At 32.9% G+C, this 144,179-nt stretch overlaps 5 protein-coding genes across 5 annotated transcripts in view; 4 read left to right on the top strand and 1 right to left on the bottom strand.

The window, feature by feature from the left end:
* The first annotated feature begins 10,604 nt into the window (after nt 1-10,604).
* LOC113399330 (IQ and AAA domain-containing protein 1-like) lies at nt 10,605-18,111 on the top strand. The gene is made up of 13 exons (XM_026638432.2): nt 10,605-10,927; nt 11,543-11,766; nt 11,973-12,186; nt 12,289-12,514; nt 12,643-12,835; nt 12,916-13,129; nt 13,212-13,515; nt 14,040-14,315; nt 14,437-14,661; nt 14,752-14,879; nt 15,020-15,135; nt 17,166-17,273; nt 18,024-18,111. Exons 1-13 carry the CDS (start codon nt 10,616-10,618, stop codon nt 18,109-18,111), a joined length of 2,628 nt encoding a protein of 875 aa, XP_026494217.2. The 5' UTR covers nt 10,605-10,615.
* A 35,442-nt stretch (nt 18,112-53,553) lies between these two features.
* LOC135193838 (histone H3.v1-like) lies at nt 53,554-84,379 on the bottom strand. The gene is made up of 3 exons (XM_064217928.1): nt 84,213-84,379; nt 80,866-80,975; nt 53,554-53,831 (listed from the first exon to the last, which is right to left on the bottom strand). Exons 1-3 carry the CDS (start codon nt 84,377-84,379, stop codon nt 53,554-53,556), a joined length of 555 nt encoding a protein of 184 aa, XP_064073998.1.
* Nucleotides 84,380-102,104: 17,725 nt separating this feature from the next.
* LOC113399282 (uncharacterized) lies at nt 102,105-110,124 on the top strand. Its single transcript, XM_026638377.2, has 12 exons — nt 102,105-102,418; nt 102,796-103,207; nt 103,542-103,662; nt 104,463-104,683; nt 105,082-105,166; nt 105,434-105,646; nt 107,526-107,739; nt 107,815-108,208; nt 108,283-108,403; nt 109,132-109,352; nt 109,595-109,679; nt 109,910-110,124. Exons 1-12 carry the CDS (start codon nt 102,135-102,137, stop codon nt 110,101-110,103), a joined length of 2,565 nt encoding a protein of 854 aa, XP_026494162.2. The 5' UTR covers nt 102,105-102,134; the 3' UTR covers nt 110,104-110,124.
* A 746-nt stretch (nt 110,125-110,870) lies between these two features.
* On the top strand, nt 110,871-115,571 carry LOC113399283 (zinc carboxypeptidase-like). The gene is made up of 6 exons (XM_026638378.2): nt 110,871-111,252; nt 112,002-112,413; nt 112,632-112,743; nt 113,010-113,230; nt 114,570-114,654; nt 115,291-115,571. The coding sequence occupies exons 1-6, from the start codon at nt 110,963-110,965 to the stop codon at nt 115,554-115,556; spliced, it is 1,386 nt and encodes a 461-aa protein (XP_026494163.2). The 5' UTR covers nt 110,871-110,962; the 3' UTR covers nt 115,557-115,571.
* A 22,799-nt stretch (nt 115,572-138,370) lies between these two features.
* Nucleotides 138,371-144,179, top strand: part of LOC113399284 (uncharacterized) — a 15,278-nt gene continuing 9,469 nt past the window's right edge. Inside the window, exons 1-6 of the mRNA XM_064217927.1 lie at nt 138,371-138,689; nt 138,964-139,363; nt 139,990-140,077; nt 140,175-140,377; nt 142,103-142,187; nt 142,263-142,317. Of these exons, the coding sequence (XP_064073997.1) occupies nt 138,394-138,689; nt 138,964-139,363; nt 139,990-140,077; nt 140,175-140,377; nt 142,103-142,187; nt 142,263-142,317 (1,127 nt within the window). The 5' untranslated portion in view covers nt 138,371-138,393. The remainder of the gene's footprint in view (nt 138,690-138,963; nt 139,364-139,989; nt 140,078-140,174; nt 140,378-142,102; nt 142,188-142,262; nt 142,318-144,179) is intronic.

Genomic DNA, 144,179 nt, shown 5'->3' with positions numbered 1-144,179 from the left:
TTTAAGCACAAGTTAAAACTTAATAACAAGTCTAATAAATGTAAACACTGATTGAGAAGTCACTGGCCCCTAAGATACGGGTTCTCCCAGTTTAGGGGTACAGGGCCTCTTTGATGTATGTAATTTGATGCATTAACAATAAATATATTTGATTTGATTGGCACATTGGCGATGTGAGGAATGAGCACTCACCATCGGTGCTAATTTACCCGACCGAGTACCTATGCAATACACAATTTTGTATAGCTTACAAAATTTAATGATTCTTATTTTTTATCTCAATTATACAACGGAAATATATAAACTCAGTACGATTATCATTATATAGTATAAAACGAAGTCGCTTACCGCGATCTGTCTGTCCCTGTGTATCTTTAAGCTTACACAATTGAATTGGTTTTTTTAATATATAGAGTGATTCAGGAGGTAGGTTTATATGTATATTACATGCACAATATAGTAGTGAAACTGATCAATTTCGAGGTTTCTAATCTGATGTCGTAAATTAACACATTTTCACGCCCTTATATTGCAATCGCCCGCTGAACCCTAGAAGATAGATCAAAATAATTCACTACAGTATTGTACACCTTAAAAAGATCTTCCAAAAAGTCGCCGATGATATATGTCTATCTCTTACGGATAACCCACAATAACCATTTTTTATCCTTTTCTTTTTATGAGAAATAATGCCTTGTTTTCGAAGCGATTTTAAGCTATACAACATTAATCCTTATCCAATTAAGTACCTTAAATACATTGTGCATTTAATATAGATAAATATGGCCCTTTACAGCGTGTAATTTAAATGAATATTTTCGAAGATATTACAGATTTAAAACGCAGGGACATAGCGGTTTATATTGTATAATGACAAAAAACCTGTGAACTTTGTATATAATTCTGTAGTATATTTAGTATCAGTATTGCACCCTTGCGAAGCCGGCGTGGGTCGCTAGTATAATTATACACGTAAATCCCGCTGAATGGAATCTAAAAAAATTACGATTATTTGCATTCGCAAAAAACCACCTCATAATTCGCTAAGAGGCCTTGACGTAAACGACGCCTTACTGGGAGTGAAAAATTAATTGGCATTTAGAATTGAACGACCTTACATTTCAATCCAAAAAGGTGGAATCAAATTATAGAACCTCTTTCAAAAAGGTCGAGTCAGTTGGTATAACCATTTTTCGGTGTGTTATTGTTGAAATTGGTCGGCTCCGTGCATTATTTTTAAGTGTCCTTGAGAAGGCATTTTTGCTTAAAGACAAACAAAATCATACTACAAATTATAATCATTAATTTTATAACATTTTTAATTGATTTGACGGTCTTACCTAATGCTCTAAAGTATTAGCCGATAAATTAAGCATTATTATATAAAATTACTAACTGAACCAGTAAGTTTAACCTTGCAAAATTTATAAAATTTTACCTAAGCCACCACACGTTTAACGCCCTCACCTTGAGAGTGGGTACGAGCCCAGATGGGCTTGCTTAAAACCTTAACACCTCATCATCCTCCTGCCCTTATCCCAATTTTACTTGGGGTCGGCGCAGCATGTCTTCTTCTTCCATACTTCTCTGTCGGACGTCATCTCACTAGTAACATTCTTTCTAACCATATCGTCTTTCACACAATCCATCCATCGTTTCTTGGGTCTTCCCCTACCTCTATATCCATCCACATCCATTTCCAAAACCAAAACCTTAACACCTAGTGAAGATTAATCAAGAACTATTAGATTGGTACCATAAAGGAAAACTAGATTCATATTTTTAGGAAAAATTATTAAATTTTTAAGATTAAATAAATTGTAACGTCGACGTTGTTAAAGTATAATATTCATAAATTTCAAGATCCTTTACAACACCTCACATGTGGTCCTTTGTTTCATTGAATTTATCTTCCGCGGGAAAACTAAACTCATTCTACAATATTACAAGACATTCTGAAAGAATTATTTCAGAAATTCTAGTGTAACTGAAATAATAATATTCACTTATAAAATTAAGAAAGTAATGTATTTAATGTAGCTTTAAGGTGACGGCACATAAATGTCTCCAAAGCTTAGAGTTTATTCCACCACACTGCTCCAATGCGGGGCATATGATAGAAATACAATTGGGACATGTAACTTTGCTCACGATGTTTTCCTTCACCGAACACGATATTAATTTTAACTGCTGATAATACAGTGCTTACCGGGATTTCAACCGACAACCTTGGTTAAGATTTAGGTTTTCTAATCACTCTTTTTTTACGTAGTAGTCACCTTCAAAATGGTACCAGGGTCCTTTACTAACTTAAGTGGGATTTTCATCTATTAAAACAATTGGGATGACCATCTTCGGCGCGGAGAGGCTGCTGGATCGTGGCGACATAACGCAGTCGCGGTCCTTCTTCGGCTGTGCTTCGCTCTTGGCTCGGCGGAGATCTCGTTTTGGGGGTGAAGGTGATCTCGCTAAACCCCCACTTCTCCTCCTTTATAGAGGCTCTCAATATAGGTACAACAGATTAACCTATTAATATCCAGTTATAGTATGTTGGATACAGACAAATTTATTGTTATAAAACGAATGGTTAGAATGATCCGCAAAAATAAGAAAATAATATATCGAGCCATTGAGCCTAATAAGCTATTAAAATATATTCACTCTATGATTTCACATATGGTATGCAACATATCATTTTGAAATATGCTTTATGATACTATAATTTCAAATTTATAAATAGAATATAATTCATATGATTCTGCGGTCGGTACATCCCACCCATCTCGATGGAATGTAAGCCACTTCGAACCGGTGGAATTATCTCAAATGAAGACATTATCCTGTCTGCGCGCGCGCATGATCTCGCGCGGTGCGCCGCCATATTGAAAACGAGTTCGGAGTTGAAGGTCACGTATCCGTTAAATTAATCTGTACTATAATGGGAAAAGCTTTGTTTAATATAATATGATTTAAATTATAATGATTTATGATGAATGTAAATAATATAAAATCTTTATTAAAATTATACGTATACTAAACTAATCGAATCGAATATTATTTTAGGTTATGCTTAATGTATTATTGAAATATTCGCTAAGCCTCGCGGTTTGATCCGCGTTAAAGTTATACATATTAAAAAAATTATATAACCTAAGAATCTTAAGAGAAGCAAATTATAATTTTTTATCCTAATCCGGAGCCTGAAAGCCTATATAAGCAGTAAATAATTAATATTAACTTACAACAATATTTACAACATTAACAGCCTGTAAATGTCCCATTGCTAGGCTAAGGCCTCCTCTCCCTTTGAGGAGAAGGTTTGGAGCATATTCCACAACGTTGCTCCAATGACGGTTGATGGAATTCACATGTAGCAGAATTTTGTTGAAATTAGACACATGCAGTTTTCTTCACGATGTTTTCCTTCACCGCCGAGCACGAGATGAATTATAAACACAAATTAAGCACATGAAAATTCAGTGGTGCTTGCCTGGGTTTGAACTCGACATCATCGGTTAAGATGCACGCATTCTAACCACTGGGCCATCTCGGCTCTCTTATATATACTTATATATACTTAATGTTATAATTTTTGTTATTAGTTTGTCGAATGATTTTAAACGATACCTTGGAAAACGCCTTAATAATCCCATCTGATATTGAAAATTAGTTTGCGGAGAAACTCAGTAATTATTTTGGCATGACCTTGAAATCAAAACCGACACCGTAGCATCTTACAATCTAACTACTGGAGTAGTGGCTAGCATCATGGCTTCCGGTCTGCATAAAAAGCATAAAATACAATTATATTTATTTTCATGGCACCAGTAAGACGCGCAAGTGGGTCACCTGGTGTGAAATGATCACCACTGCCCACATAAATTAGCGCAGTATAAAATTTTAACAATGTCTGAGATAATCATCAATGCTTTAGGGACTAAGATGTTACATCCCTTGCTGGCTCACTCTCCCTTCAAACCGGAACACACCAATACTAAATATTAGTGTTTGGCGAGTATATAATGAGTGGGTGGTATCATAATTGACTTTTTTTAAATTCAAATTTGGTAGCCATGCACAAAGCCCAACTGCCAAATAAAAAAAAAAAAACTGAATATTAGGTTTTATTAAGACGCGTATTCGTGTACACGCAGATACAGTATTTTATCTTAAATTAGATTTTCAGACCTAATATCGGAGAGGCCAGCGGTCACTTGAGGATACTTCCTACTTGTCTCAAGTTCTTCCGATATCTCCAACTGTTTAACTTAGAAAATGTCTAAAACGTAAGGAGTCATATTTAAGCGGTTTGATTCATAAAGTTTTATTAATAATACTTTTTTTTACTTGCAGTGCTTCTATTATGTTATCTATATTTAAAAAAAAAACACCGGCAGGAAATCATCTGAAATGGGTTTGGTCTAACATCAATTATTTAGACGGTATTATGTCGATTGCGTTTAAACTTCATAAAATTATACTGACATACAAGTTTTATTTAGTATTGCAAGTATTATACAATAACGTAAGTGATGGTTTCTTTATATCATTACTAGTGACGGGTTGAGCTATTCGGACAATGAGCTCAAATCTCGACGTAAAAACATACGTAGTCTCAGAAATGTATAATAATGAGTCATATGTATATATATATATAAGTATGAAAATACTAGAAAACTAGTAATATATAAGAATATATGCTTCAAAATATCGTATTGTCGTAAGTCAACGTTTAACGATCGCTCGAGTTTCATAGCTTCGGATACAATAAAAAATATACAGTCGCGATGAAAATAAAAGCCTTTAAAAGAATTACAAAATATAGGAATATTTTTCTATAGAATTAATACGTTACCATAAGACATCTTTAACATATATCAAATACAGAGCTTTATGGTAAGTGTTGCAAATTATGAAATCCAGTATTCCTTGAGCGTAAAATATAGTAAATTTTGTTATGGAACCATGTCATTATTTGTAATTTTAAATTTAATAAAAACAGCATGAGTTCATTCTTATCAGGTTAATGTAACAAGGTACTATAATTGAGTACGCTATTAAGTGTACATGGTTGCAAAAAGCACAATGAACTATTAAGGCGTTCAAAAACAAAGCCGAAGCGCCTATCTGACGTTGAGTACACGGAATTAAAGTTACTAGAAGAATGTATTTTTTGTGAACTTAGTCGCTTCAACGTATTTTTTTAAATACGTAAAAGAGATTAAATTAATTAATATGCTTGTAAATTTACACATTTCATTAAATTAAAAAAAAAAACTTACATAATAGCAATGCTAATTGTAATACTACTATAAGTCCCCACTTCTACGATAGTTTAAGGAGTGAGGGTCGTACAAGTGAGTTTCACAATGCCAAGTAGCCGTTGTGTTTGGTTACCACTCAACTGTCCTAATTGGACGGCGTGAGTGATGAAATAGAGTGTCCCTCTGTTTGAACACACACTTGTATATTATAATATTTTCTGTGCGGATGCTTTTTTAAATTAGTCACCACAGTCATTTTTTTGAGAATATTTTATGAAGAATACAATTTACTTATTATTATTTAGTAACTTTAGTAATACTGACTTATACTTTGGTAGTACTGTTACGGGAAATATACAACTTTGTGTTTATTCATATTTAAAACTTGCTGGACCTGATGCTTTGCCTGAGCAAAATTTTATAAAACACAAACTTCCAAACCCCGTTTCACCCCTTTAGGGGTGGAGTTTCGTAAAATCCGTTCGTATCGGATGTCTACAGCCTATAAAGAACCTACGTACCAAATTTCAAGTTTGTAGGTATTATAGTTTTTGAGATTTCTTGATAAAAGAGGTACTTCGCTTTTATTTATTTATATTATTATCAATTAAAACTTTCTTTTAATAAAATCTGTAAATTCAATACATTTTTAAAGAGTTTTTTTTTATGATATAGGCAAGTGGATGAGTAAATGGGTCCCCTGATGGTAAGTCACTATAGACAATGACGCTGTAATACATATTAACCAATCTTTACATCACCAATGCGCCACCAATCTTGGGAACCAAAATCCCTTGTTCCTTTAGTTGCATTAGCTCATTCATGTGAGTTTTCAGTTCAATACTGAGTACTGCTGTTTGGCGATAACATATCTGATGAGTGCTAACCTACCCAGGCTTGCAGAGGGCCCTACCACCAAGTAAATACAAAAATATTTAGTCCTATCTAGTAATTGTTTATCCATTGTGAGCCCTAATGGTCGATGTAGGCGCCTGGCGACTATAGTCGTTAGCTTTCATTCACATAATGACTTTATTATAAAATACTATACGATTTATGTTGAAATGTAAACCAATGACGCCTTGAATGTAGTTTAATCTATCTTGGGAATAATTAAAAAAAAAAAATTGGTTTTATCCAGTTTAATCCAGTTCGGACTAATGTCTTAATAATGTGTTCTATGAAGTTTTGTATTTTGATGTTATTCGTGTTTTATTTGAATATCAAATAATTAGTATATTTTATGCTTATGAGATTTGTTATTAATTTGTATTAATGTGTGTGTGTAATAAATATATTTGACATCACATACATTACTCTGATCCCAATGTAAGTAGCTAAAGCACTTGTGTTATGGAAAATCAGAAGTAACGACGGTACCACAAACACCCAGACCCAAGACAACATAGAAAACTACTGAACTTTTTCTACATCGACTCGGTCGGGGATTGAACCCGAGACCTCGGGGTGGCGTACCCATGAAAACCGGTGTACACACTACTTGACCACGGAGGTCGTCAAATTATATGTTTTTTGAATGCGCTTAACTCGGGAACTACTACTCGGACTAAAATAATATTTTTTCTTTAGAAAGAGCCGTTTGACCCATGGGAGTATACCTACTTGCAACTTCTAAACTCCGGGCTGTTATTGTGATTTTTTTACAAAAAAACGCAAACAAAGGCCGGTCCAATCTGGAGTTCGAACCCAGGACCTCGGGATTTGAGTCCTAGCCACTAGACCCACGAAGGCAAAGGCAAAGACCGTAGTTATAATGCCATGATATAATATCAGATTAAAGAGTTAAAAGCCAGTTAGAATGTCAGCTTTCAAGAGATTGTATTCGAGGTAATTTCCTCGAGGAAAAGCGGTACTTGAGTAAATAATAGATGCATACGCGAAAAGCCTAATCGCGTGAAGAGTTGAGAAATTATGGATACGGCAAAAAAAAAAATTTTTTTTCAATATCTATATTTATTTATACATTTTTGTCTTTCGCTTCTCAAGTATTTAGAATTAAATAATCTTACACGTGTTCATTTAAATTTTATTAATTATTTTTGGAGACTATGATTATGTTTGGCATTTTTGTTAAACTGCCCAAAGTCATGTAAGCTAAGTGATATTTAAGCTGTTATGCTGAAGTTGATTAGTGTTATGTGACAGATCTTTACTGAGACCCTAGGTGCACACGCATGTCTGTGTGCCTTGTGCCCCAGTAGCTTAACTAAACATAACAACTAACATAGTTTTGTAAGAAATATGCTCACTAACATTAAATGGGCTAAACTTAAATAAATTGATTTATTGTTACTTATTATTATTATAAAAGATTGTTCCAATCCTGCTAACGACTTAGCTTTTAATTACATCAGATGTGTACGCAAGTGGATCGTAAAAAGATCCCGTCACTTCAAGAAAAACTATATTTTTCAGAAAATTATGTTCACATTTTTTTATAGACACGTCAAGCTAAAACTACTTGGAAGTTGGGTTAACCTAAGCATAGTTATAGCTCTTCAACTAGGTATAGAATATGGCACTCGGAAAATATAAGATTTCACTTTAAACTGGTATTTATCACAAATTATTTTCTTTTTAAATAGAGAAATATAGAGAACTAAGCATATTTTACTATATATTACTAAAAAAAATATTTCTTCTAAGCTTTATGAAAATAATTATAGCAATTGTGATGAAATATTAGTCAGTTAGTCCGCTAACATCAAAAATTAAGCAACTAGGAATTTCTGAGTAAAAAAATAAAATTAAAAATACTTCGAGTTTTTGTTCTTCAATAAAACCTTTTTGTATATCTTAACATTATTAACCGTGCAAGTAATTGGTCCAGAAACATCTTATATAATATATTTAACAGTGTAATAATCCGTACACTAAAAACTGATGTTATAACAATTAAAATTCTTCACTCATCGTCCTAACAACTGCTCCATATTGCTTACTCGAATAACGGATATTATATTCTTGAACTTTAGAGGCGCCGCGAACACAACGAGCAACACGTCTAAACTTTCATAGGACTATAGTCTTTATAATTATGGTAAATAAGAGTTTATATTCCGTATATTATTATGTCAATTTTATGTATAACGCGCTAACAGAGTTATGAACAAGACGTTGCATTAAGATAGCTGGAGTGAACTTGTTTTAAATTTGCTACACTATTATCGAGATGATAATATAAATTGCTAATATTAGCACTTTCGTCTTATGACTTTATTATAGGTTATATTTTAATTTAAAAAAATATTGGCTATCTCATAAGGGGTGTATTTTGTATGATAATTTACGAGAATTTAGATATATTCTATATAAATTGATCAAGTTAAAGTATATTCGTGCGAATATATGTTTTTATTTTACATTTTCGATATTGGTTTTCTGATTGACTTCATTATTCAAGAAACGATTACTTATGATGATGTTCTTCTGACAGATTATGTCACGCCGGCCATTTTCTAGTCTCTATCTTCGTCACGGTGGCATGTGAAAGCGATCCCGTGACACCCGCCTAAGAGATAGAGAGGGTACCATTTGTTTTTAGTTTTAGTGGGTATTCCGGTGTCTAGTACACCACTAGGAGTCCTAGGCACCGACGAGTACCACATACAGAAAGTCCCTCATGACAGAGAATTGAAGCGAATTCCACCATAAATATACGCAGCTTTAGTGTTTATATGTACTACCAAAACTTCTCATCAAGAGGAATCATTTTGCCCAGCAATAGAACATAGATAGATCCTAACATAATTACGATATCAGTGTCATTAACACACAAACAAACACAGCAAAATTATTTTTAAGTTTCTTGTCGATCATTGATCCATAGTATATAAGTTCTTGATGTAGTCTTGTAAAGAGAATATTCAAAAACACTCGTTAAGGCTTATTCAAATACAATATTTGCTAAAAGAAATATTAGAATAACCATAAAATCAAAACCTCATCTTGTCAATCTTAAAATCGATATCTCATTGGAGTGTCCATTCGTCCATTCTGTTAGTTTAAGGAACTCCAGGGTATTTTGTTTAAAAAAGTCACGATTGAGTCGTAGTTTTTATATGAGTTTTAAGCGTAGACTGTTAATGAAACATAGTAAAAAATATATATATTCAAAAAACCTCGCAATAAGATTCAAAATTTCATAATATAACAATCCCTAATCCCAAATGTTAACATAATAAATATTTTTGAAACCATTCGCTTAAAAAGCTTAGATAAGATAATATTTAACGCCATTGTCCGAAAAATTTGACCAAACATTTTGTAACAATAATACAAAAATAAACACGTTAATCCGAGTGTAAAGTGATGGTGAAAGGGTTATTTCCTGTTCACAAAATAAAAATATTGTAATTTTATTATTATTATAATATAAGATATCTGTTTTTCTCAGCCCAGAGCTGGTATTTTTGTAAACCATTTACGGGCATGGCCAAGTAAATGATCTTATTTATGTAGTCAATATGTTTTATGTAGGTTCATCCTGAAGAAAACGACGTACAATACGGCATGTATTTAGGATGGCAGCTTTTTGCATGGTGATTTATGCATTTTCTGGGAGTTGTAGTAATTTAATACTATGGTATAGATGATTTGGGATTACTCCCGTACTGAGAATATTAATAATTGTATTATTTTTATTGCTTTTAATAATAAGCACGACAACTGTTATTAATGTTTATTAATAAATAAAGTTATTTAAATATTAAACTGTACTTACGATTCTCTTTTTGTACTGTTTAGGGCTAATTTGATTGATTTTGGACTTGGTATGTACTATCCGATTGTAAAGCACATAGGACCATTTCTAAATATATCTTATTCATTGTAACGTAAATTTAAAGAATTTAGTTTTAATATTAATTACTCAATTTTCAATAGATTTAAATTTTGTTGATACGCAAAGAGTAGTGATTTCGTTTATAAAATTATTTGTATTTAAAAACAATTGTGATATCTTTGGTATAAAATATAGGGCGAGCAGGTAACAAACCAACATAACCAAGCGACGGTGTTTGTTCGATAAAGTCGGTCATATTTATGAAGATTATACGCAACGTAATCGTAGGCGGAGTGTGTTTGCGTCCCGATTATTGTATTTTTAAATTAGTCTTAAAGCAATTTACTTTAGGATTATTCTGTTAATAATATGTATTTACATACGGGAGGTGAAATACCTTTGCTAGTTTTGTAACGGATTAGCTGGTACAGTTAATGACAAAATATTTAATAAATATGGTAATGGTGATTATATCGAAAGTGGTACAATAATAAATGATAGTACAAGTACAACAAGAAATTTAAAAATAAGTACTGTTGAAGAGAAAATGTCTAATAAAACGTATAACGATCTTCTTTGTAATACGTCGGAGTTAATCGTTGAAGCGACACAAGCTGACGAAGCGGTTTATGAAGCGGGTAGCGCTGAAAGATCAACGTTCCAGCCGCTGTTGTCGGAGTTACGAATTAGGTACACAGTGTTACTATCAAGACTTGATGCAGTATACGATCAACTGTTGCAGCCACAAAAGCGCTTGATTGTGAAACGGTTGCTCGAAGCTTGTTTAGGAAGACTTTTGGAAATAAAGCATGAACTAGTAGAGCTTTACTTATCTGATTATACTTATGACGATGATGAGGTGAGATATATATCTATATATAGTTTATGGTGGCAATATATCATATATACGGCAACGGATATTTGTTCTACAAAAAATATCTTGGCATAGTTGTTGCGCTTAAGTTATTATTTAAAATGATAAATAAAATATTATTTAAAAAACTGGTGACGATACATGGTGGTTCTCCTAAAAACAAAGGTCATAGCTGACATGAGAGTAAAAAATGACACAAATGCATTTCAAATCACTGTCAAGACATGACAGTTCTATACGAATTTTTGTCTTTTATAGACGATTAGGAGATGAATTAATACAGTATGCTTAATACAATTTTGCATATACGAAAGTTCATCAATCATACAGTCTAAGGTAACAAACTTCAGCTTCAGCTTTTCTAATTAATTTAATTATCGATAAGACTTATGAAATATTCTATACATAAATTTTGAGAACCTTCAAAAAAAAGCTTACTCCTTCCTAAAAGGCCGGCAACGCACCTGCAACCCCCTGGTGTTGCAGATTTGCGCGGTGGTAATCACTTTCCATCAGGTGAGCCTCCTGCTCGTTTGCCCCCTATAACATAAAAAAAACTAATAATTAAGATTATTATTAAATAAAATAAATATATTTTAGGCATTAGTCAGATTAGGAGTTACTCCTCACGAAGCGGAGCCATGTATTCCACAATATTTTGTACGAGAAAGAGAAGAAGAAGTAGAGAGACGTCACAATTTTATTACAGATACGTTGAGAAAACTTGGCTATGAACCCCCAAGAGCCAAGCCCTTGGTGCTCACTGAACAGCAAGCTGTGATAATTATACAAAGTCATGAAAGAGCGAGGCAGGGTCGTTTAAGGTTTGATTTCTTTGGAACATTCTTGAATTTATTATATGTTTGGAATTTAGATTTTGATCAAAGTAAAGTGAAGCGAATACTTATATTGTTTTATTTTATGTTGTTGGTAGGAGTACCACAAGCAATTGCAAATAATTTGCATGCAAATGCAAATGAATTGTATATGTTATATTTTTTGCTTTACTTAACCGTAACTTTTATTATAGAGGTCAATTTATGAAAGAAATTCGTCTTCTAAAAGAGAAAGGTCGCGATCAAAAAGGTGAAATGTCATCATCAGCAGCAACTGCTATCCAAAGAGTTTGGAGAGGATTCATTGCTAGACGAGACACTCGGAAGAGAAAAAAAGAAGAACAACTTTTGATTGGAATGGCACTTCCAGCATATTCTGAGTCTAAAGCTGTGGCAAGATCTGAGGAGGTGACATAAGACTAAAATACAACAACAGCATTTTAATTCTAAAGTAATTAAGTATGTGTGTGTATTAAAGATACGGTCTAAAATTAAATATATTTGTTAAAGGTAAAACAGATTCGACGCAATCTTCAAAAAGAACGGGAAATTAAGTTCCAAGATGCGTTAGTGAAAATTGAAGAACAACTTCGAGCTCAACATGGAGTGAAGATCAATGAGCGTATAGCCGATGAATTACGACGATGGATATCAGAGTACTATGAAAGAACTGGTAAATTACCAGAATTTCCTTCGGAGGAAGGTGGAGGTAGCAGAGCCATGTTCAGCAGACAAGGCATGTTATCTTTCTTATTTTTTAAAATCTTTTTGTATTACCATAATATAAACAAGACAAGCTTATTCATTTATATAATTCGTGGTTATTTTTTATTCGGACTAAAATGTTTGAATAATGTTATACAGGGACAGGAATTGATAGTGATCTTAGTAAAACATCTCCTGTATCTTCAAAAGATTCAAAAAAGAGTAAAGAAAGTAAAGATAAAAAGAATAATAAGGCAGAAGAGAATAAAAATAAAGACGAAGCAGATGATTTGAAGAATTTTAAATGCACATCGTCAGCTTTTCTTCAAGATATGGTTAATGCAAATGAAGAGTTAGTTACTATATTTTTAGGTATTACTTTTATGGATGAAAGATTCAAAATAAATTAAAACGTTTCATAATATGTTTCAGGTATGAAGACATATGGAAATATAGAGATGATGAGATCATACAGCACGAAGAATATGACAAAGATATGATAGAAAGAGATAAAATGTTAAAAATAGAGCAAGAAATACGTAATATAGTAGACGAAATGATGAGAAATGAGCTGGAACTTCTACAAGCGGCTTTTGATAGGGACAGAGCTCATAAAGGTAAAAAAGCTAAAAAACCGCAAAAAAAGGTAATTTAACATATTAACAAATTTAATAACGATTATATAATTAATAATAATAGATAATGACGCTATAAGTTTCTGTATTAAGGTGCGAAGAGGCGGTAAAAAAAGTAAAAAAAAGAAGGAAAAAGATTTAACACCAGATAGAACTACTGAATCATTGTTTGAGGAATTAGTAACTAATGGCATCATCCGTCCGTACCCTTTTGTCAAAATAGACGACTTTATTGGAGATAAAAGTTATGCAGCATCTGAATGGCGAGGCCAAGGTCGAGAACCTTCACCGTGCTTGGGAGACATACGCCACCTCGTGAAAGAATACTGTATACTTCCATTAGGATCTGAAACTGTTAGAGCTAGCGCACCGATTGTTCGATCAGTACTAATCTCAGGTTATTTTTCTCCAATCTATTATGTTACAAATTGAGAATCATATTGAAAACAGTTGCAAATAATTGATATCAATCAAAACTTTAATCAATGTACAATAAAATTGTTTTTTGATTTCAATAAATCTATCAACCGTCAACTTATCACTAAGCACTTAAAATTAATATCTGATGTGGGTAATATTCAAAGTGATACATCTTTAAAGGTGTAAACAACATTGACCTTCAAAATATAAACCAAACCTAAATAAAATATATAACCAAATTTTAATAACTAAATTATATAATAAGTGAAATTAAGACATAATAAAGATAAAATACTGTACTGAGGAAAATGAAAGCAAATTAGAAAATTTCAAAAAGAAAAACAAAACTTAAATATACTACTTATTATGAGATCGAATTATGAATTTATACAACACATTATAATGCTGAAGTACTCAAAGAAATATAATATTCACAAACGACTATTTTAAAAACAATCTTGTAGGTATTATTTATTATATCAATATTAATTTATTTTTCAGGACCTTCAGGAAGTGGTAAAAAAATGTTAGTTCATGCAATATGTAGTGAAGTAGGCGCTATGCTCTTTGACTTAACCCCTGCAAACATAGTAGGAAAATATCCAGGAAAGACCGGACTTATCATGCTCATACATCTCGTTATGAAAGTATCAAGACTCCTCCAACCATCTGTTATTTGGATGGATGATGCCGAAAAACCTTTCGTCAAGAAAATCCCGAAAACCGATAAGACAGATCCTAAAAGACTAAAAAAGGACTTGGTTAAGATAATGAAAGGTAATCGTGAAAATGTTTTAAGTCAAACTTGAAGCAGTATTGAAAATTTGTATCAATGACTCACGTCTTTGAGTATTGAATTATAATAGAAATTTTCAAAGTAGTTTTTACAATGTTTCAGGTATTTGTCCAGAAGATCGTGTTCTATTTGTAGGCACGTGTCGAACTCCTTGGGAAGCTGAACAGAAACTTTTATTTCAATGCTATTCAAAAGTAATACAAATTCCGAGAGCTGATTATGGTAGCATATCGTTGATGTGGCAGACGCAACTTCATAAGGCTGGTGCTCTATCTTCGAAACTGGAACTGTCTTGTTTGTCACGAGTGTGTGATTCTTATACCATCGGTAATTGAGTTACACTACACTTATGTCCTTTTTTAAATGCAAGCAATGTATGCTATGTAATTATTGTACATGATTTTCTTTATTTATTAGGTACCTTATTATCAGCTCTGGATTCTGTTCTTACTACTAAGAGACGGCTGCAGTTACGTGTGCGAGCTCTCACTGCCCAAGAGGTGGCTATTCAGCTAAGTTCTCTGGAACCTGTTTACGCTGAACAAGTAAGATTCTAAAAAAAATATATAACAACAATTTTAGTTTTTAAAAATAATCCCATTATTTAAAAATTAAGGCCATTAGTTATATGTGACTTAATCGAGTCAGGTCGTTTAATCGAATATGTTCAACTTTTTAATTCTAGGATGCGGCAGCTGAATCATGGTGGCTCAAAACGCCCATGGAAAGAAGGCGTCAAAGAGTTTTGCAGAGGCTGTTGGAATTAGAACAGGAAAACGAAGAAAGAGCTGCCGCTGGAAAGTAATGATGACGTTTTGGAAATATCGCGAATGGATTTTGAATATTTTTGAAAAATATATATTTCTTTTATATAATATTTGTAATATATAGAATAGGTAATTATGAAGTTATATAAATATTTAATCAAATAAAATAATATGCAGTTGCCAATTTAATATATGGGACTCATCTGATGACAAAACGATTTAGTTGAGAGTTATACTAGAGAACATTACTGAGTTGTTCATTTTCATCACTAGATCGGCTCGATGGTATGAATGATTACATCATCATTCGAATTACATTAAACTTGCAAAGTTTTGAATCGAAACGAAACTAATTAGAGAAGTTTGAAATCGACTGTTATAAGGGGTTTTCCATTAAGGGCGCTTGATCTTTGAAATGCAAAAAAAAAATACATGTAGGAGAGATATTTGCGAATTTTTTTTTTTATTTGGAAGGTCTATCGACCCCATTATGTATGGAATATGACATCATTCAAATGACTGCCACGGCTTCGGTTGGTGGCGCGCACACGAAAGGTCCAATTTTCGATGACTCTGGCGCACAAATCGGGCTGTATTTGATCGATGGCGTGGTGTATGTTGACTTTGAGGGCATCGGTGGTTTGCGGCTTGTTGGCATAGACCTGCGACTTAAGAAAACCCCACAAGAAAAAGTCCAGCGGGGTCAAATCGCACGATCTCGGTGGCCAGTTCACGTCGCCTTTATTACAAAGATCTATTCATTCACGAAGGCGTGCCCATTTCACAAACTACACGTGAAATTTATAAACATTTAATTTGATATTTCTATCTATATTCTTATGCTAATCACCTCACGTACACTAAGATATCTTCGAAGCACGAGTGTCATTCATATTGTACGATAAAATTAAGCGTGTTGGGGAGCGCCTTCGTAAGTGAAAAAGTCTATAGCCTATTTCAATCAAAGAACGAATGAAGATAAATTAATCTTAGATATAAGTATTCCATGCGATTCGCTGATAGCTCGGCTATATTGTGCACTACTAACATATCATCATCATCATCATCCTCCTGCCCTTATCCCAATTTTACTTGGGATCGGCGCAGCATGTCTTCTTCTTCCATACTTCTCTGTCGGACGTCATCTCACTACTGACATTCTTTCTAACCATATCGTCTTTCACACAATCCATCCATCATTTCTTGTGCACTACTAACAGTCCGTGATTAATATACCTTGTTTATAGTATAACACTATTCCACTTCAATACTTATAACCACTTTAATTTTACTGCCAAGAAAAGAACAGCTTCGCCGACGTTCGAAACGCCCATTTTTTCCCACATTCAATGAATATTATAGATTATTCCAGCTCTCGACCAATGATATGGTGTTAATTCGATTTGAAATGTTATTTATTTGGTTTTTGTCCTCTTGTGATTGGTAGACTATATAAATTAATTTATGAGAATAGAACCAAACCCTGTTTTAGAACATGTCGCACATGAAACTTTAATGGTATAGAAGTTTTCACAAAGGCTAACGTTGGAACTATCAAACGTGTGTGTTATATTAAATTTAATTTATATATGTTCTTTATTATAAATAACTTTTATCCGACAAAGGTTTAGATGAATCGGTGCTGTTTAACTTTAAAGTAGGTATAATTTTGTGTTTATTATGTTTGACTGTCTCGTAGTTCAAGTAGCTCATAACGTCACAGATCCGGGAATCAAACAATCGAATATTGATAAATATTTTTCAATAATTATAATAGTAAATGATGAAATACAGCCAAAACTGTCCTACAATTTGACGTATCTGTACTTTGACAATGGAATTCGTTTTGTGTGAATAACTTGATTAAATAAATAATTTTTAAACTAAATATATGCGTGTATGTGTATATTTCTAACAAATCTGTTAACAATAAAGGTTTTAAATTACTTAATGGTGAAATCCTTCAACGCAGAGTTTCATCTTTTCCCAACCTTACTTTTGCGTTTTACGTGTTTTCGTAAAACTTTTCAGCAAATATATTTTTTCTTATTTAACTCCTTTAAGGAGCGAGGAGCTAAAAGAACGCTTCGCTCCTTTAAGAGGCAAAAAAACGCCGCGAACCCCTTGTGAAACTTACATCCCCTATAAAAAAAATCTTCAAAGTGAAAAAAGGTGAACTAAGAAGACCACCGAGATACCCACCTGATAATTCTCACGGATATTTTAAAGGATGAGCGAAATTAAAACAGAATCCGATTGCAAATAATATTGCAAAAACAATCTCTATTTCTATTCGGTTAAGATTCAGTTTGCTGCGTGCTTTAATTGTAATCAGCAGCACTGCATGTGACTTGTGGAAATCGCCCTAAAATTTTTCATGACACTGCAGCTTAGCTGGATATTTTTGTCTAAGTAGTGGTTTGATGTTGGCGATATGAGCTTTAAAACTGCATTCGAGCAAAAATATTTTTAATGATTTTTTATTTCTTACCTCAGAGTGTTAAACTTGCAACAAAACGTAATGAGATGGTCATTAGTAGGACATTTAATAAAATAATAAGGATTCTGTACAACCGTTAGGTTATTTAAAATATAATAATAATTATCAATCATTATTATTATGATAATAACTTTTTTTTATTTGCTTTAAGAAGACGAACATATTATGGATCTGGTAAGTGGTTATTGAGCCAACGATAGAGGGAAACTAATCATGGACAGCCATAGAAACTAACTGACAAGGAATGTCTCTAAGTGTTATACCATCTCAGGCTCACTTATCCTTTAACCAAATTACTGAATACAAACTAATGTTCGACTGTATCTGCTGGTACTTTAAATATCTATTAAAACGATTTGATGTGTTTAAGATTCATGTATGGATATATATTTTCATGATTAATGTATGTAAATCGTTTTTAGCTACTACATGACGCTGCAGAACATAAACTTCATGACCGTTAACATACATTCGATAACGGAGAATATATGGTCAAGTTATATGGGATAATAGTTTATGAATTTAAAGAGGCTTAAAATTGATGCCGGGCTTAGCTGACGTATTTAATAGATAGAGTTACAACGATATCAAAATCGTTAAAAAATAGTTATACAGTTATGACTTCTATCTTACCTAAATACATAAATCGAAGATCATCGATCACATGTACAGCCTGTAAAATGAGGAGAAGGTTAGGAGCATATTCCACCTCGCTGCTTCAATGCGGGTTGGTGGATTCACATGTGGCACAATTTCGTTGAAATGAGACACATGCAGGTTTCCTTACTATGTTTTCCTTCACCGCCGAGCACAAGATGAATTATAAAAAAAAAAATTAAGCACATGAAAATTCGACGGTTCTTGCCTGGGTTTGAACCCGCAATCATCGGTTATGATGTACGTGTTCTAACCACTGGGCCATCTCAATCTTATAATCAATCTTTTAAAACGTATTTAAGATGAATAAAGAGTCTATATATTTGCTTTTAGCTATTTTTTATATATTTTTTATTGAAACAAAACTACTGAAACTAAATTTAAAAAAAACGTAACGAGTTCTTACACAAAAGTTATTTGATTTTACTAACATAGGATGTCAACACAATTCTTTGTTGTTAGACGCTGATAACACAACAACAAAGACCGATGTTAATATCGGAACCCGTAGTGGGCTGGAACGACAAAAAACTAGGAAAGCGAAGGCAAATCAGGGGAAATAAAAAGGCGATACTTTTAAGCACAGAGTTGAGAATATTTTAGAAGTGATAACTAATTTAAATTTATTTATTGATTAGATGAAAGTATACAATTTAATTTATTTATTTCATTGGTCCTAAATGTTACCATGTGTATGAGCATTATAGTGTACTTGGTGGTAGGTATTTGGGGCAAGTCCGTTTGGATAGATCTCGCTCATCATCCAATTAATTTTTAAGTATCCAGTGTAACTACAGATAAAAGGGATATATCATCTTAGTTCAAGTTTAGTGGTTCATTGGCGATATAACGGATGATTAATATCCTTGCAGCGCCAACGTCTATGGTCGGTGGTGATCATTGTCCATCAGGTGACCCATTTGTCCTTCCGCCTACCAATCATACAAAATGTCATTAAATAAATCTGGATTGTGTTGTCTTTTTTAATACTTAAATTTTCATTATGAAATTTAAGTGTCAATAGCACAATGGTTTAAAGGGCGCATAATGAAGTAAAAAGTCGCAGATTCGATATTGAACCCTTGTGCTATTATCGGCTCCATTCCTAGCACAAGTTTTAAGCTTAATTGGAGGGATAAATAGGAATATCAATTATTTCTTAAAAGAGGTACTATTCTACAATTCTTTTTTTTAATTAAATAAATATATATAATTTGCGTCTAAATTTTGAGCAGAATATATCATAATATCAGGCTAGGGTGCCACTTCTGATTATGCTTAACTCTATGTTTTCACCAGCAAACCTTTACAAAGGAACACTACCCTCTAACTAAAGGCAAAGAATCTACGCCGTGTTACTCTTTGCGAATAAACTGTGAATTTCCTACTTTTGTGTCTTTTTTTCAATCCCTTTGATTCCATTGTAAAGGGATTCTATAAATAGCCGAGTATTTCTTAGGTTGTATGTATAATATGTTTAAGATTTGTTAATTTAATTATATTTTTAGACGAGAATATTTTTACAAGTTGAGAGAAAAGCGCAATTCTTAACTGAAATATCTGAGTTAAAATTTGGACGTCAATCGGTTTATATATTGTCCTATATGTATATTATGTACCAAATAAAAGACAATGAAATAAATCAATAATGTTTGAGAATAATTTAATTGTAATAAAACTGTTTAAAAAAAACGCCGAGGTGGCCCAGTGGTTAGAACGCGTGCATCTTAACCGATGATTTCGGGTTCAAACCCAGGCAAGCACCACTGAATTTTCATGTGCTTAATTTGTGTTTATAATTCATCTCGTTGTGTCTAATTTCAACGAAATTCTGCCACATGTGTATTCCACAAACCCGCACTGGAGCAGCGTCGTGGAATATGCTCCAAAACTTCTCCTCAAAGGGAAAGGAGGCCTTAGCCCAGCAGTGGGAAAGTTACAGGCTGCTAATGTATGTAATGTAAAACTGTTATTAAAAATACCCTGTGAATTACAGTTGTGTACAATAGAATTAGAGAGAAGGTCACCTGGACGCAACACGCTTTTACCTTACATCAAAATTTCTGCCAGTTCACTCTACCGTAGCGTTAGAACTTCGTTTCAAAAATATAATTTATCGAATACACAGCGGTAAATAAAATCTCGTGAGAAATATGCACGTGACGGACGACAGTCGTATTTACCAAATCCCACTGGAGCAGCGTAGTGGATAAGATCTAAACTTACATCTTAACAAAAGAGAACTCTGTCTTGCAGGACATTTCAATATTAAGAATACTACATAAATAAAAAGGCTTTAGTTTCCTTCTTATAACTACTAATAAATTATAAATGCAAAAGTAACTCTTTTGCGTCTTCACGGTTAAGCCGATTTAGACGAAATTTTGATAGTTAGATATACATGCATAGGCTACGTTTTTACCCCTTGAAGAGGTGAAATGGGGTGAAGATTTTTGTGCTAGAAAGTTTTATAATTTTAGTATCACAACAAAACTGTTTTTTTTTGTTGTAAGTCAATTTTATCAAAATGTAATAGTACTGCAAGAACTGCATACTTAACTTAACACTGGAACTGCGGTACTAGTGAGGTCTTAGAAGGTATGTGTTCCATCTCCCTGTAATGTATTTAATTTTTAACCAGTGCAATGTCATTTATATTAAAGCGTTAACAAAATATGTACTCTCACCAACTTATATCTGCTTACTATGTTCAAGATTTTTTTATGTTATATGTAGGTGGACTAGCAAATGGGACAACTGATGGTAAGTGGTCACCACCGCCCATAGACAATAAAATAAAAGTAATATTAACCATTTCTTACATCGCCTATGTGCCACCAACCTTGGGAACTAAGATGTTATGTCACTTGTGCCTGTAGTTATACTGGCTCACTCACCCCTCAATCCGGAACACAACAATACTGGGTACAACCGCTTGGCTGTTCGGTTCGTTTATAGATGGTAGATCTACGATGCCTAATTCAAAGGGAATAAAATCAAGCTTTAGTTAGCTTCGAAGTCATGTATCAGACGTCACAAAAATCAAATATTATTAATAATTCATGTTAAACTATTACACGAGTAATGTATAGTTATTGGTTGGTATAATTAATTTGTTTTAACCACTTGGACAGATGTCAGTCGTGTTCCGTATGGAAGTAAAGACCCGGTAACCGCAGCTGATCGTGCACATATGGAGTTAAATTATACAGCATTTTAAGGTTATTATCAAAATCAAAATAAAATATCATTGAACTCTTTAGAGATAAAGGCAGTATTTTATGTGCTCATTGATAGGAAGGCCGAATCGTATCCCGTGACGTCAAACGTCATGCCATATTGTATGCTGTCATGTCTCCTCCAATCCGGTGCACTCTGCTCCATGTGTGGGTATTCGTGTAATACTATGCTTCTTTTGTTATATATTATTATAGTAAGACAAAAAAAAAATTATGAATTTTATTAAGGAAATCCTATGTTTTATTCATTATAAATATGGTTGACTCTTGAGAACCATATTTAAGAAACTATTTTACATAAAAAGATAGCATTTTAAACAAAAATAAACAATAACGATAATAAGTTTTATTTTATTATATGTTATATACTATATAATAAAACTAATATTAAAAAGATAAGCTATAAATAGTTTTATAAAAACACTATATAATATGAAATAAAACCGTTTCAGCATAGGCATATCTGCTGACACTTAAAACCTACGTGAATAATCATTTACAATAAAAAAACTGATTTGTTGAATAAAAAAATAAATAAGATTAATATATCTCAGTGCATGGCCGGCTTTGAACCCGCAATCATCGATTAAGATCAATATGTTTGAATCATTGGGTCATCTCGGTTCGTTGATCAAAGAAGATTTACTGACAGGCCTAGGTATTATCCAATCATAATAATAATACATTTTACCGACAAATTTTACTTTAAGCTAAATTAAAATTTGTTCTCTACGATGGATGTTTTCAGAAACTTAAACTTCGATTCGATTTTATAATTCATAAGATTTTGTAATTCCATAATTCAATTGTAAAGTAAGCGAAATGTGTAATAACACCGTTGAACCTCAAATTAATTTCACGGTACGAATTACGTGGCCTATTAATTACGCCCGGTTTCCGTTCGTTTCACTAATTCTTTATACGGTCGTTTTGATCGTATACGGTTTGAACTTTTATTTGTTCTATATTCAAATAAAATGGAATATTATATGTATTGATAAGTTATGATAAAAAAAAAAAACTATAACGTTTCAAAATATAACATTCAATTTTGCCGTCGCAGTCGCTCCACGGAATGTCAGAACAACTTAGGCTACCTTTTCCTTAACAATCAAGTGAAAGGTTCATATGAACCATTTATATTGATTTTATTTGGTGGGATATTTTGAAGCCACTCGTAAGATATTCTACCGCGAAACAATGTTTAGTATTGTTGTGTTCCGGTTTAAAGGGTATTGTAATGTAATTAATGGTTAAGTTGTATTCCATACACAAAATATACATTATCCAATATTTAAACAAAAGTGTTATTAAATAGCTACTTAGACCCATACAGACACGAGAATCATTAGCGGGGATAGAATCTAAGGCAATAATACAGTATTACAATCAATGCTTTGTCTGATAATCTTTGAGTCTGGGCTATATCGCCTTTAAAAATACGCCTAATAAAGCTCATCTAAAAGAAGCACGCATCCTCAACATGACAGCAAAGTCATTTCAATTACAAACCTCACCTCAGGATCAGCTGAAAAAGATACGCATCAACAGCCCTAGAATAACGAGGCGACGTCTTCTTCGACTTCGCCGAACACGATACGTCCACACGCTTGAAATTGTGTGACAACAGAATTATGTTGAAGCATGTCTTCATATGCGTATCCTTCTTTTTGGTCAAATTTTATACAATTATGGCGAAATACGTCTGTGTTGTGGAATGAATATCCGCTTCAGTGTGTTGAAGTCTAATGACACCATAATTGATGTTCATAAATAATAAAATTAATTTGTTCAAAATAGCTCGGCGCTCGTCGCTCGAGAACAAATTAATTCGTTTTAAAGTAAGGAAATTCTGTCTTTCCACTGCCATAAGACGTCTAGGAAGTAACATAATTAAATGTAATTGTTTAAACTCGGAGCACTCTCGCTCAAAAGCCTTATTTTGAATTTAGAATTACATATATTTTTAAATATTTTAGATGCAAAAATGATTCCAACGAGTTCCCCGTACTGGTACTACGTTATTACACGTACGTTTATTAAAAACGAGCTGCCCTCGTTTATTTTAATTTTATGAACTTCTGACATTAAAATAATGACCATATTTTCACTAATGACACACACACACACAAATATATATGAACTGCATACAAATACATGGTCAATAAACCATTTTCAAAATTAAATCGTAGAACCTCTATTGCCCACTTCCTATGAATATTCTATTTACTAGTTTAACACGCATATGTTTATCTGAATACTGGCCTAGAATCTAAACGGTAGACCCGCATTCTTATTACGGATTTTAAATTAAGTGCTTAATGTATTTAAGGTTTAAATTGTTTAATAAATAATATCCTCCTGACAATTATTTAACATAACAAACAAAAATTTCACAGGCAATATTATAACACACAAACATGTGAAAACACAAATCAAAATCAAAATATACTTTATTCAAGTAGGCTTTTACAAGCAGTTTTGAATCGTCATTTAACAAACTATTTAAAGTAAAGCTACCACCGGTTCGGAATGTATATTCTACCGAGAAGAACCGGCAAGAAACTCAGTAGTTACTCTTTTTCAACATCTAAAAATACAGTCATGTTAGTTAAATACAATTATATATGTATGTTATGTCTCCTGCCTGGAAGTCAACAGGCATTAACTCCACGCTTTACACCACGCTCCACAGATTCACTCTCTATCAATAGGATGGTAACCGGACATAGCAGAAGACATTTCAATCAAGTTTTAGACGTAAGTTTACGTGCATTCCGAAGCTCGAGAGTATAACCTAGCCATGATACTAACACTGGCTGTTACTGAGAATTTCTTCCCGGAATAAAAAAAATAAACTCTAGTGACTCTATCCCTAACCAAGATTCAAAAACCTTGGTCTCTCAGAATCCTCAGTTCTATTACAGTGTCTCAAGCTAGTCTGTAAACCAACGGCGCAGTTCGTAAATCTGAAATCTCACTGGTATAAAACCTGTTTGCTTGAATAAATAATATACCTTCGTTTTTTTTATTGGTATCCAGTTTGGTGACCATAACAAGAATAAACACACTTCGTTATATTCGAATCGGCGAATCAAGCGATGGGTCCGATACTACTCATGAATTTTGGATTTGCTGTACAGCCCACTGTTTGATTTGCTTACATTAGTCTCTAACTAAATGTGAATAATTGATTGATCCTAATAAATTTGAGCGACAAATACGAATGCCTTGATTAGAGGGCATGGTTGTTACGCTCGGTCAGTTTTGTAGTTGCTTAACATTCATTGGCTAATACAATTATCTGTTATACTAACATTGGCGAAGATTTGTGCAGGTCTCATAGGGACCACCAATAGGCTTAAACTTTATTTTATAGATAAACGACTCGGTCCAGTTTTTGTGCCTTTATAAAGATGATTTGAGGAGATTGATAGGCAAACTAACACTGAATTTAAGAATTACTTATTTGAGAAAATTTTTAATGAAGTATAAGCCACTTCCTACTCTGTCAATGCAAAGCAAATCATAGAGGTCTAAGATTTAAATAATTTCACGCGGTTGTAGGATATTTACGGGGTACCCGACTATTGCTGAGTCGAGGTTATGCTCTATGTAAATCTTAAGTTAAGATTGCGGGCTAATCCGAGCGTGGAAATTAATTCTCATAAGCTTCATAATTTGTATTTATAATTTATTTCGTGCTCGGTGTTGATGGAAATCCTCAGGACTTCATGACTTTAAATTTTTGCGATCAACCAGGATTAAAGTTTATTTTTTACAACTCGGTTTGGTGGACGAACAAATGCTACCTGATATTAATGTGGTCATCACTAACCTTGCCCTGCTATTTATTACACGGTCAATGCAACACTAACCTCGGAAACTAACACGTTGTATCCCTTGAGCCTGTAGTTTCATTCACCCTTCAAACAGGAACATAACAGTACTAAGTATTGCTTGGCGGTAGCCACTCAGATAGGTTTCCATAGCACCAATTTTACCAAGCTTTTACCACCACTACCAAAGAGAGGATACTATTACCTAGCTTTGGGTTTTACCTAGTTACTACGTGATTGTCTACATAAAAAATTTATTTATATTAAAAACATAATTGAAAAAATAAAACACTAACATTAATTGCCGCTAAAATGAAAATAACAACCACTTAAAATTATCTTCTAATCTATTCTTTATTCATTACAATTTTTCGCTTTAAACCGCTATAATTCGCCGTTATGGCACATAATCTCATAGACGTAAACCGCCATATTTCGCTGCTTATACGAAAAGCCGGCAGGTGGTCTTAAAGTAATAATTTTACGATATCCCGTTTAAGTTTATACGTGATGAAAGTGTCATCACGTATATGTATGTATGTCCTTTGTCTTCCTCGAGGATATGCTTTTGAAAGGATATTTAATATGTCAAAATGAGTGACTGAATTTTTATTTCACAAGTCATATTATTTTTTGGAATTTATGATGTTAACAATAATTATATATATTGCTTAATTAGTACCAAGTATAAACACAACGAATATTTTTCCTAATTCCATTTATAATATTTTGTATTAATGTGTTATTTTGTTATAAGTGATTGAGGCCGTGTAATTACAGCTTCAGTTGTGTAGCCTTATACAAAAGAAGAAGTTAGATCTTCAAGAAAAAGAGTATGCAAAAGGTTATTATACAATTAGTGAGTTAAAAAAAAAAAAACAAAAATCAAAATATACTTTATTCGAGTAAGGCTTTTTACAAGCACTTTTGAAGCGCTATTTTACAAAACTATATTAAATGATGCTACCGGTTCAGAATGTTGATTCTACCGAGAAGAACCGGCAAGAAACACAGTAGTTACTCTTTTTCAACATTTAAAAAAACAAAGTTATGTTAGTTAAATACAATTATACATGTATATAATATATCCTGCATGGAAGTAACAAATTCATGGTTGGTATCACACTATCGCCTCCTGGCTATTTCTCTGTGATATTGAATATGATTTGACATTCGATAAGTGTAATGCATCTATATTGAATTGAGGATTTGATTTGACTTCGCTCGGCACAAGAGTAGGTATGTTTAATATAAAACATGAATACCTCAATATCACTTTACTTGTTTAATTTAATTACAACATTATAATAATGTTAACACTAAGAGCCGAGATGGCCCAGTGGTTAGTACGCGTGCATCTAAACCGATGATTGCGGGTTCAAACCCAGGCAAGCATCTTTGAATTTTCATGTACTTAATTAGTGTTTATAATTCATCTCGTGCTCGGCGGTGAAGGAAAACATCGCGAGCAAACCTCCATGTGTCTAATTTCAACAAAATTCTGCCACATGTTTATCCACCAACCCGCATTGGAGCAGTGTTTTTTTTTTATGTTATAGGTGGCAAACGAGCAGGAGGCTTACCTGATGGAAAGTGACTACCACCGCCCATGGACATCTGCAACACCGGGGGGCTTGCAGGTGCGTTGCCGGCCTTTCAGGAAAGAGTACGCTCTTTTCTGAAAAATTGAAATTGTGGTGGAATATGCTCCAATTTTTCTCTTCAAAGGGAGAGGAGGCCTTAGCCCTGCAGTGGGAAATTTACAGGTTGTTAATGTAATAATAAATATAGCACAAAGTGTCTTGTCTTGTTCTTGTTCTTTTACTAGGCGATCACCATCAGTCAAATATCTATCAGAATTTTGGACCCAATAAGAATTATTTGGGATCATTATCTTGTGAATTTTAACATGTTTAAAAAAATATATAAACAGTAATGTTGTATCGAGGGCTTATTTTAAATATCCTTTTACATGTAGTAAAAAAATCACAAAAGATTATTTGACAAATGTGACTTATTATTTTAGGATATAGAATTTTATATCAGTAATACTTATTAGATATTTATGGCACACATTCGATCTGACTCGGTTGCGTGCGCTAATAATACAGATATTATAAAATACTGGCTTAGTAGTGTTTAAGTTTGAGAGAGAACAGATTACAATATAAATTAATTTATTATAACTTTATCGATTTACACAGCGCACGCAAAGAAGCCTTCCTGATTTTTTACGACTTCTTTGACACACCTGATGACCAAACTGCAAAACGTGAGCGAAGTTCCATCGCTGGGCTAAGTTCTTCAGCCTTTTGAAGGGAAGGTTTGGAGCTTACTCCACCATGCTGCGCGAAAGCATATTTTTAGACATGAAATTTCATGTGTGTTTGAAGTCAGAATCGTCGGTTAAAATTTAGATTTCAACTATTTCTAATCTAATATTTATATAACGGCGAGCCGGCAATATTGTTTGGTTCGGGGTCATCATCTTCGTCATACATATTCACAAATAACACAACAAATTGATAGCTGGATTATCGTATATTGATTTTTACAATATTTCATTGGCCGCGACCACATCTGTCTTATCCATTCTTGACAACTGACATTTTATGTTTTTCTAACGTAACAAAGAGTGATTGACTTCACTGGCCATCCAGAATCAAATCTCAAAACTAAGAGATTACAATCAAAGTATTTAATTATCTGACGCTGCGACATATATAATATTAATAGTAAAAGATTTCCTTTTATAGCAATAAGAAAAAAAGACAACCTGTATTATCATACGACAGAAGTCGATTTAGTGAGCGCACGGCTAATTGCGTTCAATGAATCTGCCGTTCGAAATGATCGTCCGTTCCAGATCGTTAGATGTTACAGAAGTATTTCCATAACAATAAACCATTGCAGTAATTATGTGATACAAAAACATTTAGAGTAAATATTAATCACAGCAATGTATAGTTGTGTTGAGTCCGTATACTAAACCAACTAGTTTGAATGACGACAAAATCATTTTCAATCAAATTCAGTAAGGACAAATTATAGTGCAGTTATGTGTGTGTAAACACAAGAGAACTCTCTACATATAATGTCTCTTATAATCCAATATGACCGGAAAAAGTTCACAGGACCAACGACTTTAAATCATTTTCAAATGGGAGGTACTATTTTTATTGGCCCAACCAGGGGCTTGAAACCAGACCCTCGGGATATGTGACGTTATAAGCTAAATGCTAGAATAAGAGGTAGGTAGAAACCACTACCAAAAAATGAATCGATTCAATATATTATAATATACTTCGGAAGAATATATTTCCATTAAACAAAATATGTTCTGCTACGTTATTATAACTATGAAGGTTATATTGACATAGAAGAACGACTTCTCTTATTTCAGTCTCCATTTCCTCCCCCACATTTTAAGTGTCAACGACCTCATTAGAATTTGAGTAGCATTAGTTAATTTTCAAGCATCGCAGCCTCCCCTGTTTATTAACGTTTTATTGTTATGTATCATACAAAAAAAATCGAGATCTAAGATTTTTTTTAGCATTACGTAATCAAGATTTGAGCCGAGATGGCCCAGTGGTTAGAACGCGTGCATCTTAACCGATGATTTCGGGTTCAAACCCAGGCAGGCACCACTGAATTTACATGTGCTTAATTTGTTTATAATTCATCTCGTGCTCGGCGGTGAAGGAAAACATCGTGAGGAAACCTGCATGTGTCTAATTTCAACGAAATTCTGCCACATGTGTATTCCACCAACCCGCATTGGAGCAGCGTGGTGGAATATGCTCCATACCTTCTCCTCAACGGGAGAGGAGGCCTTAGCCCAGCAGTGGGAAATTTACAGGCTGATTATGTACGTAATCAAGAATGATATGATGATTATGTATCTTTGATGAATTGTTGCACGAATTTGAAGTGAGAACTTCCTCAGTCGCACTTTTTACACTTTATGAGTACTAAAGGAAACGCTCCCATTACGCGCATATCGGTGACGCTAATCGGGTGTACTCGACTCCATTCGATAAACGCGTTCGGGTCGGTGACGTTTACAGCTTTTGGGTCGGTGTCGAAGACGGCGACGGATATACAATACGCTGATGTAATCAGCTGGGTTTTTTCCTTTCAGACGCCTTTGAAGTGAACGCTTCCAAAACTTAAAGATATATAATTTAAAATTGTATGAGAGGTTAGTGGGGCTTTGCCTTGGTGGTAGGGCTTTGTCTTGGTGATAGGGCTTTACCTTAGTGATAGGGCTTAGACTTAGTCGTAGGGCTTTATCTCGGTGGTAAGGCTTTATCTTGATGGTAGGGCTTTGTCTTGGTGGTAGGGCTTTGTGCAAACACGTGTGGGTAGGTACCATCCACTCAATTACATTTAATACTTGGTGGTAGGGCTTTATTCAAAACCATCTGGGTATGTACCACCCACTTGTCACGTAATTTACCGCCAAGCAGTAATATTTAGTATCGTTGTGTTCTGGTTAGAAGGGGCATTACACTTTTGTTTCCAAGGTTTATGGCAATGGTGGTATAAGGACTGATTATTATTTCTTGCAATACCAATGCCTAATGGTGATCAATTGCCATCAAGTGGCCCATTTGCCAGTCCTCTATCTACATGTAATAAAAAAATGCTTAAATTACCTTCCGTATACGGCTGGCCTTTAAGGTAGCTAACATTGTCGCAGTATAACTGAATTTCAAATAAATCACCATAACTTTACATTTTGTACAATGAATTCTATAGGAAATAAAATCGATAAATCGTGGACAGGTACACTTGGGTGGTCGACTTCGACTATCCTTGCCAGACGAGGCTTAAATATTAGCGATCAAGATGTAAATTTGATTTATATTCATAATATAATGTTAGAAATGCGAATGTTTGGGACATGGATGTTGGACACTCAATCACGCCAGAGCGGCTGAACGGAACTGAATGAATTTTGGCACATAGATGGATTATAGTCTTTGATAGCAGATAGGTATTTTTTATCCCTAATACTTGCAGCATTGCCCCACGTCATTCTATCACATACGGACGAAGCTCGCGGCGGAAACGAGTAATATATATGCAAAGACTGTTTATTTCCTTTTTCTTCTATGTTTGTCTGCCGACTTTCTGTTTTTTGGGTTTCGTGCCTCTAAAGGAAATAAGGAACCCTATAAGATCACTTTGTTGTTCGTCTGTCTATCTGTTTGTCTATTGTCTATCTGTCTGTCTGTCTAACGAGATTTTTTTTTCAGGAACCGTAGAGTTAAAATCATTACCAAATACTGAGGTCTGCGGTCACCTGGAGCTGTCAAAATCAAACCTCTAAGTTTACGTCATCAAACATAGTTAGAAAAGTTAATCAAAACCTTTGATCTAGAATCATGAAATTTGACAAAAAGAAATATCTTTTAAATAGTATAAGTATAAGAAAAAATCCAAAAACCGTAAATATTGTTGTTGTTACATCAGTGTATGTTTGTCTATATAGTTAAATGGGACCCTTACCCTTGTTTGACCAGTAGGGGAGTTCGAATCACACTTGTCCGGTCTTATTATTATTGTTTATTGATGAGATTTAGTGTTGATTATCAAAAAAAAAAACTCAACATTTTTTTATCAGTCCAATCTGGTGTTTGCACCCAGGACCTCGGTATATCTAGCACTAAAACGAGGCAGTCATAGTCATATATCACATATATAATGATTCTAAGATTAGCTTGTACATATAAGACGGTAAAAAATATATATATCAACAAAACATTCAAAGAAACGTTTTCGCCATCTGCGCTATGATTTATGTTTCGTGTTTTCACTAACATTGCTTCAGACGATAAATCAGCAGCCAGTTGTAAGTCGCTTCGTCGTAAATAAAGAATTTCGTTCTGGCCTTTCTTGCGATTAGGTGTCTCATACACTATAAATGAACACAATTTTATATCATGAAATAAAAATTAGTTAATTATCAATTTACGCTTATATTGTGAAGTGGAACGATTGGGTGTAATGAATACATATTACATATTAGCTGAAATTTATAAAACTACTTATAGCATACAAAACGTCACTTTTATACTTTCGAGGTGTGAATTAAAAAAATGCCTTCGTCTATGGCCTTCCCTATGACTCGACCTATCTGCATATCAAATTTCATCAAAATCAGTTCAGCGGTTTAAGCGTGAAGAGGTACATCAACAGCCTCTAAATTTCCCACTGCTGGGCTAAGACCTCCTCTCCCTTTGAGGAGAAGGTTTTGGAGCATATCCCACCACGCTGCTCCAATGCGGGTTGGTGGAATACACATGTGGCAGAATTTCGTTGAAATTAGACACATGCAGGTTTCCTCACGATGTTTTCCTTCACCGCCGAGCACGAGATGAATTATAAACACAAATTAAGCAAATGAAAATTCAGTGGTGCTTGCCTGGGTTTGAACCCGAAATCATCGGTTGCGATGCACGCGTTCTAACCACTGGGCCATCTCGACGCGTTGAAGAGGTAACCAACAGTTATTTTATATTTTTAATATTAGTATAGATCATATACTTACTATAAAGAGCAAATGTTTTGATTGTTAATAAAATTGTTTATAATGGATAAACTCAAAATGTATTCAAGCTTTTTTTGAAAATATTTCACCCGTGGAAAGCTACGTTATTTCGTAGTAACATGAGCTTTACTTAATACTTATACTTAATTAATATAAAGAGAAAAGTTTGTTTGTAAAATTTTTTGTAACGGATTAATTCAAAAATTAAATACTTAACATAGTTTTACATTTCATTCAACATTGTAATATGACGATTCAAAAGTGCTTTTATGAGATCATTTTAATAAAGAATATTTTGATTTTGATTCCGACTACTCAAAGGATTTTTAAAATCTTTTACATATTAACATTATTCCGGAGTAATATGATATTGTTTGTAATCGATAAACTCTGAAATAACTTAACCGATTTTAATAATTCCTTCGCACTTAGAAAACTACTTTACTCGGAAGTATTCTAGGTCATATTTTATTTCAGTATCGAATAATAAGAATACAGTAGATATGTTTGTACAATTATAGTCATAAAAAAATCAGTATTAATGTACTCTTATATACATCATAGGTAGAATTCCACGAGGGCGAGGTCACGTCAAATCTAGTCCAATAATATAATGACCAGGTTTAATATATACAATTTAATTCAAATATTCCTATAAAAATGTGCTGAGATATAAGCATATTGTCCATATCATAAGGCACTTGGAGATAAAATTGACCAATGGTGAACTATGATTGGTTGGTTGGTAGAGTCTACTGAATAAGGGACTATTGACGAATCAAATAAAAAATTATAAGATATCACTAGATTTCAGATGGTCAATAAAGATTATTTATTTAAATAGATAATATAAAACATAGACAATTCCCTACATTGCCAATGTGCCACCGACCTTGAGAACTAAGATGGTATGTCAGACAGTATGTTATGCTGGCTCACTCAACTTTCAAACCGGAACGCAAGAAAACTGATTATTGTTGTTTGGTAGAACATATTCTGATGGATGGGTGGTACCTATCCAGATGGACTTGTATAAAGCCCTACCACCAAATTAAATTGAAGAAAAAGCCAGCAATAAAAGAAATAAGTACGTAAAATTTCAATTCATAATAAAAATTTAAAAACTGGTGACAATGCTGCTTTCGAGGATAACTTTTTAAATTACAAATCCGGAAAAGGATGACCAAATAAAAACCTTTGATAAACAAGACGATCTCTCAAATGGAGAAATATATAACCCCATCTAAACAGATTTAATCGCAACTGACTCTTTGAATCAACAAAACAAATTCAGACGATTAACAAAATTAAATTTTCCGCCTGTTTTGACTTGTTCTGACAAATTAGTGGGCCCGAAACAGCCCGCCATGAAATATTGTAGACAGAGTCAATTATAACTAAAACGCTGAATTCAGTAAACAATATAAAGAAAATTAAAGATAATGGCTCTGAATTTGTTTAACCAGAGGAATGAGGAATAACGTTTGTATATCTTTTTTGTTATTATTAAGAAGATACACTTAATGTATATCTTGGACAGCTTAAATATATATATATGTGTATATAACACAGATCTATATTTGTGGTAACTTTACATTCAATTCAACAAGGTATCATGATGATTCAATGTGATTTTACTGGACTGTACTTGTATAAATAATATTTCGAATTTTTTATAATATATTTTATAAGTATTTACATCTGAGTAACACTGCTGAGCGAGATCATCACTGTTCATAAGGTGAAGCTTTGGAGCTTAAAATACTACTGCTCTAATGCGGATTCTTCTTGCCATAAGTATTGACGAGTACTAAATCGATCAGACAGGCTGGGCGAAGGAACTGCTATAGCATGAACGTTATTCAGACTTTTGAGTGTAAAATAATTCATTTATGCGTTTTTATGCTTACGTTTATATATTATTTATGGCATAGGTGATGGACAAATGGTCCACCTAATGGTACGTAGTCAAAATCAAATTGGTGTTGTATGAAAGTTGCATTTTTGACTTATTTTGAAAAAATCTAAAAAACGTTATAACTCAAAAATGGTTAACTTTTGCAACATGCACATGGGGTTTAAAATTATCGCAAATAATCACCCCTAACGGGAATACGTCGAATTACCAATAACCCTGTATAATAATTGTCTTAACTTAACGAAACTTCGTCCTACAACATTGCTTTGTTCAAACTTAATAAATCATTGAGTCTACATCTAAACTTGGTCATCTAATTTCCTCGCTGTGGTGAGTAATATATGGTTAATGAATTTGTAATTTAGTTTGGCTTTGAGGCCTTTGTTGTTTAAATTATAAATACGTTACTAACGAATTATGTTCTATAATGTTCATTAGCATTAGCAGCCTGTAAATTTCCCACTGCTGGGCTAAAGGCCTCCTCTCCCTTTGAGGAGAAGGTTTGGAGCATATTCCACCACGCTGCTCCAATGCGGGTTGGTGGAATACACATGTGGCAGAATTTCGTCGAAATTAGACACATGCAGGTTTCCTCACGATGTTTTCCTTCACCGCCGAGCATGAGATGAATTATAAACACAAATTAAGCACATGAAAATTCAGTGGTGCCTGCCTGGGTTTGAACCCGAAATCATCGGTTAAGATGCACGCGTTCTAACCACTGGGCCATCTCGCCTCTTATAATGTTCTATAACCCTTTATATGTCCCTACATATTATATCTAACGGATAATATTAGAAATCTTATTTTGTGGTAGGATTTTACGCAGCTCTATCTGGATGGATACCATCAAACAGCCGTACTTTGTGTTGCCTAAAATCCTCAATGAAAGTAAAAAATATAATTGGAGATGAAATAAATTTCAAAATGTTCAAAATTATATCAGTAGATAGAAACATTGATTTTGTTAAGGGAATTTTCAAGTGTAAAACACAAATCATGGAGATGCATCTTGTAGTTCTGTATACAAGTCGTTAATAATTGGTCTTAACCCTCAATGTTTTATTCATACACCCCTGTAATCCGAACTAGCCTAATGAAAAGGGACAGCGACGCGTCAACTTCGAGGACTTCGTTACACCGGAACGTAACGATCTAGGAATTAGTTTTTTGTTTTGTTCAAATTTGGAGGGTCGATTTTAATACGAGGGTTTCATTTTATGTACCAGATTACTTTTTACGAGTTCAACTGAACAAATACAGAAGTAAGTTATTTAACTGACATCAAAGACTTGTTAAAAGACGTTTCAAAATTGCATGGAAGTTTGACTTAAGTCATTAAAACCAAGAACCAAGGTTAGAACCCGTGCATCTTAACCGATGATTGTGAATTCAAACCCAGATCAGCACCGCTGAATTTTCATATGCTTAATTTGTGTTTATAATTCATCTCGTGCTCGACGGTGAAGGAAAACATCGTGAAGAAACCTGCATCTGTCTAATTTCAACAAAATTCTGCCACATGTGTATCCATCAACCCGTATTGGAGCAGCGTGGTGGAATATGTTCCAAACCTTCTCTTCAAAGGGAGAGGAGGCCTTAGCCCAGCAGTGGGAAATTTACAGGCTATTAATGCTAATGCATGAAAATCAAATATAAAATATATGTAAAAGTGATGATTAAACCTTAAAAAAATGATGATGATGTTCGTAGTGACCGATTTCGGTCACGGCATCCTTTCTCAATGGAGACCAGCCGACTCCGCAGGACTTATTATAATGCACAAATGTGTGTTAACACAAGTGCACTTTCTATTCACTCACTCCAATAATCCTATAGGACGGCAAATCCTATACGATCGAAAAAAAATCTGATGCAGGATCGACGGATTTACATGCAGAAAGCAGGCATACTTAAATAGGCTGTTACTTATAATCTTTTAACGGCTTGACTTAAGGTTTGAGCCCCGAACCTTGGGATTTGTGATTTTATATCTCACTAGACCAACGAGGCCTTGGAAACAGAATATAATTAAAAAACAACTATTATTTAATGCTTATGATACGAATATATATTTTTTAAATTCTTTTCGATGCGTGGACCCATAGAAGTTAGCGGATCCCGTTTGCGAAAGGCGGAGGGTTTGGAGATTTGGCGTGCAATGGGAGAAGTCAGTCCAGTAATGGATTCCGATCGGCTGATAATGATGATGATAATTATTATACGTGCACAAATACTGATGATATTTAAAAAAAAATTTTAATTGTTATGATATGTGTGGTGGTTATTTTTTTAATCACTGTCACATAGGGTAATATTTTGGGATTAATGCATCCCTGTCAGTGTAAGCGACAGAGTATGTAGAATATGGATCGCTCACTGAATACTCACTTAGCACTAATACCTGTCATGGCCAGACAGACTTGAATAAAGCACTGCAAGCAATCGAATATTATATGAAAGGCCTGTAAAACTCCAACGGCTGCGCTAAAGCCTCCTCTCCTTTGAGTGGAACTTTTGGAGCTTATTCGCATCACTCTGTTCCAATGCGAATTGGTGGAATACGCTTCTAGATAAGGAATTCTTCTGGAATGAGTTTTCTTTCGAGTTTAATTTGTAGGTATTACCCGATCAAATTATCTCCAGATCTCGCCGAAATACCCTTGAGTGTATTATAAAATGGATAAATTAACTCATTAAAAATATGAGGTTTATTAATCAAGAATACATTAGCATCAAAATATGTTGATTTTCAAGCAGGATATATATATATACGATTGCTAGTGGTTGCTTTGCATTTCATATAATCCTGACATTTTTTAATTATTTATTTAAAAATAATAGTAGCAATGCCATGTTTTTTAACTAAGTGGTAGGGCTTTGTGCAAGCCCGCCTAGGTAGGTACCACCCATATCAGATATTCTACCGCCAAATAGTAGTACTCAGTATTGTCGTGTTTCGGTTTGAAGGATGAGGGAGCCAGTGTAACTACAGGCACAAGGGACATAACATTTCAGTTCCCAAGGTTGGTGGAGCAATGGCATGAAAGGAATGGTTAACATTTCTTACAGCGCCATTGTTTATGGACGGTGGTGACCACTTACATCATCAGATAGCCCATTTGCTCATCAGCCAACCTATATCATAAAAAATAATAATAATTAAGGAATGACTAATATTTCTATTTACCCCAATTAAGCTTAAAGCTTATGCTAAAAGTGGGGATGACAATAGCCCAAGCGGTCAGTTTCGAAGTTCCGACTTTATACATCGGTAGGCGGCCCGTAAATTATTGCGCTATTGACCCTTTCGTCGAACAAAGTATAATTCGATTTCTCAATTAGCCAAATTTGACGTGACGGTGTGACGTCGGGAATCGGTTAAACTTATAAAGGATGTAGGTGTTATATTTGATGTCTTGTTCACGACGTAGTTTCAACTTGAGAATATTGTTAGAAGTTCAACCCTGTTTTACAACTTGGAGCTTGTCTATTAATATTGTTTAGAATAAAGGGTATGTCTTTAAGGGTTATTGAAAGGGAAACAGGGATAATGGATATTAAGTAGATCGTATCAGGCCTTGTGACAAAATTAGCTCGTAAAACTTTTAGTGCTCTCCAGCAATTTCGATGTTCAAATCTGATCTAATTTGCGATATTCAATTTGAATATCCGGAGACAGATATAAAGTCAGCGATTAAAATTTGTTTTACTGCCATTATGCTCATGGCTTCATTAAATATCGTTCCTGTATTTGTTTTTGTAATCTGTTTTAGTACTTGCTGTAATTGGTTGCAAATATTGAGATTTATTTGGATTCAATCTTAAGTTAGGAAAAGTTATTTGGTCCTGTACCTTGACACAGAGATAGATAATAGTCTGAAATCTGAAAATCTGAAAAGAATATACACCTGTATAATAATACCCCTCTTCTTTCAAATGCAGCCGAAGTCGCAGTTAGAAACTAGTATTCTATACAACTAATGCATATGTACAGTTATCAGTAATCCGACAAACATGTATCAAAACAAAAGTAACTTTAAATTTTGTGAGTTGAAAAATCCTCTACAAAATATTATTTATTTAAATTTGCTTTTAAATATTTTGATATTACGTCCCTTATACCCTTTAACGCAAGCTTTGGGGATAGAAAAGGTGTCCCAATGGGGATCTGTTGATGACACTTTGTCCCCCCTGTTTTGGGATATTGTAGGAAAAAATAATATATTTTTAAATATTTTCTTCAATTTTGAATAATCTGAGAATTACTCGTTGAAATCTAAAATTTTCGTTATCTTGATATTGAAAATATTATCTTTATGGCGTCGGTATTGTCTAAATAATATATACATATTTTTCATTTTAATGTTTCTATAAAAAAGTAAAGTAACAATCCCTCAATGTCCCAGTGTCCGCTTCAATGGTTTTCAACAGAGTGAAATGATTTTATAAAAAGTTGATTGAAAGTCCATCGCCTCTTTAATTCACTAAGAATTGGTAGATGTATTTTTTAAATTTCTAATTTCGACCAATGTAACAGGTTTTGAGGTTTAACGATGTTTTTTTAACATAGTTGAATTATAAACATAAATTATCTACATTAGGATATGTGTCCGAATATCCATGAAAAGCAAAGTTCTAATCACGCGTGTGTTACATTTTTTATAGAGACTCAATACATTATGACAGGATATTTTAAGATAATTTCTATTTCTTTATTGCTTTAGTATATTTTAAGGTTTTAAGACAATAAAAGATTATATATGAAACACAAATATTAATTTAACCATTATAATGGCTGTAATAATCGTAATATTGTATCGATTCATATTTACATTAAAACCAATTACATTAATACTAACTTTGTATCATGATAATTGCAAAAAACACAATTCATATATTCATCAATAATTTAACAAGCAATAACAATTATACTATATCACAAAATTATATCGTACCTTAAATGTTAGCAACTTGCTGGTCCAGGATCAAAGTGAAAAGTAAAAGTGTTCTGTACCGAGCTTCCATCACTTATATAAGCCTCGCTACAAATCACGTGACTCACAATAATGAACAGAAAAGTCAAAGTACCCTCTTATTTAATATCAATGTTATCAACATAATTCAAAAATAACTTAAATTAAATTATTGTTATTAGAGAATTGATTAAAACATACAATACATAGTGTAAGCCTTGTTTGTAATTGTCTAATTATTTATTTATTTCTTACTTAATCTGACACGTGCATCTTAACCGATGATCGCGGGTTCCAACCAAGCACCACTGAATTTATTCGTGCTCAATATGTGTTTGTTATTAATATCGGTGGTGAAGAAAAATATTGCAATGAAACCTCCATGTGTCTAATTTCAATGAAATTCTGCCACATGTGTATCCACAATGGGTATTGGAGCAGAGTAGTGGGATTAGCTTTAACCTTTCTTCTCAAAGGGTTTACTTTATTTCAGCTAAGATTAACATAATCTAATCAGAGCTTGTCGCGAATATAATAAGCATTTTGGGAACATTGATATATTTCATTTATCTTTGATTAAATTTAGAGATTATATTTGTAACAGTCTTAAATTAACTTAATTATATACTTTTAATATTGTTCAATAATTTTTCTCTTATTGTGTTAAAATATTTGAGTGCATTTTATGTTTTATCAATCGGTGGAAACTTCGCTGGATAATGTGATATTTAAATTGTATTATGTAATCAGATTATATTTTATATCTGTTTGTTTCCCAAATATTAAATAAATAAATAATATTCTGTACCATGGACTATATGGACAGTACTAATATTCTTTTTGACAGTTCAAATTCATAAATAAATAATGAATATTTATAAAATATGATTTATATAAATCAAATAGTCTGTTTATATTATTTGATGGTTCATAGTGTTATTTTAGAATTGTTTTTTTTTTTTAAATCTTATTCGAATGAAAGAAAAACGATGTTGCCTCATCAAATCGGAAATTGAAGAGCTGTGTCGAGTCTATGTTAATATTAAAACGTTTGCATTTTTATGTAAAAAACGAAAATCTTGTACAAATATGTCTTCGAAATAATTTTGTTGTTTAAATTATTGCAACAGCTATAAAATCATAACTAAAGTTTATTTTTCTGTTTAAATTCACGAATTGTTTATATTCGCCCTATTGATAACTTTATGAATATATTTAATACTACTAGGATTTAGATTTGAGTCAATATGGCTCTCTTCATTGAATACTTGTATTACCGAAGATTATAATTTCAAATCCGGGTGAGTGCTACTGAGTTTTATAGTATACTCACCATTAAATAAAAAACGGGGCGGATCAACGGAATCCATAAAACGAAGAGCTTATAACCATCTATGGACTTCAGTAGTTATAGCACATTATATAAATTCGTATCTCGTGAAGGAAAACTCTGTCATATGAAATTTTGCTTTTTGATTTTAAAAGCAAAATACTAGTTGTAAATCATCATTAGTTATACGAAAAAATAAACAATTACGAGCTAGTCAACTACGCAAGACATATTACAATGCACAACACTCTCTTAACGGCAAATCTGACACGACCAGAAAGAGTTCCTGTGCATAGGCTTTACGAGCGAGACACGGGAGTCGCTGAAAAACTTATTTTATTTTATTATCCTCACCTGAGATTTGAACCAGGTCGTAGGTACGGAGAATAATCTTATGAATGTAAAAAAATCAGACGTGTAACTTTGAATATGATTCAATTCCAAATGTTCGCTGGAAGTTAGTTAAAATATTATCAATAAATGCAAATATCTTTAGATATTAATATTCAAGAACCATTGAAATTGTAATGAAACAAGTGATTTAGTCGAATGCAATTTAGCAACGGAGCACTTGCGCGTAATTTATTTCCGCAAACGAAAAATCTTTTCGCCATAAATTTTAATTTGCATAGTAAGGGGGTTATGATGAATTAATGGCAGAAATTTCATCTTCCCTCCATAATTAATGTGCATACAGCCCATTAGAGTAATTAGTGAACGGGTTCGAAGGAATATTGTTTAAATTGGATTGTTTTTCTAATGTAAGATATTACTGAATGTTTAATTGTTTTTGAAAATATTATCAAGGACTAAAAGATTTTAACAACTTTTTTGGAACGTGAATTTTTGGGTTGTCTGAGGACAAACATTACTGAGTCTTCATAAGCTCCTTATGAGAACCAGATATCTTAGTGTGTGTGAGATGACTAAGAGTCACTTCAAAAACACAAATCAGATTATATTTGTTAAGTTTATTTTATTAAAAATAGTTCAATAAAATCGTAACTGATCTAAATCTGTACATGGAAGATATTTAAGAAAAAATAGTACTGGTGGTATATATTAACGCAATAGATATGATTTTTAGAATTTTTGTTTGTTTGTCTATTTATCTGTTGGTTTGTTTCCGCTAATCTCGGAAACGGCTTAATCGATTTATATGCGATTTTCACTGATTTACTGTAGTAAACTTGGGATAACTTTTATATGGTTTGTTTTATTAAAATCGGTTAACAAATAAAAAAGCTATGCCAATTTAAAAAAATAAATCTATGTGTAGGATTTATTGAAAAAATATCGTCAAGTTAATTTGGTTGAATCTTTGGTTACTATAGTCTATAAAACCGAATGATTAAATGATGTACTGTAGTAACCTTGGGGTAACATATTGCGTTCGTTTTAATAAAATCCGTAGGTTATGGAACTAAGGCTGATGAGGTTAAAACCTTAAAGCGTTCCAGTAAATATAAATAGGTACGGCAGATGATTTTATGCTTATACCCCGGTTCCTTTTCATTCCAAAAATCTTTCCGTTTACTTTTAAGCGAGTCCAGTTTCCAGTGCACACGGCTAGCCTAATGTGGCTCTGTCGCGTGTTCGCAACTGCAAAAAAATCTATGCTTTAATCCCCGACAGCACTACGTGTAATATCGTGTACTACACATTGCGCAGTTAGACTAATACATTATAACTCTTTAATATTAGAAGATTAAATTATAAATTTAAAACTTTCGGTTGTTTGTGGTTTGATTTTTATTGATGAAAACGCACTCAAATAAGCAAAGATACACAAATATGTCAACCATATTATACCCCTACATTTGAGGCTTAAAGTCACGCGAACGGAGTCGCGGGCTCCAGCTAGTGAAATAATATAATTACAATAATAGAAGAACTGAGGTGATTTGTATCGCATCGGTGATATGACTAATATATTCTTACAGTACCAATGTGTATGGATATTGTTGATCATTTACCATCAGGTGACGCGTTTGACAGTCCGCCTGGTAATGATATTTAAAAAAGGAATATATCGTGATGAAGCCTACTCGTTGGATAAAAATCTTCTACATATCACCCAGGCCGCAATGGAACATTTTGGAAGAAGCTCCAAGCTTCCCACTCAAGTGAAGAGTCTAGGGTTTCCAGCCCTAGACATATGCTGGCTGTTATTTAACTTTAAAAAATAACTTTATACATTAATATCTTTATTAATGAATTATTTAATATGTACGTTTAATAAGGAGCTAAATCAATCATTAGATTAAAAATGTTTATGATACACAAAACCATTTTATTCAGAAACAAAAAACTTTGATAAACTTCTAAACAAAATTTTGATTTATTTACACCACAAAGACCTGGAGATGTATTTGATAATGAATATCTAAGGGTAACTCCAAACGTTAAGACAAATATAGATATTTGACATTAAGTCTTTTTTTAATTTGTAGTTAGGCGGACTGGCGAATGGACCACCTGATAGTACGAGGTAATCACAGACCGTACCATTGGCGCTGTAAGAAATATTAACGTTTCATTGTCAGTGAACCTTGTGTCTGTAGTTTAAGAGTGGGAACTATAGTATTTAATGCTGTAATAAATATCTCATTCCAATGGCGGTCATTGCCGAACGTTTAACGAATTGGTAACGAATAAACTCATATGTCGATCACACGCACAATATACTCTCAATTCAATCAGCCAAGGATATATTAATTTTTGAATTCTTTAGTAAAAATAGAACTATTTTTTATTATGTCATTCACAAGTCATAAACTTATATCCCACTTTTAGTAATAAATATTTTAACTACTCGATGTTGCCTATCAACGTAATGGTGTGACCACCATTTACTTTAGGGTTTATTATATAAAATTTGAGAAGTAACATTCTAACAATGCCATTATGACGTCGACTACGAGATTTTACAGGAACGAAGTTATTTTTGGGCCTTTTGTTACACAACCTTCAAATCGAAATATATAAAAGAGATTTACTGTTTAGCGGTAGAATACTGACATGTAACTGAAGCTCTGCTTGGTAGGATTGGAAATATTGTTTCGTAATTTAATTTTTTTATTCGAAATTTATTCACTGAAATATATTATCAGTCGCTGGTCTGTACACATCTTTAGTTACTGAGTGACAAAAAAATCCCGCAATCAGAACTTTTTCCATTTTCGGCGTCAGAAATGCTCGGAGCTATGTACGGGGCACTTCTAGAGATTCGAAGCAATCTTCTAGATGACGTTGTCTGACAATATAATTTTAAAAGTTTGAAATATTTACAGATACAGTTATTTAAAGAACAATACTTAGATTTTAATAAAAAACAAATTGCTGAAGTTGTGACCTGCTTTTCTTTCGTTGTATCGGGAAATAGTTTTTATTAAATATTTCTTGCAAATCGTGGATGTAGGTGAGTCCACCTACGAGTACCATCGTTTCAAGTTTCAGTTCCATGGATAGATCGTGTGAAAGACGATGTGGCTGGAAAGTGTGTTACTTGTGAGATGACGTCAGATAGAGAAGTTTGGAAAAAGAAGAGATGCTGCGCCGACCCCAAATAAAATTGGGATGAGGGCAGGATGGCGATGATGACTGGAAAATGGATCACTTGATGGATGTATAAGATGTATAAAATTTTAAGCATTGCCTACATTGCCAATGTGCTACTAATCTTGGGGACTAGTTAGAGTGTACTTCGGAAAAAATGTAGAGACGCCTTTGCATCCGAATTATCTCCAGTCGAGTCGGATTGCCGTCCCGGATTATGAGCGTAAGGGAATAGAGAGTGCAACTGTTGATACTACTCGTTGAAAATGACCGCTGCGGTTGTAATTTGTCCGGGAATAGTTTATTTATATAAAACTTGTATGAAGTAATGCTATTCTAATTTATTCCTAGTCCTAACCCAATTGCAATGTTTTAAAATAGAATTTTATTAAAATTTTTGAAAACATGTTTATATATTGTTTATTTATATTTATTTAATTAATTTGCAATATAATGTAATAATCATAGTAATTCGGATAATTTTAGAGCAAGTCATAAATAATTGCCTAAAAGTGAAATTATAAAAGTGCAATGAATGGTCGAGCGTTCATGTTTTATTGTAAATTTTGTTGGCAATTATTCTCTACATGGTATAAAATGAAATCGCTTCTCACTCAAAATATGCCTTTGTGTAAAATCCATTGAATTAAAGGTGGTTTTAATGAATGAATTGAATTTATTTTAAGAGGAAAGTTTATTGTGTCATACATATTATAGGAAATAAATGTTGAAAAAATAAAATTTCCTATCTGAAAAAAGCAATAACATTTCTCTTTATGTATATTTGAATTTAAAATTGTATTTATAGCCGTGGGAAGATGGGGCAATTATAAAAGCTAATACGTTAATAAATAAAACATAATAATATTTTAAATTTTGGTCTAGATTCCAAGTTTATGTAGTCGGAATTACACGACACAAGTCTTTTTTAATTATTTATTTTTTTACTTTGTGGTAGGGCTTTGTGCAAGCCCTTCTAGGTAGGTACCACCCACTCATCAGATATTCTACTGCCAAGCAGCAGTACTCAGTATTGTTGTGCTCCAGTTTGAAGGGCCAGTGTAACTACAGACACAAAGGAAAAAATCTTAGTACCCAAGGTGGCGTATTGGTGATGTAAGTAATGGCTAATATTTCTTACAACGCCATATCTATGGGCGGTGGTGACCACTCAGCAATAGGTCACCATCAGGTGACCTATTTGCTTGTCCACCTAAATATATAATAAAAAATAAAAGTAATACCACAACCTACTGCTCACGCCTGAGCTATTCGTGCATCTACTTTGTTAAAATAAGGTCATCGTGATAACTGAGTGAATTTGGCCTTGGTAAAATTTGCATATCTTTTATATATATAGATTTGGTCATCCCAAAGGTGTTCATCCTGTCTCTGTTAATTCATTCTTTTCTTCATTCATGCCTTTCATCCTTCAGTCACTCCACCTGTTTATATTAAACGTTTGTCTTGATGTTTAGTTTTAATTTTGTATTACTGCTATGTTTCTTGTCATTTTATCAATAGATGTATGTATGTCTTTACAATTCAGTGTTGTTTGTGATAAATCTCTATCTGTCCATAATGTTAATAGAACCGACCTTCGTGTCTTATCTTTCCCGCGTGACACCGCGTGTAAATATATATGCGCCTACCGTATCGCATATCAACTATAAACTAATTCTATAGTCCCGAGTGACTGAAATTTCAAGTGAAAATAGCCAACTACACAGGACACTTTTGCACAACCGATTGCGCACTTTATGGGCAAACACAGGTTCTCTATTCCCTTACTCTCATAATACGATGGGATGGAAAATCCAACACGAATCTACAATCCACGAGGTTAGGCGCAGCACCAACTGCTCAACATGCTTTCCGGCCACGGATGCTTACTCCAACTTCTAGACTGCCCGGGAGTCTATTGAGAATTTTTATAAAAAGCCCAATATTTTTTATCGACCGGACCGGACCGGTGGGGTTTGAACCCAGAATCTCGGGATGTGCGGCCATATATCTAGCCACTAGATCAACGAGGCAGTCGACAGTTGAAACAGTAATTATTAATTAATATAAACTATAACTATTAACGAGGTATTTAATTTCATTGATATAAAAAATCTCGATACAGCACGAAATCAACTAGTTTAAGTTATTTATTATGAGAGCCCATTATTCAAACAGAACGAAACCAACATCGTACAAAGTAATTGCATAAAGGAGATACCTAATCCGTATCCATTTGACGACCTACAACCCGACCGTTTCGAGCTATTCAAAGCAATGTTCAGAAAATGTTTTCTAGTACATCCATTTGAAGTGCTTTTACAAAATATCGAATTGACACTATCGAGACAAAAAAAAACGACAGCCGGGGCTGATGAGTTCACGAGTGGCGACCACGCACCGGAAGCCGCAGCGTAGATAGGCCTCCCACAAGGTGGTCCGACGACCTGGTGAAGGTCGCGAGCAGCCGCTGGTTGCGGGCTGCACAAGACCGGTCATTGTGGCGATCTTTGGGAGAGGCCTATGTCCAGCAGTGGACGTCTTTCAGCTGAGAGAGAGACAAAAAAACCAAAGACACGGGTTTGTAAAACATAGAGTTCATCTTTACAAGGAAGACACTAGAGTGATGTGTAACTCAAAAATTGGGTTAAAATCATCGTAAATAGTCACCCCTATCACCTCCTAACGGGAATACATCGAATTAACAATAACCCTGTATATAGATTATAATATTCATGCGAAGTCGGAACGGGTACCTAGTACATGTATACGTCTAGCAACAACATTAAACACATTGATCATCTTTGGACGTTGATTTAACAGGTGTTGTAATGACCGCACTCGTCCAACTGATTAATTAATTATTAAAAATAGATCATTCACGATATTTTTTTAAATACTGTCACTAATAACATGACCGGCTTGAGAAGTATTAACACAAAAATGCTTGTAAACCGCCTACTGATCAGTTTTTTTTTTAATTGGATTTTAATTACTTTTAAAAAAGGAATACAGCAAGAGCCTTTAAATTTTCTACAGCTGGGCTAAGGCCTCCTCTCCCTTTGGTTTGGAGCATATTCCACCACGCTGCTCCAATGCGGGTTTATGAATACATATGTGTGTGGCAGAATTTTGTTGAAATATACACCTGCTGTTTCCTCGCGATGTTTTCCTTCAACGCTGAGCACGAGATGAACCATAAACACAAATTAAGCACTTGAAAATTTGGTGGTGCTTGTCTAAGTTTGAACCCGCAATCAATGGTTAAATTGTACGTGATTTAACCACTGGGTCATGTCGGTTCAAAAAAAAAAGTAATACGAAATGCAAATCTCAGTACGGTATGGTGTAAACGGAGTTTTAGCCTTTATTCCACTAGCGCGGCTTCGTAAAGATTTCCGGACGCGCTGTGATTCAAGTCGGTATTTCAGTTTAGTCTATTATATTGTTATTTCAGGGGTTTTGTTTTAAAAGTATTCTACTCCACACTTGACATATTCTTAGAGTGTATTGTTTTCGGGTAAACGGCGAAATCTTAAGTTATTTAAGTAAAATGTCTGGATCTAGTTCGTTCTATTTCTGGTGCGAAACGAAACGCTATGTTTAACGTATCTTGGTGTCAATTTATAGTATATTTTTATATCGAAACATCTTTGGACACGATAAGAATGAAATTTTTGTACAACGTTTCAATCCAAAATATCAAAATCAAAATATACTTTATTCAAGTAGACTTTTACAACTTTTGAATCGTCATTTAACAAACTATGTTAAGTGAAGCTAGCACAACGGTTCGGAATGCAGATTCTACCAAGAAGAACCGGCAAGAAACTCAGTAAAGTTAAGAACTTTTACTCCTTAGCCTCATCTTAAATAATCATCTATAATTATTTCATGTTTGTTTGTCTCTATAGTTTAAAAACATATTTTTTATATATAATTGTAGTTGCTTGACAAAACATCAATAAACGAAAAGTTAATTGAAATGTAATCATGATATATTATCAATAATAAATAAACGAATGTACGTGTGGTACTGTTATATGTGTAATATATACATATTTTATGAAAATAATAAATAATAATAATAAATAAATATTGGACAACATCACATACATTACTCTGATCCCAATGTAAGTAGCTAAAGCACTTGTGTTATGGAAAATCAGAAGTAACGACGGTACCACAAACACCCAGACCCAAGACAACATAGAAAACTACTGAACTTTTTCTACATCGACTCGGCCGGGAATCGAAGCCGGGACCTCAGAGTGGCGTACCCATGAAAACCGGTGTACACACTACTCGACCACGGAGGTTGTCATCTTTCATCAAATTAAATATATATTGATTTAAATAGATATGATTATTACATATCATAATGATGAGCCACACGTTAAATTAAGAGATTTAAAACAGTTAGATTTGTCATATAGTATCTGTGAGCTTAATAATTTCTGTCCCAGTAAAAATGTAGATGTTCCCACAAAATTGTATGGGGATGTGCAATAAAACAACGAAATAGCCCTCCATATTGGCAAGTAGTGATAAAAAACACATGTTGAGGTAATCCTAGGAACATTTGGACGATTCGACGACAATTTGAATGTATATTTTATGTTTAATGCAAGTTCTGTTCAAGATTTATTGATATATTACATCGAATTCCTTATAAAATATATCTTTTAATAGTTTAATATTGTCAATATAGTTTTTTTGCTTTTGTCGTCATCATTTGAGTTCGTATAAAGTAGAATTATTAAAAATTAAAACTTGGAAATCGGCATCTGGGTAAATACTTCTTTTCTCATATAGGAGATTTGGTGCTTATTACACCATACTGCTGTAATGTGGCTTGATGAATTCACATGTGGTGGAATACAGCTTGTAGCCTTACAAGTTGTTTTTCATTACTTTACTCATAGGATGCTTGGGATATGTTGCAAATTAGTGGCTACTGTGAGAAAATTATAAGTTTTTTGTGCACTTATCATAAGTACGTGTGTGAATTTTCAAGTCCATTGACGTATTGTGGCGAAAACTACGTTGAAATATCCCGTTACATATAAACATATAGGTCGAACTAATAAAAGCGTGTTAAAATAGCTAGTTCACGACTAATTCAAATTTCAATTCCGCAATTTTGTAGCGTGCATTAAAATTTTAACATGAATTTCGTGTCCATTTTCATATAATCTCTCTGTGAACAAATCTCCTGGAGGTTCACTTTGACACGTTTTCAAGTCTACTGATTCAGGTATAGCAGTGTGTGCACTTCGAAATTTAGTTTTGAAATAATTGTTTAATAATTTCAAACTAAATATAATGCACTCGTATATATTTAGTCTATGAGGGTTGTATTTTGTTACAGTTTTGTTTATATATAAGATTAACTGCCTCGTCGGTCTTGTGGCTAGATATAAGATGAAAAATCCAGAGGTACAGGGTTCAAACTACGGGTCAGGCCAAAAAAAATGTTTTGGCTATTTTCCGTAGTTACATTTTCAGAAGCATCTCGATCTCTAGAAGGTATAAAATATAATCTCTCAATAATGGAAATAGTTTTATGCGAGTGATTTTTTTCGTAAATACATGTTATTTCGTGCTCGGCAGTGAAGGAAAACATCGTGAGTCAACCTGCACGTGTCCAAAACTTCTCCTCGATAAGGAACAGCAGTGAGATATACGCAGGCTGTTCCTGTAGAAGCATTCTCGTAATTTATGACCTTATGATATTTTGTGTGTTTTTTTTAAGAAACGATGCAGTCAGTAGTTTCTTATTACAGTTTTCTAATATTTTCGCACGTAACAGCAGTAAATATATGTGACCAAGCTGATTTATTTGGGTATACATTTTGCTGCAAATCGAAACAGGGGTGTGAATGTGTAGTCATTTCGATTTAGCACCCCAAGAGAGGTATTCCGACCCCTGTTATATTTTATGAAAAATACACGTTGTGAATGGAATACGCTACATTATTTTTATGAAATCAGATATTGGTTCTGATTATTTGATAATGCATCTTTAAACTTTAAAAATTTGTCAAGATTTTTCGTCGTTTTTAATACCACGCGGGAGACACGGATAGCAAATGGCTTTAGGAGGAAAAATTCGATTTGATCAAGGATGCTGTTCGTGAATTGGCACGGTAATAATACTGACTATAAATATATTGGGATGCTAAATCGTACACAATACTCTATAGAATGATATGTCATGAATATTTCAAGATGATTTGTCATATCATAGGAATATCTCATATTGAGGACTACAACATTTATCTAATTTAAAAGTTTATTGTACTCTTATATATATAGCAAGTATCAGAAAATGTTGATAGTGTGATTCAGGTTTGACGCACAAGAAGTGACAAAAAGGAAAAGCTTTAATTAATTCGTTAATACATTTTCAATTAAAAGCACAGTGGCCTGGATTCGAACCCGGAATCCTCAGTTTATCTATTCCACCCACTAGAATAGGTTAGGCCTATTTATTAATATCATATAGGTGGACTCAAAATGATCCAACAGATAGTTAGTAAGCATCACTGCTAAAAAACTGGTACTGTACAAAATATTAATAATTTCTATCATCCTTCAAACCGAAACAAAACAATACTGCGTGAAGAAAAGTCGAAGGTACCTACCCAGACGGGTTTGCACAAAGTCGTACCAAGGCATAAATATGTCTCGTCGACTTAACCTATATATGTTGTTTAGGTGTAATTAGTTAATGCTGTCTTCTTCTTTCAAATTTCAAACGAATATTGACAGAAAGAGAAATCATGTTTAACTTAGCACCCTCTAAACAAATATCTATAAAACCTTATTTATTTTAATACCCGATACAGCAGGATAATAAAAAACCAAACAGTTAAACCAAACGTATAATTTACCGAAATTAAATATAAGCCATATTTAATTTCGGTAAATTATACGTAAAAATGAAAAATAAAGGTAATACCTATTAACTTGGTATTTTCCTTAATACAGCCATGACACAAGTTTGAATATTACCTCGAGGTTAAAATTGGATTTTCAGCGAGAAATACTTATTTCCGTTCCATAAAATAAATATTAACAAAACAACACCCTTGTAGCGAATATTATATTTTTCCTTGAATATTGCAACGAAGAGCCGAGACCACTTCGTGGTTAAAACGCATGCATGTCAAGCGAAGATTGCGGGTTCAAATGCCAGCAAGCATTACTAAATTTGAATGTGCTTGATTTGTGTTTATAATTCATCTCGTGCTCGGCAGTGACGGACAACATCATGGTGATACCTACGTATGTTGAATGAAAATTTGTCAGATGTGTGTTGTTAATGATGTGTAGTTCCTACTATATTGGTACGATGTTATTTATTGTACGATACACTCAAGGCTAGACCGAAATAATTGCAAGACTATAGTAACGATACGTAGTATAGTATATATATTTTTAAGTATAAACAAGCCGTGCCCGCGACTTCGTGCGCGCTGTTTGAATTTAAATTATTTGGATATTGTAGCGTGATTTTATTTTTATTCTATGTATAATTCTAAAATAAAAGTAGCCTGAGTTACTTCTCATTACATCCGCTATCTGCCAGTGAAAGTCCCGTCGAAATCGGTTCAGCCGTTCCAGAGATTAGCCGGAACAAACAAACAGACAGACAGACAAAAATTGTAAAAAATGGTATTTTGGTATATGTACCGTGTATACATACATATGCATTTAGTAAAAATGGGTTATTTTAACATTACAAATAGTAAACAATTTGTTCTGGATTTGTTTTTAATTCCTTATGACATAATTACAGTTATAATTTTTCGTTAGATCCACAACGTCACTTCTGAGCGGGTTGGAAAGTTTAAATAATGGTAAAGTATATTTTTTACAATATAAAGTGATTAATATTTATCAAAAAGTAAAGTTAAAAGTTGACGTTGTAGTATAAACTGTTCATCTTGTCAATATATTCTAAAGTCATTGTTTTGTGAGGCGTCAAAGTTTTAAATGCGTCTCCTGAAAAACTACATTTTTGCATTAGTGACAGTTGCGCACCGGGGGTGCGATATATTATTCATGTCTTTGGGTAGTGGTGACCACTTTTCATCAGGGGCCTCATTTGCCCATCCGCCTACTGATGCCATAAAAAAGTAAGCAATAACATAATCAATATAAATAAATACGAATATTTGTATATCTGTCTCCATATGTTTGTAAACCAGTGATCACTAGATAAATTGATTTTTGTACACCCTGGAAGGAAACCGCTCGTTTCGTAGTGTGATCGTCAAAAATCATAATTACTTTAATATTGATTCGTAAAATCTATACTAATATTAAAAATGAGAATATAACTGTCTCTCTGTCTGTATATTGGCTCTTTCAAACCACGGGACAGAATTTGATGAAGTTTGGTATAAAGCGAGCTTGAACTCCAAGGAAAGACATAGGCTACTTTTTATACCTAAGAGCTGATGACGAAGCCGCAGGCGAAAGCTAGTATAAAATAAAGTATGTACAAAACTCGTAGGTATGTAAACCCATAAATCATATTAATGTTTAAAATATGATACATGCTTAATATATTTATACTTTTTATGTTATATTCTTTATTAAAATGAGCTCATAAAAGTACTTTTGCATCGTTATATAACATTGTACAAGTAAATGAAAAGCTACCACCGGTCCGGAAAGTAGATTCATCCGAAAGTAACCGGGAAGAAACTCAGTAAAATCAAAAAATCAAAATCAAAATATACTTTATTCAAGTAGGCTTTTACAAGTACTTTTGAATGGTCATTTAATAGACTATTTAAAGTAAAGCTACCACCGGTTCGGAATGTAGATTCTACCGAGAAGAACCGGCAAGAAACTCAGTAGTTACTCTTTTTCAACAACTAAAAATACAGTCATGTTAGTTAAATACAATTATATATGTATGTTATGTCTCCTGCCTGGAAGTCGACAAGTATTAACTCCACGCTTTTTTATCATCAATATAATCTTGTATCGAATAATATTTACCAATGTATTTTTTACAATTGACTTGAATCTATGAAACGGCAAAGTTAAAAATGTCTGCGGAATTTTATTATAGAAGCGGATACCTTGTAGTAGTCCTTTAATATACACGGTTTATGTATATTGTTTTTCTACTCGTATTGTGGGCCTTGTAGTCGTATTTTAATAGGATTAATTCATATTTTTCTTATTAAAAATAATTCGTAGTAACTTTTTTTAGAACCATTCCTTGATATATCTTTTCGTTTTTCATTCCCACAACTGCTCTCGTTTATTTATTTTTTCCCCTCGAATTAGCTCGTTTGTAAGAGTTTGAATAATTTCTCGTCTTAAAAGGATATTCTTGAGATATTCCTCTTGTCTAGGCCGTAGATCAAGGATAAAGCCCTTTGAGAGGGGTAGGAATTCTTTGAGAAAATATAAAATTAAATTAGTTTTTTCTTTTATGAAAATTGCTACGATATATCTCGCGGTGAAATAATTTTCATTGCTAATTACAGTTAAGGAAAATTGCTCTGGATTTATTAATTAAATATATCTTTTTATATTAACTACAGGCATTTGACTTCGGTAAAACCGTTTGATTTTTACGAAATGTTACAGTTTCTATGAAAACTGTTTTGAAGTGGAGACCAGTTTAATCTATCAGTCGTGGCGATAAGTGCGTTCCGCATAAACAAATAGAACTACTAATACCATGGAAATCCCATTAAAAATGTTTCTTCTTGATAACTGACCTTGTTAACAAAATTGCAATTTTGATATACGAATAAATAATGTTACGTTATGATTGTCGATAAACTAAGAATAATGTAAAGAACGTAATTAAAATATTTTTGTATGAATTCACAACTATTACTAATTGGCTGTTAGGCTTCGTGCAAGCCAAGGGTAGGTCGATACCTGGTAGCCAAGTGAAGTGGCAGAAATCTCTTTCTCTTTCTCTTTCTCTTTCTCTTTCTCTTTCTCTTTCTCTTTCTCTTTCTCTTTCTCTTTCTCTTTCTCTATCTCTTTCTCTTTCTCTTTCTCTTTCTCTTTCTCTTCCTCTTCCTCTTCCTCTTCCTCTTTCTCTTCCTCTTCCTCTTCCTCTTTCTCCTTCTCTTTCTCTTTCTTTTCCTCTTCCTCTTCCTCTTCCTCTTACTCTTCCTCTTTCTCTTTCTATTGTGTAGAGTTTTTTATATTTTTTTTGTCATTGTTTTCTTTTACACGGGATTATTAATTACAGTTGTGTCGTTATCATATTTTAATTATTTTCAAACTTTGTGATTTTATTACATCGTGTCTGTTGTATTAAATATACATAATATATAGCAAAAGCGACTTCGTTCGAGCCGCGTGTCCAACGTGTAGCTCTCGTTTTAATATACATATAGAAGGATATTTTAACCATGTCTAGTTTAACCATCGCAGCTGTTTCATATAAATCGTATGTCGTTGTTATAATGAAAAATTAACTACAAGAAATTTTAGCTTATTTCGTGTGGGTTTAATATTACAAACTCAGATTAGAAAAAAAGACGCATGGAGCGTGCGTAGCATAATAGTGAAGCAACAAAAGTGAATACGAAATTAAAAGCAAATACAAATCCCAGATAGTGTGTGAAGTAATTAACAATTTGTTAAGACGTCATATGCTACCATATGCTACCGCCAAGCAGCAATACTTACTGTTGTGGATGAGTGACGTGACATATCATACATATGTGATGTAAGGAATGGTAAAAAAAAATTGCGGTGCCAATGTCTAGATAATGATGACCCTTGAGCTTCAGGTGGTCCATTTGGGTCCGTCATAACAATGCTATAAAAAATTGAATAGGAGCTAGTCACAGCCGCTGGTTATACAACATTAGTTTATTGGTTTCACATTTACAGCTCGGTTGCTACAATTTTCTCTTCAATTTAGCAAATTAAAAAAAAATTAAGCAGATTTTTTTTGTATCCAAGAATTTTAAGAAGAAGAAAGCCTGGTAATTTTCCAACTGTTAGATGTTTCCTCCCATCTTTAAGGAGAAGTTTTCGAGCTTAGTTGGCTTCTGGTTGCTTGATACGTATGAGGAAAATTTTCAAACAAAACATGCAGTTTTCTCCATCCGTTACTATCGAGGTAGGGATGTATTATAAAGCACCATTAAACACCTGTAATGTCAGTGATACTTCAGTCTGAACTTACAGTATTTGATAAGGATTCATGAGTTCTGACCACTGTACCATCTTGGCCCTCGTAATATTCGTCCCATTTAAAAGAGAATGTACATTTTTTCTTATTGAGTTATAATAAAGTCTGTATGTTATAAGCGATCAAATTTTCATAGCCATTTCTCTTTTAAGTCTTAAACGAAAAAAAACATTAGACATTTTTCGATACTAAGTAGCTCGTTACAAAACCCACGATGTTTTTCTCTCAAATATAATATTATGCCCTTTGAATTCATATTAATTTGAACATTATTCATAGCATTAGTATATTAAATATTTATTCAAGAGATACTTATACAAGATATTCTTAGAAAACTTCAAAAATATCTTCGTAAACGTGTATCAAAGTGCGTAACGTTAAAAAACAATTTGAAAATTTAATATCAATGATAAAAATTTTACCAAAGTCGATAATGATTTTCCAATAAACTAATATAGGCCTAAAACAATTTTATTTAGGCAAAGATTTGAAATATTTACTGGCTTTAATTAGCCGTCGTGTTGTTTCTAACCTAGTACTAAATTAAGTTTTATATTCATTTTATGAGAAATAACTTAAATAATTAAAATACATCAATTTAGTAGAATTTAGTTGATGGTTCGGCTTTTTGGTCTCAGTAGTATCCACTCATAATATGTTCTATCGCCAAGCAGCATTGTTTAGTATTGTTGTGTTCCGGTTTGAATGGTGAGTAAACCAGTACAACAGGCATAAGGGAGATGACATCTTAGCTCCCAAGGTTGGTGATGCATTGGCTTTGTAAGCAGCGCCAATGTCTAAGGTTTGTAACTACTTAGCAACAGGTAGCTCATTAACTTGTCCACCTACCTAAACTCTTACTGTAAAGAGTAGTCAAAATCAAAATATACTTTATTCAAGTAGGCTTTTACAAGCACTTTTGAATCGTCATTTAACAAACTATTTAAAGTAAAGCTACCACCGGTTCGGAATGTAGATTCTACCGAGAAGAACCGGCAAGAAACTCAGTAGTTACTCTTTTTTAATATCTAAAAATACAGTCATGTTAGTTAAATACAATTATATATGTATATTATTTCTCCTACCTGGAAGTCAACAAGTATTAACTCCACGCTTTTTTATCATCAATATACTCTTGTATCGAATAATATGCCTTCTTTACCAATGTATTTTTTTTTTAGTCTCAGTGTAATCCAAAAAGCATCGTATATTTTCTACAACTTTTACTGAAAGAGTATAAGCGTAAAATGTAGGTTTCCGAAGTCAATTAAAAACGTCAGCATTTACAAACTGGCCGAGACAGTAAGACGGATGGCGATCACAACATGAAACACCACTCGCTAGAGGAAGCTGGGGAAATTGAGACTGTTCCGGCTAGCAAAACGTTTCAAGAGCTTTTGTTGTTTGCTCTGAAGAACATTTGGAGCAAATATTTTCTTTTGTTCATTTTGATTGGAATATATTTTTACTGGACTTGCATTTAAAGAATTTAAATTTATAAACTATTACACAAGCCTCCGTATCCGTTGGTATGTAACTTACATGGTTGCGTCGAAATTTTTTTAGAGAATTTGAAATGTAATACTTTAAAACTTTTTTTAATTTTTTGAATAACAAATAAAAAAAATGAAGTTTAAAATAAATGCATTTTGTTTTGTTTTTATGTAATAGATCAGCAAAGTGATAGTATGACGTATCTATATATCTAGCTAGCGTTTATGCTAATATTCCATAAAAGACAATTAAGAAAATTACCAGTAACTTTCTTAAACTATGATGAGTAAAACTTATTAACCTCATGTTAAGAAATAAGTACAACAATTTATGCACATAACAACAAACTCACAGACACTATTAAAAAAAAAAAATACGTTCCAATCTTAGTTAGTTAGTATTTCTTAGTTATTTATCATTTTATCTTTCTCAATAAAATCATTTTAATAAGGAATATTATTTCAATGTGTATCGCGCCAATAACTGTTGTTTAAATTGGAATTACTAATAATGTTATGTTAATATATTTTTACATAACAGAAGTGAAAATGACTTTTTAAAAGTATACTAATAAATATCCGACTCTAGAATAACAATTAATACGACATTTTTTTTTATGACTCAGAAATATTAAGTGCGAAGTACCCAAATCTCGTGCCATAAAGGTAGACCCATGCCTCTGTGATAGGTGATGCGCTCTTTTTTAATATATTATTTACAAATATATATAAACTAAAACAGTGAAAACAAAATAAATGATTTATTTATTTAACGTAGATTTAGATTTCCCTTTTTGAGTCAATACGACTGTCTTTGCCGCCATTTTTTTTTCTTTGACTGATATGACATTTATTCTTTAGTGCAATCAAAAAAATATATTTTTTGTTTTGGAATCAAAAGTACATATTAATAATAAAAAAAAATGGTTCTTATATTCAATTTAATAATCCCCTAGGAAAACAAAGTAATAGACAACTTTAAATAATTATTCTTAAAATGTATATTTGTACACCTCATAGCAAGTACTTATCATCACGATAGCTTTGTAAGAAATATTAACCATTCCCTAGATCATCAATGCGCCACCATCTTTGGGAACTAAGATGTTATATCCCCTGTGCCTGTAGTTACCAACTCACTTATCCTTCAAACCGGAACACATTAAGTATTGCTGTTTAATGGTAGAGTATATCATGATATCTCTCAAAACATTTAAATGGGAACTTAATTAACGTTTATTAATTTTGTTATAATTTATTTTACTTCACTGTTTAAAGTTCTGAATCTTTGTTCTATTTGGTAAATTATATTACTCATTTATAAAGTAATCTATAGATTAAAAGGGTTCTTTAATTGCTATCAATGAATTAGATTCAGGCGGAAACTTGATTGTGAAGTAAAAAAGTAACAACCTGTAACTGTCCAAGTGATGTGCTGAAGCCAGAAAGAGACAAATAATGCTGGAAACAAATTATCTTTACTATTTATAAAAATAACCATAACTTTGTATGAAATTATGAAATTTAATGCATATTCGCATAACCGAGACCGTTTACACCGTAGAGTACTAAAACTATAGTAGATAATAGAACTGGCCGAGTTCCAGATAGTTTCACGGCGTGTGCTTCACTCGATGACGGCTTGGATTAAGCAATGTTGTTTATATAACGTACAATGTACTTGGATTAGCTTCATGCACTCATTATAGTCGAGGTTTCTCAATGGATCGAACCATAAAGTAAGTTAAGTTTTGAGTTTATCCAGGCTAATGCAAATTAGCTTCATATTATTGGCGATTCGTATTCGTGCGATCATTCGTGCATTTACGATCGTTTTTATTTAATAATATCCAATTATTCATCTACTAACTGCAGTTCAATTTTCGAAGATATCCGGGCTCCAGAAGGGGAATTGGGTTTTGTTGAATCTTACCCAATAATTCCAATGGCAATACATAGGCTGTTCTTGCGATGGTTCGAGTGGCTGCGGGAAAGTTCCACATAAGAATCCACTGGTTCTCCTGTGCTATGGCTCGGAGCAACTCCCCTCTTGGGGCGAGATCTCGGCCGCCCCCTCATCAATTAGTACGTATTGCTTCGTACCCAATAGTCAAGTTTTCACTATATCAGTCAACAATTTTCCTATAATCTATTTTCCAATATCTTCATTCACCTATATGTTTGTCTAGTAATAAACCACTCCCATCTGACACTTGTCATATTCAAGAGACATCCCAAATTTTCTAATAGCTTGCCAAAATCAAATGAACTCAATCAACAATGAAAACAAGAATAGTTAGCCTACGTTTAGTCTGGTCTAGTCTAATGGCTATACGGGAGAAGATGACGAAGACCTGGCTTAAAATTTCAGGTCAGTCCAAAAAGGTAATATGCCTTTGAAATATGGAAGCTAGTAGTATTTGTACTCCCGTAACTCAGAAAGCAAGTAAAGCTGTTGGGACATCACCTGAACTCTCTCGTTTACCAGTAGACATTTTATCAAAGGAGTACCACTACATGCAAATATTTCAAGTAAAATAATATCAAAAAAATAACTAAATGGGTAATTAATCGCGTATTTATGATAAAGAATTGTATGGAAAGCAATCAAAATATTTCAATAATAATTACGACACACTGTTATAGCTTTTATTTCACAAAAACGGAGGAATTGGTTTGGATAAATCATATTTCAGGTGATATACGATCACATAAAGCGTTTCCGAAAGCAATTAGTTCCTGTTACGACCACAGACGAAGGATGCGAAAAAATAAACGCAACGCACTCGATTAAAAACGCTGCGGTTATTATATACTAATAAATTATATAGTCATACAATTTTTTTTGTATCAAAATATAATTAATTCAAAAAGGTTTTACCAAGTAATTTCTAATCATAATTTTACATAAGTGTATTTAAACTTAAAGTAACAACGGTTCGGAAAGTAGATTCAACCAAAAATTAATGGATAGTTACTTGATTTGATCAATCAAACAGAGTTATGTGTGATAGTCGACAAGTTTAGAATATTTTAACGATTTTATTATAATTAATGAAAATATCACCAGTCTGCTGGATATTTGGGATCATTTATTGTCACAGCAAAGTAATTGAATTAAAAATATATATATTTAGACATAAAGAAAAATGGAAAACGCAACGTTTTGCCACACAGTATGTACAATGACTTAATAAAAATAAATATTGTAGCACACAGAACGTTGCGGGTTTACGATATGGCCACAATAATTTAATGCCAGCCGGGGATTAGGTATTTATTTAGGTTCAATAAAAGTTTCTAGACTGCATTATCCGTATTTTAGTTTGAAAACGAATAACCATTACTGTACCGCGATTTAACGCTGTATAAACGTGCGGTAGGATTTATCATTTAAATTAATTAAATATATTAAAATAAATATGTATGTGTAAATATAAAATGAAATATGTTTAGGATTTTTTTTCTAATTTGGTACTTTACGTACTTTATCAATCAATCAAATCAATCAAATATATTTTTTGTTAATACATCAAATTATATACATCAAAGAGGCCCTGTACCCTTAAACTGGGCGAACCCGTATCTTAGGGGCCAGTGACTTCCCAATCAGTGTTTACATTTATTAAACTTATTATTAAGTTTAAACTTGTGCTTAAATATATTAGGATAGTACAAATATTAAGCTATAATGAATATTATCCTATTATTAATAAGTAGTACGAAATATTACTACAAATGGGCAACCTCCTCTGGTAAGTCACCACTGACAATAAACTTGGCGCTCTGAGAAATACTAATCATTGCTAACATGATGGTCAACGAACCAACAACCTTCGGATGTAAAATATAATATTTCATTGTGTTGGTTAAATTGACTAACTCATTAAACTGGAACACAAAAATATACTAAGTATTGCCGTTCGCGGTTAGTATATGTCATGAGTGGGCTGACTCAGACCAGCTTGCGCAAATACGTACCACATAGCAGTTAGTATCAGTTGATTTTAATGTTCAATGGCATAAGACGAAGACATAATATTATTGAAATGTAAAACACTATTTAAAAAAATTGTGTAAGTACGTTTAAACTTTTTTTAACTATGCCCAATACTAAAAATATTTAGATAGGACCTTTTTCTTTGTATCTTATAAGCTTATAAATAAAATAATATGTATAAATAAACGTGTGTTTATTTGATCATCATGAATCATATTATCAGGGGGCCAAAACCCCATCTTTCTCAATTGAAAACATGTTACTTATTTAAAATTAAAATAGAGTATATTTTTTTGTAATTTAAAAAATTAAGTTTCGTACTGGCAAGCAAGAAAGTTCCAATTGACATAAAATTCAATTTGAAATAGTTGGTACGTTCAACGAATTAAAAGTCGCACCGGCGGTGGCATGTGTTAGGAATTTTCCAGAAATTCAATAAAGTACATAGAGCGGCCTGTTCCGCATTGTTGCTCAGCTAAAGACACGGTTCAATATACAGAGATTTAATTAAAGGTAGCCATGGATTATGAGTATGTATGAGAAATGCGACATAAATAGCCATAAAATTCGTATTGCGTCGAATTTGATATTAATTTCAATTCGATACCTTTACCCGTTCCTGAGAAAAGGGGTCATGACGGATAGACAGACAGACGGACAACGAAGTAATCTTATAATTACATTTCCTCTGGAAGTACGAAACTATAAAAAAAAATATAATTATAACTATTTTAAACGGAATAATTAAATCTCTAACACTTAGACCGCACATCAAAGACCTATTTTATTTAACTGCAATATTGATTTTTTCTTTATTAAACGCCGCAAAAGTGTTGCGTGTGAAGGCATTAATTAAGACAAAGGAAGCTGAATTTTATGTTGTACTACAGAAACAACAGTGGAGTTATACAGTACAGCGTTGTGTGCAAACTTTTGTACGTGATTCGAGTGCGATGCGATGCGATGTGTCATGGAGTTTTCTTTGAAATAAATAAATATAATATCTAACGAAGTATATTATTTTTATTATTAATTTTTTATATTTTTTCAACTCTATTATATTTATACCAAGGTTTGGCTTGGTTTGGCTTGGCTTGGCTTAGCATATAGCGTTACACAATTCATTGTTAGATACACAATAACTGAAAATGTATAAATATATACGATTAGTTGTCGCCTTCGGCTTTGCTCGCATTTTAGGGGTTGGTTGTCGGATGTATGGCATCAAAAGCCTATGTCTTTCCTTGGAGTTTAATCTTGCTTCATACCGAATTCCTTCAGATTTGGTTGAGCGGTTTGACCTTGAAAGAGCAACAAACGGACAGAATTACTTTTGCGTTTATAATATTAGTATTTATTAGCTAATTCTCTATTGCAAATAATTTTCTGAATCGTGCTAGCGTTTGGTTCGCAGAAAAGTATATATAAATAAAAACTAGTATAATTAAATTATGAAATAAATTTACTAATATAATTGCACATAGACCAGATAGACTCAGATATCTTGAATGAATACGAGGATAGGACAATAAGCAGAAACGTTCTCCTCCCGACCGACCAGCTCCTGAGCTAAGCTACGTTCTCAAGGAAAACACTCTCGTTCTGAGCTCATGATTGCTGTTTCGATTAAACGTTTTGGAATCACCTCCCGGCGATGTTGTCAGGACCAAAATGCATTCATTATTTTTATTTTTTTTATGGTAGACATAGTTTGGCGGATGTTTTTGTGACGTACTATTGTTTGGCGGTAGAATATCTGAGTGGGTGGAGTGGTACCTACCCAGATGGGCTTGCACAAAGCCCTACCACCAACAAAATTTAAATAAAACAGGGCATTATGAAATACGATTTTTTCCAATCAAAATATTTCATATATTTTGAATCAGCTATCCGCCCTAGGAAATCCGTTCTTTGAAAATATTTTTTTCAATAAAACACCGTTATAGTTCAGTAATTTTGTATAAAATTAACACATATTATATACACAACAAATTATATACACAAAACTTCCTTATGTATCGGTCTTCTATAAGAAAAAACTGTATCAAAATCCGTTCAGCGTTTTATAAGAAGAGATGTAAACAGAGGTGGACAGCGACTTTGTTTTATATTATTTATAGACTAGATGAAAACCCAGCTTCGGTCGGGTAAAATAAATATAACTAAACAAATACAGTTTATCATTTAATTTTCATATAACATATCACTTTTTCATTAACGTTGTGATTATCAAACATCTATAACATCAACCGTAAACGTCAAATATGGCCGGCCGTTGAACTGTCATGTAATTGAATTTCATGAATTTAATATCGAAATATCTCGATTATACGAATTTTGCGGATATAATTATGTTGTCGACTAAAAATGTTTTTAACGATCTAACTGTAGATAGGTTTCGATCGGTCTATCGTAGAGCTGCACGAAAATTTTTATATAGATATAGATAGATAAGTAAATAATATACTTATATATGTAATATATAAAAATACGTATATTAGATATAATTTTAATACAATAGATTGGATAAGATAAAATTTATTTATTAAGATGTTTTCAGCATCTACTTATTACTAAACGCTTAAAATTAACATCTAAAACAGAATTGAGAAAACTATATTTGATTGTTTTTGTGGCATCGGTTGGCGGACTGGCAAATGGGCCGCCTGATGGAAAGTGGTCACTGCCAGTAGTTACACTGGCTTAGTCATTCAACACAACAATACATTTGTATTGCTGCTTGGTGGTAGAATATATGATGACTGGATGGTATAGTACGACACAATTTAAACGTATTAAGCGCGTCGTCAAAATCATCAAACTTTATTTATTTCTTATGTGAAAATGATCTTTACGCAATCGTAATAATTAGTGATGTCACATAAGCAAATAAATTCGCCAAATCGAAGATTTTATTTTTATTTTACTGTTTTTTGTTTTTATTTTTCGATGCCACATTAAATTCTTCTGGTAAGTTAAAAAAATATTATTTTTGTTTAATTAATGAAAGCCGACGCGATATAATCATCAATCGTTAGCAACGTAATTCTCGAAAACTTTATGCAAATTAAGAATTATTCGAAACAAATCTTTAGCAGTATTACGCCCAAAATAAATTAACAAAATTATAGTCACCTTGATTTATGTCTATTCAAATTATAAGCTTTACGCGTTTTGATATATTCAAATTTTAATAATTCTTGTTTAATTAAATAGTCCTTTTATAATATGAGCCGAGATGGCCCAGTGGTTAGAACGCATGCATCTTAACCGATGATTTCGGGTTCAAACCCAGGCAGGCACCACTGAATTTTCATCTGCTTAATTTGTGTTTATAATTCATCTCGTGCTCGGCGGTGAAGGAAAACATTGTGAGGAAACCTGCATGTGTCTAATTTCAACGAAATTCTGCTACATGTGTATTCCACCAACCCGCATTGGAGCAGCGTTGTGGAATATGCTCCATACCTTCTCCTCAACGGGAGAGGAGGCCTTAGCCCAACAGTGGGAAATTTACAGGCTGATTATGTTTTATTATGTTATGTTACACCGTACATTAAATTTATTATAACAACAATAATTTCATCTAAGTTTAACAAAGTACATATAAAAAAAAAAACTTAGGAATCCATTCTAAAATTGAAAAAAAAAAAATAAACCTGATAGCTATCGTTAAATATATCTGATGTATGAAATCCTTTACAGATAAAGTCGTTAAATTTAATGACACCAAGGAAAGTCTATTAATTCGTTAATGTAGAGTCGTTTTAAAATCTAAGCATCAAGCGTCAGAAATTGCATAACAAATCGCAACCTCGCATCGCTTAAGCCGAGTTGCTTATAAAGGCGCGTGATAATTTTGTATCAGCTATAGGTCAGAATATATGATTATCCCATGGCTTTACTCGCAGTGTCGAACTTAATATGAAAATATGAGAATGATAGCTTAATTGACCACGAAGGGACAAAGGCAATAAATACGAAGCGATTAAGTTCGGTTGCCTGTTTAATATAATTTATAGTTTTATATGTAAAAAGATTTAGACAACGATTTCTAGATGTAATAGGTATTTTATATTGTTGTTAATTTTTTTTTTAATGTAGTCACGAGGCTAATGGGCCACTTGATGAAAAATGGTCACACCCCCCTGGCATTGACACTGGTGTTGTCCGAAATTTTAACAATTCTTTAGATCGCCAATGAGCTGACACTGGGAACAGAGATGTTATGTCCCTTGTGGCTGTAGTTACACTGGCTCACTCACCCTTCAAACCGGAACTGAACAATACTAAGTAAGGACCAGTTCAATCTACTGTAAGCCGCTTAGAAGAACTTTGCTCCAAGACAGAAGACATTGATAACAATACAAAATGAAAATATTCGTATCGTGATTTTTTTATTGTGTATATGCCAATATTTTTTGAAAACATGTTTTCTTCAAACTATGTACTAAGATTATGTTGATAGTGAGTAAAAAATTAGCTTTAAGAATCACAATAGAGCAAATGACTCGCTAGACGGACTGACTGTATTTTTAAAGAATAATAGAAATGTCCCATTATAAATAGTAAATATTGGACAACATCACATACATTACTCTGATCCCAATGTAAGTAGCTAAAGCACTTGTGTTATGGAAAATCAGAAGTAACGACGGCACTACATACACCCAGACCCACGACAACATAGAAAACTAATGAACTTTTTCTACATAGACTCGGCCGGGAATCGAGCCCGGGACGTCGGAGTGGTGTACCCATGAAAACCGGTGCACACACTACTCGACCACGGAGGTCGTCAATAAAGAATTACTAATATTACGACGATTAAAGCTTGTGCTAGAAGGCTATTAGCTCTGTTGAAGTATTAAGTTTCTATTTATTATAAAGAATGCAGAGCGGTAAAGTGCTGGTCTTAGACACTATAACTACAACAGTTGTATACCATACCTTAACCGCAACGCAAACAATAGCATCCGAGATGATGTAAACGACAAACAAATAATTAATATCTATTCTTAGAATAAATTACGGTACTTGGCTGGACAAATATCGAAGAACGTTGGAAATGACCAATCTTAGTGTAGAGACGTGCAATCACGGAGTAAAACCCCAAATTGGGTAGACGATGTCTGGCGTCCCAAGTGTAAGCGGAAGGAGAACCGGATTTTTATTGTAGATTTCTAAGAAAAAATAAAGCACGAGAGAAAAATAAGAGTTTTGGTGGTCAGACTTTGCGGAAGCCCGTCTGGGTAGGTACCACCCACTCATTAGATATTTTGCCACCAAGCAGCTATATATAATACTTGGTATTGTTGTGTTCCGGTTTGAAAGATGAGTGAGCCAGCGTTACAGGCACAAGGGACATAACATCTTAGTTCTCAAGGTTGGTGGCGCATTGGCGAAGTAAGGGATGGTCCGCTCTCCTACTTTATTTTCTTTTACGTTTACCAACAATACTTTAATGTAAATTATATACTTTAATGTAAATTATATAACGTTGCACTCGAATTTACTCTAATAGTGCCCAAAAAAATACGTCGAAACTCTTTTGAACGGCGAATAAGGATGGCCGTAGATCATATAAATTAAATATTTAACTTTCGAAAGGTTTTTAATTTAATGGCTCGATAAACATCGTTGTCTCACGCTATCGTATTCGAATCTCAACTTAGTATCGATAATTCACTTCAGTAATTAGCGTCCTCACTTTTATCGTGGAACGAGTTTTTGATTTTAGACGACAAAGATTATTATGTTTTTAAGAGGTAAAATTTGTTTGTTTGTATGGTTTAATTTGTACCCGTTAAAAACTTTGGTACGTCGCTAATGAATATAAATACAAATTACACTGTACGTTTTATAATTCGTCTATTTTTTATGTTTTGTGCTTATAAGATAATTGTAATATATGAAAGGAGCTTTAGGCAAAAAGTTCGTCATATCGTAACCAGTCAAAGCAACAATATAATAACAATATTTCTTACAGCGCCTTTGTCTATGGGCGGTGGTGACCACTTACCATCAGGTGGCCCATATGCTCGTCCGCCAACCAACGCCATAAAAAAAAAAACCTCCTCTTGGATTTTTTTTTTAATTTCAGTAATTACAACATCAACTTTTATCGTTTAAGGGTTCAGTTATGTTTCTTTTTTTTATGTCATAGGCGGCAAACGCACAGGAGGCTCACCTGATGGAAAGTGACTACTACCGACCGTGGATATCTGCAACACCGGGGGGCTTGCAGGTGCGTTGCCGGCCTTTAAGGAATATACTAGTTTTTTTTTATAACATATATGACATCACAAGAAATCTTTTTTATTTTTATAGTATTTTTAGTATTTAATTGTACCTACTGGTTTTTGTCTATTCCAATCAAAGAAGGAATGAAGATAAACCTCAGATTTACATATTCCATGCGATTTGCCAATAGCTCGGTCATGTTGTGCACTGCAATGATTTATAATACAACGCTAATCCATTAACGACTCATATCCACTTCAATTTTACATCCAAAGTTCCGATAACAGCTTCGTTGACTTTCTAAATGGCACATCACATCCTCCTGGCCTTATCCCAATATTTCTTGGAGTCGGCGCAGCATGTTTTCTTCTTCCATACTTCTCTGTCGGACGTCATCTCACAAGTAACATTATTTCTAATCATATCGTCTTACATACAATTCATCCATCGTTTCTTTGGTCGTCCTCTACCTCTATAAATATCCACATCCATGCTCAAGACCTTCCTCACAACATGGTCCTCATTCCTCCGCATAACATGCCCATACCACGACAGCCGGTTTCCACATGGCTTCTCGGTTACCGGTGCCACTTTCAAACTTCCTCTTGTGTACTCATTCCTTATTCCTTATTCTTTTAAACGACTTTCTAAATGGCATTTTTTCAAAAATCCATAATCATCATAGATTATTCAAGCTCTCGACCAATGACATCGCGTCAAATCAGTGTCAAATGTTGTTTATTTAGTTTTTGTCGAATGGTGGTTGGAATAGACTATCTATAATAGTATTGTGTTATTCTTTTGATACCTTTTAACTATTAACTCCTTTTGTGGTCGCTTTAAACTAAGCTAAAAACGTTTACGTAAATCTTAGCACATTCCCCTTTAATGCACTATCCAGTCGCCGCCTATTCCTTGTTCCGTATAAACATAAACAGTATAACATAAATCAAGTAACGAATAAAATAGCCCAATAAAATGAACAGACTGCCAGTTGATGACTTCTGTGGAACTTTGGTTAATGATAAGACGATTCTCTAAAAAGCTATTGTTTATTGATAAAAAGAAGGTGAATGAAAGTTCGTCTCATTCACTCGTCTTTTAAATCAGTGGTTGTCAAACATCATGATGTTGGGGAATACTTTATCTGAAACGTGAGTTTATAAAAACCTCGATAAACATCATGAAATCGAATTTCGAATGTAAATAAAAAATACTAAAACATAACTATTAATAAGCAAACAATTATTTAATTCACGTACTAAAACGAATAATATTTTAATATACTTGAATGTATTGTTACAAGCTATGAAAAGTGAAAAAAAAAGCGTTGAAAACTTTCACGTCGGTTGTAACTGGTTTAAAATTATATTGCAAGATAAAGCCTACATACTCGTACAGTAACGGAATAAGATTTTTCGAAAAGATAACTCCATTTTACAAATGTAAAAAATACAACACACCCAGTGTAGGCCACCCTACCTTTTTAAACGATATCTTTTTTTTAAAAGGCATTGTAATATTGACCTTACTTTTGTCACGGAACACTGGAAGTGGTTTTGTTGTGCCAGTGTGCCTCGGACCACGGGTTGAGAACCACTTCCTTAGACATTAATGGCGTACAGATCATTGTATATATTTTATATCGTGAGTATAGTACTAAGAACCCATCACAATCTCTAAGTCCATTCCAACTACAAACGGAGTAAATCAAAATAAACTTTGACATTGAATTTACTTGATATTATTGGTCAAAATCTAGAATAAATCTGTGATATTAATTATGGTTTCGCGATAATATGGCGTTTTGGACGGCGGTAAAGTATAAATCGGAACTTCGGAAGTAAAATTATGTTGGATATAAGTAAAGAGGAACAGTGTTGTATAATACATAAAGATTTATCAATCAATAAGCGTTTGTAATGCATAACATAGCAGAGCTATAAATAAAGCAAAGATTTATTGAGCTTTACTCTTCTTTTGATGAATTATTAGCTATTAAGTTTCTGTCATAAGGATTAACACTACGATGAAAATAATGACATAACTATGAAACAAAACTAAGCGTTGTCCCTTAATATATTTAGATTTTACATTTTTTTTTTCATTAACAGCCTGTAAATTTCCCACTGCTGAGCTAAGGCCTCCTCTCCCTTTGAGGAGAAGGTTTGGAGTATATTCCACCACTCTGCTCCAATGCGGGCTGCTCCAATACAAATGTGGCAGAATTTCGTTGAAATTAGACACATGCAAGTTTTCTTCACGATGTTTTCCTTCAGCGCCGAGCACGAGATGAATTATAAACACAAATTAAGCACATGAAAATTCAGTAGTGCTTGCCTGGGCTTGAACCCGAAATCATCGGTTAAGATGTACGTGTTTTAACCACTGGGCCATCTCGGCTAACTTTACATTTGCAATGACACAAATATGGCGCCATTTTTTTTAAATATAATTACGCCGTTTTATATCGCAGTATGTTCTAATGTCGTAAATTAAACATAATGTATAGAAGTGTTAAAGGTAAGATAAAAAATACTTCGTATTCAAAGTCAATCTCGAATTGTTTTCGTATTTTGATATTACTACCTATAGTGTAATTACTGAGTTTGTTGGCGAATTTTCTAGAAGTATATTTCTATCAAACTTAAAATTCAATTTAAAAATTAATCTTGAAAATCATCCAACAATGCTCGCAAGAGCTTATTTGACTAAGAAATGTTTTGATTTCTTTGATTTTGACAATAAATTATACACCCAAACCATTTTAACAACTATTTTAGTTAAAATACCACCACGTACATATTTTATTCGGAAATCGTAACAAATAATTAATAACGCGTCATTGAAACAAGTGATCACGTGACAGGGGCATAAATTTACAGATTAAAAATCAATGTGACAGTTAAATCAATTGGACATATTTTGATAACATTAAAAACTTTATTGGCTGTAAGAGATTTATGATGCGTCGCTATTAACTTTATGGTGAAGTATTGAACCCATACTATAGTACCCCATTTATACTAATGAGCCGAGATGGCTCAGTGGTTCGCGTGCATCTTAACCGATGATTTCGGGTTCAAGCCCAGGCAAGCACCATTGAATTTTCATGTGCTTAATTTGTGTTTATAATTCATCTCGTGCTCGACGGTGAAAGAAAACATCTTGAAGAAGCAAAACGCTAACAACAATAATCTTGTAATATTGGTATAGTTATACAGTCTCATTGTTTAGATGCGTCTAATAACAGGATGTACCAATCCAAATCGAATAAATCCTGTCAGACAAAAAAGATACAGAGTATTGACCATATAATATTACGCTATGACCGACGGCGCAAAACGATTAATTTTTTTTTATTTTATTTAAACAGTTTTTCTATGCAATATGGGCAGTGATTTATCAGCACTGCCCAAAAATTCTGGCGTTGTAAAAAATGTTAACAATTCCTTATATCACACCACTTTGTTACCAACCTTGGTAACTAAGATTTATTATGAAATATATTATATATATATTTAAAGCTGAAGCAAAAAAATATCCAAATATTCGTGTCAAATTACTTTTTTGTCCCATTTCATTTCATGTCGAAACACTTGGTTCTTGGAGTAGTGGTGCCAAAATCTTCATCAAAAGTATAACACTGCGCCTTATTGCCTCCACTGGTGACAGGAGGACTGGTTCGATTTTAGCCCAGAGGATCGGAATTGCGATTCAACGGGGAAATGCTGCATGCATTCTTGCCACCATTACACGCGGTCAAGAGTTTATACAGTAACTATTTTTAATTCATATTTCTATAAATTTAAGCACTTAATGTTATTAATTCTTATATTTTGATATATAATATATATCATATTATTATATGTGTATTATTCGGATGTAGTTATGTGTAGTTTATTATTATACTTTAATATAAGTATTCGTAAATTATAGTTATTATCTCCTCTTTCTATATCCGCACTTAACTGTTTTCGTTTCTAAGCTTCTATCACCAAAGGTTGTCTGTGAGAGATCGCTATACGCGATAAGACCGCCTTTGTGCACTATTTATGTAATGTTTTGTGTTTATATTATGTATTCCAGTGTTGTGCAATAAAGTATTTTAAATAAATAAATAAATAGATAAGATGTTTATTAGTTGTGCCTTTAGTTACACTGGGTGACTCACCCTTCACACAAAAATACTAAATATTAGTATTTGATGGTAGGATATCAGATGAGTGGGTGGTACCTAACTAGATGAGATTAGAAAATAAATGTATACAACGAAAGTCTGCATGCAAATTTCAATGAAATAAAGTAATTAATTTACTTAAATCTTTAACAGAAAACAATTCATAGAATCATGATAATTTGCTTGATTTTAATCATAAAACTTAGACAGGAAGGTGACGCCCACACTATCTTAAATTAACATGTCAAAATTTTATTAATAGACAACATATAATTACGGCCATAGAGACGTTAGCGCAATTGTTGGTTACAGATAATAAATACACGATTTATATAGATAATAAATTGTGGAGGCATGATTTGTTGCCACAGATTATAGCTTAGTTCCACAGATAAGATCGAGGGCTACCGTGTTCTTTTGATATAGGTGTTGATTGAGTGGTTAATACAAAACGTTGGTCTTTTGACCAGCTTATACGACTGGTCCTAGATTTAAGCCCAGGGTTAGATCGGTAAAAAGTTATTGGGTTGTTTTATCGTTAAATTTCAATACCATAACTTCTAAAATCCATGCAGTTATTAATAACTGCATGGTAGTTTAGAAGTTTTGGTGAACTCCCGTTCCTTGGAAAGTGTATAAGGGCTTTGACCATCTGTGTAGTCTCTCAATTTTCGTGTCAGATTTGCCTTCTCATCGGATTAGGAGAAAAAGAGTAGAGTGCATATCTCATTGCTCTATAAACGAACAACAACATGTACAGCGTGTAAATTTCCCACTGCTGGGGTAAGGTCCTCTCTTTTGAGGAGAAGCTTAGGAGCATATTCCACCACGTTGCTAAAGTGCAACGTGTTTATTAAAGCAATAGCTACCCAAAATAATGATTTTTAGAATTTTCGTCTGTTTGTGTCTGTGTTTATTCGTGCTAATTTCAGAAACGGCTTAAAAGTTTACTTGACGGTAGTGTAGTAAGCTTGAGGTAACATCTAGTGTTTGTTTCAATTTATTATTATATTTTAATTTATTTAAATAATTCCGTCCCAATGTTCATTGAAAAAAATAGTCAAGTGGATTTCCATTAACTTAGCCCAGATTCAGAGGAAATCGAACCCGCAATCATCGTGTAAGATGCACCTATTTGAACCACTGAGCCATCTTAGCTATATAATACACGAGTAGATATTTCTTTGAATTATATTGGGTAAGAGAATAAAAGAAAATGGAGCAAGCCAGCGAAGCGGATGCACTATCGTATGGTGCATTCTTTGCTCAGTGCTTATTGCAGTAATGAACTTATATGAAAAGGTACTTTCTATTGATTTTTGTACAAACAACTGTGTTAATAAGGAAACGATTTAGTTGTTATATGATATAGTTATCGCCCGCGGCTTCGCTTTTTGGGGTCCTTTCTGGGACTTCAAACTTCCTTCATACCAAAATTTCATCAAATTCGGTTCAATAATTTCGCTTTGTAAAAGCAACAGACAAAGAGATAGACAGAGACCTTCGCATTTATAGTATTAGCATAGCTTACTATAGACAAAAAGCAACGACTTTATCATAATATTTTTTTAAATTTATTTTTGGTATTTTACTTTCAAAAGTATTTAGTGTTTAAATATAAAGTAACAGCCACTAAATGTCTTCGACTAAGAAATATTCATCATAATATTATTTATATTTCAAGGTAAATTATCGCCGTTTTAGTAAAAAATATATAATTTAATTTGTTTTTTTTTTTTGCCCTCATTACTCTTAGTCATCCCACGCACACTGCGACATTTTGTAAGCACTAGCATAACTCACGCACACTAATACACGCCGATATAATCGAACGTGGTGGGAACTCCTGAGTGAATTAATCTATAGTCTATTCCAAGAACAAGAGGACAAAAGCAACAGGAAGTGCTCGCTGATTTGTTAACTAAAGGTCTGTTGTCACGTAAGCATTTTCAGTTCATGCGTATGTTAGGAATTAAGGCTAAATTAAAAAAAAATGAATTTAAGTTTATTTTGTTAAGAAGTGTTAGCCTGTGGTAACAAAACTTATAATATCTATGCTTAAGGTACAAGTCGCGTCCTCTACTTGTAACTTTGGTTCTGGATTTGAAATAAATGTCAGTCGAATACGAAAAACGTGTTTTATTAGTAAGCACGGGTTTCACATACTCATACCATATTGATGACACATGATACATATTGATGACCTCCGTAGTTGAGTAGGGTGTACACCGGTCTTCATGGGTACGCCACTCCGAAGTCCCGGGTTCGATTCCCGGCCGAGTCGATGTAGAAAAAGTTCATTAATTTTCTATGTTGTCTTGGGTCTGGGTGTATGTGGTACCGTCGTTACTTCTGATTTTCCATAACACAAGTGCTTTAGCTACTTACATTGGGATCAGAGTAATGTATGTGATGTTGTCCAATATTTATTTATTTATTTATTATACCAAAACACGCCGATATGATATAACGTAGACGTGTCACATACTCCTACTATTACACGCCGATATAATTTCCCGTCTAGGGCGCGCTTTCGCGAGTGAACGGATCTACAGTCTATTCCACCCACAAGAGGACAAAAGCCAAATAAACAACATTTGACATCGAATAGACGCCACCTCGCGGTTGCTTCAATACTCTAGATATGATAAAACTGTTATCGAAACAATATAGTTGAACTGTTAGAAAATCTCGTGGCATACTTAAATCTAAGGTTTGTTTATCTTTATTGCTTCTTTGACAGAAATAGACTCCATAATAGATTTTTTCCGCCTAATTTATCAATACTTTGTACCGTAATACATTAAAAAAAAGATCGCACGATCCTTTGTCACAGAGGCTGGGGTTGACTTTTCGTAGCGAAGTTTGGGTGCTTCGGATATAATATTTCTGAGTCATAGAAAATTTGTCGTTAATTATTATTCATTTAAAGTAATTAATATTATTGTTGATTGTTATTTGTTATATAAAATCAGATAGTTTTTAGTATATTTTGAAAAAGTCATTTTCACTTCTGGTCTGTTTTATCAAGGTAAATAATAAAATGTTGTTTACACCTTTAAAGACGTATCATTTTGTATGTTACCCAACAGATATTAATTTTAAGTGCTTAGTGATATGTTGATGGTGTAACTTTTCCAATAAATAAATAATAAAAAAAAATAATAAATAAAATGACGAATATGTCTTCATTTATGATATACGCATTCGTGTAGTCATTGTCCGGTTTATTTGAAGAATAACCAACACTTCATATTTCTCCTTTAAAAACGTCTTTAGTATGGGTTAAAAAATATTGCCATAAAAAACTATTGATTGAAAATTCGGCTCTAAAGCGTCCCAATTTAATTTATTCCATTAATTTGAAAATGCACATTTGCTTGAGACAAGCATCCTCCAATTTGTCAACGCAGAGAAAATTTCAAACAGTAAATTTCTTGCTCGAGCAAAAGGGTTCATTTCGGATATTCGAAATACTAAAACACAGATTTTCCCCCTACCTAATTCTACTCTTGGCTGATTTTGTGTTTATTGAAAAATGTGATTTCTAACATTAGCGTAAAGTTCAATTTGGAATGGCAATAAATTCGCAAGGCTGCGGTATCGGCGTAAATTCAATATATGACCAAAATAGGTTTCCAACTCACGACTTCGTTTTGATTTTACAAATGTAAACACAGTTACGAAATAGTGCGCTTAGATTTTATTTACAGTACCTTATTTTATATTTACTTAAATATGTTCATAAAATGTCTTTTTTATCTATACTAATATTATAAAGAGGTAAAATATTTTTTGTGTGTATTTAAGGGGTAATCTCCGGAACTGATCAGGTCGCTGGTATATTTTTTAATAATATGCTTTTTTATTGACACTTTTATGGAGAACTAATTGTCGCCCGCAGCTTCGTTCACTATAACTTCAAAAACAGTCATCATCCTCATCATCCTCCTGCCCTAATCCTAATTTTACTTGGGGTCGGCGCAGCATGTCTTTTTTCCATAGTTCTCTGTCGGACGTCATATCACAAGTAACATTCTTTCTAACCATATCGTCTTTCACAGAATCCATCCATCGATTCTTTGGTCGTCCCCTACCTCTTTATCTATCCATATCCATGCTCAAGACCTTCCTCAATCTAAATAATAATCGTTTACGCATTAGGGCGCCTTGATTACATTAAAGTTAACATTAAGGCGCTGTTGGAATAATGTCTAAGTCAAAAGTGATATTTGTAAAATCAAATTTCCTGCGAATCCCAGAAGCGTATAAATAACTTAAACCTTTGAATTTTACATTCGTTTCAAAACACCCCAACAGGATTTTTCCATATTTCGCATTATGAATTTTTTATTCTACACTTACTGAGACATGGGCGCTTTTCGTGAACAGCAGACGAGCGTTTTGCCGGTCTTCTCGAACGGAGAGAATACAGGCTGACTAAGAATAAATGGAGCACTTATGCAGATTCGATAGTACTTGCTGTTTGTTCCAGAAAATCAAGAGGTTTTATCTATCCATTGACTTTACACATGGCCTACTCATATCCAATCGAATGTTATATATGAACCTGCGGATTTAGCCGTGCGAAATTTATAAACCACAAACTTCTATCCCTCATTTTCCTGAGGGGTTAGGGATAGAATTTCGTAAAATCCGTTCTTAGCGGATGTCTATACCCTATAAGAAACGTACCTACCAAATTTCAAGCATGTAGGTATTATAGTTTCTGAGATTGAGTGATTAATCGGTGAGTGGTACTTCGCTTTTATATTTACATGGATTATATCAATACGTCTGGATTATGTGTGTATATTGAAATATTTGCAGTGAATTAAAGGTTAAATGATGTGCTTTAATCGTAAAGATCAAAAAAATACAGACTGCATAATATTACTGGATTATTGGTAGAATTATATTTGGTCAACAAAGCGAAACATGCTTTGTCGCTGTCTAATCTATTAAATTAATTATTAGGTGCGAAAAGGACAGCAAGGCATCTGTAGTATCGTTCTGGTTGTAATGGGATTTAAGTTTCAAGACAGTCGTCGGTCTGTGCCCGTTTCTCATAGATACTTTTATATTGACGTAACAACTGACAGATCAACCCTTTTTGTTTTGTATATACATACTTACTCCGTAACAGTTTTTATTTTTCTCGAGGGTTTAAATAATATACCAATCCGTGGAATCAAATGAAAAGTCACACTACAACGATTTCTTTTACAAAGTCTATTCACAAATGGTCTTCGGGTATCAGAAAAATGACCTCATGAACACCTGTGATTACTTTGATCTTACTCGTACATTTGTTTATTGTTGGCCACCTCGTTGGTTTAGTGGGATCAAACCCAGATCGGGTCGATGAAGAGCTATTAATTTTTTTTTTGTCGAAAAATTCTCAGATTATGAGAATGAGGGAATAGAGTGCACCTGTGATTGCGCACACAATTGTGCCCTTTAATATGTTCTATGTAGTTGGCTGGTCTCTCTAAAACTTGACTGCCGTGACTAAAATCGGTCAGTACGACCAGTGGCGTACCTATCGTAGGGCCTGGTGGTGCAGTGCAATAGGGCCCCGGAGTCAAGGGGTCCTCTAACCTAAGCTGTGAAAAGAGGGGGTCAGCCAACTTGCCAGCTCATGTAGCTAGAAAGCATCGATCCTGCTCAGGGGTAAGGCGATTCTTTTCCTATTCACCGAGGCCCTTGCCCACCTAGCTACGACATCAACATATTTGTTCGCAGTTGTCCAAAAAAAAAATACTAACAATTGTAGTTATAAGTTCATTTCATAAATGGAATGGTACTAGCTTGAACTGATCTCATATTAGTACTCAGAAAATATAACTATTATTATGATATAAAAATTAAAATTTTAAAATATGACGTAAAAAAAATCCTGCTGTTTTTCTTTCTTCTAAAAAATTTAACATACTGCGAATTGAAAATTTTTAAAAATTTTATCGTTACAAATTAATACCTACCGCGCTTTGAACAATTTGTTTATTATTAAATATATTTTGTTGACAATTTATTCCGAACATCTGTGGCTTGCTGCGCGTTGTGAGTAAACAGTGCAGGCGAATTAAAAATAATTCTGTCGATATCGAAAATAATAAAAAATCTAATTGTTCATAAACAAACCCGTATAAACATAATTATAAATAATTCCTTAATATTATTAAGTATACTTTTTTTCTTTCTTTTTAATATACAAAAAATTAAAAAAAAAAAATGACGTACGTTACGTTGACAAAAGGCCAAATGTGCCACATGATACAGTTGAAAATTTTAACAATTCCTTAGATCGCCAATTCGACACCGACATTGGGAATTTAGATGTTTTGTCCCTCGTGTTTGTATTAAAACTAGCTCACTCATCGCACTTCCAACCGAAACACAACAACATTAAGTATGACCGTTCGGTGATAGAATTTATTATATGTAAATATAACATAACCAGGTGGTCTTCTACAAAGCCCTACAAAAATGTGTAGTAAGTTCTAATATTTCAAAGTTGAACATTCAAATCAAATCAAATCAAAATATTCTTTATTCAAGTAAGGTGAGGTAAGTAACTCATTAAAGTACTTTTGAATCGTCGATTCAGAAAATATATTCTACTGGGATGAACCGGCCAGAAAATCAGTAGTTACTCTATGCCACCATTTTAATTACTTCGGCAGTTAAAATTTATATCCATAAAGTACAATTAAATTTTCATATATCCTGCCTATAAATAAATAAATACTAAGTATTTTTTATCTACACATATAATAAAATTGGAGTGTCTGTTTGTAATATTAAAATAACCCATTTTTACTAAATGTATATGTATGTATACACGGTTTGTATACATGTACAGGTACATGTACCAAAATAACATTTTTTACAATTTTTGTCTGTCTGTCTGTCTGTTTATTCCGGCTAATCTCTGGAACGGCTGAACCGATTTCGACGGGACTTTCACTGGTAGATAGCGGATGTAATAAGAAGTAACTTAGGCTACTTTTATTTTAGAATTATATATCGAATAAAAATAAAATCACGCTACAATATCCAAATAACTTAAATTCAAACAACGCGCACGAAGTCGCGGGCACAGCGAGTCTTTAATATAATCTTGTACTGAGTAATATGCTTTTTTTTTTTAATTTTAATGAATGTGATTCCCAAGTTTATTGAATTCTCATATTATATAAACACATGAATGCGGTCAAGAGCTAAGCTTACCCGTCAGTTTTAAAACAGCAGTAGTTTAATGCCACACTTACGGTCTGTCAGCCTTACTGCACTAAACAGGGTAATGGCTACGCAAGGCACCGCTCGTTACCTTCAATGCTGAAAACATTCGGATTTTAGAAGTGAATAATACTCAATGTGTTCTGTATATACGTATGTCTCATCTACCTAAAAGTTAAATAGTTTCAAGTTTTATTTATATTATTATTTAAAAAAAAATACCTAAAAAATCAGCTAACGTGCAGTTTTAAGCTCTTTCCGGTCGTATTAGAGTCAGTCCTATTAAATTTTGAGAGCGATTAAATTAATAATGCAATTGTGTTAGCGCATACACTAACCAAGCTGGCCCAGTGGTTAGAACGCATGCATCTTAACCGATGATAGCGGGTTCAAACCCTGGTAGGCACCACTAAATTTTCATGTGCTCAATTTGTGTTTATAATTCATCTCGTGCTCGGCGGTGAAAAACATCGTGAGGAAACCTGCATGTGTCTAATTTCAACGAAATTCTGCCATATGTGAATCCTACCCGCACAGGAGCAGAGTTGTGGAATATGCTCCAAACCTTCTACTTAAAGGGAGAGGAGGCCTTAGCCCAGCATTGGTAAATTTACAGTCTGTTAATGTAATGTTGATAATACACTAACTTTATAATATACTAGCTAAACCTGCGGCTTCACCCGCGCGAAATTTATAAAACACAAACTTTCAACGCCTGTTCCCCCTTAGGGTTGGAATTTCGTAAAATCCGTTGTTAGCGGATGTCTACACCCCACATAAGTGATAAGCTTAAAAGGAGGGGTAAATAGGAACATTAGTAATTCCTTAATTAATTTGGGGCATTACTAGTATTCTTTAAATATATATATTATATGTATAAGAGATTAATAAATTCAAAGCCTTGGACAAAAATATTTTTGTATCAGCAGCGGTTAAAATGGACGGCTTAACTCTGAATTACTGCGACTGTTCACTATATTAATTGCAAGAAAAGTATTCATATTAGTAAATAAACATCAGAAGGAGCTCTAATTGGGTTGAATGTAAACCTGCAGTACCAAAGCTAGTCTCATTTTATGTGTATATATTACATTATATGATGTTTTACAACGTCATAAACAGCGTGTTAACTCGAGGGAAATAAGATGAGAGGTTACAGCGTCATTTGAACTTGACGTCGCTTAACGCGCTTTAAAGCTTTCGTTATGTAGTGTTAAGGGATTTTAGTCATTTTCCTTATGTAAATAATTGAAATATAGTATCGTGTCAAGGATAAAGGTGTGATTAAAATATTGACAGTTATATTTTTAATGATATCGCATTTATTTATGTGTCAATGTATTAAGTCCGTGACGTTGTTAAGTGTAATGAATTATTTTGATAATTCAATCCTAGATAGTGAATGATAATATAATATGCAATTGCTATTTAAATAATTATGTTTGTTTATGTAATAGGTAGACGGACGGGCGGATGGGCCACCGGCCATTTCTTACAAGGCCCATGGATTAAGACGATGTAAAAAGTCCACTTGTTAGATCGCCAATGCGACGCTAACTTTGGAAGCTATGTAAGATGTCCCTTGTGTGTGTAGTTATATTGATTCAGTCACCTTTCAAACTGAAACACAACAGTACTATGTATTGCTGTTTGACGGTAGAGTAGATGATGAGTGGGGGGTATCTACTTAGACTGTATTGCACAAAGCCCTGCCACCCAATAAATGTATAAAGCATATATACTCGTATATATATATATATTTTTTTTAAATATTAATTTAATAGACTTTTGTCTGTTGGCTGTTTTTTAAGAGATTTATTAAATAAAGTTTAATATATATTTGGTTTCGATTTTACTATGAACATACATTGTTATATGTGAAATTTGGTTAAGTGAGTACGAAAGAATTTTGCAAGTTTATAAGCAATAATTTAAAATGAAAAATTAAAAATACTCAAGTAACCATACAATAGTAATACCGAAGATTAAATAATCATATTATGTATTTATATATGTTTGTCGTGCAGTTTTACGATTATTTTTATTTTTGTTTGCGTTATTGTAAATTTTATTTTATATATATAGTATATATCTACATGTAAATATATTACTCTATCTTATATAGATTAAATACTATATATTATTTTGTCTAATTTAATTTATATGACAGTCCACAGACAGATAAAAATTAAACAAAACAAACCCCGAGTTCCTGTCAGTTTCTCGAAAACAAAAATGAATCTGTTGTTTAGGTTCATTTTAATGGTTCTTTCTATGAAATTATTTCGAACAGTTAATTTATTTGATATAGAGATTTATCGATATGTATCATGAACATCACTAGTTTCATCGCCTGCGTCTGTGGTTTACGATGCTACGTGAGCTGACAGCCGACGATACTCATGCACACATGTCGAAGCCTTCGTAAAATTTCTCGAATAAAAGGAATATTTATAAAGAATGACTTTAAAAAAAATAGTTTTGCATATAAAATGATGGAAATTTTTTTAAAATTAAATACGCCGATAAAATAATATTAAAGGTAACACGAAAATATATTAAAATGATACATATTTGATACAATATCTTCAGCTATCAGTAGAGCTATTCTATGAGGACAGACTCGAAAGTCATCACAGATAACAATCGTAAAACGTCAGCCAGTGATAAGCGACTTTGACAATAATTATTATAGAATTTAAAGCACCCACGCATCAAAATAGCGTAACACTGTAAGAAGCTGTCACATTTTAAGAATGATATACGAAGTGCTAAGATTTGTTACTGCTTACATGAAAAGCGTCATTCTGAATTGACGGAACATCTTTCTTACTCTCTTCTTCTTCTTCTTCTTCTTCTGCTTGGCATTTATTGATCCCGGCTACAGTCAAGGTCTGCCTTCTGACTAAGTCTAATCCACTTTGCACGGTCTCTAGCGTCACCCTATGTAAGTCCATTAGCTCTCGTGTTCTGCTTCACGACATCCAGCCATCTCTTGGCCTACTTTCAGGCCTGTTTCCACAAACATATGAAGGCACTTTCTTTCACTATAGTCATTAGATTGCAATTACCGCGCGACATGACCATATCAACACAGACGACGAAGCTTATCCGCTAGGTCACGGATACCGAGTCTGCCTAGGATGAACGATTTATGTATGGGGTCAGCCCGTTTTTCAGCCGGGTTTTATGTTTCGCAAGACATATAAAATATACATTAAACTGAATTAACAACATTTAAAAATAAATAAAACGACAATGACAAAACTATTTTAAAAATTCCGGGCTTAAAACAACAACAAAAAATAAGTTTAAATAATTTTATAAAAATTCATATACAATAGACAAAGAAAGAGAGGGAGGGTCGTCTGGGGGGGGGGGGCATAACGTTTTTATCTTCCTACTGTAAAACGTGTAATGAAAATTCGTTCCAAAAAATGAATTTTGCTTTCATATTAATAATTTATGAACATAATATTGTATCTCTTAATAAAGCCAAACTACTGGCCGTAGCTTCCGCTATCAACGTGATATACACACCTCTGGATTAGCCGCTCCACTCTGGATTAGCGGTTTATACAAATTATACAGAGAAATTCGTCCGACAAAATTTTCCTCACAATGTTTTTCAACGAGTACGGGTATTCGTCTCATATGTACACACAAAATGAGAACCTGAAAAATTTAGTAGTACTTGCCCGGATTTAAGCCCATTTATAAATATAGCGCTGTGAAATAGTTAATATTTATATCAGCTGTACCAAGACGGCAAAAGAACCAAGATAATAAATATTTGCTAAACTCTTTTTTGCTAAATGATAATAATATTACGCGCCAAACCTTCTTAGTTAATATAAGAGTCTATATAATTATTGGGTTGGCAACTAAGTGATTGCCGATTTTGTGAGTAGGTAGACTTTACACTTTCTTTTGTTTTCTTAAAGTGGTCAAAACATCTAACGTACATTTTTTTGAAAAAATATATTAGATAGTTATGTGCCATATATGGAAATGAAGCTTCGAAAGAAGGGCAGTGCCGAAATTGGTTTGCCAGATTTCGTTCTGGTGATTTTTCATTGAAAAATGTTCAACGATCTGGCCGTCCATTTTTTTTTTTGTTTAACGAGGAGGAAATGCATTTACGCATGCCGCCCGGTCGGGGGACCGGGACGGGTATGTGGGACTCAACCGGGGCCTAATGCCCCGTGCCAGGGCAGATGCCCTGTCCTACCCACTAAAACCATCCTCGGGTTTCCACCATGCCGCCGAGTGGTGAGGCCACGGGATCGCCAAGGGCATGCAACCGCGACCCCACCAGCGGCAGCCGCCGTAAGGCGGCTGAATATCCATGGAAAGCGCGCCTAGTGCGCGCCTTCCCCCTCATCCTCCATGTGGGAATGTGACGAACTCCCCCGAGTCCGCCACTGGAGGCTGGGCGTCAACGAAGCTGACGCCCTGCGGCGGATAAGATGGTAGGCTCCGCCGCTGACCGCCGGTGTAAAACACCTGGGAGGCTCGAGTAGCGAGCCCTCCCACTCCCTCCTAGCCAACGAGGCCACTCACATGGTTCGCCCTGACGCCGATCAGGGACGTACCAGGAGCGGCCCCGCGGCATCCCTCCCGCCAGTCTTAGCCGTGGCCGACGAGCAAGCTCAAGCCGGCCCCGTTGCCCAGGGTACACCACGAGGAGGTGACTGACATGTACCCCACGATCTGGCCGTCCAGTCGAAGTCAATGCAACCCATATCAAGGCCATTATTGATTCAGATCGTCATAGTACAACATGTGATCTTAAAGAAAAGCTCAATGTATCGCCTTTTTTTTAAAAAAAATGCTTGGTTGTGTCAAGAATCTCGATTTGAATTTTCCTTATTATTTGAATTCGGCAATCACTTAGTTGCCAACCGTATATTATATTAGGTGGTGGCAGATCAGATATTCTACAGCCAAAGAGCAATAATTAGTATTGGTGTATCCTGAATTGATGGATGAGTGAGCCAGTGTTACTACAGGCACATGTAACTTAACATCTTAGCAGTAGGTTTTCGGCGCATTGGCGATGTAAGGAATGGTTAATATTTCTTACGACGTCAATGTGTATTTGACAGTGTGCATGTATATTTTAACATCAGGTGCCCGATTTGCTCGTCCGTCTATCTATATAAAAACAATAAAAATGTGGTGTTAACCCACTAATTTACTTAACATGAAATAAAAGGTTCAACAGTACGATCCACGATTCGATTCAATTGGTCATAGTGTCATACCGACACATTCAAAACTTTTCACGTGACTGATGCCCAAAGAAAAAGTATATATTAATTATATTAATAATGGTAAAAATTTGTATGTTCATTAAAGATCTACATAAGGACCTTACTGAGAAGGAAGGCTGTCTAGCGGAGGATGGTAAGTAACAATGCCCATTCCTTACAACCAAACTAAGTAGTTATGTCATTTGTGTAACGACATAAATCACACATACTTGTCTAAGCGGAACAGTACAATACTATTTTCTATTTAGCGGAAGAATGTAAAAACTACCTATCCAGACGTGCAAAAACCTATTTAGAACATTTCTTTAATAAACCGCTGTCAGTAAAAAAGCCTCTACTCTAACTTAGACTTGATTCTCAATACGTAAATGATACACCCACGATACTAACAGCAATAGTTCAAGTACCAATCAATTAAAAGAATCATTTTTCAGTAAAAATATCAGTCAGCTTGCATGTTCCAAAGATTTATCAGATTTATCAGGACGAAACGAAGTGCCAATCTAAAACTTTTTATTTCTAACGCGAACACTGAATTCGTTCTAGACTGAATTTTCCAGTAGGCCGGGTTCAGGATTTCGGCACTTCTGTAAGTTTTATGTGCTCTGGCTTTTGATAGACTTTTGTTAACAATATTTCAAATACAACATACTCATCAATAAGGCAAGAGATTCATAATAGGTCAACAATACAACTAATATGTTTCTTTGCAGTCTTCTAATAAATTTCACTTTATTATAATCAAATCGAAACTTCATCGTTGCAGTGCATCCGTTTTTCTATTCTACTACACAACGATACATTTATATATATCGTTGTATGTATGTACGTATGTAGCACGAGGCAGGCCAGCGGCTTGCAGCCAGTTAAAAGATGTTACATAACGTACCTCTGCTATCATTACACATCGGCCAATTCCGAAACTTTTACTTTATTTTTACCACTCATCTCATCTTGTACCCCTTCAACAGAGAGGACATCAACACTAACATTTGTCTCTACATCATCATCACTCTCCGCCGACACGGTCTCATCTTCCTCTAAAGCCTGATTACATAATGCCTCAGCCATCTCTGTTAACCCCTCACGCCCATTGGGAACCATACGCAGACTTTCATGGGGATACTTGTACTTTCTTCTAGAACCATTAAGATCTTGTAGTTCATAACGGTAATTTTCTAAGACTCCAATAACTTTAAATGGGCTTCTAAATTTTCTATCTAATTTTGGCTGATTTCATTCGCAACATTTAAGAAAAACAAAATCGCCAACACTAAATGGTTTGATTTGCGCTTTACCCTTATTAAAACGTTCGGTGTCTAATCTCGCTATTCGTTCAATATTATTTGAGGCAGTTTGTCGGATCTGATCTAAATCGGCCCTACATTCAGAACTCTCATTAACGACAGCTATCTTTGAGATGTCTAATGGTTGAGATTTAATCCCAAACATAAGCTCAGTTGGGGAATAACCAGTGACTCTACTTTTTGTAGAATTTAAGATTAACTGAATTTCACCGAGCTCATCTCTCCAAACTCCCCTTATGTGTTCCAAGCACAGGGAAAATCTGGTGTGAGACATCCTGGTAAGCAGTGCGGTTATTTAGCGATATATGAAATAGTTTATTCCTTCCTCTATCAGTGTCTATAGCCAAACTTCGTTCGATTTTTTTAAATAAATAAAAAAAGATAAATATCCATTTAAATTTTTGTACAATAAACTTATTACAAAAAGCATTATAATGCTAGTAGTCATGAAACTGTGAATCAAGACGTTATCTAAGATTTAGTGATTAATGCTTTAAATAACACTTCATTGTTTGGGGCCACGAAAGTAGCAATTATGTCGAGCTTTAAATTGTTTTAGTCTTTTTTAAGGGTTTTATGTTCTTCATTGTTTCATTATTGTAGGATAACTATAATATATTATATTTATTGTAAAAAGTTAGTAATATTATAATATTATAGTAATTATGTATAATTGAATAATAATAATAAATTTAATTAGATCACACGCTGTCTGTTACAGTGTGTGATCTCAGTGTGAACTCCTCTAACCCTATTTTAAATCCAAAAAACTACCCGATATAAACTACAAGATAGAAACCATAGTTTTTTTTTGATTTTTTTATTTATTTTAAGTATACACAAACAACATACAAATGTTTTGCGATATTGGCTTTTATAATCTTTCAAACAACGTTCATAGTATTACCAGAAAAAAAAAATTATGTAAGCTTAAAATAAATATCATTTATACATAAAATTATTAAAAATTCTTAAATTATTTATTCCGGTCATTTCATGGCCATAAAACATGGAACTATTTGATCGATGCCCACAGTGATCTAACACGGCCGGCGCACGCGCAGATACCATCACGTCATATCGAATTAGAAATGCAATTGTCGAGTTAAATTATAAGACTGACAGATAGACACTCGTTCGTATCATTCACTCGGGGGTTTCTAACGCTCTTTTTAACTGTCGAAAAATGTATTCCTTTTTTAAATTTAATTTATTTTATAGTGAAGTCTTGACGTTCTATTTTTAGTTATAAATATTTCATTTTATAAATGGAATTTGATTCGAAATTCTTTATTTTTCTTGTTTAAATTTGGAATTCTTGTAATACGATTAATTAATTTAAACAGATTTTTAATTTAAGATTTAAACTTAAGAAATTTAAATAAGTCAGCTGTTACAAACAATAATGAGTAATTTCAAATACTTATAAAAAGACAATGAGCTTGATTGAGATCAGAGTAGAAAGTAAGAGAAAATAAAACATCCTGATCTCGGTTTATGCTTTTTTGAGGCACGGAAGTATAAATTGTGTAAATTGAAAATATCCTGACAAAAAAATCTTGAGCAGAAGATTGAGTGACCTTGAAATCTGCATGAGAATGCGTAATGATTAGAACGCGTTTATCAAAACCGATTATTGCAGGTTTAAACCAAGGCGAGCACCACTGAATTTTCATGTGCTTAATTTGTGTTTATAATTCATCTCGTGCTCGATGAAGGACAACATTGTCAGGGAACCTGCATGTGTCTAATTTCAACGAAATTCCGCCACATGTGTATCCACCGATCCACATTGGAGCATTGTGGAATATGATCAAAAACCTCCTCAAAGGGAGAGGAACAATTAGCCCAGCAGTGGGAAACTTACAGACTGTTACTGTCTGGGATCTGCAGCCTCATATATTATAGTAATAAATAGCAATGTAGTGGAATACGTGATTAACGGGAATTACCAACCCAAGCAATTCATACAGAGCCAGCACTTTTCGACTCAATTTATTGAAAGCTAAATAGTAGCTATAAATAAATATGAACCGTGTATCTGGTAATTGGAAATACTATTTATTGAAGGAAAAGATTAAATGAATTCTTTTCACGAATGAGTCGTAATGTTGCAACTGTTTGTAGCAGCAACGTGTAAATAAATATAATTCATCTCTACGTGAGTATGTCTTTGAATTCTATCTAAACGTCTATTTACTAAACTGTTTATGTATATAAAATAAATCGTAACTTATAAATATAATTCATCTCTACGTGAGTATGTCTTTGAATTCCATCTAAACGTCTATTTACTAAACTGTTTATGTATATAAAATAAATCGTAACTTATAAATACGTATTGCCTGATTGACTTTTTGGTATTGTATGTGACTTTGTTGCCGCCTTGGGTTCAAATTCTAGATCAGACAAAAGTTGTTGAATTTTCCATTCAAGAAATTCTTAGCAGCATATTTAAAATACAGTAATGGTACACTTTTGTGCCTTGGAAAGTACGTGATTTCGTTCTATTGAACTATGAGTGTCAGAGTTGAACATTATAATATGACACATCTACTTAAATATATTAATTATATAATGAAATATACACATAATGAAAGGAATTATAAATATTTTATAACTATCACTTTGAAAGCAGCGAAATGCTCCACGGCTGGGCTAAGGTTATCTCTTCTTATAAGACTTCTAGGATATTCTATCACTGCTCCAATAAGGGTTGATGTATAAATGTTGTGTTGGTGGCAGTTTCTTCGACACGTGCAAGTTTCCTCGTGATTGTTTCTACTAAAAGAACAAAATGAATTCTAAGCCCAAATTAAGTCCATGAAAATTTCATATTTCACACCATGATCACTTCGCCATCTCGGTTTATATACTCGAGAGAGTAATTAATCCAAAACAAAAATCTAGACTACTTTAGAGTGTTGATACATAAATTATTCGTAAACAATAAATGTTGTAATACTTGTGTTATCCAATAAAACGAGCCAATTTTGTTGACTATGGTGGTGACCATAGTGGTAGTAGACCATACGGTGGTATCTAAAATATCTGGCAATGGCTTGAAGGACATTAGTTATATAATGATTCATACAACTCCTGTTCGCAAAATAATAAGTAATACTCGAATGTATATATTATATGTATATACTCCAGTTTAAGAAAAAAGTAGTTTTCGAAACAAATTTCACATAAATTTCAAAAGACCATTCAAGTAAAATCGACATTTTTAAAATGGCGTCAGCGCGAAGACCGCTCGTATGCCACGGATTTGAAATTGGAAGCCATAAAGGCGCGAACCGACCGGAAGTCGGACGAGGCTTCATCAGATCCGTATCACAGACGCTGCGGATTCATTTCCGCTACACTTGCATTTTGAATTTAGAATCCTATTTGTATGATATGGGTCACATAAGATTTAACTTATGATAGACTTTATTTAAGCAGATTTTTTATAAGTGGTTATAATTATATGTATTAATACATTTTATGATAAAATACAAAATGAAGATGATGAAATAATGGGCAAAGATAAAACTGGTGTCTACCAGTTCTATAACATATCGAAATTCAGTGGTGCTAACTATCGGTTAAGGTGCACACATTCCAACCACTGTGGCTTCCCGGTTCATATTTAACATATTTTAATAAATGTTCTTTGGAGTTTTGTGACAAGTAACAGCCAAAATGCATTTCATATAACAATCAGAGATAAATCAGGAAAAACGTTTTGATGAAATTTTTGTTTTAAACTCGGTCTCATTTTACTAATTTTAAGTGTTGTAGATCTTTGTAGCGCCAACAAACGAAAACAATAAAAATAGAAAGAACTTTAGCCTCATAAATAGTCTACGTGCGAACGTGCAAGTTCAGAATTTGCAGCGATAGATTCGCTGATATGTATCTGTTTCTAGACGCGAAAATCTAACGGCTGTGTTTCAATAAATATTTCTTAATATTAAAAAAATGTTTTAATAAGAATTCCATGTATCTATACTCTTAGAAATACTATGATCGTCTAACAACTGTGTTTTGTGTTGATGTAACTCTATCGACTAACTCATTTTTCAAATCGGAACTTAGCAAGGTATAGTGTTATTGTTTGGTATTAAAATAAATGGTGAGTGAGTATGTACCTACCGTATCTACCTACTTAAAGTACCACAATTAAGCTAAGTTTTTAATTGTTACATTCATATACGATTCTATTATGAACAGGCTGACAGACATATTCAGAAATAATAATGATGTCTAGAATCTACGACTTATCGCGGAGGCTTATATTGACAGATATTTATATTGTAAAAGAATATAATATTTAAAAAAATACTTTAAATTTAACGGTGATGAAAAAAAAAATTAAAGATAAGACAACAAACCTACGGAAAATAAGTGGAGCTACAGATATAACAATAAAAAAATACGTCGTTCCAAACTATGTGTATAAATATTAGGAAAAAAATGCAAATAAAAAGAACAAAATTAAACAATTGTAAATTAAAAATGAAAACAAAAATAAACTCCCTGTCGTAGTCACGTAACTTCATAATTTGGTCAGGTTATAGTTGATATAAAACCTCGACGCTGGTTTTTGTGACAGCCGGATTATATTAACAACATCAGTTTTAGCTATTTTAATTAAACAAATCCAAAAGTAAAGATTAAAAGTATGAACAGTCTCATATGATCAGCCGCTTTCTTGGCGGTAGGGCTTTATGCAAGTACTTGTCGGTAGGTACTTCCCACTCATCAGATATTCTACCACCAAACAGCAATATTATACCTAGTATTTATTATTTATTTAGTACTGCGTTCCGGCTTGAAGGATGTGTGAGTCAGTGTAATTATATGCACAAGGGACATCATATCTTAGTTCCCAAGTTTGGTGGCGCATTGGCGATGTAAGGAATGGTTATTATTTCTTTCAGTGCCAATGTTTCTGGGTGGTGGTGACCACTTACCATCAGGTGGTTCGTTTGCCTATAAAAAAAGCGCGTGAATGTCTTATGCGCATAAGCCTCCCCTGTTGAAGAGAAGATTTGTGCCTAAGCTCTGCTTAACGATACTAAACTAATCAATGTTAGTACCTAATATGAGCAATATATTTGACCATTTAATTCGAATTAAAAATAACCAATGATGATATTGATTACAAATTCGGCCGAGACGATGTATTATTATTATTATTCAATATTTTAAAATAGAATAAAATACTAGAGCGAAATACAGGTTTATGTAACATAACGTCTAAGAGGAGACAGTCATTGTGACTGCAGAGGAAATTTGATACACCGCCTGTCCATCCAGCAAGAGGTTCAGTTAAAACGAAGTATTGGAAATAATAATTGAATTTCATTTCTTTGACTTATTGGCCAGCTTTGTTAGTGAACGTTCGGAAATCATTTTCGTAGGAAATCGAGCATGAATTTTTCACTGAACGTAATTGTTAGTAGCAAGTTTGTTTTGTAAATAATTTTAAGAGTATTACGCCTTATATGTGTGTGTGAATATGTTTCACACGTGATGAGTAGAGCATTCATGAATACGTTGCACAGAAAACTTATTTTATCGGTGCAAATTAAATCAGATCTTTAACCAATTGAAAGTTTTTAAGCCTTGTTTCAATACCTAACCAAAATGAAGAAACTTGCTATAAATTCTGGATTTTCCGTAAAGAGTTTGCCCAGAATTGGTATAAAACCCAGCAGCAAATCTACAAGTTTAAATAGACAACTGAATCATTAAAATGAACTACTTCTATTTATTCACATTAAAAAACCAGTATTTACTCAGAACGAGAGGATAATAATTTTTCCGCAGTGTTTTTAAGTAATCAAATTATTTCAACACATTGTTAACGAGCGATACTTGTAGGGTGACCTTATTTTAAGTAAGGAATAATTCGGATATTTAAAAATATTAATTGTGTGATCATAGGTAGTATTTAAAGCACCTCGAAAATAAGGAGACTCCTAATTTATCTAATAATATATATTTCTTTACGTTTATTCGTGTTTAAGGTTTTTTATGTATTGATGGTGGTGATTGGGTTTAGGGTTTGGGTTCGGCTCTAGAAGAAGTATGAACGTCAGTTTCATTGGGTTTGAAAATTAGTAAGTTTTTATTTGAAGCATGCATACATAATTATGTTCTGTCAATTTTATAAGTCAGACTTTAAATTTAATTAAAATTGTCATGTTTTACTTATTCTACAAGATCCTACAGATACACAATTTATAATTTAGGATCGAATTGATCTTATCAAAAATTATACCAACGCTGTAAGTTATTTGGACACGTTCAAAGGTTGAATTCAGGCACACTAAATATGTTTAAACAGCAATATATAATAATAATAATTATTGGGTGAGTGAGTCAGTGTATGTGGATAGTTTCAGAGTTGGTATTGCGATGAAGGTGTCAACGATGGTTATTATTTGTTGTAGTGCTGATGTACAAATGTGTCAAGCGCGGTGGAGATCACTTACCATGAGGTACAATTTTCCAGTTTGCCAAAATAATTCAAATAAAATAGAGAGAGAGACAGGGAGAGAGAGAAAGGGAGAGAAAGAGGGAGAGATAGAGAGGGAGAGAGAGAGAGAGGGTGAGAGATAGGGAGAGATAGAGAGGGAGAGAGAGATAGAGAGATGTAGCGTTGGATACCCGGTTGGAATAAAGTTGCTTTTACTATATATTATGCATTTAATTCATAATATATATTTATGTTATAATTAACAACGTTTGAGAATAATTAAACGAAAAGAAATAAAATTGTTAATAAAAACCCCATGCGAATTAAAACAATAACAAAATAGAAGTTTAAATAATGTTATATAAAATCGTACATGACTGAAAGAGAGCTGAAGGTCGCTAGGGTCGCCTGACAACACTTTCTCCTTACGTGACGATTTTTACCAGTTCACTCTACTGCAGTCTGTATGCCACGTAAAACGATAAAATGTAAAATAAATTGTAAAACCATAGTCACCCTAGCCATTGGGTACGTTGTGTTTGTAATTTAAAAATAACACATCGTTATGAAGTGGCTTTAACACCAGTAATTCTGTGGTTATTTGTGAAATGTACATTGAATTTTATATTTTTTATTACGATTTTTTTACACATATGTCCATTATTAATTTCGATTAATAATTAAGAGACAAAGCTAGCCGCCTGTTTTTAATCACCTCTGTCGCATCTTACCACGGGATTATAAGACACGATTATGTTGTAGGTAGGCGGACCGTCTAATGGACTGTTAAATGGCACCACCGCCCATAGACATTGGTTGGTTAGAAATATTAACCATCCCTTACTTTGCCAATTCTCCACCAACCTTGGGAACTAAGATGTTATACACCTTGTACCTATAGTAACACTGATTCACTCACCCTTCAAATCGGAACACGACAATACCAAGTATTGCTGCTTGACGGCAGAATATCTGATGAGTGGGTGGTACCTACCCAGACGGGTTCGCACTAAGCCCTATCAATCAATCAAGAATCTATCCTAAAAATATCAATAAAGTAAATAGTCTTTATACTTTGAAGGCAGATGACATAAATTTACGAAAAATAGTTCTCAACCAAAATTGTCAAAATAAGTTTGTTAAGAGAACGATTGAGTGCTGATAAATTAAGATGAACAAGCTACTGTTTAACTCAATTATATTTAAATGAAATCAAAATTGTTTTCCAGATATTTTTCCTCAGATTTAGTGCTTTTCTAGTGTAACTTAGTGTCGTGTTGTGTGTTGGATGAAAGAAAATAATTCGGGATATGAGAATCGTACCTACGAATTTCATCTGCATTAGCATCAGCAGCCTGTAAATTTCCCACTGCTGGGCTAAAGGCCTCCTCTCCCTTTGAGGAGAAGGTTTGGAGCATATTCCACCACGCTGCTTCAATGCGGGTTGGCGGAATACACATGTGGCTGAATTTCGTTGAAATTAGACACATGCGGGTTTCCTCACGATGTTTTCCTTCACCGCCGAGCACGAGATGAATTATAAACACAAATTAAGCACATGAAAATTCAGTAGTGCCTGCCTGGGTTTGAACCCGAAATCATCGGTTAAGATGTACGCGTTCTAACCACTGGGCCATCTCGGCTTTTTTTCATCTGGTTATGCGATCGATATATCTTTTTACGTCTGGAAAATCACTATTTTTTTTTTGTATGTGCAAATTTATTTCACACTATTTTTCATAATTTCCATATCGCGGATACTAAGTATATAAAATATTAATATTATTTTTATTTATTACAGAGCTTTGTTATCAATATTCTTAAGTTTTTTAAATTAGAATTTTATGTATTTAAACAAATTTAAATCGTAAAAATAATATTTAACCGATTAATGGTGTAGGGACAGGATCTACCTGTCTTAGGCATCAGTCTCCACAGATATGATAAAACTTGCTCTTGTAGTCCACGGAGAAAATAATATAAATTTATTCATTCATTCGTTCTTAAGCCATTCATGTTCTTAAAAGAGATCATTAGCAGATATCAATAAAATGTCTCGCAAATAAAAGTATTAGAATGAAAAATTACAATAGTGTTGTACGTAACACAATATCGCGGTTGTCGATAGCATCATTAAAAAAGCGAAACGAGCTATCGACTATACTGGGAATAAACAATATAGCCGACGTGCGTGATTTACGCCGTTCGGATATTGTTGAAATTCACGTCGATAGCGCTTTTGTTTCACCGTCTGCCTCCTTATCGCCATTTAGGGATGTACCGCTTTGCATTGGTCATATTCAGGTATATATTTCAAGGTGAATTGAAGTTATTTGATGATGGTGAAAAATATATTGTTATTCAATTTTTTTAAGGAGGCTGCTAAAGTTATGTCATGAGATATAGTCGATTTTTTAATTTCATTTGTTCATATTCATGTTCATTTTCATTATAAAATTAATTTGTTTTGAAGTTCAAGTCATCCTTTTATTATTGAAAGGAATTAATTGCTTAATTACTTAAGAAAATAAGCTTTTATAGCATATCGTAACTCAATTAAAAATATGTAAATTATTTTCTTAAGACAGTTATCAATATATCTAATGTTAAAATGGTTTTACTGTACTTTTCAATATAAATTCGACATTACAATGAAAATATCCTGTTTTTTGTGTAGCAACCAATGTGTTAAGTGGCCTTTGTTTAAGATATTTGGGCTGTTACTTTTTAAAACTACATTAAACCCAATACAATAAATCTCAAATAAATTTGATGTCCTGTAAAGTAACGTATAATTTTTTTAAATAACATAAATTTACAATAATATCGATATGCCAAATATACTTCAATGTTACATATACATCACTAAGAGAAAATCAAAATGGCGATATTCGTGGTATTGTAAAGGGCGATATTAAACGCATTCTACAATGTCGTAAAGGTATATTTATTAGTTTTAGCTCAATAATCTCTTTTTAATCTGGGAGGTTCCGTATAAAAGGGATACAAGGTGTACTTACACAGGTAATAGGCTATTAATGTCGGATTTTATACAGCCATATTTTATAGCTCATTTTTACAAAGCAATTATTTTGGTTAATAAAAGTTAATATCGTTATTTCAAACGTAATTCGCCGTCAAATTGTCGAACTGTCATCTTGTATGTTGTAACGTATAAAATTATCTAAATACTTTAACAGTTAATAAGGACATTTGGACATTTGGACATAATAAATACATGTATGTTAACGTTATATCGACAGTTGGTAACCAAAAAGTAGTAAGCGTCAAAAAATATTTTTCATGTTTAATTCTACAGCAACTGTTTTCGTTTGTCTTATTTGTAACAAATAGCCTGTTTAAGTATTGTTACGTTGATTATAAGAAATTAAATCTGTTCAATTTTACAACTTTATTTTTGCTCTACTGAAATGTCTTGTAATGTTCTCTTTTTATATTAATTGCTTGTTTATTTTATACTAAACTGCGATCACAACTTCAAGTTTCTAGTGTACATTTCTTATCAGGAATATCATCATCATCATCAAGGTATAAGACCTTCTCCTCAAAGGGAGAGGAGGCCTTAGCCAAGCAGTGGGAAATTTACAGGCTGCTAATGTAATGTAATGTAATATCATCATCATTACATAGTATGAAACAAAGTCGCTACCGCTGTCTGTCTGTCCCTGTGTATGCTTAAATCTTTAAAATTACATAATTGAAGTTGATGCGGTTTTTTTTAATAGATAGATTGATTCATGAGGAAGGTTTATATGTAATGTTACATGCACAATATAGTAGAGAAACACTGATAATTTTAGAGGTTTCCGAAGTGATGTCGTAAATAAACACATTTTTGAGCTTATATTGCAAATGCTGGCTGAACTTAAAAAGGTCATCAAAAAAGATGGTAAATCCCTATGACTTGGGATATCCCACAACAAGCATTTTATATCCTTTACTTTTTACGAGAAATAATGGTTTATTTTCGAAGCGATTTTAAGCAATACAGCAATTAATCTTTATCCAATTAAGTACCTTAAATACATTATGCATTTAATGCCGATCAATATGGCCCTTTGTATCCATGTAATTAAAATTAATATTTCCGAAGATATTACAGACTTAAACGCAGGAAAATTCAGGGTTTGTAATGTCTAATGTCTGAAAAACTGTGAACTTTGTAAGACATTCTGTAGTATATTTAGTACCAGCATTGCACCCGTGCGAAGCCAGGGTTGGTCGCTAGTTCATTATATTTGATTGAATCCATGCTTCCCTTCAATAAGATGATTAATAATCACAATTTAAGCAAAGAAAACTCAAAGTATTTCTAGGTTTGAATTGCCAATTATCAGTTAAGATCCACGTGATTGAGCCACTGATCTGTCTCGTTTCTCCAAGAAGGAATGAGTCAGTGTCAGTATTAATATCTTATATTTAATTGTTGACTGCAAATAAAGATAATTTACATTTCAACTGCAAATATTTATAATCTGTACAATATTCGATATTCCTTAAAGACTGGCAACACACGCTATACCAAAAAAAAAACTCTATTCGCAAGTTAGGAAAAACAAATTGTAATGCATTGATATCATAAATAAGAACTATTTTTCAAAATGTCATCTTTATTTATAACGAGATTGTGGTATAACAAATACCTTAACATCAGATGCTAGGCAATCATCATTTCGCTAACTGGGTATTTTTACAAAATTCCATCCTTAATTTAACTCGCTAAACCTATTTATTACGTAAATGATTCGTTTTTTCCTCTTTGAATTTCCCGCCATCTTAGCTGAAGAGGCGGTAATGACGTAAGACGACGTCGTAAAATGTAGCCGCGGTTCTTCTTAAGGGCTTTATCACACCTGGGTATTTACTATCGTTTCTCGATGGTGAATATTTTTATTATGGATATTATGGATTTAGTGCATTATTATTGTTTAGAAAAACCTCAGTCAATTGGAACGATTGTAATTTATTAATAAAGAAAATTAATAGTTCACTTGCAAGAAAATAAAACATTTGCTAGTTATATAAATGAATAAATATTCGTTTCTGTCGTAATTTAATTGTGTTTGTTGCTTGCTTATATAATCGAATTGTTTATTAAACTGCCAGGGTTAAACTGTTATTGTAACAGTCAGATTTCTGTACATCCGATTCACAGCAAATGATTTTTTTGGATGCTCGTAATGTGATTGTACTCGTTAAATAAAAGGCAATTGTAATTTATATTTAATGTCAAAGGTAACTACAATATTTTTCTGAATAAGTATTAATAATGAATTAACAATTTTTATTTTACTAATAATAAAATGCACGTGCAAACATGCGATCGTAAACTTTTCTCTAGGCCTGTTTAAGACCTAAAATTTTATAGCAAATTGTTTTGATGTTTCTCCTAAGGCTTAGCCAGCGTTAGCTGTCGAAGCTTTCGAAAACAGTTTTTGGATAAAATGCTATTGTTCGGTCATTTTGCACAAAATATTTATAAATTATATACATAAATCTTACTCCTTTAAATTGCTCTTTCTATTGGTGAAAATCGCATCAAAAACGATGAGTGGTCTAGGAGAAGTTGGCTAAAATACAGGCAGAGGCAGTATGGTAGTTTGTTTTATACTTTTAGATATATTTTACACCCTCGATATTATCAAAGAGACACCACATCTTAACCATATGAATTATATATGACTCAATTATAAAGTAAAATTTCATATAACTTATACGCATCAACGAACTAAGTAAACGAATTTATCGTATTTTTAATTACCCCACATTGATCTTGAAACTACAAAATATATAATTTAATTAAACCACACTAACAATTTCGGTATTCAATAAATCTATGAAGCTAAAGTGCATAAATCCTTTATTATTAAAATATTTGATTTATTTAATACTAAAACCGTAGAGTGGTTACTGATAAAATTAATGAGCTGACATGTAAAATTAATATACAAATTTAACACCATATATTTCAGTAACAAATAAATACGTTGACGTAAACAGTTTTGATTAAATTAACAAAATCGACGTATTTAATATTTCTATCGACATTCTATAATTGATCATATGGGATTATTAATTTGGACTCTTAGCAGCAGAAGTATTATTTTTTATGGGATTCGTTGCTGAAGATCGTGCTTGTCTTCAAGTGCCTTTAATGATAAGTCAATTTTTTTTTTGTGATAGGTGACAAACGAGCAGGAGACTCATCTGATGGAAAGTGACTAGGGGGCTTGCAAGTGCGTTGCCGGCCTTTAAGGAAGGAGTGCGCTCTTTTCTTGAAGGTTCCCAAGTCGTATCGGTTCGAAAAAACCGCCGGCGAAAGCTGGTTCCACAGAGTGGTTGTGCGAGGCAGAAAATGTCTTAAAAATCGCGCTGTTTTGGATTTTCTGATATCTAGAACTAATTTCCTTCACACTACACTTTCCTCAGCTTGTCTCAGAACAGTATGATTATAATACTATTACAGTATAAATAATTGTGCAAATATAAGTACTTTGCACTTTTTTACAATGACAAAAAGTAGCATTGGTAAATTTATTGGAGAGTTATGATATCAATTAAAGATTCATTATCATTCGTTTTTTTTGAGATTACTCGCAATTTTCCATTATAAGAAATTACTAATATTCCTATTTAAGTTACTACTTGGTGGTAGGGCTTTGTGCATGCCTGTCTGGGTAGGTACCACCCACTTATCGAATATTTACGATTTGAAGGGTGAGTGAGCTAGTGTAACTACAGGCACAAGGGACATCTTAGTTCCCAAGGTTGGTGGCGCAGTTGCGATATAAGGACTGGTTAATATTTCTTACAGAACCATTTTCTATAGGCGGTGTTGACCACTTACCATCAGTTGGCCCATTTGCTCGTCTGCCAACCTATAGCATGAAAAATGTGTTAGGAGTGGGGGGACGACAATAGCCCAGGGGGTCAGGATCGATCCTGCGACTTTTTACATGGCAAGGGCTTTAAACCATTGCGCTATTGACGCTTCAATAAAATAAGACTGTTTCATTTGTCTAGTGGCGAGATATATACCTATATATAACATATATAAATAAATGAAATACATTTTTTGTACCTATAAAAACTTCTCACCCCATATACATAAAACTTATTTTAACCTGAAGATGCAGCGCGATTGGGGAAAGTTTTTAAATATGTATTATTATTTTGAGTAGTTTCGCTTCGCAGTATCACCCGTTTTGAATTGAGACTGTTACGTGACAATCGTGATTTTTTTGTTATATTTTTAAATATTAGTAAGGGTAAAGAAACAGACATAAAAATTATAATGAACGCATTCAATTTTCATGAATACAACTGAAAACTCTTAAGGATCAGCTTGTTATGAACTATAAACATTTATGTACGGAATTAGTATTATTTGCGAGTATTAAAATTTTTTGCTAGAAACTAAGCAACTTTATAAAAAGATTTCTGTAGCTATTCTATTTGCAATTTCAGTTTTATATACGCTTTAACTGTTAAAATTCTGATTATAAAGAGACGATATGTTTTTATAGCTTTTTCTGTAGCGTTGTTATATTTTAGCGTTTTATCTTGGATTATCTTTAGTATTTTAAAATTTGTGTTGTTTATGGTAACACTTTATTTTACTTAATAATGGTATCAATGGAATATATTGGGAACATTCAAGAACATTTCTTAAAGGGATTTCCATGGGCGGTCACTTTCCATCAGATGATCCTCTTGCTCGTTTGCCGTCTATATTATAAAAAAAATAAAAGAAAAAAAATCTTTAGAGGATGCTGATGATTCACTGGCGTTTGTATCATCGTTTGAACTGTCTCGTTGGTGTAGTGATTAGTTTATAAGTTTACTGATCCTAAGTTTAAATCCCAGGTCAGATAAAAAAGGCATTGCGTTTTTTCGTCGTGAAACTCTCTGTAGCAACTTGGAGTCCGATAGTTGACAGGGCTTATACACCGATACCTTAGAATTTACGTCAAACGATTGAACCTTTCACCCGAAGTTTTCATAAAAAAATCTTCAGACGTCAAAGTCAAAAGGATTATGAGAGCGAGGTTTATATTGTGCACACACTTGCACAATATACCCTGTGCAGTTGTCAAGTTTTCCTAGGGAATGGTCGCCATGACTGGAATCAGTCAGGAGAACATCATAATCACACGACAATTATAATAATGTAAATGATGATTGAAAAATTATTTTCGTAAATCTACTTGAATAAAGCTTATTCCAATTTTAGTGACAATAATTTATGCTCAATACTATTAAGCTTATAAATCCTGTTATTACTCTTGATATATTGTTTGACTTTAATGTATGAAATTAATATGTAAATATCGAAAATTTACGTTCATTTTTAAGTAATTATTATTAAGTAATCGACGGAACCGTGTCAACTTCAAACAGTTAACATTCATGCACAGACCCTCCCAATTCGCCAATAAATTAAAATTTCCAAAATTCCTTTATTTCTTCTTGCTTTTCAACATATGTTTCGTATTTAAGTTTTTTACACTTGGTAATTTTGGGTATGCATTGATCTTTAGGATAAGCGATATTATATGCATAGACGAACTCCGATATTTTCTGAAATTAAGAAAAATGGCTCCGATCTGACTAATGAGCGCTGATTGGTCGTCGATTACGTCATCAGCTGTCATCGACCAATAACAATTGAGTTTAAAGTATATCGTACAATGGCACTCGATAGTTATAACTATAGTAACTATATATTATGTAACATATGTATTCCACTTGACAATTTGAGTATGAAATTGTTAGGAATAATGTACTTTATAACATTCCATTGACCGAGTTAATTAGTGGCATATCATGCATGCATATTGATGATTAATTTGTAACTCTTATTATAAGTATATAGAGCTTAAAATGCAATTACCTTTAACGATAATGTCCGTATTCAAGCGATTGTAAAATACGTTACAGAACAATACGGATCATGGAAGAAGCATATTTTTGGTATACTTAAGGATAGTTTAAATTTAACTAGATACGGCCCGCTCCTTCGTCCGCGTTTTTTAGGTGGTTCCGAATAAACGTCAACTATGTTGTATCAGACTATAGCTAGATTTTTGTTAAATTTCATTCAGATCCGTTCAGCAACTCTAGTCTGAAGTAATAAACGACCGTCGATACAAACATTCGCAATCAATATATCATAAATAACATCATAATTTTTTAAAAAATAGGAGATTTTTCAACGACTTGTTATTACAATGTGTTTTTTTTATATCTAAGTTAATTTTGTATGGTATATATTTACAGATTTTTTTATTCTAATGGAAATCAATCTCAATTTAAGAGCTTAATTATTAGATATTATTGAGTAGCATATTATATTGTTTTAAGAAAAAAGCAGTTTAGGAAGAAGGCGTTGTTTTACGCATTCCTGTTATTTAGTACACGATTTAGCCAGGGCTGTGAGGCGCCTGCAGTTGTTTTAAATAAGATCTGTCATTATTTGATGTTTCGTCTAGTATTTATTATTTCATAACTTTATTTATCAAACATTTACTAAAGATTAGCGTAACGTAACTTGATTTAGTACGAAAATATGCGTTATCTTTGAAGATTATAAATATCAAATGATAATTAAACATAAGTATTTTTGATAAATAGTTTCACTAGATCACGTTTACTATTCGTACTGAAGCAATCAAAATACTGACTGCATTTTTTAAGCCCAGTTTTTTAAATATTTTAAGCCTCTTCCACACAAGAACAACAAGAAGTACAAAAAGAAGAGTATTCAAAGCTGACTGCCAACCTTCGCTAGTCGGAGTGGCACTCGAAGGAGAAGAAGCCTCTTCCACACTTCTCTATTCTGTGGAATATTTCGAGCAAATGATTCGCTTCTGATAGACCTGTAATGAAGTCTTTAATAAAGCCGAAATAAAATAGGGTAATTTGAGCGAAAAGTTATTAAATTAGCATAAAAAGGACAATTTAATAATGATATCAATGATTAATGATAAATTAATTTATGCGGGAAGTATTGGAATTTTTATTGTCTTTGATTACATAATTAAATATTTCATTAGTGGTGAAAGAATCACGTTATCATATTCATTACGTCAATTATTATGAATGAACTTTGCTTATACAAAAGTAAAATGTATGAATATATTGCTTTGTACTTCATAATTTAAGTAGATTTTCTTTAACCGGTTCTTCTCGATTCTCTTTGACAATCAATGCGCGAATTTCTTCAATATTTAATAAATACTCTGACTCCGATTTTACAACCAGATGTGTCATAAACTCATTTGCCTTGTAAGACAATAATTAAGAAAAAAAACCCATGCCGGATGTCTCCCTATCGAAAATTATTTCCTATGGCAATTTCAAAAACACTTTAAATCTTTATCATAAAAGAACCAATTATTATTTATTCATTTTAATTAGAGAAAGAAGAGAGAACAGCTCAAGTCCTGTGCTGTGCTTTTCAGTATCTCTGGACAAACTTTACCATTAGTGCTGGATGTAATTCTGCCATTCTTAATTCAATAACGATAATATCATACTTAAAATACACCAATGACACAGCACGAGACGTGAAAATAGACGGTATTAATAATAATCTTAGTTAGATTTTATTAATGCCAAAATTTTTGAGACGATAAGATAAACCTATTCTTAAGATAAGACATATTTTTTAATTACAAATACGTTGATGATAAATAAAATTAACATTAATATTTGGTATATTTAAACATTATTTCAATCGTTAATTGTCAAAAAAAAACAACAATTATAAGAAGGTTTTACAGGCACATTGAAGAAACACGGTGAAATCAGATTCAGACTTTCAACTTAAAATTAGAGAAGGATTTATAACGACTTACATCGTAACTCGTAACCTATCTTTATCTTACAAAGATTATATATATTATAATATTTTGATAATATAGATAAGATAAATTAATGATTAATTTAATAATTGATCGTGTTCATTGTTGTAATAACAAACGCGTGAGATACTAATGAAAACGTTTAGTGAACACTCTGTAAAATGAAACTAAAAATAATTGTTTTAACACTATTAATAATATCTGTCAATGCTGAAAAGATAAGCTATGAAGGGTATAGCCTTTACAAAGTAACTCCTGAGACAGAAAATGATCTGATACTTTTGAAAGATCTGCAAAGGAAGGGAGTGGGGGAATTTTGGGAAGATTCGTTTTATAAAAATTATGAAATGAGAATTATGGTGCCGAAAGAAAATAAAATTTTATTTAATTCGATGCTCGAGAAATCTGGTATGGTCGCTGATGAGACCATAAAAGATTTACAGAGGTATGTGTACATTTGTTTTAACTTTGAATGTATTTTTTTAATGTTAAATTAATAAAAATAATAAAATAAAAAAAATAAAACACAAATAATGTACATACATTTTTAACTAATCGTCAACCGTGACTTCGTTCATGTTTTAGGGGTATGCCGTCAGATGTTAAGTATTCAAAAAGTATCCCATTTCCTTCTTTGGAGTTCAAGCTTGGTTCATAGCAAATTACAATTCGGTCAAACAGACAGACAGACTTAGTATTAGATAAATAGACAAAGACAAAATAGTTCAGTGCCCTATTTGTTTATTAGCTTCATAAAAATAAACGGATTCCTTTTAAACATGGAAAAAATAATTTTTATTCTCATAACCTTTTATATTTTAGAGCGATCGACGATCAATTAAACCCGGCACAGCGGAGTGCACAGGAAAGTCATTCATTTCTTTCAATGAACTGGAACCAATATTACACTCTTGAAGAAATTTATAATTGGCTCGATGAAGTGCAAAAAAACTACCCCACTATTGTCACATCGGTTACCATGGGCACCTCTTTCGAAAACAGACCAATAAAAGGTATCATCATCGACTATGGACAAACGAGGAATGATACTTTGATTGGCATGTTACAAGGCACACTTCATGCCAGAGAATGGATAACAACTGCAACAATAACATGGATAATCAAAGAGTTTTTGACAAGCACTAATCGTGATGTAAGAGCTCTGGCTGAGAATTTCCAATGGCATTTATTCCCGGTGGTCAATCCTGACGGATACGTCTATACTTTTACAACGGTAACTATGACTTAACTACTTATAGGGCATTTTTTTTAAATCGATGGTTATGATTTCAGAAGCCTATTTATGAATGTCATATTATGTTCCCATGTGGTTACTTTTTTAAATATTTTCTCAAATGAGGTGTGGTTACCCTAGTATACCACGTGCTATGGTGATGATAACCATATTAAATCCAAGACACAAATAAGGTGATTACTGGTCACTTACCATCTGGTGGCACCTTCGTACGTAAATTAAAAAAAATCTTTATTTTTTGTGTTTTTGTGGTCGGGCTTAAAAATATGTGTATTATATATTATGGTCATATGTTTTATGGTTTATCTCTTAGAACAGAATGTGGAGAAAGAACAGGAGCACTCAAAATTTTACTTCCTGCCTCACCACAGGTGTGGCGGACGATATGAGTAATGGCGTTGATTTGAATAGAAATTTTGACTATTCTTGGATGAGTAAGTAACTTTTATACTTATAACTAGTGAGTCTCCCGCAAAACTTCGCGTTTAATCAAAAGATTTCTAGAAATTTCGAAACCTATGACAGGTTTTTTTTAATTTCATTTCTTTGTAAACCGAAAGCCACTCGTCTACATTTGGCGCCAAAATTATGAAATCTCTTATAATTAAATTTTTAATCACAAATATCATACATTAGTTCAGTTAGAATGGAGGTTTGTCGATAACAATTTACTTTAATTTTGTTTACGTTTTCCATTTTTTTTCTCATACAACCGTAGTAGCACCGCTCTCCAGCTGGCCAGTAATTTCCGCTTTCTAAAATTAATTCTCTGTTAAATAGTAACAATGTACTAAATTGTAATCAAAAATCCTCTTTATTACTAGGTATTAATATTAAATTTAACTTTTAAATAACATAAATAATGTATATTATGACACTTCACTTCGCTTCGCATGGTCGCAATTTATTAATAAAGAAAATTAAATGATCTAAATATATATATAGCACTCAAGAATAGTGAGGTTTAATATGAAATTGTAGAATTGGATCTTTAGTTTAGAAGATTGTCCCCTACATACAACAATCAAATCATCAATTTAATTCCTCTATAATATCTGTATGGATGTATAGACTCAATTGTTGCACGGTCGAAGAAAAATTAAATTCAACTTTTAAAGAAGATTAAAAAATATTAATTTCAATTTCAGTTGATCTATTTTATGATTAGTCTTTAAAGATGATGTCTTAAATCGTAGTTATACAAATTTTAACACTAATGTTATGTTTGTTCTAGCATTGGGTACTTCTGATAATCCTTGCACTCAAGTGTTCGCTGGACCTGCTGCGTCTTCTGAGCCGGAAACGAGAGCTATATCAAATTATATCCTGGGTCTGAATAGGGAAGGGCGTTTCATTTATTTCATTGACTTCCATTCCTACACTCAGCTCATTTGTATACCATATAGTGACGTCAGTGGAAATGACGTTTTGTCGGCAGAAAATTATGCTGATATGGTTTGTTAATATTTTACCCTTTGCTTATAATTTATTTTGATACATTCTTACAATCAGTTTGTTAGACATAACATATTCATGAATGATTTATAAAAAATGAAGTGATATTTAATTTAGATATTCATTTAAGTATAACAATGATCCAATCACGTGCTTTTATTTTATAAACAAAATTTTGAAAAACGAATTAATGTTCTCGATTTAGTAATAAAATAATTTCTTTTCATAAGAATTATTAACATTAGGATCTTGACTATAATCAGATGAAAATTACATATATTATAGTTACCGTATAAATCTTGACCGCGTGGAATGGTGGAAAGATTGCTAGTCTTCTTGGCAAAATCTGCAAGTAATGCTCTGGGCAAAAAATGTAAAAAACTATCTTTTTATTTTAGTTTGAAATAGCTGCAAGAGGTGCCGATAAAATTAGAAACAGATTTGCAACAAGGTATAGAGTTGGAGTGGCGAATGATATTCTGTGTAAGTTATTTTTATCACTATGATAGATACTATATAATATGTTAACTGCTATATTTCGGTCATAGGGGTTCATTGTTATTATTTTTTATGTTTAAAGTTTCCAAAACATTTGATATCTTCCTATCAAGTTCTAAGCATAAAATTGTAAATTATTATAAACTTAAAGAATTAATAATTATTGTTCTTGAATGGAATCCTTAGGTTGAATTCGTTGAATCTTTCTCGAAGTCACTAGCATAAATATATAGTAAGATAAATTCTTTCCAGATCCTATGAGCGGCACTAATTTTGACTGGGCAAAATACGCAGCGAGAATACCGATATCTTATCTTATCGAACTGAGAGACTTAGGGGAGTATGGCTTCCTGTTACCCCCTGAACAGATTATACCAAACAATATAGAAATTATGGACGCATTAGTGGAAATGGACAAGACCACTAGACTTTTGGGTTATTATTCAGGGTCACAGTCTAGAATTTGTTCGTATAGTATTATTTTGATTGGGCTCATAGCAGCTCTTATTAATTAAATCAATTCTTCACAACTTTCCTTCATTTTTATGGACGTATTAATATTAAGTTCTATGTTTTTTAATAAAGCTAATTGTTATCTTATGTTAAAACTTTTATTTATTTCTTTTGTATATTCATATATATGTATGTTTGGGACCATTCATTTATTACGTAAGACTATTTTCGCTAGTTTTTGAACCCCCCCCCCCTCTAATATAAGTAAAAATAAGAACTGCCCGACCCCCTCCCTCGATGTTTAATATTTATTTATTACGTAAGAATCTAAAGAAGAAAATGAATACACGTTTAGTTTATTTTACTGTTTATTTTTCAAAGTAACAACTTTTTGAAATGTGTTTATTTGTAATTTCAAAGGTTCTGAAGGTACGCATCCGAGCGCATCAGCAATCGCGCGGTTTCCCGCGTTTTTTCAAATAATTACAAATTTTTTGGTCTTACGTAAGAACAATCGAAACTCCTTCCCAACCCCTTGTAAGAAAACATAAGTAATGGTTGAACCCCTCGCCCCTAAATCGTCTTACGTAATAAATGAATGGCCCCTTTAAGTATTAGATCTTTTGTAAAACGGTAAATATATTTACAATAAGTCCTCCCGTCTCATTTGGAGTCAAGATGAGTATTTAGAAATGTGATCGCGCTATTATTCCATGTTCCAGTGTTTCAACCGCATTGAAGTATTGAATTAAAATTGCATAGTAAAACCCTATAAGCTTCGGCAGGCTAAAGTAATACTCAATACATTTTCCACGTTGGATAAAATCCCAATCTTCTGTTAAGGAGCTTATTCTATCACGTTCATCGACTGCGGTATGGTAGAATTACATGTGTTAAAAAATATCTTTTAACGTATACGTTACCAGACATTTTTTTCTTCTTTGTTTCTAGGATGAATTATAAATGAAGATTAGTAAATAAAAAAAACCAGGTGAGATGTGACACATGAGGTATTTTCAGATTAAGGGCCTCGATTTTCAGATATATGAATTATCAATTTAATTTTTGACTTTTAACTATCGAAGAACAGAGATGGCCCAGTGGTTAGAACGCGTGCATCTTAACCGATGATTTCGGGTTCAAACCCAGGCAGGCACCACTGAGTTTTCATGTGCTTAATTTGTGTTTATAATTCATCTCGTGCTCGGCGGTGAAGGAAAACATCGTGAGGAAACCTACATGTGGCTAATTTCAACGAAATTCTGCCACATGTGTATTCCACCAACCCGCATTGGAGCAGCGTTGTGGAATATGCTCCATACCTTCTCCTCAACGGGAGAGGAGGCCTTAGCCCAGCAGTGGGAAATTTACAGGCTGATTATGTTTATTATTACTATCAATTATTTTTGTAATAGTTGAGTGAGAAAACGTAAAGTTGAATTTATTTTAATCCATTGTTTTAGTTGGATTGGGTGCTGTTACACCCATACCTTGAATATGCTAGTAGATGTCATAATGAACATCTATCGTGTATTATACCTTGTATTATTTATTTCTCATCTAATATAGAAATCAAGAGCTATAATGTTCCTTCTAATTCATAATGTGGATTCATAGTCACGCAATGAAATGGTAACGATAAGATTTTAGATATACTAAACTGATAAAAGGTCTTAACAGTTAATAAGGTTTATTATCATATTAATTAGGGAACTTTGAAAGAAATGATAAGTATGGTTATCATTTAATTATTTTAATACAAATGAATAGAATAAAAATATACCGTCGGTGAACATAACTGTGATTAATGGCAACATGAATTCTAATATAAAATTATTATTTTCTTTAATACTAGCCATATATGTGAATGCGGAATATACAAGTTATAAAGATTACAAAGTATTTAAGTTAATTCCAAAAACAGAAGGAGATGTAGACATTATAAAAAACATACACCAAGAAAACAAATATATCTTCTGGAGTGACATGATCAAAGTTGGAAGTGATGTTAGAATTATGGTGAAACCAGATGAAGCGAACGATTTTGAAAGCTACGCAGAGAGTGTTGGTTTAGATGCAAAATTAATTATACAAAATGTTCAAAGGTTAGTAAAACTGAATTGTAACATTAATTTTATTAGACTATTGAAATTTTTATAATTAAACAATAACTATTTCAGTTTCATAGATGCTCAGTTAAAAAGACCATTAGAGCGAAATTCGCAACAATACAATTGGGATTACTATCAAACCTTAGAGGAAATTTACGATTGGTTAGACAAAATTGCTGAACAACATTCTGATGTTGTTACAATAATAGATATAGGAAGAAGCGTAGAGGGAAGAGAAATCAAAGGTGTAAAAATTGATTTTAAGAAAAAAGCAAATCCAGTTATAGGTTTCTTCGAAGGAGGTCTGCATGCTAGAGAGTGGATATCTCCCGTAACACTAACATGGATTATAAATGAATTCTTAAACAGCAAAGACAGAAAAGTGAGAGAGCTTGCTGAAAATGTTGTTTGGCATATCGTTCCTGTAACCAATCCTGATGGATATAAATATAGTTTCACTGACGTAAGTTTTATTTTAATATGGATACACTAGTGTTATACAGATTATATAAATTATAATTATGATATTATTTATAGAATCGAATGTGGAGAAAGAATCGAAATACCGCAAATTTCACGTCCTGTGCTCAATGGAATCTTGATGACGATATGAGCAATGGTGTTGATTTAAACAGAAACTTTGGCTATCTGTGGATGGGTATGTTTTTTATTTACTATATGAAATTAAATAAATCGAGTCTTCCGTAAATTATTTTGTAGATTATATTCTAAGCACGCGTGTCTAATTCTCTTTTAAATAATTCTTTCGTAAATAAAATTATTATTTTACCAATTTTATAACCAAAAACTGGCAGTAACTGGTATCTATCTAATAAAAAATGTTTGAAAGTTTTATATTCGTACCAATGATAAAAAAATTATCAAGAGCTCAATTTTATGCCCTAAATATGATATTTTCGTCATTTTATTATCTGTGTGATTATTTTGATGTTCTGTATATTTGTTATTATACCTACGTGTATAATAGTTACGTATATGTCTGTATGTCTATAAGTTTATGCACGAAATACTTTATAACGTGATCACAAACAATTTCTGACCCATTCACACTCAATTATACGAACCTTGTGATTAATTTTTATTCAAATATTTCTTTGTTGATTGACAGAAGAAAACTACACGTTTATTTTAGTGACTTTTTTTTTAAAAATATAATAGTCTACATGTTGATTTAAAAAAAGGAATGTTTAATTATATTATTACTAGTGAGATGACGTCCGACAGAGAAGTATGGAAGAAGAAGACATGCTGCGCCGACCCCAAGTAAAATTGGGATAAGGGCAGGAGGATGATGATGTTTAATTATATTATTCTATTTAGTTTCCTTATAAGGTTACTTCAAGTAATTGACTTATCACGTTTTAGCTACTGGAGCATCCCAGAACCCGTGCACCCAAAATTTCGCCGGTCCAGTTGCGTTTTCTGAACCGGAATCTATAGCTATTGCTAATTACATCCTCGGCTTACAAAGGGAAGGCAACCTTGTATATTATATGGGATTCCACTCCTATTCCCAGATGATCTTAATTCCTTATAGCCATGTTAAAGGAGCTGATGTCTTGGAAGTTGAAAACTATGGTGATTTGGTAAAAATATTTTGTTATTGCTAATAATTAATAAACTAATACCGTCTTTATTATTGCTTAAATAAATAAATTGTTCTATTTACAATGTTATAATTTTATTTTAAGGATCATGACTGTTAGAGTAATATGAGCCAATTAAAAGGAATCATTAATTTTATTTAAATCTTTGAGATTGTATTAAAATAAAATATACACAAACGTACCATTGAGTAAATTCATTTAATTCATTCTATTGTTTTTAGTTTGAAATAGCGGTCAAAGGTGCAGAGAAACTGAAAGAAAGACACAACACAATATACAGCGTTGGTACATCAGCGGACATATTATGTAAGTAAATGAATGTTGAAGATAGGTATTCCAAATTTGATTTGTTCGGTAGAAAAACAAGTAATTATCACACTGACAATTAAATAAGAACTTATTGGTGAGCGCTGCTCTCAATCAGATTCAGAATTTCGTTTGACATATTCATTATTCACTCTTAAACATTTAGAAAAAATTTAAAATATAATAGTACTATCCTAATTTTGAAACCTTTGTTATCTATTTGTGTTTAGATGAAGTAGCTGGTTCCGGTTTTGATTGGGTCAAAGGAAGTGCTAAAGTACCTTTAGTATTTCTCTTTGAGTTACGTGATCTAGGAGAATATGGTTTTCTATTGCCACCAGAACAAATTATTCCAAATAATGAAGAAGTAATGGATGCGTTGGTTGAAATGGACAGAGTATCTAGACAAATAAGGTACTATTGAAGGAGCAGCTATATACTAGGAACGAATATATACTTTATTAGATAACGCTGTTCTTTACCCACATAAGAAACTTTGTGAAATTATAAATAAAATTGTTTCGATTTTTTTATTATTTTTTCAACCCAGGTGCGAATATGTCGTAGCAGTACATCTTTAGAATAATTTGTATGAATCCGAAAAAAAAAGTTACAATATAATAATCTTAATGATGTTAAAATAATTGCCAATGCATCAGAAAAGATAAGAAGATATAATAATGCAGTAGATTAGCCATATTCAATTAATAACAGATTAATCTGTGATGCTTACTTAACATAAGACTTTGTATCAACTCAAAGATACGTAGAAAACTGTTAATTCTAAAATATATTTCAGGAAAGCGTGACATATTTAGGTAAATGGATTAAAGCGTAGTTACAATAAAAATTTTGACTAGCTTATAACCGTCTTAAAATAAAATAAAAATACCAATTATATTAGTAGTTTTAACGAAGGTAAAACAATAATTAAATTATTAAAAATATTGGGAATTCTTATTCGAAGGATTTAAATGTTTTCAAAGTTTTGAGAAATTATACTATTGATCTATTTTCTACAAAAGATACTAAAAAACTATGTTGTTCTACAATACATTATAATCAATGACAATAGTAGATATTATAATCATTAGATACTTAGTTTTATCAAAAAAAAATTAAACGCTTTTATGGTACTATATAGATAAATCGATAATCTCTCCATTTAGTACCACTTTGACTAAATATAACATTTATCGATAGATCTTTTCATTTCATAGTTTGGTTTAAATGGAAATATAAGTTTTTTGAGTTATAATTTAGTTTAAATTTAAAAGATCAAAATGAAGATTTTTAATTTAGAATTAGTGATATTTGCCGTATTGATAGTTACAGTCAGTGGAGCTTATAAAAGTTATGAAAACTATAAAGTATACAAAATCGTACCGAGAACAGATGAACAAGTGCAAATTTTGAACGATCTAGGAAAAGAAGAGTACGATTTATGGACTGATGTTATTGTTGTCAACAAAGATGTAAGAATAATGGTACCACCTAGTAAAGATGATCAATTTGTTAAATATACTAAAAGTCTTGGAATGGATCCTGTTGTAAAAATATCTAACGTGCAAGAGTAAGTAATTTTAAAAATAATAGAAAACTATTGTTCAGTAATCTTAAAAGAGGGATATAAAATTATGCTATAAAATTAACAATCTTAATATTGTTGGTACATTACATACTTATAGTTCTTTTTTTATGATTTACTGAGACCGAGCTTTGGCATTAGTAACTTTAAATGTCATGGAGCCAGCAAAATAAGAAATGTCATCACAGACGTTCAATATTTTATGAACAATCAAATTTATCAGAAATCGAATAAAATGGAAGTCAGCCGAAGTATTTTCCTGAACAAGAACTAATTTTACATACTCGTATTCGTTTCTCTGAAATTATAATGGAGTAGGTAACTGTTACCCCGAATAACAATCGGTCGCGTACATCCGGTCTTATTCCTATTCTGCGAAGATATTCCGAAAGACTTCTAAGCTTGTTTCTAATAGACGCAAGAAAAGCAAATGTTTGACATCAATGTTCAGACAAAATTTTTTGCTAGATATTTGCTACTACTCTTTATTCACATGCTTTTTTACTTTTAATTCCTCCTTAAATTAACTTTATTTTTATTCATATTTGTTCACTATTAATATATTTATTGAGTACAAAATTTCTATACTTTTATTAATTGGCACTTAATGGACCAGATTTTATTTTCAGATTATATATTTTCTAAAACCTATAAGTAAGATCAGTTAAGTGTCTGTAATTAGTTTAAACTGGCTTTAACATTACTAAGAAAATTAATATAATTTTTTTTTCTAGATTAATTCACGCTCAAATGCAGTCTGCCAAGACAGCTCGAAGCAGCAGTCTTGGCTCTTTTAATTGGAATGAATATCACAATTTAGAAAGAATCCACGCTTGGCTTGATGAATTACAAACAATGTATCCAGATACCGTTAAAACCGTATCTATTGGGAGATCTAATGAAGGCCGTGAAATTAAAGGCGTGATTATTGACCTTAAACCTGGTAATAGGGGAAATAATCCTTTAACAGGAATGATTGAAGGTGGCATTCACTCTAGAGAATGGATATCACCAGCAACTGTCACTTGGATTATTAAAGAATTTCTAACCAGCGATGATCCTGACACTAAATTTATGGCGGAAACTTTTGTATGGCATATATTTCCTGTTATTAATCCTGATGGCTACGTGTATTCCTTTTTAAATGTAAGTTTATTAAAATTATAAGTAAATAGTAGCACCTGTACTGGAACGGTTTGGAGGACTAAGTTCCTCTTGGTCCTCCAAATGAGGAGGACACATAACGAACAGTGGACACCTTTGCAGGCTTACTTTAGGGATCTGCCTATCTATTTAGAAGGTAGGTAGATTTTTCTTGTAGTATATATGTTATCAACTTAATTAAATATATCAATCATTTTCAGGATCGTATGTGGAGAAAAAATCGTAATCTTTTATACGGCACTAGTTGTACCGGAAATGACGATCTAAGTAATGGTATAGATCTTAACAGAAATTTCGACTATTTGTGGATGAGTAAGTTTAAAATTTTAATTATACAATAAATCGCCTTTCTGTATAATAAAAATACCACAATCATATCGCAAAGAGCATTAAATATTAAGTATCGTAAGAATTTTTCATATCATTTATTACTTTGTAAAATATAGTATCGTGACTTTTATGGTAATTAAGCCATCTACGTAAACTACAAATGTATGTATTTTTATATGAATATTAACTAAAACAAAACTGAAAAACTATTTAATTTTAATTAATTTTCACTTTGTCGTTTTCTACAGCCGTTGGTGCCTCTTCTGACCCATGCACGCAGACCTACGCTGGTCCTTCTCCGGCATCTGAACCTGAAACCCAGGCCATATCGAACTACTTGTTAAGTTTGAAGAGAACTGGAAATGTTTTATATTATTTCGCTTTTCACTCATATTCTCAGATGACCCTCATACCATATAGCCACTTGTCTGGTATCGACGTGCTTCAAGTCACAAACTACGCGGATTTGGTAAGATTTAAACATAAATGTACATATTTCTAAACTATTACACTTATGAACAACTAGCTGATACCGCGATATCGCCCGCGAGGAATTTACTTTGTGATGAAAACCAAGAATTTGCATACAACCCCTCATCTACAATTTTATCTTCTTGAAGTGTAAAAAAGGAGCCTAAGTCCATCCTTGAGGCTTAAGGTTGCTTCGTTTCAAATGTCATCAACATTGGTGCAGTGATTTAGCCATGAAAGCGTAACACACGGATATGCTTCTTTAAATAGAGTTTGAAAATACTTTATTTGAAATTAAATAATAAAAAAAAAGGACACACTTTATCAAAATAATAAAATGTATACATGTGTCGACAATAAGGAAGGTCATCGTTTCGATATCAAATATTAAAAAAAAATTGAAATAATAAAAAAGGTATACTTTCAAGTGCTTTAACATAAGTTCAATTAATTGATAACTACTAAATAAGAGATGTACACAATAACTAGAGATGTATACCCTAACTACGACCGAGATCGATATAATTAAAATATTTGTGGCAACCGGAGACCAAACACTCGACCAAAAGCGCAACGGTTTATTTAAGGAACATCTTTACGAACCATTTTGTTTATCATTGATAGAAATATTAATATATTTTTTTAATTCAATTATTGTGAGGATTTTTTTTGTTACATTTATTATAATAACTTTGACGTCATTAACCTAGATCATAATCGAATTAAACGAGTGAATCAGCTAATTTATCATAGTTTTGTTGATTAATTTTGTTCTTACCCATAACTCAATAACAAACCATGACTCAGTATGAATACTTTGATTTTGTTCTTATTTACTTTTTGATCAAAGTTTCGTAACGTTAACGATGCTGGCCTAAATTATGGTCCGAATTATTAACAAAAAGTTTATTGGCAAAAGTATGAATACGATTATTATATTATGTAATAATTATTATATAATATATTGTTATGTATTTATTTTTATATATATAACTGATTTTCATTGTATATAATTAAAACAAAATTAAGTTTCCAAATACAAATAAAACAGATGATCATAACGTTAATAACACTTTCAACAATAAACCAACGTATTTTTAAAAAAACTTTAAAACAAGCTAACTTTGTTGAAACAAAATAATTAAAAATATATAAAAACCGCTCACTTTGATTCGAAGCTCAAAGAGAAATACTTGCAAAGGATATCAAAGTAACCGCGAACATCACTGTTGAGATTTACCGGTTAGATAATCACGATTCTTTTAAAGTCGGCCTTATTTACCACAGTTCAGGGTGAATTGACTTGAAACGACCAATAAATTTTTCCCTGTTAACAGTACGAGATAGCAATTCGTGGAGCGGAGAAACTGACTCAAAAACACGGGACTAACTACCAGGTTGGAACTTCAGCTGATATTTTATGTGAGCCATTTCGTTTGATAATTTATTTATAATATAAATTTTAAATGAGAATACTCTATACTTAATAAAAACTAAATAATATTTAATTAGTGGATAAATTCACACATTTTTCAGTTGAACATGTGAATCTTAATTATTTTATCTTGTACTTGACGGTGAAGGAAAGCAAGAGGGGATAGCATTAATGTGGCCACCAACCCGTACTGGAGCAGCGTGGTGGAAAAGGCTACAAACTTTCTCCTCGATATTAGATCAGACATTTGCTCAGCAATGAGACATTTATTTTATGCGCAATGGCGTAGTTACCACGGAAATTTCCAAACAATAGTTACAGAAAAATTAATACAACTAAAACTAGCTTTCGACCGTGACATTGAACACTTACCATCAAAAGGCCGATCTCTCCGTGTGCGTTTTGGGACGCGGAAAATAAGTGATAACTTAAACTAATCGCTGCCGTATGCCTAAGAGAAAGGGAAGCCAGACAGACTGACACCGTAACGCGTTACGTAAAGAGGCCGTATAAGAAGATATCACTTCAAAAAATAAACATTCAAACGTTAACATTAGATTAGTAGGATGGTAAGCTACATACTACTAATCTAATATGTAATTAATTTTTTTCATATTTTTCAGATTCCGTATCAGGGTCCAGCTTTGACTGGGTGAAGGGAGTTGGAGACATTCCAATTGTATATCTATTTGAACTTCGTGATATCGGCGAGTACGGTTTCTTATTACCGCCAGAACAAATTATACCAAACAATGAGGAAATCATGGCGTGCCTTCTCGAGATGGACAGAACCACAAGAGAACTGAGATACTATTCTGGCGGTCCTTCGCTCTACGCTTCATTGATTTCAATAATAATAAGTGCAGCCTTTGTAATTATTGTTAAATAAATCTTTGTCTTAACTGACTTTTGCATTGAGCTATCAATATATCAATTTACTTATGCCATTGGCAGAGATTTTTCTTTGTGTTCTGACTTTAGGGTACGTATTTATCACATTTACAGACATATCTTGATATAGAAAATGTTTGATTTAAGCGCTTATATATACTAGTGGATGTAAGAAATATCAACCAATAATTTACGAAACTAATTGCAATATATTCGTTGGTCTGCAACTGAAATAATGATGCATTCTTAATAACTTGATTCTTATAGTCAGATGATGATAAACCACGAACAAAGAGAACTTCGGTACAAGAATAGCTCTTTCTGTGGTATAGGGCTAATCACTACCTAAACTAAATCTGGGCTACTGATAATTCCCTTTTTTTGATAAGATTGGCGGTCGGACAAATGGACCACTCGATGGTAAGCCACTATCAAATAAATAAATATTGGACAACATCACATACATTACTCTGATCCCAATGTAAGTAGCTAAAGCACTTGTGCTATGGAAAATCAGAAGTAACGACGGTACCACAAACACCCGGACCCAAGACAACATAGAAAACTAATGAACTTTTTCTACATCGACTCGGCCGAGAATCGAACCCGGGAATGGCATACCCGTGAAAACCGGTGTTCACACTACTCGACCACGGAGTTCGTCGAAACCAACTAATATTTACAAACATTATCAAAAATATTAATCATTCCTCACATAGAATGATGAATCCAATCGAATCCTAGATGGATTTCGGAGGATTCGATTCGAGAATATCAGGATTGACATATTAATAAGCAAGACATTAGGCCAAAGATACAATAGTTTAGCATGTGAGAGCACAACCGATTAAGCCGATATCAATTTACGTCAACGATAAATGATTATTATAGAAGATCTTAAATAACACTAATTTACTAATACAAAATTTCCTATTTCAAGTCTTAATGAAAGTTATTTTAATAACGATTTTCGTTTACTTACATTTAAATACATCACCGAACCTAAAAATAATAAATCAGGGGACGACAGCAAGTATTTCCGAGAAAAGGATGCTTTCGTAATTAACGAAAGTGATTTAGAACTAAAAACCGTCTAACAGCTCTCACGGGAATTCGAAATTCGTTGGAGAATTTCAAAATCGAGTATTTTTAGCAACTATTTTGGTTTGATCGTTAATAATGTTAAAGATATACGTATGCATATTTAATTATAACTTTATCGATGCATATTATAAGCCACCGGTCGTGTCTGTCTAGATGTAATTCTTAGGCTTAGATATATCAGTTAAGAATAAGCTGTAAAATTACTTAATGATATGACTTAACGCGCTCGAGGTGCACTACGCTAAGTGGAAACCACTGAGCCATAGCCAAGCAATAGGAAAAGAAACATGAATGGCCATCTCTTGGTGGTAGGGCTTTGTGCAAGCTCGTCTGGGTAGGTACCACCCAGTCATCACTGACTGACTGAGTACTGACTCAGTAATGTTGTGTTTCGGTTTGAGTGAGTCATCAAGTGTAACTACAGACACAAGGGACATAACAACGTAGTTCTCAAGGTTGATGGCGCATTGGCGATGTAAGGAATGGTTAATTTCTCTTAAAGCGCCATTTTCTATGAACGATGGTGACCACTTACCATCAGGTGGACCATTTGCTCCTCTAACCTATATCATAAAATAAAAATAGAATAATATAAAATAAACTATGTTATTTGGGTCTACAAACTTTAACTAAATTCATATATCATAAAATCACAGTTCATCCGATGTCTCTTAGCATCTCTAGCGTGAAAACTAGTAAGTCGACTTATGACACTTTTAATTTCATCTTGCGACTTGTACGAAAATAACAGCCCCATTACGTCCCGGCTGATATGAGTGTAATAAATAACGGTACCCCTGACAAGGTGACGCGTGACTGAAATCAGACGTCAGAGAGCGGTCACAAATCATAGTGCACACCTATTTGGTTTCGTCAGAACAGGGATTGGATGGGAGTCGTGTTACTCTTATTTATTTTATTTTTATTTCATTATTTTATATAATTTTCAATTATATTAGTTATAATAAGGCTTACAAGCACATTTGAATCGTCATTTTAAACGCAAAGCTACCACGGCACTAAGCTCGGCTTCAATTTCTGCCAGTTCAATCTATTGACAGTCACGTAAAAGAATTTCATTCTAATGGTAATTTTTTTTTTTATTTTAAGATTACAATAATAAGCACACGAAGGAGTAGAGGCCGATGACAGAGAGGAAGTATAACAATCGAGTTAACACTCAGCAGAAGATTCTCATTAAAAATAAAAAGTTACTTAATAGACATCTCCATGGTTTTCACTGTGTAAATCTTTTTCAATTTATATGATAATACTCCGTAATGATCCTCCTTTTATTGTTTTCTTTCGTAATCTTGCGTAAAATTAACCAGATATTGAACTTAGCCTGATGGGTTAAGTCAATAGAATGTTGAACTTGTATTCTAATGTTCTAAGTTTAACTTGATTGTCTTGAGTTGTCGGTCTAATTGTAATTTATTGATAAAAAATTTGTATTGCAATAAGAAAAATGTGTATGATAAGTCGCTGAAAATAGATACCGACATTTTGCTCATTATTTTTAACGTAAGAATTACTCCCTTACGTTTAATATAATAATAAGAAAAATCAGATCGGCGGCAATCGTTTCGTTATGATTTTCTTCACCATATGAATAAGGATTAACAGCCTGTAAATGTCCCACTACTGGGCTAAGCCCTTTGCTCCCTTTTAGGGAATGGTTTTGGAGCTTATTCCACCGGACTGTTCCAATACAAATTGAAATTAGACAAATGAGGGTATCATCACGATGTTTTCTTTCAACGCTGGGCATGAGATGAATAATAAACACAAATTTAGCACTAAAAAATAATGGTGGTGATCTTTGAAGCTGCAATCATCAGTTCAGATGCACGCGTTCTGACCACAGTGCCATCTCGGCTCTCGGATATGAATTATAAACGAATTAAAATTCAGTGTTGCTTGTCACGTGTCAGGTCAGATTCACGTTGTTTAACCGCTGGACCAAAAAGACCACTCTGATATTATACTATCATTAGTTGGATCATTTGTTTTCTAGAGTAAAATAAATATAACCGACCCTGGATGTCTCTATATCAAAATTTTTATTATAAACTATGGGTACCAATTCAAAACACATTTTACATCGAACCTAAATCAAAGGACAAGAAACTTTTAAAATTTCACGGTTAGTAGAGAACTCTTTCTGTACATTAAAATCATCTTCATAGCCATCCATCATCAGAAAGTCGTTAATGATCCCAAACTAAATATTTTCTTTAAACCAATTCACCGTATCGCCAATTTATTATGAGCCGTCATTATAAGTATTTATTACGGAACTGTAGATCTTCGGTATACTGGAAAACCAGTATAAAATGGTCTGTTCCATGATTTATTTATTGAAGACGATTAGGTCTTTTACATTGGTTATTGGCGTCTATTTTAAGTCTCAGTTTAAGTTAAAAACTATTATAAAAGTCATAAATTAGTGGCAAAGTCGTTTATTGAAGCTTTAAAATTTTATACACAAACAGTTCGGGCTATTTTCGTTCAAACGTATGCTTATTTGTATTAATCAGTGTCAAAGATGAAAACAGAGTTTTGTAACTCTTTAACACTCCTCAATATAAATCAAAATACATAACATACAATTTAACATGGGGGGCTTTGTGCGTGTTTGTGTAGGTACCACCCAATCAACATATATTCTGCCGCAAAACTGTCATAACCTAAACATAATTGGTGTGGTTGGTTTAAAATGAGCAAAAAATCGAAATCAAAATATACTTCATTCAAGCACTTTTGAATTGTAATTTTACAAAACTCGATTAAACGAAAAGCTGCCGCCGGTGCAAAATATAGTTTCTACCGAGAAGAGCTGACAGGAAACTCAGTAGTTGCTCTTTTCTAATATTTAAAATACAATAAAGTTTATATTATACTGTCTGAAAATTTACAAGTAGCCAGTAACATAACATAACATATTATTTGACAAAGTTGGTGCTTGGTGCAAATTTCTTACGCAAACATCAGTTGAGTTTACCTTCAAATGGCCTATTTGCTCGTCTGCCTATTAACTTTAGATAAAAAAGTAGTTTTCTGTATTGTTATAAAAAACAAAAGCGTATGATACACTCCTGCGCCATTCGTGAATATTATATTGCACTGTGTATCCTTATCAATTATTCAATATCCAAGTTCTTCGAAACAGTTGATATTTCGTTTCACCTAAAAGTTTTTTTTTTGTCGTCTATTCGAAGATGTTGGTTTAAATATATACTTTAAAAATCATAATTTAGACAATATATATTTAGGAGATGGGAGAGCAGAGTTTTTGGTGCATATATATGCGTATGTACATATAATTATATATCTTGATTTCATATTGACTGAATTTTAATTTCATAGACCGATTAGAAAAATTGAAGCCTCTATTCTTTTAGTTTATTGCAGGATCAAGATACGACCAATTAACACCGAAAACATTTTTCTAAGCTTTTGCTTTGTTTATTTAAAAAAAAAAACTTGAAAACGCCTTCATTATGTATTACTTAAAGGTGTTTATCGAACATAATTTATCACACACCGACAGCGCGTTGAGTGAGCGATCCCCTTTATTTTGATGTGCCCTCATACGTCACTCCCGCCCGTTCACATTTCAAACTGTCAACATGACAGTTACGGTTGTAATATAGTGAAGGGCGAAGAGCGGATTGTAATCTCTGAAACTTCATCATCAAAAGCGTTTATAAGCATCATTTTTATTTCATTGAATCTATTATATTTAAAATTGGAATTCGTTTAAACAATATAAATAATTAATTCACTATGTAATACTATTTTTTAGTTATATTTTACTTTTTAGAGTTATCAAAATTTTAATTAGTGTACAACAATAAATTAATTATAATTAAAACAAGTCTAATTGACAACTTCAATAATAATCAAATCAAATTAAAATTAAAATAAAATAAAAAAATTTGGAAATAAAAATTTTCAAAAATCGCTTTATTTTGTCGACAGTAAACGACACCTAATTTTTTCCCCAAAACTGACAGAGATTAAATTTTTTTTTTGTCAAATTCCTCAATCGCTCCGGGACCACTAAACGTTCGTAATAATTACGTGAAACTTTGTGACTTCCCGTGTTCAAAGGATTTTTTTTGTTCGAGAAATTTTAACTTAATTACCTAGATAGGTAGCTCGTTATATTAGCGACTTTGTTAGTGGTTTTCGTATCCGCTGTTTGTAGACATCGATGATACCATAATTTACATCTTGTCGTCAAACATATTTGAAATATATATGTGAATTTACATTTAAGGAAATATACGTATTTTACAGTCAAACAGCGATATTAGTATTGTTGTGATCCAATTAGAAGGGTGAGTGAGCCAGTCTAACAGAAACAATGGACATAACATCATAGTTCTCAAGGAGACGCGTTGGCGAAGTAATAAATGCTTAATATTTTTTTACAGTGCCAATGTCTGTTTGCCAGTCTGTCATAGCTAAATATAAATTAAATAAAAATACTGATAATAATCATGGAATATATTATGTAACCTCATTAAATATGTATAAAATGTCTAAATATCTGTTTAGTAGTTCAAGCGTTTATGTAATGTTGGCAATTTTATTGATTTATTAAGTTTTTATTTGTTAAGCGACAAAGTTTTTGTTATGAAATTCATATTCTAAATTAACTAATAGTTTTAATCGATTAATTTTTTAATCTGTAAACTTGAAACTTTGCTCACTTAAATTTATGTAGAGATAGAATTAAATTCAATGATTTAATAAATAATTAATACATTTTCAATTAACATAACTAATCCGTGGCACCGCAAACCACGTTCAGATTTCGGCTGATTCGGACAATTTGCAAACAAATAACTAATCGGCAACTATTCGAAACTTCTACTGCGGTGACAATTAAATTGGAAACTTGTAGTATCTTTGCTAGGTTTAGGAATAGTTCGAAAACCACTTGCTCTATTAATTTCGAACTGTCTTGGGTATCAAATGGTTCGAACCTTTGAAAATTGTTTCCAAATTCTTGATTAGCTTTTTATAAAACAACAATTGATGCACTTATGTGATATTTGTCATTAACCCATTAAAACTCTAGCCAACATTAGCTCTGGTAGAGCATATAGAGTCTACAATCTTTACATAGTATAAAACAAAGTCGCTTTCTCTGTCCCTATGTCCCTTTGTACGCTTAAATCTTTAAAACTACGCAACGGATTTTGATGCGGTTTTTTTTAATAGATAGAGTGATTCGAGAGGAAGGTTTTTGTATGTAATACATAGACAATATAGTTAAGTAACACTGATAATTTTAAAAGTTTCTAATGTGATGTCGTAAATTTATAAATTTTTTTGCGCTTACATTGTAAACGCTGGCTGAACCCTACTAGATAGATCAAAATAATGTACTACAGAATTGTACACCTCAAAAATGTCTATAAAAAAGTCCGCGATGGTATATGTCTATCTCTTAAAGATAACAGACAATAAGTATCTTAAATACATTGTGAATTTAATATAGATCATTGTGGCTACAGAATGTAATTTAAATGAATATTTTCGAAGATAATACATATTTAAAACGCAGGAACATAGCGGTTTGTATTGTCTAACGACCGAAAAACTGTGAACGTTGTATGATATTCTGTAATATATTTAGTGGCAGCATTGCACCCGTGCGAAGCCGGAGCGGTTCACTAGTATCGAATAATTAAATTTTCATTCACTATATTGAGTCAAAATATTTCAGTATAAAAATCCAATGGAATAGAGAAGAGTCGATAGTATCCGAATATAAATCGGAACTTGTAAACAGCTGTGGTACATTATCGCTAGCAGTAGTCCTCACCTATTCCGAAGCCGGAAGACCATCCTCGTAACACTAGCCGTCAAAGAAACATAACCAACAAACGTACAGATAATTGATGAGGAAGCGACGTCCCGTTTCGTCAGCTGTCGCCCGATGATGACATTCGAGATGACGTTTGGAAGACCATTAGACGGTACGACACGATATCGATACGACGTCAAGATTGTTATATAAGATGTGAAGTTGCAATATGTCTATTTAAACTGAGGAATTCGATAATTTAGAACAAAATAACATTTCAAATAGCTACAATAGAAATCATAATTACATAGAACGGTTAAGGAATGCTAGCAGTATATGCCCTTTTATTGGCTTTTGTCTTGTAACCGAATAGGAAAGGGATTGCAGTATTACTAAAGTTTCAATTAAAAAATGCACAAACATATTTAAAGTAAAATTATGTATTCGATGTTTAAGTATGATGTACATATGTATATTTATCAAAATATATGTTTATTTGATATCATAACTTTTTAATTTACATATAAATAATACTATTTTTAGAAGATATTTTTATTGAAACTTTGACTTGCCTAACTAACTGTCATGGTGTTCAATTCAATTTTTATATTTGAATTTAGTTTGGCTCAGTGGCTAATGAAGTGTATTTCAACCGAACATTGTGAGTTGAAATAAGCCTAAGCACCACTACGTTTTAGTATGCTTCATTTGTGTTTATAGTTCATCCCAAACTTGTCAGTGAAAAAAGGAATCTCTTCAACATAAAGCCTGTCTCAAACAATGAGACATTTACCGTTTTTTAACTGACTCATATCGTATCGTATAAAAACATCGTGATAAAATATGACATTTGGTATGTCTTTTTGAACGTTGATTCAAAAAGCTTTTAAGTCTATATTAATATTATATAAATAAACCACAAATAGCTCGTACATTTTTATCGTTTTTTTTAATTTGAAACGGAAACAAAATTCGTTATAGACAATCATTTAGAATTCACTGGTAACCACATCGTTGACATTTATAATTAGCGTCGGTTACTGAATGTTTTAATAGTTAACGATTTTATAGCATTCAGCGTTCCATTAGAATATATAACAAGATGTGTTTTATTATATCTTTGAACTAGCTGTGCCTGCAACTTCGTGAGCGTTTAAATCTTATAAAATTGGCATGGAGTGGTGGCATGCGCGAGGGCTGCGCGCAGTACTGGACAGTATTTTAACTTTAAATATAATTCTAAAATAAAAGTAGCTTAAGTTAACTCCTCATTACATCAGAACAAACAGATAGACAGACAAAAATTAAAAAAAATATATTTCGGTATATGTACCGTGTATACATACATATGGATTTAGTAAAACGCGGTTATTTTACTGTTACAAACAGACACTCCAATTGTATCATATATGTAGATTAAGTGTTTTAATAAATTAATAATAATACGTTAAAATATATATATTGAATGTTTATTGTAATGTAAAAATTATGGTAATGCACTCGTGCGTCGTAGCTTTTTTGTAGTTTTGTAGTTTGAATAATAATAGGCTGGACGGCAAACCTTCTGGTAAGCGGTCACTAATACCCAAGGCATCGCTTGGCATTGGCGACGGTGATTCGCGTTATAGTTTATATTTCTTACAGTTCCAATATCTGTGGGTGGTGACCACTGGTGGTGGTGGTGGTGACAATTTGCCAGATCTAGATACCTGTGTGAAAATTAGATATTCAAAAATTTTCATTACACTTAACTGAAATTCGAACATGGAATCTCCAGCTTTATGAGCTAACCGCTGGCCCAAGAAAGTTATCCGAACCGTCAAAACAGTAACCCATACCGCTCCTTTGTATTTGATCTAGCTTTACACCAAACGTCATCAAAATCGGTTCAGTACATCGGCCTTGAAAGCGTAAAAGAGTTACTTTCGTATTTACAATATCAGTATAGTTGACCAAATTTTTTTAAATTAATGTCATTTTATTATGGAACTATATTATGTAATATCTTTTGAAATACTGTTACTAATACATAATGTTCATCGCTGATTAAGATCAATCACGACTGTGATATAATTAAGACGTCCTTTTAAGAAGATAACATTTTTTTTTCATCAGAAGATAAATATTATAACATTACAACATTAAGCCCTGATATTAAATCTGGTTTCATTATTTCTGTACTACATCTCGATCAACTTGAACTAGTGCTAGAAGTGACGAGAACAAAAGGCGAAGAGTTCAAAGCCGAATCTGTATTTTATACTCGGACAGATTGCGTTGATAAATTCATCAACGCAATAATTATTAAGATTTAAAAATCCTGCTTAATAATTTAATGCACATATTAAACGCGGTGGATAATTGACTTATAAACTTCGGTCACGCTAAGAGCTTGGCAGTAATTGACAAAAAGATTATTCGCGAAGTCGATTATGAAAACGTCATCAATTACGATTCAGTAATGAAAATGAATTGCCCGAACAATGACGTATATTTTTAAATACCCTGATTGTCCCACAACAATCGGACAACGCGACTCCATTAGCGAGTCATGTCAAGTCACTCGGCTATTGACAGATGATGCCATTTCTACCGGGAATCGAATCCAACACCGATGGGGGAACGTGCCTAACGATCCGTATGATTTATTACTGTCATTACTCGGTGACAATTTCAAAAAGAGAAATATGCCAATTATTGTTAACTGAAAGTGAATCTTATGAATGTTGTGATAAAGTTTAAAATTCAATGTATACAATAACGATACATAATATTTTGTTATTTACTTATGAAAAGAAAGGATATTATACGTTGTCCATAATTGCGTTTTTGAATAATTTCCCCTTCCCAATGAACTTTTCTTCGCGGATTGCTTTTATTGAGGCCAGTAATTATCCTAGCTTATAACTTTAGCTCTTATTAATAATATTATAATATAAAGGCCTTATATGTTTCCGGTTTAAGGCTATTATAATTTCGTAGGACAATTGTGATTTATTAGGTTAGGCAGTTAAAAGACCGCATTCTCGAATACACACATACATGAACGTAAAACACACATGCATACAAAATCTGTTTTAAAAAACAGAATCAATATTTTGTCCGATAATAATCCTTAAAAAAAAATAAAAATTAAGAAAACAGCCTGTAAATTACTATCTGATTAAGGCCACCTCCACTTTCGAGGAGAAGCTTTGGAGTAGGTATATTCAACCATGCACAAATTTAGCACATTTATTTGGTGGCGCATTGGTGCCGATATCTACGGACGACGGAGACCATTTACCATCAGGTAGCCCATTTGCCGTCCGCATACGTATTTAAATTTAGAAAAAAAATCATGAAAGTTCAAGGGTTTCCCTGGCTTGAACACGCAATCATAGGATAATATTTTCTCGTCCTAACCACTGGGCCATAACTGCTTTTGAATGCTCTCGAATTAAAATCTTCAGCAAAACAGAGCGACCAAATAAACAGAAAAGAAACGACATTTATGAGTTAATTAAATCAGCAATAAAAAGAAACCATATAAAAACTACTTTCGAATTCAGCGCAATCTTCACACAGACAGCGATATTATAAGCAAAATGATGAACTGAAGTCACAAACAGAACATGAAACAGTCGAAACTTGTACAAAAGAACTGCTACCGAACTCTTGGAAGCACTCTTCATACATAGCGAAAAGTTTTCCTGAATAAGTTCCAGAAATGTTAAGACAGCATAGACAATGAATAAATAAAGCATGCTCGAATAAGGAAGTTAGCACAAGAATTTGATTTTAATACTTAGTCCAATTTTAAATTCTGATAATAATTTCTATTTGTAAACGTATAGGTTGCAAATAGAAATTATAGGTAGACGAATATTACGTATGATCAAATTTTTAGACCCTGGATATTGATCGTCGACGCTTCGTTTTTGCGTATTGCGTGCGTTAATGTTTCTGGTGAGTGTTCGTACGTCTGCGTGTTTGTGTGCGCACGTACAAAAGCGTGCGCGAGCATGAGAGTGCGTTGCGTTTTATTCATTTGTTTTTTTTTTATAATCAGTCCTAAGATTTTTTTCAAGATTAAACAACAAACAAAAATTTTACACAAAATTAAACAGTTAATTATCAAATGGAAATTATGTCGTACCCTAATACGTTAAGTATAAATTCAAATTAATTTATTTTAATAAAGTCGCTATCATGGTTATATTGTGATATCAAAAATCGTATATCATATACATAGATATGATGTCGCATCAAGATTAGTCGGCAGTTTTTTACATTTTTTGGGCGTATAGGCTTCGGTCACCCAAGTATCGGAGGTTGTAGAAATATGTTAACACACGTACATTTTAAAAACAATTTAATTCTTTATAAATTCAGCATTCCTTTGACACAAAATAATGTCATTATTGAAAAGTCATTTGGAGCACGTCTTGCTACCACCGAGTCTGCGGAACATACTGCCCGAACTTTCACGCGAGAACGTACGACAAAGGCTTTGTCCAGGCTTACGGAAAGTAACGGCAACTCCTGCGTTTCCGCATTTATAACTAGTTTTAGTAATGTCAAATTAGTACTACTACTAATTTAATGGAAATAAAACTTCATAATAACATCGACAGTAAATTTAAAGGATATGAAAATAAATCGCAACAAAAAATAAATATGATTATAGATCACTTTAGTGCTTTAAAAAAATGATACGTGTGCGTCTCGGCAAGCCCGATAGAAGTCTCTGTCCGAAATATGTCTGTGAGTTAGAGTGAGAAAGAAGGGCCTGCCTACCGCTGCCATATGCGTAAGAGAAAGGGAAGCCAGACAGACTGGTGCCGTAACACGTTACGTAACGAAGCGGTTTATCCTTCCATGAGAAGTTATCACTTCAAAATCATCAGACATCTAATTTCCGATACAGAAATGACTAATAGTTTATAATACATTTCAAATGGTTCGATTATTCATATTTGCTTAAAAACTTTAAGTCTTATTTTGTGGAAATAAAATGCATTTTAGTTATTTTGAATTTTCTAAGTTGTAGGTATTATGTCGTAAATGGACGATCGTCACTAATAATGACATTATAAATATTTAATAAATATTAAGGCTCGATAAATGTTGAATTTAGTGAAATAATTGACATCGAACACGTTCTCTGAATAGCGCCAACGTTATGTTCACTGGAAAGGTATAATAAAGGCGCCTAAGAAAACCGTTTCACCTTAGCGCTCTCCACTTTACGACCACGAACTGGGCCGATGCGCGATTTCACAAATTTCTAGAGTGAGTGTGCCTCCTGTAACGGCCAAAAACTAAAAGGACCCATGTGTATTTATAGAATCAGAACATAAACAGCACAATTAAATGTATACTAATATTGTAAATGCGAAAGTAACTCTGTCTATCTTTTATCTTTATATCTTTCACGGTCAAACCACTGAGCCCCAAAGAAAACTCTTTTGTATTTAAAACCTGATGATCAACCCTTAAATGCGAGCATTAAAAAGACAGCAATTTTCATCAATGTACTGTAATTTTTATACTTATAATTAAGGTTCTTTTTTCTATGATAAAGTTACAATACAAATTTACATTGTTGATAAAATAATTGTATTATTATATGCAATATTACGATGACATAGTGGTATCATTTATTTATTTAGGAAGCCAACGTGATATACAAAGTTTCTAATTCTACATAAATATCCAGTCTTAAAAAATATTACCATGTACAATCATGATGTAACACAAAAAACAAACAAAAAGTAAAGAAACGGACAAAAAATACTACTGTGCTTATTAAAGAACAAATGAATTACAAAAACAAAAATAAAAAAATAAAAAAACTAATTAAAATTATAAAGTAAAATTATAAATTAAAATCATCAAAGTAATATATTAATTTCTTGTAAATTCATATCGTAGGAATATAGAAAAAAAAATATTTTATTATCCTCGTTATCAAAATTAAATTAAAAGAGCTTAATTGCAGGTATATGTACATAAATAAAACACGATTATATTATGATATCAGTCTTTAACTAGTTTGTGATGACAGCAATGACTACGGTATTATTTTAAACAAGCGGTTCCCGCGACTTCGTGCGCGTTTGAATTGAACAAAATAGTTATTGTAACCTAAGTTACTTCTTATTACACCAGCTATCTGCCAGTGAAAGTCCCGTCAAAATCGGTTCAGCCGTTCCAGAGATTAGCCGGAACAAACAGACAGACAGACAGACAAAAATTGTAAAAAATGTTATTTAGGTATATGTACCGTGTACACATACATATGCAATTAGTAAAACGCGGTTATTTTAATATTACAAACAGACACTCCAATTTTATTATATGTATAGACGAGACTTATTTTAAATCGAGACTAATAAAATATATCAGATTAATATGATAAGAATATTGTAATGTCACCTCAGCTTTTATCATTTTGATCGAAAGAATAATTTACTAAAAGGCATCAAGAACCTATGTGCTACTCAAGTACATAGGACCTTAATACCTTTAAAATCGAGTATGATTGGTTACTATTTGGCTAGTGTTTAGAATTAGGTAGGTATAGGTATGTTAAATTAAATCGTAGTTTAAATAAAATATATTTTTTTAGCATTAACAGCCTGTAAATTTCACACTGCTGGGCCTCCTCTGCTTTTTTTTTTGAGGAGAAGGTTCGGAGCATATTCCACAGCGCTGCTCCAATGCGGGTTGGTGGATACACAAGTGGCAGAATTTCGTTGAAATTAGACACATGCAGGTATTCTCACGATGTTTTCTTTAACCACCGAGCACGAGATGAATTATAAACACAAATTAAGCGCATGAAAATTCAGTGGTATTTGCCTGGATTTAAAAAAATACTGTTTACAAAAGTAAGAGACAGATATTAAAAAACAGAGTTCACTATATTGTAAGCCGCGTAGAAGATCTTCGTTCGAAAAGTATATTTATAGGTTCATGGTTATAAAATGATGTAGGAATTTTCAGAATATCTTCAATGACGAGCCTACCTTTTGTATAAAACGACACCACACAAAGCCCTTGCAACGACACGACAAAGTTTGTTTTAAATAATAATAATATTAATAATTAATAATCGCGAAGATAATTAATTATGAAACAAAAAGATACTCGAGGTTATATCTTAGATGCCTGTTTATTGTTGACAGAGTTCCTAAAGTTTCTTTAAAGTAGCAATTAATTTCATTCCGGGACGCTACATAAATTACGCAAAGTCGAAAAGACAAGACAGAATTATTGAGGGTACACTTTGTTTAAAGACAGTTATTAATTTATCATCACTTAAGTTTACAACGAACTCGTGACTGTTATTTTTACAAGATTCTATTTAGCTTGTAATGTCACGAGCATCTATTTGATTTGCAATTTTTTTAGTTAAATGCTGTAAATTAGATGGAACACCTACCTCTTATGTTATGGAGTTAGATATTGGTGCAGTTACGAAACGTATGCATTTTTATGGTAAACGTGATTCTACTCAGGGTTGACTCACAATGCGTGATTGAGATCACCTCCGCTGAATTGCTTTGCGCAAGAAGACCGGGGAGGAGTTGTCGCGCTTATGCGCTCCTTCTCCTCCTGCCGTAAGCGTCACGGGCTAGGCGGGGCTCAGTACGCCTGGTTCTCCCTAGGTATTGGAGGGATACTGCATAGGGGGGCCGAGCGTCATGTGATGGCCCATGAAGAGCTCCAAATTAAAGAACTCCTTAACCATCTTTCATTTATGACTAATCACCTAAATATGGGGTTGATTATTTAAACATTATACTGTCATCTTTCAAATCTCAAATCAATGGCGATAAAAAGAAAAAATCCCTGTTAGTGAACACCCACTAAACATTATATATAAGTCCTTATGTCTTATACACTTCGTTTGGTGGTAAGACTGTATTCAAGACCGTCTGATTAGGTACATAGAATCTAGTCATCACAATATTACCAATCTACTGCCAAGCAGCACTATTTAGAATCTGTGTCCTGGTTTGAAGAGTCAGTTAACTAGTACAACTACAGGGACAAGGGACATGACAACTTAATTCCCAAGGTTGATAGCATATTGGCGATGTAAGGAATGGTTCTAATTCTAAGTTATAAAATGTGTATTTATATTTGGTTCGTGTGACTCCCTGGTGAACCTAAATAAATAAAGTAAAATCACTTAAAACAAAAATCTATTTAATTATCATACAAACACATTAGTCCATTTACGAGTTTTACTCAATACGGTTGAACGTGAAAACCGATTTGCTGATATAAAAAGTAAACTCCATACCGCCGAGGTTAATAACTGAAATGAACGGACGGCGAAAATACGAAACGCGTTTTTTAATTACACAATTGTTTACTTTTTAATTGGCAATCCGTATTTTTCTGCTTAAAACATTTTTTTTTTTTTTTTCGCTTATTCCATCGCCTTCAATCATATTTTCACGTGCGTGAATTATGGAAAACGGATGAATTTTAAACAAAATCCATTATTTCGCGTTAAATTTGCATTTGATTATAGAAACGTTTGTACTGAGTTTGACGTTAGAATATTATGGAGGTTGTCTTATTACTTGGTGATAGGGCTTAGTGCAAGCCCGTCTGTTTAGGTACCCACTCATCAGATATTTTGACACCAAACATCTATACTTAGTATTTTGTTCTGGTTTAAATAGTAATTTAGCCAGTTTAATTACAGGCATAAGAGACATAACATCTTAGCTCTCAAGTGATAGTCGGTCGGGTACATGGGCCAGGTGGTAGGTGATGGTAAGTGGTCACCACCACCCAAAAATATTTGCACGTTAGTAAATATGATACCTGTGTCTGGACAGTGTCATACTGACTTACGCACTCGTCTAACTGAAAAATCAAAATCAAAATATACTTTATTCAAGTAGACTTTTACAAGCCCTTTTGAATCGTCATATAACAAACTATTTAAAGTAAAGCTACCACCGGTTAGGAATGTAGATTCTACCGAGAAGAACCGACAAGAAACTCAGTAGTTACTCTTTTTCAATAGTCAGTCATGTTAGTTAAATACAATTATATATGTATGTTATGTCTCCGGCCTGGAAGTCAACAAGTATTAACTCCACGTTTTTTTATCATCAATATAATCTTGTATCGAATAATATGCCTTCTTTACCAATGTATTTTTTACAATTGAAACGGCAAAGTTAAAAATGTCTGCGGAATTTTATTATAGAAGCGGATACCTTGCCCCAAGAATTATTGACTGCGGAGTCGGAAACTTAGCGTTCTAAGCTTATCCTTACTTCTTGTGCACATACAATGATTATCACTGATTTTATCAAAGTGATCAATGCTACTGTGGATATACATAATATTGTTGTAAATATACTGTGACGCAACAGTGAGTATTCCTACTATGTTAAAATTATCCCGAAGAGTCTAGCTTCAAGACTATAAATAGACCGGATTGCTCTCTTTTGTAAAATAAAAGCAGATTCAATATCTGCAGCATTACCCCAAAGTAATATGCCATATGACATAATACTGTGAAAATAACCAAAATATACTAGACGAGCGGTATCAATATCAGTCAGTGAAAGGTTACAAAGTATTACTGTTTGGCGGAAGAATATACGGTTTTTGGGTGAAAATATATCTTACGTTAAACACGAACATCTCAAAACAATCAATATAATTAAAAACTAAACTAGATCCTTATCTTAAAAAAAATGTTCCTTATTTAAAAAAGGCTATAGTTAGAATTTGACGTAAATTAAAAAATAATCACTTAATTGCACTCTTATTTTTACGGGTTCCCGTATTTTACAAGATCGCCGCTTTTCGCATTATTAACGAAAATATTTAACAGACAGTAAAAACAGTCCATTGTTACGTTAAGCAATATTATATTAATATGACAAAGCGAATATTCTTAAAGGTCAATATCCTTTTCGACTTGAACTACTAGAGTAATAATATTGACACCAATAAAAGTTGACGTAAAAAATTTACGGTAACGAAGTTTAAAAGTGATTTTAATTGGCGTGAATTTTTTAAATATGGAATTGATATTTTTGTTTTATTTTTTAATGTTTTTTTAATTATTTATCGAAAAACGTGATTATTTTAGCTTTGAATTTTGATATAGTTCTTACTTGTGTGACGTTAATTAAGTAATTCGTTTCATTTATTTAATATGAAGAGAAAAAATGAGTATTATCTCCAAGAAAACGATTAGTTTCGTAAAAGCAAAATCATTCAGATTAAACGTTCTTAAAATTTACTTTTGCAGATTATTTAAAAAATTTGAAAAGAATGCCCAAAAATCGAACCCATTGAAATAACGAGACCGAACATAATTTTATAATTTAAGACGAGTAGGGAAGACACCATGTCGCTAAACAGATGTTATGAAATGTATAGTTCAGGGGCTGGTCTGACATGACACATTAGTATAATTCATCAGATCTCGTATAGGCCAGGGAATGCCTTGTTTTAGTTGATTACAACTCACCCTACTTGAATAATGTTGGACGATTAATATGCTTTATCATCGCTTTAAAATAATTAATAATAGTTATCTTTCTAGACTATTTTAGTGATTCCATATATTTTGTGACATTTTTATTTCGACACGCAAGAAAATTTAAAAAGAGGAAAATATACAAAAAACATCAAAAAACCAGTCAGATTGCTAAATACATTTAATAATAAGTACAAATATTCACAATAGCCGATACGGCCCAGTGGTTAGAACGCGTGCATCTTAACCGATGATTTCGGGTTCAAACCCAGGCAGGCACCACTGAATTTCATGTGCTTAATTTGTATTTATAATTCATCTCGTGCTCTGCGGTGAAGGAAAATATCGTGAGGAAACCTGCATGTGTCTAATTTCAACGAAATTCTGCCACATGTGTTTCCCACCAACGCGCATTGGAGCAGCGTGGTGGATTATGCTACAAACCTTCTACTCAAAGGGAGAGGAGGCGTTAGCCCAGCAGTGGGACATTTAAAGGCTGCTAATGTAAACATATATTCACGCACAAATTATAACAAAAGGCAAATGGAAGGCACCAAAAACCTTGACTAATATTATAAATGGAAAAGTAACTCTGTTTGTCTTTCTGTCTGCCTTGCTCATGGCTAAACCACTGAACTAAATTTGATGAAATTTGGTACGAAGAAAGTTTGAAATAAAAGAAAGGACATAGGTTTTTTATACCTAACAACCGACCACCAACCCTTAAAACAATCAACACAAAACAAACATGTTGCTTCACTTTAATATTCCATCCAATTTATTATCCGAGTATGTTTATAAAATTACTGAACCCCAAAAATAAAATGACCTCGGCCTGATGACGAGCCAAAGTTTTCCTATTAGCGGAAGTGAGGTTCTTTATTCAGCGTAATCTCATCCCATTGTTAAATGACAGCTGCTTAAATAATCAAAAACTTTGGCTGTTTAACAGGCAATTTAAAGACATTAAAAGACCATCGCTTCCTTCTCGTACGAGATAGAAGATTCTCCGACAAAGCCAGTGATATTATCAGATAAATGGATTTCAGGATAAACTTTATTATGATAGAATCACCGAGAGCACAATGAAGGTGTCTTTCAATTAATTTATAAAATATCTCCTGTACTGGAAATTAATTTGAGATTGTTTCGTACCGATTTGCTTAAATTTTGGACGGAAATTCCTAAAATCTCAAGACTATTCACAAGACTAAAAATGGAAAGTAAAAATAAGGCTTGTTCTAACTAGCCGAATCAATCCTTAGAATAAAGAAAAATATATATATTGGGAGAAGCACCATATTTACGAATAGGTATTTATCTTTATTTATAAAATAACATGTCCTGACTGACTGATTCATCATCGCTGAGCGTAAACTATTTTTTTTTTTTTTTATATATTATAGGTGGCAAACGAGCAGGAGGCTCACCTGATGGAAAGTGACTACCACCGCCCATGGACATCTGCAACACCGGGGGGCTTGCAGGTGCGTTGCCGGCCTTTCAGGAAAGAGTACGCTCTTTTCTTGAAGGTTCCTAAGTCGTATCGGTTCGGAAAAACCGCCGGCGAAAGCTGGTTCCACAGAGTGGTTGTGCGAGGCAGAAAGTGTATTAAAGTTAGAGCCATGAAATTAGGTAAATACGATCGTTTTACTGACAAGACTAAGAAAGGAAATTCCGCAATCTAAGAGGATGAAATAAGGGTTAAAGATTTATATGGAAGTCCGTCATCTTTTAAGGTAGAAGCATGAACTTTCTTTTTGGGATACTGATTAAAAATGAGTAGATACATATTTTAGTGTTTCTGGATATTCTACCTCTAAGGGGTGTAATACACACCAATGTCATATAAAAAGTGGTCTCAAATTAACGTAATATTTTAAATTAATCTGTAAATATAATCAACTTCCACGAGAGCAAAGCCGCGGGCAACAGTCTTATATAACATGTTACCAGCCAAATCCAATTCCGGGGTTAACTTGTTTGGCCAAATCGTTTAAATCTACGCGATATACTAGTTTACACCAGAACAATATAGTTTGACCTCGCTAAAACGTACGTAAATAACATTCGAAACTTACATAATATGGACTTATTAAATTTCTTCAACATCCACTTCAATATTCTTTAAACGAATATCTTTTCTTCAACCTTCAACGCTCAACCGACATGAAATTTTAGCAGACTTATCTTACGCTCCATTTCACTTGCTGATAGAGCTTTGTGTCATTTCATATCCAAACAAACAACAATACTCAGTATTGTTATGTTTAGTTTACAAGGGTGAGTGAGCCAGGGTAACTATAGTCACTAGGTGTCTTAGCAAATTGGCAACCAATCGTGAACTAAACTGTTATGTCCCTTGTGTATATAGTTACACTGAATCATTCAATCGGAACACAAGAATACTAAGTATTGCTTTTTGGCGGTAGAATATCTGAAGTACGTAATACCTAACCGGATGGGCTTACCCAAAGTTCTACCACCACATAAGTAGGCACGTGCTAAACATGGAATATCGTTTAAAATATTAAGTGTATCTAGGAAACAGTTTATTTCGTATGTTTCATACAAAACTTTGCTGAACTTTGAAATTTTCAATCATCAGTTTTAGATGTAGTAGTTTCATAAGCTAGTATGTTTAAAGTTGGAGTATCACGATATGAAAGGTTACAAGCAAAGTTTGAGAACCTTCAGAAACTCTTATACGACGGTTATTGAAGTTCATCTACGATAATTCAAGAAGTCGGATCTTTCCTCTTAGTTAATAATTTCAAAATTGTATTTTATTTATATATCCGATGTATATAACCTTTTAGAATTTTGGAGGATTCAAATGCTTAAGCATTTTGTTTTAACGAATATAATTTCAGTGACGCTTACAAAACCCGGTGTACGATGATTTTTGGTTTCAAGGAATAGACATTTTTTTTCTTTCTTTTATCTAATATGTGAGAAACGCACAAGAAGGTCACCTGATAGGAAGTGATTACCACTGTCTTTGAATATTTCCCACACCTATACATACAATAGTATATAAACAAAAATCCTAATCCTTAGCGCTCATTACATTGCAGCAAATATTGAAAATTTGAAAGCTGAAGACAGAACCTAACAATTACTATTATTACTTCTAGACTATCTTGGGTCGTCAATATAAATGGTATAATTTTTGTTTGACAGTTTGGATAAATGGATGGATTATCACCTAATCACGCTAGACTTAGCCCGATTAGAGCTAAATTAAATTTGGCACAGAGATATATTATAGTCCAGAAAAGCTCATAGGATATTTTATCTCTAACACAATCCATAAACTTCACATTCTAATATTTGTAAGTGAGTATCACTGACAAATGTATATATAATCACAAGTGCACCCTCTTTTCTTTGAATCGAATAAAATAAATCGAATCCATTTTTAATGCATATTTTTAACTATTTCTATCCACAATTATATATCGTTAAAAAATAATGATTTTTTAGTCGATCACATATATCCACAAAATTCGATATTAAATCCATGAAATTCAATGATATAATGACTGTTCAACAGGCAGCCATTGTATTTCAAATAATAATTTTCTTGCAGAGGTACGGTAGTTAGTATATTTATATTTGTTTAGTTTTACTTATTTTACCCGAGCGAATCTGGGTTTTCACCTAGTAGTTAAATAGTCTCAGCTCGAATTCGTTGAATGAGGATTTAAACAACAAACGAACACAACTCTCATTTAAACTAAATATTAAATAAAAACGACTAAACTGAACGTAGAACTGTTGACACACAGTTACAAATTCCGGCTCATTAAAAGTTTAGTTCGATGAAAGTACCGGAAGAAAGTTTACTGTCTAAAGTAATAAGTTTTTGTGAATAATGCGCAAAGTTGGCCGTCGGTACCGGTTTGAATTTGTTCAACCATTTTGCACCATTTTTAAGTTTTAATTAAAAAACCCTATTAAGTTTCTGAAATTAACGGTTACAACAAATTATTTATTGATGCCTTTATAATGTTTCTTGATTATATGAAAACGAACGATGGAGCAATTTTTTTGTTAGCTCATAGAATTGAATATAGAAATGTTGTAATATTAAAAAATGACGGTGTTCTGACTTACTTTGAATACGATAAGTTATGGATGCGCTAACACACGTGTACTTTCTATTCCCAAACTATCATAACCCGTTGGCGCGGTAATACGTTTAAAAAAAGAGTTCCCGCGCAAAACCTTTACTTGCTTTCCATGACACGAGAGTGTCCACAACCCCAACTTTCAGACTCAGAATTTTTTCAACAGAAAACCACAAAAAATTTACTTCGAGCTTTGTGGTCCTCAATTTGAGGCCTTATAACCTAGCCACTAGATAAACGTGGCAGTCATAGCATAACTAGTTATGAACTAGGAACTAGCTCAATACAAACAATAGATGAGTAACAGAGGCCACGAAAAAATACATTTGAAATAAATTAATCGCTTAAAATACCTTTAGATGATTCTTGTTTGTATTTGCATAGTTTTTTTTTTCTTATGTAATTTTGGGTCTTTTGTCCTACAGGTACGTCAGTCCCATTGTCCCTTCTTCCTTTTGTTTGAACATTATTTATTATTGATCGCCGTTAAATATAATTCCAGGAGCATCCTAGCAGATTCAGGTAAAGGATCTGATAGAATACTCTAAAGAAATCCAACATCAAACAAACATGCTTTTAAATTAGTTAAGAGTAACTTTCTCAGATTCTGTGTCTTGCCACATTCCTTCAACAAATGATATAGATCTCCAAAACTTCCTCACTTATCACGATTAGGAGAATAAATTTTTTTCATAAGAAGCCTAAAACTTTTTGATGGGATATGTCCGAACCTAATGAGCTGTAGTAACATATAACCTGTTTACTTTGAATCTGGCAAACCAAGGTATGTGAGGAGGCTCACTTTGCATGGTACGATACCAAATTCCCTTATTTTTAGATATTTCATTGAAATACTCTTTCCAATTACATTGGAATAGTTATCGAAATGAAATGATACAAGAAAACATAACAACACAACTGAAATAATATAACGCAAGTTATTGTGTGAGATTTAAATGTATTTAAAATTCGCATTTAAATCTAACGTTTTCAAAAGAACCGTCGCTGATGCATTTTCATTTATGTCACGTGTCCCGAGTTGGTCACCCTTTTTTATTTCATATTTAGTATGTCATAAGTCAAATTAAATGAAAACTAAAAGTGTTTCAAACGATTTATTTTTTGTAAATGTATAAGCTCTTTTCATGGTACGTAATACTTTAGTGAATAAAACGAAAACAATTATATTTTTAATGGCATGAGCAATGTCAGTTGGACTTGTCAAATGTAGACATCTAGAAGAATAGAAAATATTTTTTATACGATGAAAATAAATATTTTTATGTTTGTTTTAATATTTTTAATAAATTTTAAATTTTGCAAGAGCATTTCTTATAGGAACTATACGTTATACAATGTTGTCCCAATTGAAAGGTATCAGTTAGTTTTTCTAAAAAATCTGGAACAACAGAAGTATTTAAATGTGATTTTTTGGACAAGGCCGTTTAAAATGTACAATGATATTCAAATACTGGTCGCTCCAAATGACTTGGATATGTTTAAAGAGAGGTTAAGACATTTCCAAATGAAAGGAGTGATATTGACTAGTGATATACAAAAGTAAGTAACACAATTGTTGATTATTTATAACTTATATTTGCAATATGAAAAAAAGTTTCGAATGCCATTGAAGACAACCCAATTTCTTGTCAAATCTTCTTTGCATTTTATGGATTTTCACAAAACTTATACCATATAAATTAACTAAAAGTAATATAATGATCGATAGAGTTACAATCCACAATTCTGATTGAAATCATCCTTTACTTGATGTAAGTACAGACAAAGTCATGCATATAATTTTATGTTACATCATTATTTAAATGATTTCTAGGTTTTTTGATCATCAAAAAATTCGTGGCTACACACGTATGCAGATAGATACATTTGCGTGGGATTCTTATCACAATTTAGAAGGGGTATATCAATGGATGACTGATATTACTTCAAAATATTATGAAAAAATCGCTTTGAAAACTGTTGGAAAATCTGCTGAAGGCAGAGAGATATTAGCTATTGAAATCAGAAATCCGAAAGCAAAATCAAAGGTTATAGTTGAAGGTGCAATCCATGGTAACGAATGGATAACAACTGAGTTCGTCACTTATCTTGCGTATAAACTTATCAATGCCGATAAATCACTGAACTCGCGGTTGAAACAAGTGGCAAGGAAGTATCACTGGTTCCTGATACCGGTCGCAAATCCTGATGGTTATAATTATAGTATGACAGTTGTGAGTATGGAACTATTTCTGAATAATAACAATAATATAAATTTGACAATTTAAACTTTGGTAATGAAAGACGTATTAAAATTTATGAAGACATCATAGTTTTTAAAACAAATATACAATAAATAATAATAATAAGCATTTTGGGAACATTGATATATTTCATTTATCTTTGATTAAATTTAAAGATAATATTTGTAACAATCTTAAATTAACTTAATTATATACTTTTAATATTGTCCAATAATTTTTCTCTAATTGTGTTAAAATATTTGAGTGCATTTTATGTTTTATCAATCGGTGAAAACTTCGCTGGATAATGTGATATTGAAATTGTATTATGTAATCAGATTATATTTTATATCTGTTTGTTTCCCAAATATTAAATAAATAAATAAATGTTAATAATGGACTTAATCACAGACAAAGATAAAACAGTTATAGAAAAAAAAAACAACGAAATAATAGACGTTAAAACGATCTCTTCCATACAATCTCAGGGCAAGGACAGACATATTATTATATTAATATGATATATACACGCTTACATCCTTATATATAATTATATCCGTAATTTTATTAGCAAATTAATGTTCTAAGCAATTGTATAACTAAATTATTGTTTAAAGGATCGTCTGTGGCGCAAAAATAGAAGAGATCTCGGCAACGGGACGTTTGGGGTTGATTTAAATAGAAACTTTGACTACAGTTTTTGCAGTAAGATTTCGAACAATCTTTAAAAATATTGTAGTATTTTAAACAATACTTTGATTTTCTATAACAAAGAACTGATTGAAATTATTCTCTCTTACAGATCACGGAGGAAGTAACAATCCTAACAATGAATATTACTGTGGCCCGGAACCTTTTTCTGAACCTGAAAGCCGAGCTCTGTCTTACTTCATAGACAATAATAAAGGGAATCTGAACTATTATTTTGCTTTCCACTCGTACGGACAGAAAATAATTATTCCATACTCTGATAGAGTTAAACATATTGAAAATTTTTCAGAAATGGTAAGGTGTCATTATTGTGATTGACACTTGCTAATAATGAAATTGGCGTTTGTATTCTTACTGATAATATTATAGTCAAAAATTTTAAAGAGATGTTTTCAAGTATATTTTTGTCGTATATAAATCCCATAACTCTTGTCTTTATGACAACATAGTATATCAAACACACAGAGGAACAAAGTCACTTAAAGTAATAAGAGATTATATTAATACAAGTAAGTGTTGAAACGCGTTTATTTTATTCCAACGTTGTGACGAAATGCCGCTTTGAAGAATAATGAAAAAATATTTTCTATAAAAATATTTCGCAAACATCTTTTTGTCTGTAATTTGAATACAGCGTAGCTTAGTAGGTCATGCTAAGCAAATATTAGATAGGAAAGTCACTAGACATAAATAGGCTGTTGCTTCATACAAAAGATTTATTTCAAGCAATGTTTGTCTTGAACCGCTTCACGTGTGCATGAGAGGTAGCGGATACCAATGCGATTATATCTGTACATACGTCATGCGAGAAATTGAATAAAACTATGAAACGATCATTAGAATTCTGAAAAAGGTCTTATACTATAGACTTGATCTTTCTTTGAATTAAATAATTACCGAGATCACTTAATTTGAATGTTTCATTATAAAAAAAATAAACAGTCTGATGAAATATATCAAATACATGAGATATTTTATATATGAATTTATAAAATAGACAGTTAATTTAATTTTATTGAAGATCATAACGAAATAATACCATCCGCTCCCGCCCACGTCTTCTCTGTAATTTAGCCTTGCGGTTAAATTCCGCAGGCCATAATTTACGGATGTTATTCATCATAGTTGACATAGCCATGCATATCGTAGTAATGCATCTTTGCTATTCGGCTTCCCTTAAGCCTTTCAAAGCCATTAAGCAAATAGGGGACGTATGATACTTGTAGATACAATAATAATTTAGTGCCTGTCGTTGTTCTTGATATGAAAACAATATCGTAGATGGAAATATAAACGAATCAACTTTGTGTTGTACATTCTAGAACTCCTTTCCAGACCTATTTTGACTATAAATAGACATTGATTCAATCGGACTTGTTACTGAAAGCCAATATTAATTGATATTTTTGGTTGAAAGTATTTTTGTCTGAAAAATTAATCTGGAGGAAAATTAAATAATGACTGAACTGAGTCTGAGTTTATAAATGTTTTTTGAATTTTATTTAAGTTTTAAATAGAATCAATATGACATAACTTAAGTTAAAATCGGAGAGGAACAAATGGTTCATTTGATGAAGGTGAACACTGAAAATCAAATTCCTCGTAATATCATCAGTGTCAACCGTTGAATAAGAAATTTTAATATCTTTGGTAATTGTTAAACGCTAAGCCATATTTAAAAAATCTGATATTATTTTATCACAGTTTGCTTCTCAAGAAATAGTTGTTTCTCAGTTTCCTTAAAACAACTAGAGCCTTAAAATCTTATCATTTAAAGTCTCAACAGTATATAAGTAAAGAAAATTGTATCTGTAATTTATTCCTAATTATGTCAAGCTATATAAAATATATTGAGGCATGAAAATATTTAAAAAAAGAATTATTAATTTCCGTTACGAACAAAGAGTCCAAGTTAAGGAAATAAATCGAATTGTATCACAATTGAGATGCTTATGCAAACCGTAGACGCGCTCCAATGGAATATTCATGCGAGTTTTGAATTTCAAATCCCGTTTACAGGAAAATTATGGGAAACAAGCTATATTGAAAATGTATAAATTGAATGGCGTCAAATACGGAGTTGGAACTATTTACGACACGTACGGTAAGTGTGTGTATGAAGTGAATAGCTTATGAGTTCGTATAGAAAATTCTAATGAAATGGTAATATTTCTTATAGGATGCAGAATATCTGGCGACAGCATATCGTGGGTGAAGAAAACGTATAAAGTCAAGTAAGTCAATATGTATTTTAAAGCAGAAGAAATAATAAATTATAATTAAATCAATACAACGAAACCTACTCCCTAAAATCATCCCATGGATTTTAGTATTTTTTATTTTAGCATTAGCAGCCTTTAAATTTCCCACTGCTGGACCTCCTCTCCCTTTGAGGAGAAGGTTTGGAGCATATTCCACCACGCTGCTCCAATGCGGGTTGGCGGAATACACATGTGGCAGAATTTCGCTGAAATTAGACACATGCAGATTTCCTCACGATGTTTTCCTTCAACGCCGAGCACGAGATGAATTATAAACACAAATTAAGCACATGAAAATTCAGTGGTGCCTCCCTGGGTTTGAACCCGAAATAATCAGTTAAGATGCAAGCGTTCTAACCACTGGGCCATCTCGGCTTCTTTTGTAGAATGGAATTAGTAAATAAATCGAAAATTATTTTTTGTCAAGATAAATTAGCTTTAAGTAAATTTCCGATTCAATCTGCTTTGTCAGTACTAAATAGTCTTACTCTAATGTACTGTATTATTTTAATAATTATGACATCTATTTTTAAATTCTTGTTACCTCTTGAATAGTATTTATTTTCATTTATACACTCAAAAAATATTATTCTTTAGTACAGTGAAGATTAGTTTAGTAAAATTGAAAATTTTCAAATAAAGATTTTATATCAACATTACATTATTATCTCAAGCTTTGAGGGTTTTAATTTTAGGCATATGCGTATAATATTCAATGGTTACAAAGTTATTACTGATGGTTCGATGTATAGACTCGCCTTCTGAAGTAAAGTATTTCCTGTTCGAAACTCAGTCTACAGCACAAATTGCGATCCTCTCAAGTTTTAACTCACGTAACTCGATATTCACATAACAATACACGTCTGCCGTGCAGTTTAGGTGTACCGCAATATGTCTCATTTTTATTTCCAATTTTAGTTTTATTTTCACCCATGTAACTATTCTAAACTATTTTATTGATTTGATTATCAATTAATATAACAATTACAATTATTGAAAAGGAAATAATTATATGACTAGTATGAAAATTGTTTTATCATGTTTTGATTTCGTGAAATACAAAAATTCTATAAAGTTTTAAATGCATTCCGAAGAGAAAGAAGTTCTCGTAAAAATTTAAACTTCGAACCAAAGTTAGCTCTATATTTAATGCTTACATAATGCTCGTATATTTTATATGCGAAAGAGCTTGGAACAGCCTCTGTAAATAATGTAACTGTGATGTTGATGTAGATAAAAAACTCAATTACCGTCTCATCTTACGTTCTGATAGCGAGTTTGTATCTGAATTTACAATTTTGATAATATCGAGCGTAGCAGTCTATTACAAAGGAAAATTAAATTTACGCCAATAAATCATTTATTAACAAGCGATTTTTAAAGTAATCATTTTTTCGTGGCATCGGTAGGCGAACTGTCAAGTGGTCCACCTGATGGTAAGTGTTCACCACTGCCCATAGACATTGGCGTCGTATGAAATGAAAAAAAAAAACTGAAGGGAACTGTCCTTTACTGGCTCACTCACCCTTCAAACTGGATCATAATATTAAGTAGGGTAGGGAGTATAATATAATATTAAGGGTAGGTGGTACCCAGACGAGCTTGCATAAAGTCCTAGCACTAAGCAAAATGAGACTAGTCTATTTCAATGCATATTAAGAAAATTATGAGCAAGGCGTTACATCAGATTTATTATAAATAAAAAGTCTGATTCTAACAAAACACACAAGTATATTAACATCAAATTAGTGCTCAGTACAGCTCTAGTATCTGACAATTTTCTAATCAGTGAGCTTACGAACGTCAGTGGAGTTGTTGAAACTGTTTTCTTACTA

Source organism: Vanessa tameamea, chromosome 19 (assembly GCF_037043105.1).
Source record: "Vanessa tameamea isolate UH-Manoa-2023 chromosome 19, ilVanTame1 primary haplotype, whole genome shotgun sequence".
Classification (NCBI taxonomy): domain Eukaryota; kingdom Metazoa; phylum Arthropoda; class Insecta; order Lepidoptera; family Nymphalidae; genus Vanessa; species Vanessa tameamea.
The sequence above is the reverse complement of the archived record's forward strand: the minus strand, read 5'-3'. Positions and strand labels throughout refer to the sequence as shown.

Bases quoted from the DNA above. Each gene is read 5' to 3' on its own strand.
- LOC113399330 (XM_026638432.2), top strand. From the start codon at position 10,616: ATGTCTAATAAAACGTATAACGATCTTCTTTGTAATACGTCGGAGTTA. The intron at 12,836-12,915 runs GTTAGTTACTAT...AATATGTTTCAG, and splicing joins ATGGTTAATGCAAATGAAGA to GTATGAAGACATATGGAAAT. The intron at 17,274-18,023 runs GTGAACTAAGAA...AATCGTTTTTAG, and splicing joins AATCTTCAAAGTGAAAAAAG to CTACTACATGACGCTGCAGA.
- LOC135193838 (XM_064217928.1), bottom strand. From the start codon at position 84,379: ATGGCTGAGGCATTATGTAATCAGGCTTTAGAGGAAGATGAGACCGTG. The intron at 80,976-84,212 runs GTAATGATAGCA...GGACTTACATAG, and splicing joins GTTTCGGAATTGGCCGATGT to GGTGACGCTAGAGACCGTGC. The intron at 53,832-80,865 runs GTAAGAAAGATG...AGGAAGAGTAAG, and splicing joins AGAAGAAGAAGAAGAAGAGA to AGGAAGAGGAAGAGGAAGAG.
- LOC113399282 (XM_026638377.2), top strand. From the start codon at position 102,135: ATGAAACTAAAAATAATTGTTTTAACACTATTAATAATATCTGTCAAT. The intron at 105,167-105,433 runs GTAAGTTATTTT...AATTCTTTCCAG, and splicing joins AGTGGCGAATGATATTCTGT to ATCCTATGAGCGGCACTAAT. The intron at 108,209-108,282 runs GTAAGTTTTATT...TATTATTTATAG, and splicing joins ATAAATATAGTTTCACTGAC to AATCGAATGTGGAGAAAGAA.
- LOC113399283 (XM_026638378.2), top strand. From the start codon at position 110,963: ATGAAGATTTTTAATTTAGAATTAGTGATATTTGCCGTATTGATAGTT. The intron at 111,253-112,001 runs GTAAGTAATTTT...TTTTTTTTCTAG, and splicing joins AAAATATCTAACGTGCAAGA to ATTAATTCACGCTCAAATGC. The intron at 112,744-113,009 runs GTAAGTTTAAAA...CGTTTTCTACAG, and splicing joins TTTCGACTATTTGTGGATGA to CCGTTGGTGCCTCTTCTGAC.